Source organism: Odontesthes bonariensis, chromosome 5 (assembly GCF_027942865.1).
Source record: "Odontesthes bonariensis isolate fOdoBon6 chromosome 5, fOdoBon6.hap1, whole genome shotgun sequence".
NCBI lineage: Eukaryota > Metazoa > Chordata > Actinopteri > Atheriniformes > Atherinopsidae > Odontesthes > Odontesthes bonariensis.
In genome coordinates, this window is record NC_134510.1 from 39122731 (window position 1) to 39266909 (window position 144179).

A 144179-nucleotide genomic window follows, 5' to 3' on the forward strand; every position below is an offset into this window, starting at 1 on the left:
CCGAAATCAACTGGCTGAAGCTGATTTCATTTTAGCTCTAAACTCTTTAAATATATCACTTTATCCACGTTTAAAACATTTTGAGGCGACAAAGTAGCCCTTTAGATCCCGATTTTATCGTTAATTTGTCTTAATACCAGCTATTTACAATTTTGTTCGGAAGAATTCTGCGTCTCAAAGGTGTGTGTCTGTTCTGTAGAGGAACACTTGTGAGTCTGATGTATCTGTTAGGCTACTGTTTATTATAACAACATTAATAATAATAATGATATTAATAATAATTATAATAATAGTAATAACAGTAATAATACACACACACACACACATTAGAGCGAGAGAGAGCACTTGGATGCAAAAGCCCAGCTGTTTAATCAGAGCAGGCTGCCTCGGGCACGAAGAACGCATCGTCTCAAAACTGAAAACGGAGCATGTGTACTTGTGATCTCCCGAGTTCATTCTTCCGAGGTTGACTAGCAAGAACATTCTCCTCAAGAACACAAGTCTGTTCTTTGCATTCTTGGTATTGAGAAACGGCCATTGAATTGACGTTAGCGTAACAAAAGCTAACTTTAGCCTGAAGTTAGCAGCCCATTTGCGCCAGGAGTATGTGGAAAACGTACTAATGTATTAGCTTACTATGAAATTGATCGATTATGTTAACAGCATTTGTAACTTACCTTCGAAAAAATATCCTTGTGGCGAGCCTTAAGGTGCCGCAGCAGATACTTTTTAGGTTTTAATTGACACACACAATAAGCAGAAATGTCATGCATTTTAAACGTCTGACAGATCACCCACTAACATTTTCGTCCATTCTCGTCTCGTCAACGAAAACTCACACACGTCTCGTCATGTTTTCGTCATCAGAGAGCTATGTTTATCTCGTCACCGTCTCGTTATCGTCATGAAAAAAAGTGGCGTCAACGAAATGATTTCGTCATCGTCATCGTTGACGAAAACAACACTGAGAACCAGAGTTCATGACGTCGTCGCACTCTAATCTGAACAGTCAGCCCAAAATCTCATCATCAGGATGCCTGAGCTACAGAGCTGGGGGGTTTTAATTTGCTTTTATGGGGGTTTAACTTGCTTTTATGGGGTTTTATGTGCTTTTATGGGGGTTTAACTTGCTTTTATGGGGTTTTATGTGCTTTTATGGGGGTTTAACTTGCTTTTATGGGGTTTTAACTTGCTTTTATGGGGTTTTATGTGCTTTTATGGGGGTTTAACTTGCTTTTATGGGGTTTTAACTTGCTTTTATGGGGTTTTTATGTGCTTTTATAGGGTTTTAACTTGCTTTTATGGGGTTTTAACTTGCTTTTATGGGGGTTTAACTTGCTTTTATGGGGTTTTTATGTGCTTTAATGGGGGTTAAACTTGCTTTTATGGGGTTTTGACTTGCTTTTATGGGGTTTTAACTTGCTTTTATGGCGGTTTAACTTGCTTTTATGGGGGTTTTAACTTGCTTTTATGGCATTTTAACTTGCTTTTATGGGGGTTTTAACTTGCTTTTATGTCATTTTAACTTGCTTTTATGGGGTTTTAACTTGCTTTTATGGGTTATAACTTGCTTTTATGGCGGTTTCACTTGCTTTTATGGCATTTTAACTTGCTTTTATGGGGTTTTAACTTGCTTTTATGGCGGTTTAACTTGCTTTTATGGGTTATAACTTGCTTTTATGGCGGTTTAACTTGCTTTTATGGGTTATAACTTGCTTTTATGGCGGTTTAACTTGCTTTTATGGGTTATAACTTGCTTTTATGGGTTATAACTTGCTTTTATGGGGGTTTTAACTAGTGATGGGAAGTTCGGCTCTTTTCCGAGAGCCGGCTCTTTCGACTCCCAAACGGCTCTTTATTTAGGATCTTTTGTAGCCTATATTTACCTTAACTTTGAAAAAAAAAAATCATGGTTTATGTGTTGAAAACCCTTTTGCTTTCAGTGTTTTTATGCGAGACCTTATAATTGCCTAATTCTTTGCATTTATTCTGTGACAAAACCACTTTGACATTTGTTTATTTCAATTAAACTTTTTTATTGCACAAATTAACAATAAACTTCAAACACATCCACTGAACAGAACCAAACTCAAGCTAACATTAATAATATCCTCAATTAAACTTTTTTATTGGACAAATGAACCAAAAAATTTCAAACAAATCCACAGAACAGAACCAAAACCAGAATCAAACTGCTTAATTCTCACGTGAATACCGCATGCTGGTCGCCATGCTGGCCAATCATAACAAAGCTCTGTCATAACCAGAGCTGGGACTGAGCACTGAAAGTGAAACCTGAGCAGCGAATGGAAAAAAACTGGGAGTCGGCTCTCACTTGAATGCGAGCCGGCTCTTCTGATTCACTACAAAGAGCCGGTGCTTGTGGGCATGACCCATCACTAGTTTTAACTCTCTTTTATAGGGTTTTAACTCTCTTTTATAGGGTTTTAACTTGCTTTTATGGGGATTTAACTTGCTTTTATGGGGTTTTAACTTGCTTTTATAGGGTTTTAACTTGCTTTTATGGGGTTTTAACTCTCTTTTATAGGGTTTTAACTTGCTTTTATGGGGATTTAATTTGCTTTTATGGGGTTTTAACTTGCTTTTATGGGGATTTAACTTGCTTTTATGGGGGTTTATGTGCTTTTATGGGGTTTTTATGTGCTTTTATGGGGGTTTTATGTGCTTTTATGGGGTTTTAACTTGCTTTTATGGGGATTTTTTTAACTTGCTTTTATGGGGTTTTAACTCTCTTTTATAGGGTTTTAACTTGCTTTTATGGGGTTTTAACTCTCTTTTATAGGGTTTTAACTTGCTTTTATGGGGATTTAACTTGCTTTTATGGGGGTTTTATGTGCTTTTATGGGGTTTTTATGTGCTTTTATGGGGTTTTTATGTGCTTTTATGGGGGTTTAACTTGCTTTTATGGGGTTTTAACTTGCTTTTATGGGGGTTTTATGTGCTTTTATGGGGTTTTTAACTTGCTTTTATGGGGTTTTATGTGCTTTTATGGGGTTTTTAACTTGCTTAATGGGTTTTATGTGCTTTTATGGGTTTTTTTAACTTGCTTTTATGGGGGTTTTAACTTGCTTTTATGGGGGTTTAACTTGCTTTCATGGGCGTTTAACTTGCTTTTATGGGGTTTTAATTTACTTTTATGGGGTTTAACTTGCTTTTATGGGGTTTTAACTTACTTTTATGGGGTTTTAACTTAATTTTATGGGGTTTTAACTTACTTTTATGGGGTTTAACTTGCTTTTATGGGGATTTAACTTGCTTTTATGGGCGTTTAACTTGCTTTTATGGGGGTTTAACTTGCTTTTAGGGCGGTTTTATGTGCTTTTAAAGGGTTTTAACCTTCTTTTATGGGCGTTTAACTTGCTTTTATGGGGTTTTATGTGCTTTTATGGTGGTTTTAACTTACTTTTATGGGGTTTTAACTTGCTTTTATGGGGTTTTAACTTACTTTTATGGGGTTTAACTTGCTTTTATGGGGATTTAACTTGCTTTTATGGGCGTTTAACTTGCTTTTATGGGGGTTTAACTTGCTTTTAGGGCGGTTTTATGTGCTTTTATAGGGTTTTAACCTTCTTTTATGGGGTTTTAACTTGCTTTTATGGGGTTTTATGTGCTTTTATGGTGGTTTTAACTTGCTTTTATGGGGGTTTTATGTGCTTTTGGGTTTATTCCGTCAAACGAAGCAGTTCTCAAAGAACACATGAAATTTCTTGCAGCTGCAGGATCATCGGGTGGAGCAGCTTGTGGCCCTACGTCAGCTGAGGGTGAGTTAACAGCTTTTAAATCTTTACTTTGTGCAGCAGAATTGGGGTCTGATCAAACTGTACGACCAAGCCATCGACATCTTAATGGTACATTTTAGTCGATCCAGATGTTTGCTTATCGGTTAATATCTCAGCTTTTAGACATTCAGTGATTCAGAAACTGACACCTTGCTTATCCAAGAAGAAGTTGAGCTTGTTACATGTTTCTTGCAGCTGGAGCATCTGGTTTCTGGACCTCAGATGATGGTAAGTTTAACAGGTTTGAACTCTTTCCATAAACCACCACACAAGAATTGGGGAAAGTCTCAGCACTTCAAGTCTGAGCCTGATTCTCATCAGACTTCTGAAACCGGGTCTGTGCTGATAGATGGAACGTATGCACAGCAGAGGGTGTGAAGACAGTTTCAGTCTGAGAACTGCACACACAGCTTAAAAATGACTCGTTTTAACTTCCTAAACACACCAAAAACAGGACGAGGCCACGAGAGGAAGTGTGGAACACAGTGGAGCTAAAGAACACAGATGAGATGAGGTTTTACTGCTGGAGGGAGCTCAGAGACGCATCTATTTTGGCTCCGCCCCTTTCACACGAAGGTTTTGGATGGAGTTTAGCAGGTTTATTAATGACCATATTTTATAGTTTCTACAGCTTCCCCAGAAAGGATGCTAAATGTTTTTTTTTTTTATAATAAACTCGCTTATTCTTTTTGCTAAATTTTCTATTCATAAATGGAAATTTGCTAATAAAAGGCCATATTTTCCCCATTTTATTAAAGATATAGAACGATATTTTAAATCAATAACAGACTCTACTAATGAAAAGGCTCTAAGGACAATTTCTATATGTACATCTTTGCATTTTTTCATCTGACACCCCTGGTTGAAACCAGTTCATGGAAACATGCCTGATTCACATTTCTCTTTAGCAGCTTTTCAGGAAATTCCTTCAGATTTATTTTGTTATTCCATCGAAAAAACAACTCCAAGAAACATTATGTTAGAAACAGACTCATTCAAAGTTGAAGGAATACAGAGGAAAAAAAGTTAGCAGAAAGCGTACACTGGAAAAAATGCCCCTCCAAAAATAAGTAAGAAAACAACAAATAAAAGACGTTTTTGCTTGAAATAAGCAAAAAAATCTGCCAATGGAACGAGTGAAAATCGGCTTGTCAAGATTTCTTGAAATAAGATGTGATATTTAGGACTTTTGAGATAAAAGTGATCTTGAAATTAGCTTAAAAACCTCTTCAAATGTAAAAAAAAAAAAAAGCTTATTTCATGTGAAATATGACTCAAAACAATTTGTTTTCAAGACTTTTTCAATTAACAAGATATTCCAGATGTCTTAAAACAAGTCCCTATCTGGCTGAAATAGAACATGTTTTGTCTTATATTAAGTGTAATGAGATATTTTGACTTATTTCCAGCCAATTTACACATGCTGTTAAACCCTAAACATCTGCTTTTGTTGAAACTGGTGAAAAGATATATCAGACAACAGCTTCTGCGAAAATAAAGGATTTTGCATAAGATGTGATGTTTAGGACTTTTGAGTTAAAAGTGATCTTGAAATTAGCTTAAAAACCTCTTCATATGTCAAAAAAAGCTTGTTTCATATGATATGTGACTCAAAACAATTTGTTTTCAAGACTTTTTCATTTAACAAGATATTCCAGATGTATTGTCTTCAAACAAGTCCCTATATCTGGCTGAAATGGTGCTTGTTAGGCAGTTGTGTCTTATATTAAGTGTAATGAGATATTTTGACTAGAAATGAGACAAATATACTTGGTAAGACTTTAATTTTTTCCAGTGTAGAGACATGAATGAGAGACAGCCGCTTAAGGCAAGGCAAGGCAAGGCATCTTTATTTATACAGCGCATTTCATACCACAGGCAACTCAATGTGCTTTACATAAAGACAAGGCATTTAAAAGAACAGCATAAAGCAGCAATTTAAAGAGAAAAAAAATAGAATAAAAATTAAAAACACAGTTAAAAGCAATCAAAGAAGAGGGGAACAGAAAGATATAAACTCAACTATAAGCACACCGAAAGAGAAATGTTTTTAACCTGGATTTAAAAGTGCTCACAGTTGGGGCTGATTTCAGTTCTTCTGGTAGTTTGTTCCAGTTGTGAGCAGCATAACAGCTAAAAGCTGCTTCACCGGGTCCAGTTAGAACTCTGGGCTCCACTATCTGACCTGAGTCAGCAGATCTTAGAGCTCTGCTGGGTTTATACTCTGCTAGCATGTCATTCATGTGTTCTGGACCTAAACCATTCTGTGATTTGTAGACGAGTAGCAGAACTTTAAAATCTATTCTGTATCTGACCGGGAGCCAATGTAAAGACGTGAGAACTGGGGTGATGGGATGTGATCTCTGTGTTCTGGTTAAAACTCGGGCTGCAGCGTTCTGAATGAGCTGCAGCTGTTTGAGACTCTTTTGGGGGAGTCCAGTCAGAAGACCGTTACAGTAGTCAAGTCTGCTGGAGATGAAAGCATGAATCAGCTTCTCCTGATCTGTTTGGGACATGAAACCCTTAATTCTGGATATGTTCTTAAGTTGATAAAAGGCTGATTTGGTGACTGATTTGATATGATAGTTGAAGGTCAGGTCTGAGTCTATCAGCACGCCGAGGTTCCGGACTTGGTCTTTAGTTTCTAGAGACAGTGACTCAAGATGTTTACTGACAGCAAACCTCTTCTCTTTGTTGCCAGACACAATGACCTCAGCTTTTTCTTGATTTAACTGAAAGAAATTTTGGTTCATCCGCTCTTTGACTTGCTCTAAGCAGTCGCACAATGACTCTATAGGACTGCAGTCATCTGGAGACAGTGCCAGATATATCTGTGTGTCATCTGCATAGCTGTGGTAGTTGACTTTAGAGTTCTTCAGAATTTGACCCAAAGGCAGCATGTATAGGGTGAACAGAAGGGGTCCAAGAACTGACCCCTGAGGAACTCCACATGTCATAGCCACTCGATCAGATTGATTACTTCCAATAGTCACAAAATAACTCCGCTCCTCCAAGTAGGACCTGAACCATTCTAGGACTGTCCCGCTGAGTCCTGCCCAGGTTTCCAACCTGTTCAGCAGTATACTGTGATCCACAGTGTCAAATGCAGCGCTGAGATCCAACAGGACCAGAACTGACACCTTGCCTGAGTCAGTGTTCAACCTTATGTCATTTAACACTTTAATAAGAGCCGTTTCTGTACTGTGGTGAGGTCGGAAGCCTGACTGAAATTTGTCAAGGAGTCCACTGGAGTTCAAGAAGTTACTGAGTTGATTAAAAACCACTTTCTCAACAATCTTGGCTGTAAAAGGAAGATTTGAGATGGGTCTGTAGTTGGTTAAAATGGAAGCCTCCAATGTTGTCTTTTTTAGGAGTGGCTTGATGGCAGCTACTTTTAAGGGTTTAGGAAACGTGCCTGATTGAAGTGAGCAGTTTATTATTTGCTGCAAATCTGTTTAGACAGAGCTTACAATAGTTTTAAAGAAGTCAGATGGCATTGTGTCAAGACAGGATGTCGATGGTTTAAGATGCTGGACTGTTTCTTCTATGGTTTTTTGGTCAACTGTATTGAATTCTGACATAGTTGATTGATTCCTAGGTGGTTTTAAGGATTGCGTCATTTTATTATTTTGCTCATTTATGTTGATATTTAGCCTTATAGATTTGATTTTTTCATTGAAAAAACAAGCAAATTCATTGCATTTTTCTGTGGAACAGAGTTCTGAAACTATCTGTTTTGGGGGGGTTGTCAGCTTATTAACCATAGCAAACAGAGCACGAGTGTTGTTGATGTTCTTATTAATCATTTCAGATAAGTGTTGCTGTCTAGCCCGGAGTAACCCGTGGTTAAAATTACAAAGACTTTGTTTGTAGAGGTCATGGTGAATTTGAAGTTTAGTTTTTCGCCATTTACGCTCTGCTTTCCTGCATTCTGTTTTCAAGGCCTTTACCATCATAGTGTTTCTCCATGGTGTTCGCTTTCTGCTCAAGATCATCTTATTTTTAACAGGTGCGACAGTATCCATGACATTTGAGATTTTCAAGTTAAAGTTATCTAAGAGTTTATCAACTGTCTCTGCACTCGCAGTTGATGACATAGCTATAACTTCCATAAACTTAGCACTGGTATTCTCATTTATGTACCTTTTTCTAACAGACACACGGGTTAACTGAATGTTTGGAGTTAACTGTAAGTCAGAGAACACACAGAAATGATCAGAGAGCGCCAAGTCCTTGATATCAACAGAAGAAATGTCAACACCTTTAGAGATAACCAGATCCAGTGTGTGGCCTCGAGTATGTGTGGGTCCATTCACATGTTGAAGGAGGCCAAAAGTGTCAAGTAGAGAGCAGAGCTCTTTGGCATTAGTGTCCATGTTATTGTCCATGTGAATGTTAAAATCCCCTGTTATGATAAAAAAGTTATAGTCAGTGCAGATAACTGACAGCAGTTCAGCAAACTCATCAAAGAAAGTTCCTGGGTATCTTGGTGGTCTATAAATGATTAGGAAGATAACTTTTGGATCCCCTTTTACTAAAAAACAGAGATATTCAAAAGAGCTAAAATCACCAAGTAAAATTTCTTTGCACTGAAAGACTAATTTAAAAATGACGGCAACTCCCCCGCCCTTCTTACCACTTCGACACTTATTGATAAAACTGAAATTTGTTGGTGCTGCCTCATTGAGAATGGTATCACAGCTACATTCAGTCAGCCATGTTTCACTAAGAAATAAAAAGTCTAGATTATAGGTCATGATCATGTCATTTACTAAGAGGGATTTGTTGGCTAGTGATCTGATATTGAGTAGGGCTAATCTCGTGGAGACAACAGGTGATACTGGTGTGTTTCGGGGTTGACACACTATATTCAATAGATTGGTAGATTTAACTGAACCTTTTTTATTTCTCACCAGTTTGACCACTTTTCTGTTACCTGTCATCACAGGGATTGAAAAGGCTGTCTGAACTCCATAGGGCCCTGACTTTATCTGGGGAAGAGCATTCTTGATATCAGTATTACAGCCTGGACCCGGCACATATCAGTCAGACTCACAGATATGATGATTCAGAGGAGGTGGGGGGGCTTGGTCACTTCTGTTTGAGGGTTGTTTCCAACATAATGGACGTGGTGGAATGGGAGGGGCTGGATGAGGTGGGATGTTAGGGGGAAGAATATGGGATTTTGGCGTGGTGTCAATTGTATTCCAATATTGAGAAAGCTCTTCATCCTGTCCGGGAAATCCAGAAGTGAGGAGTCCAGACTGCGGCTGGGGGAGACTCCGCCTGTTGGGCTGTTGGGGCTGGTGAAGACTCCTTATCTTGGGGTGAGGATGATGACGTTGCAGGTTCTTTCTGGATCTGCTGTCCTCCATGGTCAGTCCTTGTCTCAGCGCCCTCACCAGAGCATTGTCCTATCTGTCGTTTTGGATCATTTTGTCCTGTCTCGTCCTTGATAAGGGGCTGCTGATGTGTGACGCAGAGAGTAAAACATGTTGGAGCTTAGCAACTGTACTCCTGACTTGTTAAGGTGAAATCCATCTGCCTTAAAGAGGTGCCTGCGTCCCCAAAAGATGTTGAAATTGTCAATAAAGTTCATTGAATGAGCAGCACACATGTCTTTGAGCCATCTGTTTAGCATCATCAGTCTGCTGAATCTCTCATCTCCTTTCCAAACTGTTGGTAGAGGTCCACTGAAAAACACCTCTGTACTTGTGCATCGAACTTTGTTTACCAGGTCCATAAAGTCTTGTTTTAATACCTCCGATTGTTGCTTCACAACATCAAGGGCTCCTGTGTGTATGATGAGAGATTTCAGTGTCGGATGCTCAGCAACAATGTCCAGGATCTTCTTTGAGATATCAGACACCATGTCGTTACTAAAACAGAGTATTTTGGTCTTTTTCTTGCTGCAAAAACGTTTTATCTCATTCACAGCTCCGTCACCCACTATCAGAGTTTGAGGCCCAGTGGTTAGCTCTTTCTGTGGCCTTTTAGCATATAATTTAGCCTCATACCTTTCTCTGGTCTTGGAAGATGAGCGTTCTTTTGGAGAGTCAGGATTTTGAGAAAGTGGAGCAAATCTGTTCTCTAGCAGAATTCCTGTGTCTTGTGGCAATTTGCTCCTGGTTTTGGTGGTGGTCTCGGTCCATCGTTGCTTTTTCTTTGGTATCGGGGTAGAGACATTCCTGTGTGATAGTGCAGGCCACTCTGAGTCATTGTGGGTCTCCAGGTGTTGGATTCTGCCTGATAACCGTCTTCCCTCATCTGAGGGAGGCGATTTGTAGTGTTTTGGCTTAGCACCAAGGGAGTTCCAGGGATGACTGGTTGAATATTTTCCATTTACACCAGGCTCCTGCCGTGTCTCGGGGTATGCAACCGGCATTCTGACATCCCGTCACTCAGACATGACGCCACTGCGACATCCCGCCATACCGACAGTTTGGTACCACCATTCAGACACTTTGATACCACCATTCCGACACTTGTTGGGAGCTGTCAGGGTCGGACTGGGAAAAAAAAATCGGCCCTGGCAATTTTCCCCGGGATTACCCCCCCCAGTATTAATTAGTATCTCCAATCTAATTAAATAAAAATAAAAAATGAGCACAGACCGCTCAGTCAATGGCATGTACCCATAGAAAAAAAACACACACATCACACAACCTGACTATATCGACCGCTAACAACCATGATCAGTAACCTACACAAACCCAGACACATAATGGCTCGGTGGCCAGCAATCGGATAAACCAATGAGGTGAATCAATCCTGTGAAAGAATGAAAACAAGTGAATGAAACCTGCACTCACCCATTATGAAGTTAACTCTGCCAGCCCTCATAACCTGCTCAGCCAACTCCTTGACGTCGGGTATGGTTGGTAACGTTACGGCGGCTAGCATTAGCAACGAGGCAGCTAGGCTTGCTAAATCGGTAAGCATTACTGAAGAAAGCTAGTCTTTTTAGCTACGTTATATTATCATCTTTCTTCTCGGCTATAACCTTTGTTTACGGCCACTGGCCCTAACCTGACGCCCTAGCTGTCAAATCACCGGAAGTTTTCACCGGAAGTACTGGCGCACACACAAAAGCTCTCTCCAGACATATCTTTCTTTCATTCCGCCCAGATGAAATTTAATGCCACTCTTCGAAAATCGGCGAAATTTAAGACATTTTATCTGCCAGTGAACCCAAGTGTCCATTGTCCTGATAAAGATCTAGCCTACCAGCTGTTGTGAGGCTTCACTTTGACAGCATTCTCAGTGGTTTTAGGTAAAATAAATTGAGGCAATTGTCACAAAAACAAATAGCATCCGTTTTACACTGCCAAATGAAATATTGGCTACACAACGAGCCCCTCGTCAGCCCTCATCATCAGTAAATTTCTGAGTGGGTGCGATCAGTCTTGCTTGACTTGCGTGTTGGAATGTCTCTCTCTCGGGCATTTGTAGCTGGTGCAGCCTTATTATTGCATGGCGAGCTGTCCACGCGTGTGGTGCTGAAATCGCGTGTCGGAATGGTGGTATGTTGAAAAGAAAAAATCATACCGCCATTCCGACAAAAGAAAAAATTAAATTCGGAATGACGGGACGTTTCATTTCTTAAAAAAATGTCACCATTCCGACAATTGAACGTCAATGTCGGAATGGCAACATGTAACCGTGTCTCGGTGGTGCCAGTTAGCTTCCTGTTAGCCTGCTCCCTTTCAGTGTTTTGGGATACTGGCAGAGTAGTTTCATTCCCATATTGTCCATTTATCTCCACGTTCACTTCAAGCCAATTAATTTTTGTTTCCAGTATTGCTATCTTCTGAAGTAGCTTGTGGTAATCGTCAGTGGAAAAGGGAGGCATCTTGCTGCTAATTAGCTTCAGTTAGCTGACCTCCTCCAAAAGCAGGAAGCTGCAACGGAATTTCCACACAATAGTTTCCAGATGACTTTCTGATAAAAATGTCTTGGTTCACTTAAAAGAAAAAGAATAAAATTATATCCATGACTTGTGGAAATAAGTAAAATGATTTAAAAGCAAATAAAGCAATAAGCAGCAGGAGGAAGCAGAGACACGTCTGCACTCTTCAGAAGCAGATCAGAAGATTCTTGATTAAAGGCCAACTTCCACTAAAAAACGGTTTTACTCGCTCCTTCTGAAAAAGGGAGGGTCACCCCTAGTTACATACACATACTAGGCTTCCAAGTGTTGCGTCACCTCCACAGGCTGTGTTCCCGAATTTACATAAACAATGCAGAGCCACGAGCGAATCAGAAAAAGCCTGTACATTCTACGTCAAACTGAAAAAAGGCGTTGCCCACTTGGGATTATGCCCGCCCATGGGAAACCCGCCCCCCTCGGACGGGCCCTATAACTAAGCAGAAACCTGTAGTCTGTGGGGCTCCTCATTCCTCCTCATCGAGCCTCTCACTACCACCTTTCCATCAACTACATTTGACACTGAGCATATACAGAATGTTATTTTCAGGAGTTGCTAAAAAAAAAAAAAAAAAAGCAAATAACTAGCTTAACCTTTGCTTGGCTAACCTAATGCTAACGCTGCACACGGAGACTTCATAGCCACCATGGCAAATTACATAGACCGCAGAACGTGTTTGAACAAGGGGGGGCCACAATCCCAAGAGGGGGTCACCAAAATTTTAGGTCGGACATGATGCATAGCCGAGGCTCTGCACAGTATACACAGACACGCACGTAATGCCATCAGTCATGTCAGCCAGCACAGAACAGCGCAGAATAAAATGCACAAGAAAGGTACCTCGGTGGTCGGTGGTTACGCAACTGAAGCTGCTTGCTTGTACCAGTACTAAAGCACTATGAGAAACACTGAACACAGAGAAGTGCACGTTCTGTGGTGCTTGGTCAGAGGAATGTATGGGAATATGCTTGCTGTTTTATCAGAGCTGAGCGCGCGCGTGTGTATATGAGAGAGAGAGAGAGAGAATGCGGATGCACATCACGTTGCCAGGATGATTTTACTTTAAATGTCCAAATAGCCAACAACACTAATAACCCAAGTCCAAAATATGCCAGCACAGAAGTGCGCAAATTGCCAAAACAGTCAACACAGCACAGAAGGATATAGCCTACATAGATGAATCAATGGTCATGACTTAAGCCCACAACATGCCAGCAACATGTAACTTAGGCAAGGCTATAAAATGCGTCATTTTAGAAAAACGGTCCACCATGGTCAGTACTGTGGTGTTACCTTCAGAGACCGGGAGCCCCGTGACGAAATCCAGAGAGATGTTCGACCACGGTCTGGAGGGAATCGGTAGCGGGTGCAGCAGCCCCCTGCGTGCCCCGGAGGATGTTTTATTACGGGCGCAGACCGAACAAACCTCGATGTACTCCCGGACCTCCGGCTCCATGGCGGGCCACCAGAACCACTGGGAGATGGCGAACATAGTTCTCCGGACGCCCGGATGGCAGGTGAGCAGCGAGGTGTGGGCCCAATGAATCACCTGTGGATGCAGATTAGCCGGGACAAATAAACATTTCTCTGGGCAACCACTAGGTGGAGGGGTCTCACCGTTAGGTTCTTTCACCTCCTTTTCTATCTGCCAAGTTACCGCTCCAACCACACAGTTCAGTGGAAGGATGGGTTCAGGTTCCTTGGCAGCAGGCGCAGGGTCGTAAACGCGGGACAGGGCGTCTGGCTTAACATTCCGGGACCCTGGCCTGTAAGACAACGTGAAACGAAAACGGTTAAAAAACAGAGTCCACCTGGCCTGGCGAGAGTTAAGCCTTTTGGCTTTCCTAAAAGGATGGACTGTCCCCTCCAACCAGTGTCTCCACTCCTCCAAGGCGACCCTGACAGCCAGCAGCTCCCGGTTCCCCACGTCGTAGTTCCTCTCCGCCGAGCTCAGGCGCCGGGAGAGGAAAGCGCACGGGTGCATCTTACCGTCAGATTCGGCCCTTTGGGAGAGGACTCCCCCGATGCCCTCACTGGAAGCGTCCACCTCCACCACGAACTGGCGCTGCGGGTCAGGCAAGGTGAGGATGGGTGCGGAAGTGATGAGCTGTTTTAGGCGCTGGAACGCTTCTTCTTGTTTCGGCCCCCAGTGGAATGGAACCAACGGTGAGGTGAGGGCATGAAGCGGAGCGGCGATGGTGCTGAAGCCCCTGATGAACCGCCTATAGAAATTTGCGAATCCCAGAAATTGTTGCACCTTCTTGCAGTTTTCAGGAGTAGGCCACTCGGCCACAGCACTGATCTTGGCGGGATCCATCTTCACCTTACCGGGAGAAATAATAAAACCTAGAAAGGTGGTGATGGTTACATGAAATTCACTTTTTTCTGCTTTTACATAAAGGTGGTTATCAAGTAAACGTTTCAGAACTTGGTTAACATGGGATTTGTGCGTGTCTAGATCAGGTGAATAAATCAGAATATCGTCTAAATAAACATAAACAAAACGATCAAGAAAGTCTCTAAGGACGTAGTTTATCATGGCCTGGAAAACAGCAGGGGCGTTGGTGAGGCCGAAAGGCATCACGAGGTATTCATAGTGGCCACTAGGGGTGTTAAAACCAGTCTTCCACTCGTCCCCCTCTCTAATACGGACGAGGTGGTAAGCGTTGCGTAAGTCCAGTTTTGTGAAGACGGCAGCCTGTTGGAGTTGATCAAACACAGATGACAGAGGAAGTGGGTAACGTTTTTTTATGGTAATGTCATTGAGTGGGCTGTAGTCAATGCAGGGTCTTAGTGAGCCGTCTTTTTTATGCACGAAGAAAAAACCTGCCCCAGCAGGAGATGAAGATGGGTGGATGAGTCCTGCCTTGAGTGAAGACTCAATATAATCCTTCATGGATTGTTGTTCTGGTCGTGATAGTGAATATAGTCGCCCCTTGGGAATAGTTGCCCCAGGAATGAGGTCGATGGCGCAGTCGTAAGGCCGATGTAGGGGAAGAGACGTGGCCTTGTCTTTGCTGAAGACTTCCCCAAGATGGTGGTAGCAGGTGGGGATTGAGGTCAAGTCAAGAAGCTGGAACTCTGTGACAGGAACAGAAATATTTTTTACAGTGGTGTGTGTCGGTTTTACAGACTTGGTCTGCAAGCATCTTCTCTCACAATCTCCTCCCCATCCCAAAATTTTGCCCGAAGGCCAGTCAATGTGCGGATTATGTTTGGTGAGCTATGGGTGACCCAAAACCAGAGTGTGAGTGTTGTGGAGAAAAGGAGTCGAATCCGCGTCGGTCAGCCTCTCATCGGGGGAAGTTTATTTGAACAAACCGTCACAAAAACATGTGCATACAGAATGTCCGTAAGTTCCCTCTGACCTCATTTTGTGACAACCTTTTATACCGTTCTGGATCATACAATGCGTACGTGGCCAAGCCCAATCTTCTCTGGAGGCGCCTGGCTTTTGCCATTATCGTAAACAAGCTCATTCTAACTATAAACAATATTCATATGAACCAGTCAACAAAGCACACGATGTAATTAGGCCATGTCATGACATTTCTCTCCCACATAATCCCCCCTGAAATCACTTATCAGTGATTTAATAAAGAAATAATCTAAAATAAAAGAAAATCATCCCACATAATTCATTAATAATTAATTAACATAATCAACACTAAATTATTCTAATAATTCTACATTCTAAGTCAAAGGGAACATATTGAATAAATGAAAAGGAATCTATATATGTACCCAAATCACATTAAATGATACTGAATTCAACAATAATACAAATTTTTAACATTGCCATCACACTTGTCCACTGTTCGCAGTGCATAGGAGCGAAAAACCCACTGGCTGCTACTTTCGTAACTCACGTTCTTATTCTTGGGAAAACTCTCCTACGGCCCCACCCCACTTGGCGACCGACCACTTTACCAAAGGTCGCACTCCGAACAGTTGACCGACACAACTGGCAATGGACATATTAGTGATTAGTGCTGATTGATAATAAACATAGAATGAATACACTACCATCATCAAATGAATTAATCACAGTTTTGTACCAAGTACAATACAGAAAATTATGAATTATCACAACAATAATAGTAATAAAATGCAATGTAATGCAGCTCTTCCAGTCCCGTCCCATCTCCCGTACCCTGGAGTCGTCTGCTTCTGGCCGAACATCCGTCCGGCTGGGTCTGGAACTGCTAAGCTACCTCTGGGAGGAGAGGTCGCCAGTACGTCGCTCCCAAAAAGAGATATTTACCATCGCCCCTCCCTGTCAGGCTATACTTGGTTCCACACCCGAGGAAAGAATCTTGTGAACCGTCCGTTGATAAGCTTCATTCGTTGACCCGTTCTTCCATGCGTTGGTCCTCAGACCTGGTCTCGCAAGGTCATCTGCCTCCTGGTTTGTTCCACACTTCGTTTGAACATCACTTGCAGCAAACACCTTCTCAGAATGGGTATAATGCAACACCCCAATAGGGAGACCATCATAAATATTGACAATATAGCTAATCCCGCCTTAACTGTCATCGCTCCCCCTTATCCCAAAATCCCATCCAGACCAGTCCACCACCATTCACTCCAACCAGCATCACTCTTCAGCTCCTCTTTCAGTTCTCTGATCTTCTTCATGGCCGTTGTAAATGTCCCATCAGCTGCAGTGTTCCCGGGTATAAATGTACAACATTTTCCCCAACCATATGGCTAACACCACTGTTTCCTGCTAGTATCCAATCTAAAGCTTGTTCTGCCAAGCCATCCTACTTGTCTCATGTAGTTGTTCTCCAAAGGCTGCAAGCCCTTCACTCGTGTAGTTAAGGATTCTCTGTTGGTAGTTAATCCACTCCACATTTTGTTAATTGTGATCCACGGCAAAATAGACTCAAATCCAGCTGCGATCTCACTGCGTGCTTTGAACTCACAAGGAATCCCTCTCGTCTGCCCTATTGCATCCAAGTAAACGTGCTTATCCATGATGTAGTCACCACTATATCTTTTAACTCTGCCTTCTTCCACATCCAATCCTAGCATCTTGTTTACCTTGTCATACACTAACACAATCGATGTCTTCATACTCACAAGTGCACAAAGACCTATCCACCTGTTGGGTAACACATTTAACAAAACATCATCTCCACACACCCAGTAACTATCAGCCATCGGGTGTGTCTGATCCCCAAAAAGATATAGAGTTAGAATGGTCATTTCTATATTTCCACATTTTCGATCCAAAGGAACCGGATTTCCAAACCACACAGGTGTCCTAATAAATATTGGTTTCATATTTGCGTGTGGAAACCACGATAAAACCCATGCGACATTGCATTTATGGCTTGGCTTGGCAACAGGGAGAGGACGCTGGCGTGATATGTCCGCCGCTTCTCCGCCTAAATGACAGCGTTTTGTTTTTTATTGTGTGCGATACACATTCTGCTGTCTTTGAACCTCGCTGCGTTCCTGGTTATTGGTTTAACCGTTCAGGGGGACATTATACTTCAACATCCAAGGTGCCACTGTGTGACGCTGAATCTCCCTCCTCGGCTAGCATGATGCTAAGCTATTCGGCCGTGGAGTTGTTGAGCCTCAATAACGGCAACGAATCTGACGGTCCCCTGGACATCTCCATCATCAAATGGCTGGGCCTGTTACAACGACCTCGCTATGTTCACAGAAGCTCCCGGAGAAAGTTTATTCTCCATCGGACTGGATCATCCGTGCCGGTCATCTGGTCAGCTGGGCGCTCTGGCGCACGGCGTCGACGTCATCAGAGCGCTGCGGCCCTTCGGACTTGTAGTCCTCACGCGACTACAGCTGATCCTACTTCTCTCTGGGCGCCGGATAATAAACGCGGAGTGGACTTTAAACTTCTCAGGCCTATTGGAAGACACATGTCTGAGTCTCGTCTTAAAATCGAACTCTTCAATGTGCAATCCTTGTCCAATAAAGCATGCCTCATCCAAGAGCACATCCAGGATAAGGATCTGGATATCATGTGCCTTACAGAGACCTGGCATCAGCCAAACAGCTTTTTTAGTCTCAATAAGGCTTGTCCTCCTGGACATAAATATCTCCAGAGAACACGGAGCTCAGGTCGTGGTGGCGGCTTAGCTGTCATTTTTAAAGATCATTTTGACTTTTCTCCAGTGACTCTGCCTGAGCTGTCCTCCTTCGAGTGCTTGGCTTTCTGCTCCAAACCACCATATTCAATGACAGTGCTCCTCATCTACAGGCCCCCCAAACCTCATTCCTCCTTTTTCTCTGAGATGTTTGAGACTCTGTCAATGTTCTGTTCCACAAATTCCAACACACTCATACTTGGAGATCTCAACATCCATGTTGATACTCCCAACAATCATCAAGCAGCTGAATTCCTTCATCTTCTGGACTGTTTGAACTTGGAACAACATGTCAAATTGCCAACACACTCTCGTGGACACACTCTGGATGTTGTCATCACAAACTCCTTAACTGTGCAACATCTCTCTGTTTATGACATGGGAGTCTCTGATCACAAAGTTATTTATTTGGAGCTTCCCTTTCTGGACCGTGCCACTAATCCAAAGCGGAAGATTTCTTTTAGAAATCTGAAAAAGATCAACTCTGAACTTCTAGCTACTGACCTTAATATTCATATTCCTGTCTCCCTTCCAGTATCCATTAATGCAGTTGACTTTTATAACACCAGCCTCGCTAACATCTTGGACCATCATGCTCCTGTTAGAGAGAGAACAGTTACCTTTTCACGCTCAGCCCCCTGGTTTACCCCTGAGCTGAGGAAAATGAAGACAGCTGGTCGAGTGCTCGAGAGACGCTTTTTAGCCTCTGGTCTGCTAGTTCACAAACTAGCTTATCAGGAGCACCGCACAATGTATGCAAGGTCTCTCAAGAAATCCCGATCACTATTTTATTCATCTGTTGTCTCAGATAACCCTGGTAACTCCAAAGTACTCTTTTCCTCCATCGCTCAACTCCTTCAGCCACGAACAGCTTCTATCATTGACCCTACTAATGACCTATGTGATAAATTTATTTTTTTTTTCCATAATAAGATCCAGACAATCAGATCAGCCCTCACCACTCTCCCCCCAGCACTTAGCCCTACTACCAATTTACGGCTCAGGAGCTCTCCCCCCTTTTGCTCGTTTCCAGAGGTCTGTGTGAAGGAAGTTGAGGCCACTGTCAGGGCCATGAAACCCTCTACATGTGCCCTTGACCCCTTCCCAACAGCCCTGGTTAAGGCCCATATTGCCTCTCTCAGTCCCCTCATCACTACCATAGTAAATACATCCCTTCAATCTGGTCACATTCCCCCCACTTTGAAATCTGCCATAATCAAACCCCTCCTTAAAAAACCTACCCTGGACCCCCAGGACTTAGCAAATTACAGACCCATCTCCAACCTTCCCTTTCTCGCTAAGGTTCTGGAGAAATTAGTCTCAGTTTACATTCAAGAGCACCTCCATGACAATAGAATTCTGGACAAATTTCAATCTGGTTTCCGTGCTGCCCATAGTACTGAAACAGCTTTGGTCCGGGTCACAAATGACCTGTTGATGACTGCTGATCGTGGCTCTTCTTCACTTCTCATCCTTCTTGATTTGTCAGCAGCCTTTGACACTGTAGATCACCACATCCTTCTCCACCGCCTACAGCAGCTTGCTATGCTGATGATACTCAGCTTTACCTTAATTTAGGTAGCAATGTACCTGAGATCCAACCCATTCCATCTTCATCATTGCCAGCCCCCTCACCTTGCCAATTATCCTCTCTCTCCACACTTACAGCTGGTCTGGAGGAGATAAAGGCATGGATGCGGCAAAATTTTCTCCATCTTAACAGTTCAAAAACTGAAATGATTCAAATTGGTACCTTACATCAAATTCAACAACAAAAAATTCTCAACATTACCTTCTCTGGCCAGAACATTTCTCTTTCCAGTATGGTCACCAATCTTGGTGTTATTTTTGATCCACAGCTCACCTTTGAAAGCCATATTAAGCATATCTGCAAAATTTCATTCTTTCACCTCCGAAATATTGCAAAACTTCGGCCCTTACTCTCTCTTTCTGATGCAGAGAGGCTCGTCCATGCTTTTGTCTCCTCCAGACTTGACTGTTGCAACGCACTTCTCGTTGGGATTCCTGGCAAGAACATACAAAGATTACAGTATGTTCAGAACTGTGCTGCCAGGATCCTGATGAGAGTGCGTAAACATGAACATATCACCCCTGTTCTCCAATCTCTTCACTGGCTTCCTGTTTCTGCCCGGATCACTTACAAAATCTCTCTGCTCACCTTCCACTGCCTGCATGGTAATGCTCCATCTTACTTAAAATACCTTCTCACCCTTCACTGTCCTTCACGCTCTCTCCGTTCCTCCAACACCAACCTTCTTCACACTCCCAGAACTGGCTTCCGCACCATGGGAGACCGGGCCTTTTCCTGCGCTGCCCCTCGGCTGTGGAACGCTCTGCCTCCACATCTGAGGGCTCCACAGACTGTGGAACACTTTAAAACAGGCCTGAAAACCTTTCTTTTTACCCAATGTTTTTAATGATCTCCCTTTGAATGCTCTGTCCTGTATTTATTTCGTTTTAGCATTTAAAGGACTCACTACTTTTATTTGTGTATTTTATTTGCATTTTACTGTCCCTGCTTTTGAACCTAATATCTGTCTTTTATCCCACTGTAGCACTTTGAGATTTTATTGTAAATGTAAAGTGCCTTATAAATAAAATTTATTATTATTATTATTATTATTATTATTATTATTATTATTATTATTTAACAGTAGTATTACCTACGTGAGTTCCACTGTCATTATTAAATCCATCACTTGTAAAGCATTCAAACTCACTATCGTGGTCTACTCTATAATCAGTGGGAGGCCCATCCTGTGTTGTACTAAGATTAAATTCAGCACAAGAAGACTCCAATTCATGGCCCTTCCCTATTTTGAAAACAATTATGTAATTTATTTGGACCAAACATCAATCTGCACTTAATCCCACACATAGGAAGCTTAAACAATAACCATTTATCCTCTTCAGGTGTAAACCTACCTTCTCTGCACTCCCGTTGCTGGACCACCGCACAGTCCCTGAAGGTGTGTGGCTCTGGAACAACAACAGGCAATGCTCCTGGAGCGTCTGCGCATATGAGACACTCCATGCTCCATGGTATGTAGTGTACCATGCCCATCTATCTGCCTTAAACCATCTTCCACAGTTACACTGTTTTCCTGTCTCTACCTGTGCATGTACACTCCGTCTGTTCTTGGATTAACATGATTATTCTGTCCTGTAGTGCTAATGGTATCAAGCCCCCTAGACTTTCACGAGAAATCTTTCTATCCTTACAACCATTGTGAACAACTCCTTCTGACCCAATCTGACATGATCTTACCAGATTGCCCCTTTGTCGTGGCGTCCAGAGGCGGTGATTTGGTCGTCTCCTCCTCCGGACCCATGATCCACACCTCCTCACCATCCTTTATTCCCATGAACTTAAATTCAAGCTTAACAGATGCCTCATCACGACCAGCTCTAGTGTGTATTGCTGGCAAAGTTCCTGGCGTGGCATGGTCTGAGTGGGTGTGTATCGTTGCATCATACTCATCTGACCCAGGCTTGCTACTGCCCCTGCGGGGTGGCTTCATCACGGGACCCCTTCCCGCCTCTCCTGTTTGCGGGATCCCGTCCAACATCTCCAGGCTTTGCTCTCCTGAGCCCATGCTGTCGGCCAACACCCACACCTGGATGCTCATTAGTGTCAGAAATCTTAACATCTTTCTTTTGTTCATTCTTTCTCTCGGACTTAACTCCATCTGTGTCTTTAGCCCGAGCCTTAGTGCAGTGATTCAAATGGTACCATGTGTTGCTACCTTCCATTTGAACTGCTGTTGGAGTTGCTCGCACCATTGTGTGCGGTCCTTCTCATCTTGGCTCGTGCCACTTCCTCCGGAACACTTTGATGTGCACCTGGTCGCCTGGCACCACTGGTCTCTCAACCGGCTGTTCGAGACTCAAGTCTCTGGTCTCCTCCTGTAGATAGATTGTTCTATGGATTGCAGTTAGTTGCTTCATGTAAGCTTTCAACTCCGTTTGCAACTGCTCAAGTGGGGGCCCTTTAAAGGGACCTCTCAACTGAGGTGCCGGCCTGGGTCGACCCGTTAGCATTTTATGCGGTGTTAGTGCGTGACTCTATGAGTCTGCATATGATAGCTCATTAGTGCAAGCGGCAAAGCATCCACCCAGTTTAGTTTAGTTGAAGCACAGATTTTATTCAGTTTCACTTTCCAGGTTCCATTAATTCTCTCAATCATCCCCTGATTTTGTGGATGATAAACGGCCCTACAGCACTGCTTGATTCGCAGCTGCTCCAGAATGCCTTTTGCAACTTTCTAAACAAACACTGAACCATTATTTGAGCTAATCTCTGATGGAATGACAAACCGAGGAATCCCTTCTCTTACCAAAAATTTTACGACTATTTATCCAATATGTATGACCAATATCCTTGTGGTGGCGTGACATCTGGCTCCAGTGACACCATCGGTGCCAAAACAGCAAGCTGGCACTTTGATGCTACTTTTGCTGCTTCATCAGCCGCGTTATTATTATCTCACAGTTTCTGCTACACGCTCATGTGGTTCTCCTTCAAACTCACGTGGAATGACATCCGCAGGATCCGATGTAGTACACTTCTGTATTCTCACATCTGGATGTGTCAAAAGATGCACAACCTGCAAACATCCTGTCTGAGTCACAACATACCTACTCTGATTTATTAGTTCTGAAATCTTATGGTGTCTATTGGAGACATAAGAAAAATGGCTTCTCATAGTCTAGTGTTGCCCGTTTTGGATGACTTTTGCAAATCTTGTTTCAAACTTCCAAAGGCTAACTTAGGCTACGTGCCCACGACAACGATAACGACAGATAAACGCAGAACATTTCCACAGATGTGCCTATCTTTCACACGGCGACGGCGTTTTTAGGAGTTCAAAACGGAGAAAACGCAAACGCCCTCCAGAGTGGAGATCTTGAAAACGATCCAACCTCTCATCGCCGTATGAACAGTTCAAAACGCAGAAGTGCGTTTTTTTGCACACGTTTCTTTCTGCCCGCGCATCTGGAAGCAGAGCCGTTTATATATAAAAACATTAAATGCTGTCTGGAAGTAGCCAACTGACGTTCTAGCGGCAAATTTGAGCCTGGTATATGAGAACAATATGGATGAACGTTTAGCAGTAGCCGCGTTAAATACCATGAATGAATCATGCCAACAAATGGCGAGACTCTTGACCGAGAGTCACTTCATATGAGACGATACCAGCGTATATTGGACATTATTAACGCACCGGAGGAGACCCGACGAAGTGAGAGACGAGTGTGGACGAGGCCAGGGAGAAGCTCCGAATGGTGGGATAACTTGCATACTACATCGGCAAACTGCCAGTTTTATGAGTTTTATACGTTTTCACTGTTCCCATGGATGGACAGATATCCAACCCCAAAACGCTCGTGAGAACGCAGATAAATTGTGGAGAAAAAAACGGACATCTGCGTTTATGCTTCAGAGCGTTGTCGTGGGCACGTAGCCTTAGCCTCGTTTGTCCACTCCAGTGGTGCTTTCAACCTTTGATCTTTGGATTTTTTCATGATTCCTTTCAGAGGAAGCACATTTTATTGCATAATCCTCCCCAAAAAGATCATAATTGTTTCTTATTTTTAATTTTATTTATTTATTCATTTAGTTACTTATTTATTTTGGACATGGCGCTTTACTTACTCCCTCCAAGTGGGATGGAGAGATATCAGTAGTTCCCTATGGGATGAATAGATACACTAATTTAGGCTAACAATGCTAAAAATTTAAGTTTAGAAACTTTGTTTCGTCTAATTTTAGACATTTTGTAATAGTGACACATTTAAATTCAAATTTAGAAACTTTGTTGTGTTTTGTAACTTGTAATAGTGACACACATGAGGGCGGTTTTAAAACCTTGGGTACGTCTGGTGTAAGTGTACTTCTTACCTCTATATGTCAATGTAAACCAATACTGGGATTCCTCTGCCAGAGGAACGCCTTGGACCTGCCGGGTCACTTGCTCCGCCCCCCAGGGACTGGCCACGGTCCTGCCGAACATTCAGGTTTCTCGATGCTCTCGGACAGCTGTAAACACAGTGTTCCTTCTCGCCACAGGCCCAACATGCCCCCGAGGACCTTCGTCCTCCAGGTGCACCTCTTCTTGACCTTCGACAGGGTCGACGATGGACTTGCCCCTGTGATGGCTGTTCAGCGGCCCCCGCTGTTATGGCCTCATTTCGTACTTCTCGCTTCACTTGCAGTTCTTCTAACTGCAACCGTGCAAGTTCCCTTTGCATATCCTTCTCCTGCTCCTTCCGTTTCAGTTCTTTTTTGTATTTGTTTACTGCATGCACCACGTGGTCTCGGAATTGTCCATGTGACATTGAATTCAGCCCCACCACATCCTCCAGCCGCCCCTGAACTGGGGCAGGCAGAGCCTCTTTGATGGAAACTCTGAACAATGTAACCCAAGCTGGGCTCTTCTCCATTTCTCCCTCAGACTCTTGTCTCCATTTCTTCAATTGTTGTGCAATGTACACAGCCGGACTCTCTGTTCCTGACAGTGGTTCCCCCTTTAATGCTTCGAGGTCCACTCCCACCGGAAACTCAGCTCGTAACGCTCTCCAGAGTGCAGCTCGATATGCATTAAAGTCAGTTCCATCAGCTCGGTGGCTTAACATCCAGTCATTCTCACTGTGTCTCAAAATGCCCTCCATGGTAGAAGTTCCAAAACTCAGTGCCCACACTGCCTTAATGTGTCCCACAGTCAACAGTTTATCCACAGTTTCTTGTTCAAAAGGAGCTCCATGACCGCTTGATGTAGCTGCTTGACGAAATGCTTACAAATGCTAACCAATGCTAACTATTGCTAATCAATGCTACTTATTGCTAATCAATACTAGCTTTCTTGTTAACCAATGCTAATCACTGCTAATTATCGCTAATCAATGCTAGTTATTGCTAATCAATGCTACTTATTGCTAATCAATACTAGCTTTCTTGTTAACCAATACTAATCAATGCTAATCAATGCTAATTATGCTAATCAATGCTAGTTATTGCTAATCAATACTAACTATTGCTAATCAATGCTAATTATGCTACTCAATGCTAATTATTGGTAATCAATGCTAGTTATTGCTAATCAATACTAGCTTTCTTACTAATGCTAAACAATGTTAATTTATTGCTAATTGAAAGCTCAGTTAAGTGTTTACTCTGTTTAAAGTGACTCAGGCTAAAGGCGTTGCCCCAACTTTTGCTCTACCCAGATGCTTCCGATCAGATCCATACATAATGTCTCTCCACCAATCCAGATGATACAATGCACGTCACAGCTACGTAAATTCTGACCAATGACATATGAAAATTTTGACCAATGAAATCTGAACACACCTCTAAATCTACCTCCAATGAAATACGTCGGGGACACGTAAATTCTAACCAATAAAATATGAACACACCTCTAAGCCTACCTCCCAGGCTCTTATTAACTCCTCCCAATCTGTAATCTTATTAACAAGACATAACAATTGAAACACACCCTATTCTTCAACTCAAAATGGCGCTTTGTCACACTTCGTAACAATTTAAGAAAGAGAAAGAAATACACTTTAACACGTTGTGGACAGGAAGAAATACAAAACACAAAATACAGAAACGATGCATAAGCGAAAAACTTTCTTTATCAGGAATGTCAAAAATCACATCGAATGGCGTGATGAACAATGGCTTAGAAGCAGAACCTCTCTCCTAAGAATCGCGAAACCCTCATTTACTCGACTGATAACAACTCTGGAATTAGCACATTACCTAAAGAACACTAATAAGTATTACAGTTCAACCATAAAGTGCTCTGGAGAAAAAGAGGAAAGAAAATGTGATTACACACGAACATCTGTGAGAGTGGAACAGCATAAGCCCCATACACACACGTCGCTGCTATTTACTCGCTACTCGCTCACTCGCCTACTCGCCACTCGCTTGGGTGCTTTTGCTGACTTGGTGTGTAGAAGTTGGGTGGCCACTGTTTGGAGAACACTGGGGGAACGTCACCTGTCAATAATCTGTATTTTGCATTTTAATTGGCTACTCGCTTTACTCGCGTTGCTCGAAGTTGAAATATGTTCATCTCGGAATCCGCCCACATCGCATCGCTTGTACTCGCTTGTACTCTCCTCGCCTACTTGCCTCCTCGCCTCGCGTGAACACATAGACATTCTATTGACTTCACTCGCTGAGCGAGTAAATAGCAGCGACGTGTGTGTATGGGGCTTAAGACTGTCAAGGACAAACGGCGTGCACCCGCACAAGCTGTGGACACCCGGCGTGCACCCGCAGCACCTCGCTCTCCCTCCTGAAACCCAAACACCTCCAACTAGCCTGTTGAAAACAGAATTTAAAAACCCAAAACAATCACAGTGATCCTGGAAAGAATTCAATAATAATAGGACGCCCTCAATAAAGCTTCACAACGTTTAAAGAAATCAACACACAGCATTTAAAACTCACAGCTCATCACTGTAGCAACACCTTATTTCAACTATCACTGGGGCAATTATAACAATGAAGCAAATCTGAGTGGCTCTGCACTCACTTTATCTTTTATTTAGCCTAAGATTATATATGTAAGACGTTGTGTTAACTCTATGCGCGAATGTGTATGGAACTTCGATTATATTCACCAAAAGTATGTGTGTGTGTTTTAATCATAGATAATAATGATAAGGACTCAAAATGCAGAGAGTCAGGGATGAGATGAATCTTGTTGGAACTCTTGATTTTTTAAATTTTTTTACACAAAATAACTTTTTCAGATTCCCATAACACAGCAGGATTTATGAGAGAGTGCATGGAGAACGCGGTGGAAAGCCTGTCCGAGGAAGACTTTGAAAAGTTCCGGTACGAGCTCGTGAAAAGAAAGCAGAAGCCGCGCGTTAGGCGCAACAAGGTGGAAAAGAAACCTCGCTGGGAAGTTGTAGAAGTGATGATCTCCACCTTTAAAGAGGACAAGGCTTTTGAGGTGACCAAGGAGCTGCTGAGGAAGATCAGCTGCTCCCAGGAAGCAGAGGATATGGGTAAGCGTCTTTCTAAAGGGATGGACATAAAAGGCCATTTCGCTACATTTCTGCATCCTGCAATGAATTTCAATGTTGACTCTTTCCTGTTTTAGAATATTTAATTTCCAATTTATAAGGAATCTTGTCAAGTGTGACCATCTGGATATTAATAAGAACTGCTCTGTGGTCAGTAAGAGGGGTGATGGGTGTATTATTGTTGTATCGATTGTCGTCCTGGAGGCCATCTATCACCACTTTACCGAAGCCGAAGTTACCATTAGAAGGATTGAATTTGTCTTAACGAGCCATGAAATCACGTTGTAAAATCCCTGAACGTCAGCTTTGAACTGAACCTTATTCCTAGGAATCTAACTCTGTGTTTCTCTCATCTTAACAGTTGAAGAAGCGATGGGAGCTGGATATCGTCCACCACCACCTGGTCAGTAGCAGTGAGTCGTCCTCAGTGTTGGTCAAGTTACTTTTAAAAAGTAATTAGTTACAGTTACTAGTTACTTACTTAATTATTGCTAACGAAATGCTAACAAATGCTAACTATTGCTAATCAATGCTACTTATTGCTAATCAATGCTACTTATTGCTAATCAATACTAGCTTTCTTGTTAACCAATGCTAATCAATGCTAATTATGCTAATCAATGTTAATCAATGCTAATTATGCTACTCAATGCTAATTATTGGCAATCAATGCTAGTTATTGCTAATCAATACTAGCTTTCTTACTAATGCTAAACAATGTTAATTTATTGCTAATTGAAAGCTCAGTTAAGTGTTTACTCTGTTTAAAGTGACTCAGGCTAAAGGCGCTGCCCAAACTTTTGCTCTACCCAGATGCTTCCGATCAGATCCATACATAATGTCTCTCCACCAATCCAGATGATACAATGCACGTCACAGCTACGTAAATTCTAACCAATAAAATATGAACACACCTCTAAATCTACCTCCAATGAAATACGTCGGGGACACGTAAATTCTAACCAATAAAATATGAACACACCTCTAAGCCTGCCTCCCAGGCTCTTATTAACTCATCCCAATCTGTAATCTTATTAACAAGACATAACAATTGAAACACACCCTATTCTTCAACTCAAAATGGCGCTTTGTCACACTTCGTAACAATTTAAGAAAGAGAAAGAAATACAATTTAACACGTTGTGGACAGGGAGAAATACAAACCACAAAATACAGAAACGATGCATAAGCGAAAAACTTTCTTTATCAGGAATGTCAAAAATCACATCGAATGGCGTGACAAACAAATGGCTTAGAAGCAGAACCTCTCTCCTAAGAATCGCGAAACCCTCATTTACTCGACTGATAACAACTCTGCAATTAGCACATTACCTAAAGAACACTAATAAGTATTACAGTTCAACCATGAAGTGCTCTGGAGAAAAAGAGGAAAGAAAATGTGATTACACACGAACATCTGTGAGAGTGGACACAGCATAAGACTGTCAAGGACAAACGGCGGACACCCGGCGTGCACCCGCAGCACCTCGCTCTCCCTCCTGAAACCCAAACACCTCCAACTAGCCTGTTGAAAACAGAATTTAAAAACCCAAAACAATCACAGTGATCCTGGAAAGAATTCAATAATAATAGGACGCCCTCAATAAAGCTTCACAACGTTTAAAGAAATCAACACACAGCATTTAAAACTCACAGCTCATCACTGTAGCAACACCTTATTTCAACAACTATCACTGGGGCAATTATAACAATGAAGCAAATCTGAGTGGCTCTGCACTCACTTTATCTTTTATTTAGCCTAAGATTATATATGCAAGACGTTGTGTTAACTCTATGCGCGAATGTGTATGGAACTTCGATTATATTCACCAAAACTATGTGTGTGTGTTTCACTCATAGATAATAATAATAATAAGGACTCAAAATGCAGAGAGTCAGGGATGAGATGAATCTTGTTGGAACTCTTGATTTTTTTTTTTTTTTTTACACAAAATAACTTTTTCAGATTCCCATAACACAGCAGGATTTCACACACAATGACAGAGACAAAGACAGAGACAACCCAGTTACACACACCCCAAGTCAGTCAGTCAGAGTTTTGTCAGTCACCGTTCAAATCCTCACAGTTTTAATTTATCAATTTCTTTTATTTAGACTTTAAATTTTTCAGGAGATGTTGGTGTAGGTAATATATGAAATACAAAATGTGTTTTTCTCTATAAGCCTTGTGATATGGTCACTAAGGACCAAAGCAACAGACGCTGACGTGCACTTTATCAGCCTCCCTGTGACCTCTTTATAATAGCTCCTGTGGCCAATTCATGAACGAATTTGAATTTTCTTCTCAAAATGTCTTTATACTGAGGTCTCGGATAACTCCAAAGAGTTCTTATCAGATATAAAATGATATAAACATATATTTAAAATGTGCCCCTTATAGAACTGGAATTTACTTTTCAGAGTTTTCTTGAAAAGCTTATTGATTCCACCTTCAAACTTTTTCTGTTCGCAAGTCAATCAATTATCAGCCTTCGTCTACTCCATGACTAGTGAAAATGATTTCCACATATATTCAATAATTAATGTGCGCCGTACTTCCGCGAGTATTCCCCCCCCCAATGCATTGAAGGATGGCTGTTGGTTGTAAGAGGCACCATGAACGATTGCTTAAAGGTAGGGTAGGAGATCCTGGATTTTGAGTCCAGCGAAGCTGCATTTTGAAAATACACCGGTAAAAAGTCCCAACCCTTTTCTTCACTTTCCCCCCGAAGCCACGCCTCTAGAGTACATGAACGCGCACGAGCACGAAGGTGCACGAGCGCTGTTCTGACAGCAAGCATCGATCGTTGCCGTATTTAGTATTTAGTATTTAGTATATGCTAACTATACGTTTAATAATGCTAGGTGCTAGCCAAGCTGGCTCTAGTTTAGCTTCCTGCCAAGCTTCTGGACACGTAATTCGTTCACGGAGCAGGGTACGCGCACAGGGGGAAGGAGGGGGAGGGAGGAGCAGGTTGCAGTTTGATAGACGGCATCAGTATCCAATCATTGTGAACGGTCCGTTCAGTATGATTGGATAGTGTTTTTCCTAGATTGTACGTTCTAGAGGCCACTAAAACTTTTCATATTTGTGTCAAAACTTTTAATTAATTGGTTGCAATGAGGCTGTGAAGAGTATTTCAAGCAATATGTAAAAAAATGTTCCAGAGAAAGATCCCCTACCCTGCCTTTAACAACCTGTTCGCTTCTTTAACCCATTGAGGCCGGGAAAGCATTGCCGCATTTCTACCTTTAAAGCCGGGAGAGCTGTTGCGTTATTCTAACTTTAAGGCCGGGAAAGCGTACACGTCTTTTTTCATGTATAAGGTTGTTTTGTATCAATTATTGACCTCTGCGCCAATTAATATATACACGTATAATAGACACGTGAGAGTGTCCTCATGTTCCTCGTGTCATTGTTTTGAAGTTAAGTTACATCGAAAAAAAAAAAAAAAAAGTTAAGTTACATCGAACAAGCATGGAGGACTTTCAGTGGGAAGACATTTCAGACGGGAGCGATTGTGAGGAGTTTCTTGGCTCTGATGATGCTGATGAACGTGCTGACCCAGTTGATGGAGATTTATGGCGAGCACATATGTTTGAGGATGACGATAACGGCGAGGATGATTTTGAAGAGTTTGAATGTGAGTGGAAGACTGACAATTACCACCGTAATCGACGGAGAGATTTCAACCGCACACCAGGGGAGAAAGTGGATTCACCTGCAGATGCCACACCGTTGCAGGCATTTAATCATATTTTTACTGAGGAGCTTTGGGCGCATCTCGTTTCCGAGACAAATAGATACAGTGAGCAGGTACTTGAGACTCCAGCTCGAGCAAAGATGGCAAGGTGGTCACACTGTGCCGGAGATGGAAACGTTTATTGGAATGTGTATGGGCTCCTTGTGCTGCCAGTACGAAGAGATTACTGGCGATAAAATGAATAGATAAATAAATAATTTAAATATAAAATTAAATTTTATTTTATATTATCACTGTTTTCTAATTGAAAATAGCGCTGTTCCTGCACTTTACTTTTTATTTTATTTTATTACTGTTTTTTTATTGAAAATAGTGCTGTTCCTGCACTTTACTTTTTACATTTTCTATTTTCGTGAAGGTGTCTGTAAATAAACTCAATTTCCAAAGAAAGCCACAGGTGTAAGCTCTCAAATACTTTTTGAATTTTGTTTCTATCTGCTACAGAGGCTGAGAAATCAATCATTTAGTAGGCGTTGACACAATTGCTGAATATCCAGAAAAACTTCAGGTTTTAGGGGGTCTTTCTGAAATCGCCCGTAGGTTTTACAGGCATCCATGGGTTAAAGCGCATCCATCAATCCAGTCTGAACTCATCGATTCATTACCTGCCAGGGCCTAGCGACTAGTCCTTCTTAATCACAACAAAAATATCATTTCAACACAATACGCACGCAAGGCCTCTTCCCAGCCGCCTGCTTTTTTAAAAACACATCTCACATAAGCTGCTGTTCGCCCAATTTTTATCTTGATTCAAACACTTAGCTCCTCTTGGCTCAACAATCAGCTATAAAACAATCTCAGCAGCCCCCCTGCGCAGAGGTAAACAATGAAAGGCTTACCGATGCAGAATCCGTACTCTCTCCTGTGTTCTTTTAATTTGGGGAAACCGGAAAGAGCCGTCACCTGTACACCACCAACAGAAATCCGCTGTTTAATGGTTAGGAAAAAATCCCACCTGCCGGCCGGCTTTCACAGCTGATGTCGGTTGCTGTTGCACAGCGGACGCGCTCTGCCGGACTCCAGATGCAAAATCTCACGAAATCGGGGTCACCATTATGTTGTGGAGAAAAGGAGTCGAATCCGCCGCGGTCAGCCTCTCATGGGGAAGTTTTCTTTGAACAAACCGTCACAGAAACATGTGCATACAGATGTCCGGAAAATTCCCTCTGACCTCAATTTGTGACACTCCTTTATACCGTTCTGGATCATACAATGCGTGCGTGGCTCAAGCCCCAATCTCTCTCAGGCGCCTGGCTTTCGCCATTATCGTAAAAAAGCTCATTCTAATCTTAAACAATATTCATATGAACCAGTCAACAAGGCACACGATGTAATTAGGTCATGTCATGACATTTCTCTCCCACAATGGCAGCATATCTAACCTTGTAGCAATGCAGGTTACACTGAACATTGCGACAAGAGGGCACGTCAGAAAAATGGTTCACTACAAATGCTTCATACTACGAATGAGTTTGTGAAAAATATTATATTTAATGCATTATGTGAAAAAAAAAAAATATTAGAATATTATCAAAAATATTGGGAGGGACAACTCTGTCTTCCCCAAACTTTGGTTGTGACTTGTTCCTATGGTCCCTATGCAAACTTACGCCCTTGTGTCGAAGGTAAGACGCTGCAGAATGAAGAGCATTTACACAAACTTGGGATTCTGCTGTAATCTCATAATTGCTGCAAATCTGTTGATGTTGATAACTGTGTGATCCTAAAAAAAAAAAAACTTAAAAAGTGTCATACACACAGGCTCCATATGTGTTTTCCTTTAAATAATCAACGTTTTGGCCCTTTGGACCTCTGAGTGCTGGGACTAATCTTAAAGACGGCCTCAGGCAGACCAGAAACAGAACATCAAACACAGATTTAAAAACCTTAGCTCACATCAAACAAATCTAGGACAAAAACGTTGTTCTAGATTCCACTGTTGTTACAGAGTGGAGTTTCTTCCCTCACACACTATGGTTGACTGAGTACAAACACAACACATTTTATTGCCTTCTGCCATGAAAATAACATTAAAAAGCAACCACTGGTGTGACCTGGCATCTGTAAAATTTGTCATTTTATCCGGCAAAGCATCTGAATTAGCTTCAAAATGTATTACACTAATATGGAGTTTGGTCCTAGAGAGGCATTGATTGGTTGGTTAATTGATCATTTTGTTGTAAATACATTTTTATTATAAGTCTTTATCAGCATAATCTGTCATCTTTTATTTGTTTTCTCCTCAGAGAACCTAAGTGAACAGCTGCCTGCACTGATGCAAGTGAGTAACATCAGCTGTCATTTAAGAACAAACCGGAAGAAAATAATTCAGTATTTTCATTTTTTTTGGTGATTTATGGTCAAACCATATGCCTGTGCTTGTTTGGCTGGTATCCTTCAGGCAGCAACAGTCAAAACAGACGGAGAGCGGCTTTTGGAACTGCTTGAAGAGCTGAAAGAACAAGATCTTCAAGAATTCAAGTGGTTCCTAAAGAACAAAGTTCTTTCAGGCTGCCCACCAATCCCAGCAAGCAGACTGGAGAAGGCAGAGACTTTAGACGTGGTGGATCTGATGCTGAGGGCCTACACACATAAGTCTTTGATGGTGGCCAAGAAGGTCTTTAAGAAAATGAAAAGGAACGATCTGGTGGAGAAGTTGCCAGACTGCAGCTCGTGATCCAAAGGTGAACGGTCCCAGAAGCAAAAGGAAAACCTTAGTGACAAATTTAGTGGTGTCATTTATTCCCTTAAAGCTATGGTAGGTAATCCTAGAGAGCTAGCAAGATTCGAAAGTGGCCCCTCCTCTAAGCTCCACCCCCCCCTCCCCATTCCGTCAGTGCTTCATCCAAAGCCACGCCCCCACAAACTTGAACGCGCATCTGACGCTGGGACTCTACCGACATGTCCCACTCGCGCGGAGGAGGGAGCTGACAGAGGGGGGCGTAGGCAGAAAGCAGAGGCATCTGATTGTTTTTTTGTAGCGCCCCAATCCGAGATCAGCGGGGTGCTGATCTCGGATTGGTCAGCTTTTTCTCAGTCCTGCAGCTGCCACAGAGGTCTGATTATTTTCGTCCCTTTCTCTAAATACATCTTGTATAGATTTCTCTCAGGATAGACGGACCATTTCACCCAGTATTACAAAATGTGTTTCTGAACAGGATTACCAACCATAGCTTTAATGTCTTGTTTGAGGTTAAAATAAAAACTTGGTTTGCAGGGTGTGGTCGAGGTAAAGAATGCGTTTTGACAGTCAGATATTTAACTGTTTCATTCCTTAGATGCAGTCTCTTATTGACTTTTGTGGATGGAATTACTTTTCGATCAAATCAAATCAAATCAAATTTATTTATATAGCACATTTCATGTACAGAACAATTCAAAGTGCTTCACATAAAATAAAAGCATTGCAGCAGGGAGTGGAAGAAGCATTAAAATACATAAAAGAATATAAAGAGAAACAAATAAAATCATTTAAATGAATTTAAAAACCAGCAACAGTGCAGATAAGTTCAAAGATATCGTGCAGATTTCATGCATAGACACATGAGAACAGAAATGTTTTTAAGCTGGATTTAAAAATGTCTCCATTTGGTGAAAGTTTAATCTCCACTGGCAGTTTGTTCCACTTGTTTGCAGCATAACAGCTAAATGCTGCTTCTCCATGTTTAGTCTGGACTCTGGACTGGACCAGCTGACCTGAGTCCTTGGATCTAAGAGCTCTGCTGGATGTAGTGTATGGCTACAGAGAGTCCAACTAAAATCCAGAGTAAAGAGACTTTATTCTGACAAAGTTAATTGAGTCAAGTATGTCTTGTAATGTGTGGTTGGATTTATTAAAAGAGGTGACATGAAATCAGAAAGGGACCACTGACCCTACCTGTTACATGACATTCAGAAGAGTTTTGGGTCCTTCTGATGATGCACAGAATTGTCTTTTTGTTGCAGAAGATGTCATTTTAAGACGGATGAAATGCTCCTGTGGTGGAACTGAGAATAAAAATGAGCTGTTCCTGCTCATCATTCAGGAGATCAATAGTTCTGACACTGTGAGGTGAACCTGCAGACAAAACAAAAACCGGTGCTACACTTTAGAGATGTTATTACTTCACAACCTGTGTTCATTCAATAAGTTCTTAGAAATTAGTTCATGTTTATAGAATCTCTTCTTTTTAAGTTCAAATCTGAAAGTTGATCACTCTTGTTGGTGTAATCATCTGTGGAAATTTCATGGTGATAGCTGTTAGATAAATATTTGCTGAAATCTGTTTTCTTTTTTGACTTTTGAATGTGATAAATGTGTAAAATGTGACATTAAAAGCTGAGCCTGCTGTGTAGACCGAGCAGCAAACACCGTAACAGGCGCGGCTGTCTGCAGGCGGCAGCAGGCAGTGATACGAAGGGAGAGAAAATAGGGCCAAGAGATTGTGAGGTCTGACTTTTTCCTGGAGAACCATTTTGTGATGCAAATGTATTACTCTTTTGAACGCATATTGTTTTGAGAAGCAAGACGCTTTATTTTTTAAACCCCAGCCAACTAGCCGGACTACCTTCATCAACACCAAAACGAGGCTGGAACTCTGCTCACAGGACGCAGCAGGGGGTAAGAAGATGTTCAGAAATGATGTTGCTGATATGGGATGTTACACAGCTTCATGTCAAAAGAGGCGAACTATCCCTTTAAGTTTTGAAACTCGAGCTTCAGATTTAGAGCTTTATTCAAATGCAGCTGAAAATAGGTTTGTCTTCAGCCTGGAATAACCTGACTCCTCTGAATACATAGATCCTATTGATGTGTATATGACTTTATTCTGGATTTAATGTGTTTGTTTTCTCACTTTGGGGGAAACCGTCACCTCCCCACAGAACTGATGTCTCTGAGCTCTTCTGCCACATCAGTGACATTAACTTTCTTCCTCTGATGACTGATGTCACATTAAAACAGCTGGAGCCCCCCTGAGGAGGCCCCCCTCTGACTGCGTACACCCCTTTAAAACCTACATTTGGTGGAAAATACTCCAAATATGTTTTTATGCTCAGTTTGCTTTGATGTCAACAGGCTTTCTTAAATAAAGTTGGGACGGGCACGTTCCCCACTGTGCTGCTTCGGCTCTTCACTTCGGAAGCGTCTGCTCTGAACTTCAGCTTTACTTTTGCAACATTAGCTTTTTTTTAGGGCTGGGCGAGTTAACTCGTTATTATCGCGTTAACTCGTTAGTTATTTAACGCCGATAAATATTTTATCGCGCATTAACGCAGGTTTTTTTTCTGTATTTATTTAAAAAAATAATTTTTTTTTTTTGGGGGGGGGGGCTTATGTCCCTTTGATTGATAGGAAAGTTCAGAGAGACAGGAAGCAGGGGGCAGAGAGAGGGGGAACGACACGCAGCACAGCGAGGACTATAGCCTCTGTACATGGAGCGCCTGCTCAACCCACTACGCCACGGACCACCCCTGTTTTATTATTTATTTTATTATTGTAAAAGTCTGTTGCTCTCAGGCTTTTATTTTGTAAAAGTCTGTTGCTCACAGGCTTTTATTTTGTAAAAGTCTGCTGCTCACAGGCTTTTATTTTGTAAAAGTCTATTGCTCACAGGCTTTTATTTTGTAAAAGTCTGCTGCTGTCTGCTGTGGAACAGGAAAAGAAAGTAATCGGCGGATCCACCAAACATGGAGAAGGGTACGGAACTTTTACTCGGCCATTTTCATTTTAAAGTTCTTCCAGACGGCGGAGTCGACAGAACCAAAGTCATCTGTAAACACTGCCAAGTTGAATTGTCTTCTCAGCGTAGTAGTTCCAGTCTAAAATATCACTTAAAGGCAAAACACACAACTGATAGCAGCAAGTCATTCAAGGAAACAGACAGTGGAGCGAGGCTTCTACATAAAAACTACAGAAAGATGCTGATGTTAAAAGTGTGTTTGCACAACAAATGTTATGGCACTTTCATTCATATGGCAGCACATTTAAAATAAAACTAAATGCTAAAAGCTATACACTACTTTTGGATTCATTTTTGGATTCTGCGTACAAATGCGATTAATCGTGATTAATCAGGGAAATCATGTGATTAATTAGATTAAATATTTGAATCGTTGCCCAGCCCTAGTTTTCTTTTATGAAACACCCCAAATGTTTTCAGGGGGTCACAGTTCTGGGCTTCAGTGGAGTCAGTTTTCACTCTGCAGCCACATGCTGCGATGCCCTGTGCACCGACGGACCCCCGTAGCATCACAGATGCTTTTTACATCAACAGATGCTGAGGTCGGTCATGAAGTTACGTGTTACTGAAAGGTCTGTTCGGATGTGGAATAGCTAAACGTACATTCCACAACCAATCCTTTGTATCGGACGGTTTCCAGTGGAACGACCCTCCTGCTACACAGGACACCTGAACCAGGTGATAATTATGGTGTATTTTTCTCTGCAAAAGGCCAGATTTAAATGTGTTTTCTATTTGGGTTTTAACAAGGTGCTTTTCCCCAACTCCACCACAAGAGGGCGTAGTTGCAGCGAGCTGCGCCAGGCGGCCCTCGGACAGAGGAACGAACACAACTGACGGCTCTTGTCTGTACCTTTCCTGTACAAAACAGCTAACTCATCCTGAGGCCTGTAACATCTGCAAACTATCCAGATGTTAGCATTCCATATCTATTTAGCCTCCAAAGGGCTTTACCATTATGAAAGTTAGACCGATGTTACAGCAGGACGAGCAGAAGGCTTAACGCTTCAACTGTCTCTGTTTCATCAAACTTTTCTGGTTCTAAGCTAAAGAGACAAAATACAGTCGAATATCTTGTTAATAAATGCCTGTGTGGCTGTTAGCTGGACTGACCCAGCTGGTCCATAAAAACTAAGAAGTAGCCCTCTCATAATGAACCTTCGCCTGCAGGGCCGTGCAGAGACCTTTGGAGGGGCAGGTGCTCAAAGTCAAAAGGGGGCACATGGACGAATTTAAAACACTCCTTTTATTTTTGCTTTAACGTCCTCTCCTTACGAGGCGTCTCTGCAGAAGGAAATATGATGTATAAACTATAATCTAATTAATAATATTATATTTATTATAATATTAGATTTTATTATAATCTAATAAAACACACAGTGACATTTCATACTTTTTTCAAAACATAAACTGTATAGCTATGAGTTTGCTCCATGGTGCTGATTCATAATCTGCACATTATTAATCGTGCTGATAATAAAGTAAAAAATAATTAAATTATATAGAAATCATGTATTTAAATGTAATTGTGTTTGACTATCCACTTTGCGCAAGACAGCAAGGTTATAAAAGTGATATATTTATGCATATTATATTGAATTTGTGTGTTTACAAATGTTATAAACAAGTACTGATTGTTTAAATGAGAGGTTGAGAAACTCACAATTCAAATTCTTCAAATTATTATTGTCATTTTTGTTATATTTATACTAATATAGTCCAAACTTATGTGAATATGCATGTAGGCTACAGTGCATAGTTTTAGTGAAATAACCTGTGCCTCGTTGCCTATAGAAATATACATGTAGGAAAAACACTGCACCTCACTGAGAGTAAATTATTCATCTCTCTAATGCACTTTGATAAAAGAAACATATAGAAACAAAAAGAAGCCACGCAGACGTACCTTTTTGTGGTTAATTGGGCTGTAACTTATGAGAGTGTGTGCAGAGTCAGACGCACACACACCTGGAAAAGTCCAGCTCTGGTTGGTGAGAACACTTTGAAAAGCAGAGTGTCATGAAATCACCTGTTAATGCAGCACGCTGTTAGCCTAGCAAGCCAGACCCGTACAGCATTTAGCTGTACAGGGGTCTAGTAACGCTGGATAGCAGTGTGGGCGGGATAAACGGCTGTCTGTCAAGTTCAACGCCACGCAATAGGATGGCGCAACAACCAATCAGAGCGATGAAGAAGTTTTATCTAGTCAACGCGACGTGGTTTGTAGTCTATGGCCTGAAAAGCTGATTACTCTTAAGCTATAAACTCTGTAAATATATAACTTTAGCAACATTTGAAACATTTTCAGGCGACAAAGTAGTCGTTTAGACCCCCAAGGTGTTGAAAATCTGACAAAATTCCGGCTATTTACAATTTTGTTCCCACGAATTTGTCGCTAAAAAGCTAGCCGCAGTGAGCAACGCACTTCCGGTTTTGCCATTCGGCCCGCCGTCTTCGGTACATCATGCTCGCAATTGACTGGGGATTGCTCTCAGATGTAAGTTTACTTCGTTTCCCTATAAATCTAAAGAGAGCTAGCTAATGGAAGGCAATATAGCTGTTATATAAGCCTGTTCGCCGGGCGCAGCCATTGTTTACCTCTCTGGGACTTTTTTTTTTTTTTACCTCTCTGGAACTACACACTGAAACGTCGCACCTCTGTCGTCACTAGGTAGCCCCGCCTCCGACCCCGCTCCTCACGATTTGATTGGCTCGATCAACTATTGATTTGGAACGTTGCAAAACGACCACAAGTGACTAGACTAGCCCCAGAGCAAATTCCATTTGCGGCCACTAGGGGCGTCTAGATTTCTAGGCTAGCACGCTGTGCATTTTCTACAAATAGTCTTCTGTAAATAATGATTTAAAAACTGAAATATAAGGGAGGTGGACGGCCGCAAAATGACTGTTTTTTTTTTAAAGTGCAACTTTTAAGAGCCGATTCATCAGCTTAAAGCACACAGTTTGAAACTAAAACAACACGGACACTGGCGAGTTGTCAACCTCACCAGCAGGAGGTGGACGGCCCCCGGGCTCCCTGAGCAGAGGTGGATGCATCAGAGAGGCCTGCTGAAAGGGATCAATGTCCAAAGGAGGAAGTTCTTCATCCTTCAGTCCCTGGTTTCAAACTCAGAACGGAGGCTGAATTATAATCTCCATGATAAGCCCAGCTCGGGAAATATAATGATAAGCATGTAGGGATGTTGTACGTATCTACCCTTTATTTTCTACAACAGCTAAAAGGACAAGCTGTTAGCGTCATCGTGTTTGTAGGAGGAACAAATCTTTGAAAAGCCGGCATGATGAAATGTAGTTAGCCAAGTTTCGGAATAAATGTACTTATTGGAAGCAATAGATCATCGTGGACTCAGTGATAAAGGTTTGTTGATAAATGATGAAGGCCTGATCACTCGTTCCCACATTTTCCACCGATGTCACCAGAGGAGCTTCCTGCAAAGCTCAAGAAGGTGTGTAAAATATGAACATAACAGAGGACATTCCCGGCTCACACAGACAGAAGTCCATCAAATAAAAGTCACGTTCTAAACACAGACACTTCAAATTCCCTCAAAAAGTGCTGATTTTATTATTAAGTTCATTCCAAAAAACATTTTGAATGAAGGACAAACAGTGAATTCTTATCAGACCTGATTCAATTTCAAATTCTTTTGTTTTCTACTGAAAATATTCAGCTTAAAAACAGACTCTTCTTCATGTGATATGCTGCATTAAAACGTGACATTTCTGCTGAAATAACAAAGATCTGCATTTTCATCAGAAAACATTCCCTGCGTTGTGTTTTTTATATAAAATGAGGTAATGAAATGAGGCTCAGTGATCAGGGATCACACCAATAAAAAAACATTTAGAATCACTTTTCCTCATTTCTACTGTAAGGCCACAGAATTCATTTCTTTTCCAGGCTTTGGATGAGAAGCGGCTGCTGGGCCTTCAGGATTCGGTAGAAGATATCTTTGGCTTCTTCTCCAGCTCTCAGGGGACCGCTGTACAGCTCCCTCATCTTATTCTGAGAGGTTCGCTGACTTCTTATATCGTCATATTCTTCTGAACCTAATACCTTTTCCTTGAGGAGTGCATCCAAAATGGGGTCAACGCCGGTCCCTCTCTGGATCAACTCATCCCTGTGTCTGTCCACAAAGTGCTCCTCTGTGGAGAAAAGACAGAAATGAAAGAAAAGATTCGGTCAACACTTTTAATCCAAAGGCAGAAAACTTCTTGGTCGTTTTTAAAATGCGACGACTGAAGATGGTTAAACTCAAATGACTTCATCTCTGCTTTCTGTTTCTTTAAAGTGTCGAACAGTAACTTTGTGGGTTCTGCCTCTGTTGGAGACGTCTGAGGAAACAAAGAGTCACACGAATACGAGCATGTGAGGGCAGAAGGACGAGGATAGATAGAAGCAGAGCGGTAAAGACGGCAGGACGGCCTGAAAGGGAACTTGTTTGTCTGGAAGTTAAAGTCAAGTCAAGTCAAGTTTATTTATATAGCGCATTTCAGACACAAGTGCAATTCAATGTGCTTCACATTAAAAAAGGAAAAAGAAGAAGAAGAATAAACGTAACAAAAGAGAATTAAAAAACTTAAAACACCAAGGTAAAAACATTAAATAATTAGAATAAGAAAGATTAAAACATATCAACATGAATCACAGAAGATTAAAAACCTTAAGATAAGACATTAAAACAGATCATTTGCTATTAAAGAAAAGGGAACAGCTCTGTCTTTAGTCTTGATTTAAAAATGTTAATGGTGGGTGCATTTTTGACAAATTCTGGGAGCTGGTTCCAGCGCTTAGCAGCATAGTGACTAAGAGCTGCCTCTCCACACTTCGTGTTTACTTTTGGAATTACCAGCAAATTCTTCTCTACTGATCTTAGTGTCCTGGTTGGTGTATATCTCTGAAACATATCGAGTAGATAGCTGGGACCCCTGCCATTTAAAGATTTAAAAACAATGAGCAATGCCTTAAAATCAATTCTGTAGCTCACTGGGAGCCAGTGCAGCGATCTCAAAACTGGTGTTATGTTGTCAAACTTCTTTGTTCTCGTAAGAACCCTTGCTGCAGCATTTTGGATGAATTGAAGCAGCTTTATGGTCTTTTTGGAGAGACCTGTAAAAAGGCTATTACAGTAATCGATCCTACTGGTAATAAAGGCATGGATTAGCTTCTCCAGATCATGATATGACACGAGGCCTCTGAGCTGAGTGATGTTTTTTAGATGGTAGAATGCAGACTTAGTAATGGCCTTCATATGACTATTAAAGTTTAGGTCACTGTCAATAATGACACCGAGGTTTTTAACTGAGTCCTTAGCCTTCAGCCCCTTTGTTTCAAGGACAGTAGCGATCTTTAGTCTCTCCTCCCTTTTTCCAAATATAATTACTTCAGTTTTTTCTTGTTCAGCTGGAGGAAGTTGTGTGACATCCAGTTGTTTATTTGGTCAATGCAGTGATATAGTGAGTTCAGAGGGGCGTAGTCATTGGGGGATATAGATAAATAGAGTTGGGTGTCGTCAGCATAACTATGGTAATTTATTGAGTTATTGCTGATAATTTGTCCGAGTGGCAACATGTAGAGGTTAAACAATAGCGGTCCCAGGATAGAGCCCTGGGGGACCCCGCAGTTTTGTGATATTGGTGATGAGGTATGGCTTCCAATGACAACAACAAAACTTCTTTGTTGGAGGTATGATTTTAACCAGTTTATCACTATGCCAGAAAGACCAACCCAGTGTTCCAGTCTATGCAGCAGTATGGTGTGATCAACTGTGTCAAATGCTGCACTTAAGTCTAATAGGACCAGGACTGATGCTTTGCCGGCGTCAGAGTTCAGACGTATGTCATTCATCACCTTGGTGAGAGCTGTTTTGGTGCTATGATTGGCACGGAAACCAGACTGAAACTTATCGAAATAGCTGTTTGATTTTAAAAAGGAAGTTAATTGGTTAAAAACAATTTTCTCTATTATTTTACCCATGAATGGTAAATTCGATATGGGCCTGTAGTGGTTGAGTACCAGTGCATCCAGGTTGTTCTCTTTCAATAGGGGTTTTACAATTGCTTCTTTCAAACAAGCAGGAAATGAGCCGGTTTGTAGTGAGGTATTGATGATCTGGAGTACATCGTGTGATATCAGGTGTAAAATGGATTTGAGAAAGGCTGTTGGCAGAATGTCTAAGTCGGATGTGGAGGAACTGAGACTTAGTACAGTTCTGTTAAGAATGTCTAAATCAACTAAATGAAAATTGTCATTGGGTTGAGATTTGACTTGACTGTAGCAAATTGGTCCAGATTCTGGGCCGGTTGCACTTGTGTAAGTATGTTTGTGCGTATGTTATCAATCTTTTCTTTGAAAAAGGATGCAAATTCATTGCACTTTCTGACTGAGAGGAACTCGGAGGGCACTTGGAGTGGGGGATTTGTTAGTTTTTCAACAGTCACACGTCCATTATTAATATTTCTATTAATAACGTCAGAGAAAAAAGACTGTCTAGCTTTAGAAGTTTCTAGGTTGTATTTGGATAGCATGTGTTTATAGATTTGATGGTAGACTTCAAGTTTGGATTTACGCCACCATCTTTCAGCCCTCCTGCATTCTTGCTTTAGTAGTTTCATTGTTGGATACAGTATCCAGGGTGCTTTTTGGTGGCCCAGTGTTTTGCATTTTACAGGGGCATAAACATCCATAATACGAGTCATCTTTGAATTAAAATTAGACATCGTCTGCACTCTCTGAAGATTGACTATGGGTTTCTGTGAGTGCCTGCTGAAAGAGAGCTGCTGTTCCATTATTGATAACTCTCCTTTTGACCGTTACAGATTTCCTTTCAGCATGAGGGTGCATAGAGACATGAGTAAAAACACAATAATGGTGTGACCTTGATTGTGTGACCTTGATTGTGTGTTGGTCCAGCAACGTGCTGTGTAAGGCTAAAAGTGTCGATTAAATTTATAAATTCCTTAGAATAGGCATTCTCTGGGTTATCAACATGTAGGTTAAAATCTCCTGATATAATCACACTGTTATATTCCACACAAACATTCGATAACAGCTCACCAAACTCCTCTAGGAAGAATGGTGTAGAAAGTCTTGGAGGTCTATAAATAGTCAATAAAAGTATGTCAGATGAACATTTTAAAACTACAGCTAAATATTCAAAGGATGAAAAGTAACCAAGTGCTGTCTTTTGACACTGAAAGAGTGCCTTAAAAATAACTGCTATTAATAATAATAATAATAATAATGCATTTTATTTGACAGCGTCTTTCAAAACACCCAAGGACACTTTACAAAATTAAAAACACAAATACAACATTGGGAAAAAGAATAAAATAAAACATAAAACCACAAATAAAAAAAACTTTAAAGTGAGAAGGCTAACTTGAACAGATGAGTTTTCAGTTGTGTTTTGAAGAAGAGAAGAGAGTCGATATTACGGATGTCGGGGGGAAGAGCGTTCCAGAGTTGGGGAGAGACAGAGAAAAGGCTCTTTTCCCCATTGTGCTGAGACGGACAAAGGGCACACTGAGTTGGATGGAAGAGGAAGAGCGAAGGGAACGTGAATAGGTTGGGATGTGCAGAAGATCAGACAGATAAGGAGGGGCGAGGTTATGAATTGCCTTGAATGTGTACAACAGGATTTTATATTGAATTCTAAATGAGACAGGAAGCCAATGAAGTTGCTGTAGAACTGGAGTGATGTGATGAAATGAGGCCGTTTTAGTAACGATGCGAGCAGCAGAGTTTTGAACCAGTTGAAGTTTACGGATGGATTTCAGAGGCAGACAAACAAGAAGAGAGTTACAATAATCAATTCGAGAAATGACCAGACTGTGGACCAGGATGGAAGCAGAGTGCAGGGAAAGAGATGGAGGAAGTCGGTTGATGTTATGAAGGTGGAAATATGCAGACCGGGTAATATTATTAATATGAGAGGTAAAAGACAGAGTGCTGTCCAGAATGACACCTAGACTTTTGACCTGAGGGGTTGGAGAGACCACAGAACTGTCAATGGTGAGGGAGAAGTTATTGACTTTAGAGAGAGTTGATTTAGTGCCAATGAGTAGAAACTCAGTTTTATCACTGTTTAATTTAAGGAAGTTTGATGTGAACCAGGACTTTATTTCTGCTAAGCAGGAAGTGAGGGAGGAAGGAGGGAGCGAAGAATCAGGTGCAGTGGATAAGAAGAGCTGAGTGTCATCAGCAAAACAATTAAAGTGGATGTTAAATTTACGGAAAATATTACCAAGGGGCAGAAGGTATATGATAAAAAGGAGGGGTCCCAGGACAGAGCCCTGGGGCACACCAGAAACCACAGAGGATAGATGAGACTTGAATGATTTAACCTGGATGAACTGAGTACGGCCAGAGAGATAAGACTGAAACCAGGCGAGGGATGTGTGGGTGATACCAATGGAAGAAAGTCTATGGAGCAGGATTGAATGAGAGATTGTATCGAAGGCTGCACTGAGATCGAGGAGAATGAGAAGAGAAAGTAAACCTGAGTCTGCTGCCATGAGGAGGGTATTGGTGATTCTGAGGATAGCAGATTCTGTGCTGTGACCAGGACGAAAACCGGACTGGAACTGTTCGTACAAACTATTCTTTGTTAAATGAAGATGGAGTTGAGATGCCACTGATTTTTCAAGAATTTTTGAGATGAAAGGAAGGTTAGAAATCGGGCGGAGATTATTGAAATTGTTTGGATCCAATCCAGGTTTTTTGAGGATAGGAGTAACAACTGCAGTTTTGAAGGTAGTAGGTACAATTCCAGAAGAAAGAGAGGAGTGAATGATGGCAGAAACAATAGGAAGAAGCGAGTCAAGGCAATGTTTTACAAGAGCTGTTGGAAAAGGATCTAATGAACATGTGGAGGGTTTGGATTTCTGGATAAGGTCGGCTATTTCAGAGACTGGAGGAAGCAGAAAGGAAGAAAAAGGCTGATTGAGGAGAGGAGGATCAGAGAGAAAAGTGGTAGGAGATGCAGGACAAAGTTGCTGGTGAATTTTCTTAATTTTATCATCAAAAAAGGACACAAGAGAATTGCAGGTGTCATCTGAATAGAAGTGGGAGGGTAGAGGATCGGGGGGATGAAACTCTCCTATTCCCCCTCCCTGTTTATTATGTCTTTCTGAGCTGATAAAATTAAAGTGTGGGGGGGATTGTTTCTATGAGGGTGATACAGCTAGTTGATTCTTCCAGCCAGGTTTCAGTTAAAAGTAGAAAATCAAGGTTATGGGTAGAAATAAAATCATTCATGATAAAAGACTTATTTTTTAGAGATCTAGCATTCTGCAGAGCTAGTTTTACATTGAACATTGGAATCTTATCCACTAAAACAGAGTCACGAGTTATAGGGACAGACAAGAGATTACAAAAATAAACCGTCTTGATCGGTCCGGGACATTTTCTGCTGGCTCTGGGCATCGTAGCGGGTCTGCAGCTAACTGTGGTAGGGATTGGGAAGTAGAGGGGTGAGGGCCGTGAGGGGGGAGGAGGTGGTGTGAGGGCTGGTCAGTTGGGTTTGGGGGAATGTGACTAGTCGATCGGAAATAGAAATCTGTGAGAGGTGATTTGTGAAGTTTGTGACCAGTTGCTTGTCTCCTGCTCTGTTGGGATGTAAACCGTCACAGCCACTGGTGTAGACTGTAGAGCCTGCTAAAACGTTCATAGCCGCGCCTGTGCGTCGGTATTGGCCCGGAGAGAATGCACGATTTTCCCATATTCTCTACAACAGATGCCAGGCTTTCGAAGTCTTCTTGAAGTTTAATCGACTGTCTCTTCATGACGTCATAGGCACCTGTGTGGATAATCACGGACTGAACAGAGGGGTGCCGCGCTATCAGACGCGGGATCTGTCTGATGCAGTCCTGGACATTTCTGCCAGAAGTACTGTAAGTTATTGCATCTGGTAAAGCAATAAATCTCATGATGGAATCTCCGATGCATAGAAACCTGGGAACCCAGGCCTCCAAGCCACTCGGCCTCAACGAGTGGCCAGGTAATCGCTGCTGGGAGCTAGCTGGCTGGCTAGCACCGTTGATGGTAGCGTGCGGCGGCCTGACGCTAGCTGGAGTGCTAGCAGTGGCGAGCAGATCCCTGGAGGGCCGCGGGGCCGGCTGCAAGCCGGCTGGAGCACCGTGGAACCCCGCAGTAGCGGCCACAGATGGTCCCTTGGGTCTCCAAGACCCCAGTTTCTTCACTGCAGCGGTGTGGGACGCAAAAGCAGCAGCGGTCGAGGGCCTGGGTGTTGAGATGGCGGTGGGAGCTGCAGCAGGGCCCGGAGGCTCGGCACCGGCGGGCTTCCCAGGCAGCCGTGGATCAATGGTCAGGGCAGGCGATGGGGAGACAGCCGCAGCACCGGAGGACAGTATGGACGCCGGGTGCAGCTCATAGCCTGGAGGGGTGTCGATGACCACAGTGGTCGATGACTTCTCTGCAGGTTCCTCATCGGCGGGGAGAGTCGGGTGCAGGAGTCGAGAGCGTTTGCTCCACGGGGCGCTGGAACCAGATAGGCCTGGGGGAGAGGTGAGACGTGCAGGGCTGGAGGAGCAGCAGGAGGGCCGCTTCCTTGATCTTCTCGGCTGTTCGCGGTAATCCGCACCGAGACCCTGGGTCTCATCATCTCGCAGATCGGCAAGCGGACTGAAGCGGTTCTGTAGCTGTACGGTAAAGGCCCCGCTCGAATGATCCGGACTAGTGGTGGCTGTGGACGCATCGGATGTTGTGGATGGCTCACTCTCGGAAAACTGAGGAGTCCCCGGGTCTTTGAGCTGGAGCAGTAAGGCGTTGAGCTCTGACTGACGACGAAGCAAATCGCTGACAAGTGTTTCAATGCTGAGGAGTTCGGTTTTAATCCTTTCTATCGCAGAAGAAGTCGGATCCGCAAAGTCTTCAAAAACGGTGAGTTCACAAGTTTTTTCTTTGCTGATTTCTGGTGTTACCGGTGAGCAGGGGCGTCTGTAGCTTGAGCAAACATTCGGGGCTGTAGCCCAGAGATGAAAATAATTTTTAACGGGGGTCCGGGGGTTTCTCCCCCGGGAAAAAAAATTAAAAAAGGGAGTGTTAAAATTAAAATTTAACACACTTCATGACCAGCTGCTACACAATTAAGAGTTCAGCTTTGGCCACTTTTACATTCATCATGACATATCAAATTGCTTTCTTTTTCCTTTTAAATTGGCATTAGGAAAACAAAACAACTTCCCCTTAAATATATGTCTATATATATCGGCATAAAATAAAAGACTCAATACACACAAGTTCCAAAATATCACACCATTAACAACCTCAGTTCACTCTCATAGACTTTTATATCACCACAACTTTCTTTAGCACACCGAGAAACAACAGAAAAATAGCCTCAGAGCAGCTAAAAAGACAAGTTTCTCACCGTTGCTCTCTGTATTTCAAAGTACGCCAATATCAGAGCTTGAAGCGGCTCTACAGGTGACAGGTGAGTGGTTAGCCTGTTAGCCACAGAGCTTGCAGCAGCTCTACAGGTGACAGGTGAGTGTTAGCCTGTTAGACACAGAGCTAGCATTAGCATGGACGACGGTAAGCGTTAACAAGCCTTTATTTTGATAACTGACTCGTCTTACCGACGTACTTGTCTCCGGACTTCCAATCGGTATGTGCTCTGACTTTCTTTCAGTGTAACTCGGGATTTTTCTCCTTTTTCTGTCCTTTTCACAAGTAGCTGCGCTTTACTTCTCTGGTTAAGGTCAGAAAATAACGTAAAAATCGCGCACCTGCAGTTCACCTCCCAGCTGAGAGGCTGAACATGGCCTGCGTAGCCCCTGATTGGCTGTTGAGGCACTCCCCACGTGGGGTCATACGAACTGTGCGGTGCATTCAAATGCAACAGGAACATTAAACTTTACCGATGCAAACATAAAATAAATACTCTCCCGCTTCTTTTATTGGTTTCCATGTCAGTCCAGAGAGATTCGGGGCTGAAGCCCCGAATAACCAGGTCTCTCGACGCCCCTGCCGGTGAGGCACTGAAAAGCTCTGCGCGGCTACTCGCCACACACTCACTGGTACGATATGAACACTTCATAATCACCTCTGGATGTTAAAGGGATAGGCTGGATGTTAAAGGCTGGATGTTAAAGGGATAGTTCACCTCTTTTGACATATCAGCAACATCATTTCTGAACATCTTCTTACCCCCTGCTGCGTCCTGTGAGCAGAGTTCCAGCCTCGTTTTGGTGTTGATGAAGGTAGTCCGGCTAGTTGGCTGGGGTTTAAAAAATAAAGCGTTTTGCTTCTCAAAACAATATGCGTTCAAAAGAGTAATACATTTGCATCACAAAATGGTTCTCCAGGAAAAAGTCAGACCTTTCCTTTCCTTTTGTTTTGTTTCCTTTCCTTTCATTTCATTTCCTTCTCTTTTCCTTTCCGTTCCTTTCCTTTTGTTTCCTTTCCTTTCTTTCCTTTTGTTTCTTTTGTTTCCTGTCATTTCCTTTCTTTCCTTTCCTTTTGTTTCTTTTGTTTCCTGTCATTTCCTTTCTTTCCTTTCTTTCCTTTCCTTTTGTTTCTTTTGTTTCCTGTCGTTTCCTTTCTTTCCTTTCCTTTTGTTTCCTTTTGTTTCCTTTCCTTTCCTTTCTTTCCTTTCCTTTTCTTTTGTTTCCTTTCCTTTCTTTCCTTTCCTTTCCTTTTGTTTCCTTTCCTTTCCTTTCTTTCCTTTCCTTTTGTTTCCTTTTGTTTCTTTTCCTTTCCTTTCTTTCCTTTCCTTTTCTTTTGTTTCCTTTCCTTTCCTTTCCTTTCCTTTCCTTTCCTTTCCTTTCCTTTCCTTTCTTTCCTTTACTTTTCTTTTGTTTATGTGCTGTGCAGACCGAAGTGCAGAGCGAGCAGTCCCCTGCTTCCGAGCAGCAAACACCGTAACAGGCGCGGCTGTCGGCAGGCGGCAGCAGGCAGTGATACGAAGGGAGAGAAAATAGGGCCAAGAGATTGTGAGGTCCGACTTTTTCCTGGAGAACGATTTTGTGATGCAGATGTATTACTCTTTTGAACGCATATTGTTTTGAGAAGCAAAACGCTTTATTTTTTAAACCCCAGCCAACTAGCCGGACTACCTTCATCAACACCAAAACGAGGCTGGAACTCTGCTCACAGGACGCAGCAGGGGGTAAGAAGCCAAATTTAAAGCAGGTGATGCTTTTTGAAGGAACTTTCTGAAGGTCAGCAGAACATCAGCTGAACTGCGATGTCTCCTGTTCAAATGGAAGACGTTGGAACAGTTTACCTGCAGCCTGAGCCCCTCCAGCTGTTAAAAAGAGTTAGACAGAGTTAGAGCTTCTAAAATCAGATGGAGTTCAAATTTTTCCAGCAAAGGTAAGAAGCTGTGATACTGAAATATGATCCTCTGGATGTGATGACAGAAGAGGTAAGGATGAGTCACTGCTACTGACCAGGTGGAGGTGGACGATATCCAGCTTCCATCGCTTCTTTAACTGTTAAGATGAGAGAAACACAGAGTTAGATTCTGAGGGATAAGGTTCAGTTCAAAGCTGACGTTCAGAGATTTTAACAAAGGGAAAACACCAGAGGAAAGGAGTCCCTGACTCTGATGTTTGGGGTTTTTGCACCATGTGTTGGTTAAAATGGCATTTAAAGATGGTTTCCCATAATTCCATCACAATGCAGGTGTGCAGTTGGCTCGGTCAGTGGTGTTCGAAAGACTGAAAGTATGGATGGAAAACGAACTCGCGGTTTGTAACGTCAAATGAGGACGATGAAACGGGTAATATGTTGAACTCTGCAAATCTCCGTTCAAGTTAAATAATTATCAACTCAATGAATTGCGTGGCGTTATATAATTTAGATAATAATATGATGCGACGCCACATAACTGGGAAACTTTGTCTTGTAGCTCCTCAGAGTCAGAAGCAGCAGCCATGAGCCCACAAGTCCAGAGTGGGCAGGTAGGATTGAGTGAATATTATTAGAATGAATACAATGAAAAGTATGGTGTAGACCTGCTCTATGAAAAGTTCCCAGGGATGCTCGATGATTCAGCACTTCATTAATGAAACTGACCTGAATTGATCAGAAGACTTTGTAAAAAAGGGAGATTTGTGCTGAGAAGTCTGGAAGAACTTTAAAATGAAAATGGCCGAGTAAAAGTTCCGTACCCTTCTCCATGTTTGGTGGATCCGCCGATTACTTTCTTTTACGGTTCCACAGCAGACAGCAGCAGACTTTTACAAAATAAAAGCCTGTGAGCAACAGACTTTTACAGAATAAAAGCCTGTGAGCAGCAGACTTTTATAATAATAAAACCTGCGTTAATGTGCGATAAAATATTTATCGGCGTTAAATAATTAACAAGTTAACGCGATAATAACGAGTTAACTCGTCCAGCCCTAATATATATATATATATATATATATATATATAAAATATTCAAGATTGCATAGAATATTTATCTTAATTATAAAGGCTCATAGTTAAAAAAAAAAAAGAAAGCATGAAATATATTGTTGTTGCAGGCTGCTCATATTTACCCACATGAATCACAGCTAATACGACTGGATGAAAATAATCCTTTAATCTTTGAGAGCCGAGCCACAGGAAATACAGAGTGGACTATAAATCCTTCACACAATAAATCAGCAGAGCAGAGATGACACAACTAAAACTGCAAGTTAAAAACTCATCCTGAAAAGGATAACAAAAATCCAATGTAACTATATATATATATATATATATATATATATATAAAACACCTTCCAGAAGATGTGAGACAGGCCTCAGCTCTGATAATGTTTAAATCCAGGCTGAAAACAGTTCTGTTTAGCTGTGCATATGACACCTGAAAGTGTTGTATGTTAAATTAATGAATTAATGATTATTTCTTATGTTTTTTGGAATGATTTTATTGCCTTCTTGTGATTTTATGTAGCTGTAAAGCACTTTGAATTGTGCCCCACAGATAAACTGGCCTTGCCTTGCCACTCTGTTTCAGGCCCAACACTTACCGATCAGGACAGATGTGTGTGTGATGAGTGTGTAGCAACATTCCACATGTGTAGAAGGTACCAGCTTAGTAAAACTCAGTACAGTGTGTGAATATAAGCACAGCTCTGCAGTGGTGTCAAAAGTACACACATTTGTTACTTAAGTAGAAGTATAGATACTGCAGTTTAAAAACACTCTGGTAAAAGTGAAAAAGTATGTGCTCCAAAACCTACTTAAAGTATAAAAGTATAAAGTAACCTTCAAATAAAAAAAATAAAACTTTTTTTTTTTTAAAACCCACACAAAAAGGTAGATGCCACTATATGAATTGCAAGCTTAATTTGAAAACTGATTAGTTCTACACGTGGGTCTTGGGTGTGCAGAGTTTGCATTGCATTTTCCACGAGTCATTTTTGCACCCGACTATTTCGAAAAATTCTTTGAGATGGGGCCAAGGATGAGGAAGGTCTTGCTGGTCTCCGTCTCCATCTCCCGATACGCTCTCGCCTGTGTCCGACCTTTCAGACATTTCGCCATCTTTTTCTGAATCCGACATTGTGGCGTGGCACACACTTCGCGCAGCTGAAGCTGCTTGCTTCTGACAAATGACGATTTCCTTGTGTGTCAGAACAAATTTGACGAATAGCCTAACTGATGAGTGTTTGCGTTATATGATTCATCCAATTACACTCGTTCTCACGAGGTGTGGATGGCGCCACTGATCTGTATTGGATGGCGCACATGACATGAAATACATAAACATTAAACTGAAGCCAAGAGTAACGAGGCTGTTTGTTTTGAAAATGTAAGGCATAGAAGTCAGAAGTAGGCAGAAAAATAAGTAATGGAGTAAAGTACAGATACCTAAAAAGTGTACTTAAGTACAGTAACGAAGTATTTGTACTTCGTTACTTGACACCTCTGCAGCTCTGACCCTGGTCAGGCTCAGCATCCAGCGGGAGAACAGGGACTGTGGATACAAAGCAGTGGAAATGTTCTTCCATCTGTGCGTAATGATCAGAATCACCCAGCTGGTTCTCTTCTAACCAGCTGTTTCACCCTGACAGCTGATGCTCCGGAGCAGGTTGGGTTGGCAGACAAGCACCCGATACCTGTAAAAGCCCCGCCTCCTGACCAATCAGCTCTCTGACAGATTTAAATAGGACAAAGACGTCGGCGCATGAGCAATGAGTCCACCTTCATGTTTGTGAGAGATGTGTCATCAGAAGGGAATGTTTCTGCAGCCTAAAGCAGACTCTGATCTCTCCAAAGTTTGTTCCTGCGCACGTTTAAAGATTTGGAACTAACGCTAATGATGTTACAGGGGAGGCTGTGGTTCAGTGGTTAGAGTCGGTTGTCCAATAACCAGAAGGTTGGCGGTTCGATTCCCACTCTCTCTTGGTGGAACTGATAGCTGGAGGGGTGTCAGTCCACCTCCTTGTCACAGCTGTGCCCTTGAGCAAGGCACCATACCCCCAGGCGCCTTCATGGCTGCCTACCGCTCCAGGTTGGCATCTGTCTCTGAGTGTGTGACCATGTGCGTGTATGTCAACAGGTGCCAACCTGGATGGGTTAAAAGCGGAGGACCAAATTCAGCTTTGGGTATAAATAAAGTTATTTCATTTCATTTGTTTTTACAACGAACTATAAAATATTTCCTTTCCTCTTCTTCCGTAGTGCGTTTCTGTGCGCGGGCGTCTGTGTGCGTTTATCTGATTAAATCTTTCTAAAACTGATGCTCCCTCAGGGTGCTGCAGGGATGTGCTGTGTGCAGGTGTGCCGCTCACCTTCTCTGAGGAACCCTGCAGCTCTGCCAGCACTCTGCTTCAGGACTGAAACACAGCCACGTCTCCAGCTTCTGAAAGCCAGAGCAGGGAGTTTATGGGCTTTGAAAGTTTCACTTCCTCCTCAAACCAACGCCCAGATGGCGGAAATGAGAAACATCGTCCTGTGGGTGGATCCTTCCACACTTCCCGGATTTTGATCTCCTGATGTAAAATAGATCATTATTCTTAATGATCCAGTTTATTTACTGGTTACAGTAAACAAGGTCCTGTATGGAAACTACATTAGTTTTCCTTTGGTCTCACCAGAAGAGGTGCGAAACATCATCAGGAAGATGAAACCCTCAACTTGTGCCCTTGACCCCCTCCCAACCTCCCTGGTAAAATCCCATATTACTGTCCTAAGTCCCCTGATCACCTCTGTCATAAACCACTCTCTCCAAACCGGCCATGTCCCCCTCGTTCTAAAAACAGCCATTATCAGACCACTTCTCAAAAAACACAACCTTGACCCAGAGGTCCTCTCAAACTACAGGCCCATCTCCAATCTACCCTTCATTTCAAAAGTACTTGAGAAAGCAGTTGCCACCCACCTTCAGAACCATCTACAACTAAATAATCTGTATGAAAAATTTCAGTCCGGTTTCCGCCTCGCCCACAGCACAGAGACTGCACTAATAAGAGTCACAAACGACCTTCTTATGTCATCCGATGCCGGCACTCCCTCCCTCCTCATCCTCCTGGACCTATCTGCTGCTTTTGACACAGTTGACCACACTATTCTCCTGAACAGGCTCCACCTCACCACAGGACTCACAAACACTGCCCTCCCTTGGTTCCAGTCATACCTTACAAACCGGACAGAGTACATTTCCATGGGTCACTCCACATCGAACCCACACACAGTCACCTGCGGTGTCCCCCAGGGGTCAGTCCTTGGCCCCATCCTGTTTATCCTCTACCTCATTCCCCTTGGTCAGGTCATCAGCCGCCATGGCTGTTCATTTCATTGTTATGCCGACGACACACAACTATATGTAAATGCCACTGCTGCAACCCCCCCCTCTTCATCACCGTCACAACTCACCGCCTGTCTGGAGGAGGTAAAGCTATGGATGGAGCACAACTTCCTCCAATTAAACAGCTCCAAAACTGAAGCTATCCTAGTCGGCACTCCTCACCAGACCAAATCATCTCCCATAACCAGCATCACCTTTTCCGGCTCCAACATCCCCCTCTCATTAACTGTGACCAACCTTGGTGTTAAAATGGACCCCCAACTCAACTTTGATTCTCATATCAACCTCCTCTGCAAAACCTCCTTCTACCACCTCCGGAACATTTCCAAACTCCGCCCCATTCTTTCCCTGTCAGATGCCGAAAAGCTGGTACATGCTTTTGTGTCATCAAGGCTGGACTACTGCAACGCACTTCTCATCGGGATCTCTAGCAAGAGCCTGCAGAGGCTCCAATACATCCAGAACTCTGCAGCTAGGATCCTGATGAGAGTGCGTAAACATGAGCACATTACCCCCATCCTCCACTCACTCCACTGGCTTCCCGTCGCCACCAGGATCGAATTCAAAATATCCCTCCTCACACACCAATGTCTTTATGGACATGCCCCCCCCTACCTGAAGGAACTCCTGGACCCTCTTAAAACTTCACGTCCCTCCCGCTCCACTCACTTAAACCTCCTCCACCAACCCAGAACCAGACTGAGGACCATGGGAGATAGGGCCTTCTGTGCTGCTGCCCCACGCCTGTGGAATGCCCTCCCCGACACCCTGAGAGCACCACAATCAACCGATTGTTTTAAAAGGGGTCTAAAGACATTTCTTTTTAGCAAGAGTTATGGTCCCCTCTCTTAGATGTTTATTTCATTGCTCTTATTATTCTATTTTATTTATTTATTTTTCTCCTTCTTTTTATCATTTTTAAACCTGTAAGCCCTTTGAGATCTCTGATATAAAGGGCACTACAAATAAAATTTATTATTATTATTATTATTATTAGTTAGAGTGCTCAAATCTGGATGGAATTATTCTAAAGAGGTTGTAGAATAAAGTCCAGAATGTATATTCACTTATGCAAACTGAATATTTGCATAAGGAAGGTCGGTGTTCATAGCCTAGCAAGCCAGACCCGTACAGCAAATAGCTGCACAGGTGCTCGCAATTCAAAAAACATTCAGGACAGCTGTCAATCTGCCCAGGAGTGGACGTCCCAGCAAGGTCACCCCAAGGTCAGAAACCCAAGAGCTACATCTCAGACTCTGCAGGCCTCAGTTAGCATGTTAAAGGTTAAAGGTCACCCCAAGGTCAGAAACCCAAAGAGCTACATCTCAGACTCTGCAGGCCTCAGTTAGCATGTTAAAGGTTAAAGGTCACCCCAAGGTCAGAAACCCAAGAGCTACATCTCAGGCTCTGCAGGCTCTACATCCACTCCTCTGTACGCCACAGAATAAAATAAGTACAAATGAGTTAAATTACTTCAGAAACTTGAACTTACAAACACTTCCGCATTTCAAAGTAAACCAAAGTTACTGATCCAGTTTGAGCGGTGTTTCCAGAGGCCGCTTCATGAGAAAATGAGGACATTATTCACCAGCACACAAAAAGTAAGTACACCCTGTTTCATTTCCAGCCTCTGACGTCATTGCGCTGTTGGACTGGACTGTAACTTACAGCCAAACTTTGTGCAAACCAAGAGAAACTCACAGAGCAGATCCACTGAATCTGGTTTTTATTCATGTCTACACACGTTTTTAAAGTTGTTTCATTGAATGTTTTCATGACAGTTTGCAGAAGAAGTGGTTCTTTGTGTCAGTCCGCCAGAACCTGTTGTCACAGATTCCAGGAGGGAAGAAAATGTCATGCCTGGTAACTGAAAGTTCCTCATCGCGTGTCTGAACACCGACCTACCTTATGCAATCATTCAGTTTATGCAGGTGGAATAGGAGGAGCGCGCTGACGCACCTGGGCACGCGCTTCCTGACAGGGGAAACGAACTTGGCTCGGCATAGAACCGCGTGGAAACCAGCCCGCCAGTTTTGGATCTCTGAGTGAGAGATGTCTGGTGCCAGTATGAGAGAGTTCATGCAGAACGCGGTGGAAAGCCTGTCTGAGGAAGACTTTGAAAGGTTCCGCGATGAGCTCGTGGAAAGAAAGCAGGAGCCGCGCGTTAGGCTCAACAGGGTGGAGAAGAAACCTCGCAGGGAAGTTGTAAAAGTGATGATCAACACTTTTTTAGAGGACGAGGCTTTTGAGGTGACCAAGGAGCTGCTGGAGAAGATCAGCAAAGGATATGGGTAAGCGTCTTTCTAAAGGGATGGACATAAAGGGCCATTTCACTGCTTTTCTGCATACTGCCATGAATTTCAATATTGACTCTTTCCTGCTTTAGAATATTTAATTTCCAATTTATAAGAAATGTTGTCAATCAATCAATTTATTTATAAAGCACATTTTAAATAAACACAAAGGTTACCAAAGTGCTGTACATTAAAATAAACACAATAAAACATCATAAAACAAAACTGTGCACGTAAAATAAACAACCTAGACGGTGGTAAAAGCCAAAGAAAAGAGGTGTGTTTTAAGACGACTTTTAAAACAGGACAAGGAAGGGGCCACATTGTCAAGTGTGACCATCTGGATATTAATAAGAACTGCTCTGTGGTCAGTAAGAGGGGTGATGGGTGTATTATTGTTGTATCGATTGTCGTCCTGGAGGCCATCTATCACCACTTTACCGAAGCCGAAGTTACCATTAGAAGGATTGAATTTGTCTTAACGAGCCATGAAATCACGTTGTAAAATCCCTGAACGTCAGCTTTGAACTGAATCTTATCCCTCAGAATCTAACTCTGTGTTTCTCTCATCTTAACAGTTAAAGAAGCGATGGGAGCTGGATATCCTCCACCACCACCTGGTCAGTAGCAGTAAGTCGTCCTCAGTGTTGGTCAAGTTACTTTTAAAAAGTAGTTACTGCTCCCAAAAAGTAATTGAGTTAGTAACTCAGTTACCACATTGTAAAAGTAATTAGTTACTCAGCAAAGTAACTGTGGCGTTATTTTTTGTGTTCTATAACGCTGTTGTTCTATAACATCAAATATGTTTAATATTAACTGATTGAATTCATTCAAGGTAAACACAAGAAACTTGTGCTAAAGGAAAAAAAAAATGAACCAGACTCATTGAATATTTCCCTATACTCCCTATAGGCTATAGAAGATATAAAAACCCTAAATACAGTAATTTAGAACATTCTGTATTTATTTGAACTCAATAGATTGCAGCCTGCCATATGATGCATAGAAATAAATTAATAAATAAATTCTGACCCGAAAAATCGAGTGTTGTTTGTTTTTGAGTGGCTCCGCCTCCTTCGCTGGGGCTCATTGCTAGCTGCATTTGGGCTTGGGGTTGGGTTAGCTAGCTGCATTTGGGCCTGGGGTTGGGTTAGCTAGCTGCATTTGGGCCTGGGGTTGGGTTAGCTAGCTGCATTTGGGCTTGGGGTTGGGTTAGCTAGCTGCATTTGGGCTTGGGGTTGGGTTAGCTAGCTGCATTTGGGCCTGGGGTTGGGTTAGCTAGCTGCATTTGGGCCTGGGGTTGGGTTAGCTAGCTGCATTGGGCCTGGGGTTGGGTTAGCTAGCTGCATTTGGGCCTGGGGTTGGGTTAGCTAGCTGCATTTGGGCCTGGGGTTGGGTTAGCTAGCTGCATTGGGCCTGGGGTTGGGTTAGCTAGCTGCATTTGGGCCTGGGGTTGGGTTAGCTAGCCGCCTTTGGGCCTGGGGTTAGCAGCTGCAGAAGCAACATGTGCTTCATATTCGCATGGGTTGATGTGAGGTGCTTCATTAGATTTGAGTTACTTGAGGCAGACGTGGATAAAGTTTTTTTCCCTGGGCATAGCGTGCATGTTACATACACATTCTTGCCTTTTATCTCCAGGGGTGAGAAGTAGTGCCGGTAATTCCAGTTAGACAACGCTACCTTTGAACTTCCCTGGCTCGTCGCCATTGTTGCTGTCTTGTGTGTGTTTAGCAGTCAGCGCGTGCAGTGAGACAGCGTCTCATCATCATCGCATTTGCAACGGTGTCATCATCCCCACCCCTGCTCTCTCCAGGCAGCATGCAGCTGATGTGTAGCCCAAAGCCTACAACCAAATTGTAGTAACGCGCCACTTTATATTCTCAGTAACGATAACGGCATTGTAACGATGGGGAAAGTAATTAATTAGATTACTCCGTTACTGGAAAAATAACGCCGTTAGTAACGACATTATACTTAAACGCTGTTACACCCAACACTGCTCGTCCTTACCTCTTCTGTCATCACATCCAGAGGATCATATTTCAGTATCACAGCTTCTTACCTTTGCTGGACAAATTTGAATTGCATCTGATTTTAGAAGCTCTAACTCTTGTCTAACTCTTTTTCACAGCTGGAGGTGCTGCAGGGGCTCTGGCTGCAGGGGCTCAGGCTGCAGGGGCTCAGGCTGCAGGGGCTCTGGCTGCAGGGGCTCTGGCTGCAGGGGCTCCGGCTGCAGGGGCTCTGGCTGCAGGGGCTCCGGCTGCAGGGGCTCCGGCTGCAGGGGCTCAGGCTGCAGGGGCTCCGGCTGCAGGGGCTCAGGCTGCAGGGGCTCAGGCTGCAGGGGCTCAGGCTGCAGGTAAGCTGTCCAAACGTCTTCCATTTGAACAGGAGACATCACAGTTCAGCTGATGTTCTGCTGACCTTCAGAAAGTTCCTTCAAAAAGCATCACCTGCTTTAAATTTGGCTTCTACCCCCCGCTGCGCTCCTGCTACATTCAGAACAACTGAGCTTCAGACGTGGAGCCTTTAAAGATCAAACTCAGCTACAGCCAGTGAACCGGTTTCTGTCCCATGCTTGTATACAGGGACAGCCCAGGTGAATGGCGCAGCGGGGCTTGTTTTGTCTGATTGAGATATGTGACGTTAGACTTGGAGCCTGGTAGGCCTATCCTAACATAAATATGTTCTCGCATAACCTGTGTGATTATCTAGCCTGGGAATTCCCATGCTGCTTTGCGCGCAATTTCATTCACACTGCAAAGGCAGCCTGGAAACCACCGCCCTTGTTTTTGCCTGAGTTAGGGAACCAATCACAGAACGGGGGGGGGGGGGGGGGGGGGGGGGGCAGTAAGACGATGACGACGTCTATGCGCGACACCGAAGCTTGTAGAGTGTTAATCCAACATGGCAGCGGACACAACGTTACCGTTCGATGCAGCCTTAGAAAGTGTTTTAAGTAGCTTAGAACGCAAGTTTACTTTTAAAAAAGAGCAACGCGTCTTCTTCTTCCTCGTCGAATTTCTGTCGCTCTACATACGTCATCTGGTATGAGTGATACAATTGGCTATGAATTGCGTGCAAAGCAGCATGGGAAAAACCAGACGCCATTTGATAGACATTCGTAGTGTCCAACAAACGGCTCTAGGCATTCGTAAACCACGGCTCAAATACAAGAAAATGCACACCTAGTTCCCAGACAACCATCTCATCCAGATGTGGACGCGTCAGCCAGGCTAGTGATTATCCTAAACTGTAGGGGATTTTATTTGCGGGCAATTTGCTTATGATGTAACGAGTGAAGTCTACATTGGTTCTTCGCGAGTGTTTACTGGTGGTCAGGGTTTGACAGATGCAATTCTCTGGGCGCTTGTTTTTTTTTCTTCTGTTTTTTAATGCAGCATAACATAAGCTACCAGCAGCCCTGGCTCGTCTTCAAAAGGCTGATGCTCAGTACCTCGTTTCATTTCGTACCCCCTTTACAGTCTGCCATTGTTTGTCTGGTAAACTTTGTTGATGTCAAGAGAAGTGTTAAATTGCCAGCACTGTTCTTTGTCCTATGTGTATCAGTATTACATATCCCGAGTCAATACCCTGGTGTTTCCAACGCCGTTTTGCAAAACAAGCCAAAACACAATCTGTGGTTTTCAACTTTTATTTATCGAATAGGATTTTCAACACCTGACAATACACTGTAGAGCAGGGATTCCCAAACTGTGGTACGCGAGCTGCTTCTAGGGAGTACGCGAGATTAAAGGGGCTATGGCGGACAGGTGTTAAAATTAACTTTTTAAATCTTTTGTAATTAATTCATGAATAAATACATAATTTCGAATCAGATCATAATGATATGGAAACATGAAATTAAAGGATATCATTTATAAACTCTGTATGTGTTCATCAAGAAAAGGGCAGCTTATTAAACATGACGCTGGAATAGATCTAGAATGCGTTACTTTTTAATGTGTTGGATGGTGGGTGGTCCGTGGGGGGCATAGAATGCATTACGTTTGTTGTCCCCACCACTTCTAAAACCAAACTGACGCCCTTGCCTGTGATGGACTGGCGGTCTGTCCAGGGTGTACCCTGCTTCTCGCCCAATGACCGCTGGGATAGGCTCCAGCCCCCCCGCGACCCGACCGACGGATTCAGCGGCTATAGAAAATGGATGGATGGATCTTCAGTCGTTACATTTTAAAACGACCAAGAAGTTTTCTGCCTTTGGATTAAAAGTGTTGACCGATTCTTTTCTTTCATTTCTGTCTTTTCTCCACAGAGGAGCACTTTGTGGACAGACACAGGCTGAAGTTGATAGAGAGAGGGACCAGCGACCCCATTTTGGATGCACTCCTCCAGGAAAAAGTATTAAGTCCAGAAGAATATGACGATATAAGAAGTCAGCCAACCCGTCAGAAGAAGATGAGGGAGCTGTACAGCGGTCCCCTGAGAGCTGGAGAAGAAGTCAAAGATATCTTCTACCGAATCCTGAAGGACAAGGAGCCGTTTCTCGTCAAAAGCCTGGAAAACCAATGAATTCTGTGGCCTTACAGTAGAAATGAGGAAAAGTGATTCTAAATGTTTTTTTATTGGTGTCATCCCTGATCACTGAGCCTCATTTCATTACCTCATTTTATATAAAAAACACAACGCAGGGAATGTTTTCTGATGAAAATGCAGATCTTTGTTATTTCAGCAGAAATTTCTCGTTTTAATGCAGCATATCACATGAAGAAGAGTCTGTTTTTAAGCTGAATATTTTCAGTAGAAAAGAAAAGAATTTGAAATTGAATCAGGTCTGATAAGAATTCACTGTTTGTCCTTCATTCAAAATGTTTTCTGGAGTAAACTTAATAATAAAATCAGCACTTTTTGAGAGAATTTGAAGTGTCTGTGTTTAGAACGTGACTTTTATTTGATGGACTTCTGTCTGTGTGAGCCGGGAATGTCCTCTGTTATGTTCATATTTTACACACCTTCTTGAGCTTTGCAGGAAGATCCTCTGGTGACATCGGTGGAAAATGTGGGAATGAGTGATCAGGCCTTCATTTATCAACAAACCTTCATCACTGAGTCCAAGACGATCTATTGCTTCCAATAAGTACATTTATTCCGAAACTTGGCTAACTACATTTCATCATGCCGGCTTTTCAAAGATTTGTTCCTCCTACAAACACGATGACGCTAACAGCTTGTCCTTTTAGCTGTTGTAGAAAATAAAGGGTAGATACGTACAACATCCCTACATGCTTATCATTATATTTCCCGAGCTGGGCTTATCATGGAGATTATAATTCAGCCTCCGTTCTGAGTTTGAATCCAGGGACTGAAGGATGAAGAACTTCCTCCTTTGGACATTGATCCCTTTCAGCAGGCTTCTCTGATGCATCCACCTCTGCTCAGGGAGCCCGGAGGCCGTCCACCTCCTGCTGGTGAGGTTGACAACTCGCCAGTGTCCGTGTTGTTTTAGTTTCAAACTGTGTGCTTTAAGCTGATGAATCGGCTCTTAAAGTTGCACTTTAAAAAAAAAACACAGTCATTTTGCGGCCCTCCACCTCCCTTATATTTCAGTTTTTAAACCATTATTTACAGAAGACTATTTGTAGAAAATGCACAGCGTGCTGCATTAACAGGTGATTTCATGACACTCTGCTGTTTCCTTTCGCTTTTCAAAGTGTTCTCACCAACCAGAGCTGGACTTTTCCAGGTGTGTGTGCGTCTGACTCTGCACACACTCTCATAAGTTACAGCCTAATTAACCACAAAAAGGTACGTCTGTGTGGCTTCTTTTTGTTTCTATATGTTTCTTTTATCAAAGTGCATTAGAGAGATGAATAATTTACTCTCAGTGAGTTGCAGTGTTTTTCCTACATGTATGTTTCTATAAGCAACAATTTACAGGTTATTTCACTAAAACTATGCACTGTAGCCTACATGCATATTCACATAAGTTTGGACTATATTAGTATAAATATAACAAAAATGACAATATTAATTAGAAGAATTTGAATTGTGAGTTTCTCAACCTCTCATTTAAACAAATCAGTACTTGTTTATAACATTTGTAAACACACAAATTCAATATTTTATGCATAAATATATCACTTTTATAACCTTGCTGTCTTGCGCAAAGTGGATAGTCAAACACAATTACATTTACAATTACATTTCTATATCATTTAATTATTTTTTACTTTATTATCAGCACGATTAATAATGTGCAGATTATGAATCAGCACCATGGAGCAAACTCATAGCTATACAGTTTATGTTTTGAAAAAAGTATGAAATGTCACTGTGTGTTTTATTAGATTATGATAAAATATAATATGATAATAAATATAATATTATTAATTAGATTATAGTTTATACATCATATTTCCTTCTGCAGAGACGCCTCGTAAGGAGAGGACGTTAAAGCAAAAATAAAAGGAGTGTTTTAAATTCGTCCATGTGCCCCCTTTTGACTTTGAGCACCTGCCCCTCCAAAGGTCTCTGCACGGCCCTGCAGGCGAAGGTTCATTATGAGAGGGCTACTTCTTAGTTTTTATGAACCAGCTGGGTCAGTCCAGCTAACAGCCACACAGGCATTTATTAACAAGATATTCGACTGTATTTTGTCTCTTTAGCTTAGAACCAGAAAAGTTTGATGAAACAGAGACAGTTGAAGCGTTAAGCCTTCTGCTCGTCCTGCTGTAACATCGGTCTAACTTTCATAATGGTAAAGCCCTTTGGAGGCTAAATAGATATGGAATGCTAACATCTGGATAGTTTGCAGATGTTACAGGCCTCAGGATGAGTTAGCTGTTTTGTACAGGAAAGGTACAGACAAGAGCCGTCAGTTGTGTTCGTTCCTCTGTCCGAGGGCCGCCTGGCGCAGCTCGCTGCAACTACGCCCTCTTGTGGTGGAGTTGGGGAAACGCACCTTATTAAAACCCAAATAGATCCTGGCACCAGCCTTTCACAGAATGCTGCAAGAAACTGAGGAAAATGGCAGACTTCCCAAAAATATGAATTCTGCTAACATTAGTCTCTTATTAAAACCAGGCAAGGACCCGGTATTTCCTACCAGTTATCGTCCCATTTCTCTGATCAATGTTGATATCAAAATAATTTGTAAAGCCCTCTCAAAAAGATTAGAGAAGGTAACTCCTCTCATAATACATCCGGACCAAACTGGTTTTATAAAAGGAAGGCATTCATCCACAAATTCACGCAGATTATTTAATTTAATAGATTATTCTTACAGTAAAAACATTGAAACTGCAATTCTGTCTCTAGATGCTGAAAAAGCTTTTGACAGAGTAAACTGGAGATTTTTATTTGCAACTTTGCATAAATTTGGTTTTGGAAACCGTTTTATAAATTGGCTAAAAATTCTATATAGTTCCCCAACAGCATGCATCAGGACAAATAACCAAACATCCTCTAGCTTTTATCTTCAGAGGGGCACCAGGCAAGGATGCCCACTTTCCCCCTCACTATTTGCTATTTTCATAGAACCTCTAGCTGCAGCGATCAGGCAAACTACTGGTATTAAGGGTATAAAATGCAAGAACATAGAACATAAAATCAGTCTTTATGCAGATGATGTGTTACTTTTTCTCCAGCATTCACAAACCTCCCTCTCTCAGGTTATTGAGTTGATAAACTCCTTCTCAAGGGTTTCAGATTATTCTATAAATTGGCTAAAATCTACAGCTCTTCCAATAAATTGCTCTTTTAACAATTCCCTTACTACACAACTGCAGTCAGGGAATATTACATATTTGGGTATCAATATTTCTCCTAGACTGGCAGATTTAACGAAAAATAAATCACATCCCACTTTTAAAGAAAGTTGGGGATGATCTTGCAAGATGGAAATCTCTAACCATATCTCTTATGGGAAGGGTAACTTCAATTAAAATGATGGTTTTGCCTAGAATTAATTATTTATTCTCAATGATTCCAAATAAACCATCATCTGATTGGTTTAGATCCCTAGACTCCTTTATCTCTAAATTTCTTTGGAAGGATAAACCCCCACGCATCAGCTTAAAAACATTACAGAAGACCAAAGATAAAGGAGGACTAGAGCTGCCTAACTTCTATCATTACTTCTTGGCCAATAGGTTACAATACATCTCAAAATGGATAAAACATAACCCTCTTGATGAATCCTGGTTAGACGTAGAACAGACATTATGCAACAATATAATGATTTCGGATCTTCCATTCATTAGTTCAAACATAAAACGCCATATATGCTTCAAGAGCATCAATGTGAGCTCCTCTCTGACAGCATGGTGGGAGTTTCTTAAAATGATACAGTCTTCACTAATCCCATGCAAACGTACACCCATCTGGAACAACCCTGACATCCTACAACATAATAATATGATAAACTTTCCGGGTTGGGGGTGTAAAGGAATCAAATACCTGGAACACATATATGAGGAGATAGACTTCATTCCATTTAACAGATTAATAATACAATATGGGATGGACAAGACTAAATTTTTGGAATATCAACAAATTAAATCTATAACAAAACATAAATTTAAGTTTAATAAAACTAGGTTGGAAATACCATCAAGGGTATTAGAGTTCCTTAATCTTCAACCTCCCAAATTACTGTCAAAAATCTACAGGGCATTGTCTAACATAGACGAATCAATATCCCTTCCCATTGTGAAATGGGAGACGGATCTGTCAGTCAACTTTGACCAAAACCTTTGGTCCCAGATATGTTTAAGAACTTTTAAAATGCTTAAAAATCCTAATTTACAATTGATACAATATAAAATTCTTCACAGAGTACACTATACAGGTCAACGGATGTTCAGAATGGGTTTTGCATCATCTAGCACTTGCTCGCAATGTACAGGCAATATACCTGATAATTACATCCATGCAATTTGGTTCTGTCCACCTGTCCAGAGGTTCTGGCACCTGATATGTGAAGACTTGTCAAAGTGTCTGAAATGTAAAATACCACCCTCTCCATCAGTTTGCTTACTAGCCCATATAGATGACATGACCTTTGAGACAAAGTCAATTCACATGATTTGCACTGCCTTATGTATTGCAAAGAAAACTATACTTTTAAATTGGAAGAAAAAAAAAATTCTTTGCATTAACCAATATAGAGACCTTTTGTTGGATCATATCAGTCTTGAGACAGCCTCTGCCTCCAAATTAGATCATTCTCTCTGGGCTCCTTTGATCGGTTCCATTACCTAGTGGGGGTGGGGAGTAGCCCCCGATCGCACCCTATGGGGCATGGTGGCCGGTACAATAGCATTTATTGTTTTCACGGTAAAAGGGGTGGTGTATAAAATGTAACTGTAACATATTGTATAATAAAATAAAAAAAAAGGAAAAAAAAAAAAAAAAAGAAAGGAAAGGGATAAAGAAGAAAAAAGAAGAAGAAAAAAAGGTCCTCCATTAGGGGGGGGGGGGGGGTTATAAAAAAAAAGAAGAGAAAAAAAAAAAAACACATTTAAATCTGGCCTTTTGCAGAGAAAAATACACCATAATTATCACCTGGTTCAGGTGTCCTGTGTAGCAGGAGGGTCGTTCCACTGGAAACCGTCCGATACAAACGATTGGTTGTGGAATGTACGTTTAGCTATTCCACATCCGAACAGACCTTTCAGTAACACGTAACTTCATGACCGACCTCAGCATCTGTTGATGTAAAAAGCATCTGTGATGCTACGGGGGTCTGCAGAGTGAAAACTGACACCACTGAAGCCCAGAACTGTGACCCCCTGAAAACATTTGGGGTGTTTCATAAAAGAAAACTAGGGCTGGGCAACGATTCAAATATTTAATCTAATTAATCACATGATTTCCCTGATTAATCACATTTGTACGCAAAATCCAAAAAATTAATCCAAAAGTAGTGTATAGCTTTTAGCATTTAGCTTTATTTTAAATGTGCTGCCATATGAATGAAAGTGCCATGACATTTGTTGTGCAAACACACTTTTAACATCAGCATCTTTCTGTAGTTTTTCTGTAGAAGCCTCGCTCCACTGTCTGTTTCCTTGAATGACTTGCTGCTATCAGTTGTGTGTTTTGCCTTTAAGTGATATTTTAGACTGGAACTACTACGCTGAGAAGACAATTCAACTTGCCAGTGCTTACAGATGACTTTGGTTCTGTCGACTCCGCCGTCTGGAAGAACTTTAACATGAAAATGGCCGAGTAAAAGTTCCGTACCCTTCTCCATGTTTGGTGGATCCACCGATTACTTTCTTTTCCGGTTCCACAGCAGACAGCAGCAGACTTTTACAAAATAAAAGCCTGTGAGCAACAGACTTTTACAGAATAAAAGCCTGTGAGCAACAGACATTTACAAAATAAAAGCCTGTGAGCAACAGACTTTTACAAAATAAAAGCCTGTGAGCAACAGACTTTTACAAAATAAAAGCCTTTGAGCAACAGACTTTTACAAAATAAAAGCCTGTGAGCAACAGACTTTTACAATAATAAAATAAATAATAAAACAGGGGTGGTCTGTGGTGTAGTGGGTTGAGCAGGCGCCCCGTGTACAGAGGCTATAGTCCTCGCTGTGCTGCGTGTTGTTCCCCCTCTCTCTGCCCCCTGCTTCCTGTCTCTCTGAACCTTCCTATCAATCAAAGGCACATAAGCCCCCCCCCCACAAAATTTAAAAATAAATACAGAAAAAAAACCTGCGTTAATGCACGATTAAATATTTATCAGCGTTAAATAACTAACGAGTTAACGCGATAATAACGAGTTAACTCGCCCAGCCCTAAAAAAAAGCTAATGTTGCAAAAGTAAAGCTGAAGTTCAGAGCAGACGCTTCCGAAGTGAAGAGCCGAAGCAGCACAGTGGGGAACGTGCCCGTCCCAACTTTATTTAAGAAAGCTTGTTGACATCAAAGTAAACTGAGCATAAAAACATATTTGGAGTATTTTCCACCAAATGTAGGTTTTAAAGGGGTGTACGCAGTCAGAGGCGGGCCTCCTCAGGGGGGCTCCAGCTGTTTTAATGTGACATCAGTCATCAGAGGAAGAAAGTTAATGTCACTGATGTGGCAGAAGAGCTCAGAGACATCAGTTCTGTGGGGAGGTGACGGTTTCCCCCAAAGTGAGAAAACAAACACATTAAATCCAGAATAAAGTCATATACACATCAATAGGATCTATGTATTCAGAGGAGTCAGGTTATTCCAGGCTGAAGACAAACCTATTTTCAGCTGCATTTGAATAAAGCTCCAAATCTGAAGCTCGAGTTTCAAAACTTAAAGGGATAGTTCGCCTCTTTTGACATGAAGCTGTGTAACATCCCATATCAGCAGCATCATTTCTGAACATCTTCTTACCCCCTGCTGCGTCCTGTGAGCAGAGTTCCAGCCTCGTTTTGGTGTTGATGAAGGTAGTCCGGCTAGTTGGCTGGGGTTTAAAAAATAAAGCCTTTTGCTTCTCAGAACAATATGCGTTCAACAGAGTAATACATTTGCATCACAAAATGGTTCTCCAGGAAAAAGTCAGACCTCACAATCTCTTGGCCCTATTTTCTCTCCCTTCGTATCACTGTCTGCTGCCGCCTGCCGACAGCCGCGCCTGTTACAGTGTTTGCTGCTCGGTCTACACAGCAGGCTGGTAAAAATAATCAGACCCGGCAACTTTAATCTTCTCACTTAGGGCAGACATGAACTCCCTCAGATAAAGTCTGTGAACCTCGAGGTTGGTACGTTTCCATAGGCGCTCAGTAATAAACAATCATTTAAAAAGTTTTCCCAAAAACAATTTATTATTTTCTTTTCTGGTGAAAGGTAGTTTCATATAACAGAGACATGTTAAATATTACTGTCACAGGAAATGATCATCATCTGAATTATTGAGCAGGTTTAGATTCTGCTCACTTTGGTATATTTAATCAGATACAGGCACCAAACACAGAATAAAAGGTGGGATTTATTTCTTCAAAACTTAACCAAACTCTCAACTCTGAGGTTATATGTTTTTTCTTTTACTTTGTAACAACTTTTTGTGGGTCTCCGTGCACTTTCAGGACCTCGGGTGGTTTCATCTGGCAGGAGCTCAGCTTTTAATGTCACATTTTACACATTTATCACATTCAAAAGGCAAAAAAGAAAACAGATTTCAGCAAATATTTATCTAACAGCTATCACCATGAAATTTACACAGATGATTACACCAACAAGAGTGATCAACTTTCAGATTTGAACTTAAAAAGAGGAGATTCTATAAACATGAACTAATTTCTAAGAACTTATTGAATGAACACAGGTTGTGAAGTAATAACATCTCTAAAGTGTAGCACCGGTTTTTGTTTTGTCTGCAGGTTCACCTCACAGTGTCAGAACTATAGATCTCCTGAATGATGAGCAGGAACAGCTCATTTTTATTCTCAGTTCCACCACAGGAGCATTTCATCCGTCTTAAAATTACATCTCCTGCAACAAAAAGACAATTCTGTGCATCATCAGAAGGACCCAAAACTCTTCTGAATGTCATGTAACAGGTAGGGTCAGTGGTCCCTTTCTGATTTCATGTCACCTCTTTTAATAAATCCAACCACACATTACTAGACACTTGACTCAATTAACTTTGTCAGAATAAAGTCTCTTTACTCTGGATTTTAGTTGGACTCTCTGTAGCCATACACTACATCCAGCAGGGCTCTGAGATCCAAGGACTCAGGTCAGCTGGTCCAGTCCAGAGTCCAGACTAAACATGGAGAAGCAGCATTTAGCTGTTATGCTGCAAACAAGTGGAACAAACTGCCAGTGGAGATTAAACTTTCACCAAATGGAGACATTTTTAAATCCAGGTTAAAAACATTTCTGTTCTCATGTGTCTATGCATGAAATCTGCACGATATCTTTGAATTTATCTGGACTGTTGCTGGTTTTTAAATTCATTTAAATGATTTTATTTGTTTCTCTTTATATTCTTTTATGTATTTTAATGCTTCTTCCACTCCCTGCTGCAATGCTTTTATTTTATGTGAAGCACTTTGAATTGTTCTGTACATGAAATGTGCTATATAAATAAATTTGATTTTGATTTGATTTGATTTGATCGAAAAGTAATTCCATCCACAAAAGTCAATAAGAGACTGCATCTAAGGAATGAAACAGTTAAATATCTGACTGTCAAAACGCATTCTTTACCTCGACCACACCCTGCAAACCAAGTTTTTATTTTAACCTCAAACAAGACATTAAAGCTATGGTTGGTAATCCTGTTCAGAAACACATTTTGTAATACTGGGTGAAATGGTCCGTCTATCCTGAGAGAAATCTATACAAGATGTATTTAGAGAAAGGGACGAAAATAATCAGACCTCTGTGTCAGCTGTAGGACTGAGAAAAAGCTGACCAATCCGAGATCAGCACCCCGCTGATCTCGGATTGGTCGCCTACAAAAAACCAATCAGATGCCTCTGCTTTCTGCCTACGCCCCCCTCTGTCGGCTCCCTCCTCCGCGCGAGTGGGACATGTCGGCAGAGTCCCAGCGTCAGATGCGCGTTCAAGTTTGTGGGGGCGTGGCTTTGGATGAAGCACTGACGGAATGGGGAGGGGGGGGTGGAGCTTAGAGGAGGGGCCACTTTCGAATCTTGCTAGCTCTCTAGGATTACCTACCATAGCTTTAAGGGAATAAATGACACCACTAAATTTGTCACTAAGGTTTTCCTTTTGCTTCTGGGACCGTTCACCTTTGGATCACGAGCTGCAGTCTGGCAACTTCTCCACCAGATCGTTCCTTTTCATTTTCTTAAAGACCTTCTTGGCCACCATCAAAGACTGATGTGTGTAGGCCCTCAGCATCAGATCCACCACGTCTAAAGTCTCTGCCTTCTCCAGTCTGCTTGCTGGGATTGGTGGGCAGCCTGAAAGAACTTTGTTCTTTAGGAACCACTTGAATTCTTGAAGCTCTTGTTTTTTCAGCTCTTCAAGCAGTTCCAAAAGCCGCTCTCCGTCTGTTTTGACTGTTGCTGCCTGAAGGATACCAGCCAAACAAGCACAGGCATATGGTTTGACCATAAATCACCAAAAAAAATGAAAATACTGAATTATTTTCTTCCGGTTTGTTCTTAAATGACAGCTGATGTTACTCACTTGCATCAGTGCAGGCAGCTGTTCACTTAGGTTCTCTGAGGAGAAAACAAATAAAAGATGACAGATTATGCTGATAAAGACTTATAATAAAAATGTATTTACAACAAAATGATCAATTAACCAACCAATCAATGCCTCTCTAGGACCAAACTCCATATTAGTGTAATACATTTTGAAGCTAATTCAGATGCTTTGCCGGATAAAATGACAAATCTTACAGATGCCAGGTCACACCAGTGGTTGCTTTTTAATGTTATTTTCATGGCAGAAGGCAATAAAATGTGTTGTGTTTGTACTCAGTCAACCATAGTGTGTGAGGGAAGAAACTCCACTCTTTAACAACAGTGGAATCTAGAACAACGTTTTTGTCCTAGATTCTAGATTTGTTTGATGTGAGCTAAGGTTTTTAAATCTGTGTTTGATGTTCTGTTTCTGGTCTGCCTGAGGCCGTCTTTAAGATTAGTCACTAGTCAAGGAGTAGACGAAGGCTGATAATTGATTGACTTGCGAACAGAAAAAGTTTGAAGGTGGAATCAATAAGCTTTTCAAGAAAACTCTGAAAAGTAAATTCCAGTTCTATAAGGGGCACATTTTAAATATATGTTTATATCATTTTATATTTTCTTTCCTCTTGCGTCATCTGTTGGGGCAGCAGCATCAGAACCAGGGACCTAAAAAGACTCAACAACCTGAGAAGGAAGGCTGGTTCTGTTCTGGGGACGGCTGTGGAACCTCTGGAGACAATAATGCAAAGAAGGATTTTGTATAAAATCAAGAGAATTATGGACAACGCTGAACATCCTCTCCATGAGACTGTTATCGGAAAACAGAGTCTCTTCAGTCAAAGGCTTCTTCAGTTTGGATGCAAAATTCAAATTCAAATTCAAAAGTACTTTATTTATCCCAGAGGGAAATTAAATGTTGATGTAGCTCAATTAAATCAAGGAGTTATTATAGATGCTGATGGCTGTGGGCAGGAAAGATTTCCTGTAGCGGTCCGTTTTGCATCCAAACTGAAGAAGCCTTTGACTGAAGAGACTCTGTTTTCCGATAACAGTCTCATGGAGAGGATGTTCAGGGTTGTCCATAATTCTCTTGATTTTATGCAAAATCCTTCTTTGCATTATTGTCTCCAGAGGTTCCACAGTCGTCCCCAGAACAGAACCAGCCTTCTTTATCAGGTTGTTGAGTCTTTTTAGGTCCCTGGTTCTGATGCTGCTGCCCCAACAGATGACGCAAGAGGAAATGACGCTCTCAACAACAGACTTGTAGAAGATCTGCAACATCTTGTTGCAAACCTTGAAGGACCTTAGCTTCCTCAAGAAGTACAGTCTGCTCTGTCCTTTCTTGTAGATGGCTTCACTGTTGTGTCTCCAGTCCAGTCTGTTGTCCACATGAACACCAAGGTATTTATATTCCTCAACCACCTCCACTTCTTCTCCCATGATGGAAACAGGGTTTGATCTGACCCTGTTTCTCCTGAAATCTACAATCATCTCCTTTGTTTTGTTAACATTCAAGATGAGATGATTGTTCCCACACCATGCCACAAAGCGGTCCACCAGCTCTCTGTACTCAGCTTCTTGTCCATCTCTGATACACCCGACAACTGCAGAGTCATCTGAATATTTCTGTAGATGACAGGAGTCTGACTTGTACTGGAAGTCTGAAGTGTACAGAGTGAAAAGGAATGGTGAGAGTACAGTCCCCTGTGGTGCTCCTGTGCTGCTGATCACCTGGTTAGACACACAATTCTTCAGTCTGACAAACTGTGGTCTGTTTGTCAGGTAGTCATTAATCCAGGTGATTGTTGAGGCCTCCACCTGAGGCTACGTGCCAACGACAACGATAACGACAGATAAACGCAGAACATTTCGACAGATGTGCCTATCTTTCACACGGCGACGGCGTTTTTAGGAGTTCAAAACGGAGAAAACGCAAACGCCCTCCAGAGTGGAGATCTTGAAAACGATCCAACCTCTCATCGCCGTATGAACAGTTCAAAACGCAGAAGTGCGTTTTTTGCACACGTTTCTTTCTGCACGCGCATCTGGAAGCAGCCAACTGACGTTCTAGCGGCAAATTTGAGCCTGGTATATGAGAACAATATGGATGAACGTTTAGCAGTAGCCGCGTTAAATACCATGAATGAATCATGCCAACAAATAAATGGCGAGACTCTTGACCGAGAGTCACTTACATCATATGAGACGATACCAGCGTATATTGGACATTATTAACGCACCGGAGGAGACCCGACGAAGTGAGAGACGAGTGTGGACGAGGCCAGGGAGAAGCTCCGAATGGTGGGATAACTTGCATACTACATCGGCAAACTGCCAGTTTTATGAGTTTTATACGTTTTCACTGTTCCCATGGATGGACAGATATCCAACCCCAAAACGCTCGTGTGAACGCAGATAAATTGTGGAGAAAAAAACGGACATCTGCGTTTATGCTTCAGAGCGTTGTCGTGGGCACGTAGCCTGAGTCTTCTGGAGTTTTAGACGAAGCTGATCAGGCTGGATTGTGTTAAATGCACTGGAGAAATCAAAGAACATGATCCTCACAGTGCTGCCTGCTTTGTCCAGATGACAGTGGGTTTGTTGAAGCAGGTGTATGACTCCAACTCCAACTCCATGGCGATAAGCAAACTGCAGGGGGTCCTGATATGTGCTGGTTTGCTTACACAGGTGGGTCAACAGGAGTCTCTCCAGGACCTTCATGATGTGGGATGTCAGGGCAACAGGTCTGTAGTCATTGATGACTGAAGGATGAGTTTTCTTTGGTACCGGAACCAGACAGGATGTCTTCCACAACAGTGGTACCTTCTCTTGGGTCAAGCTAAGGTTGAAAATGTGTTGCAGAATCCCACAGAGCTGCTCTGCACAGGCTTTCAGGACTCGGGGGCTGACACCATCTGGACCTGCAGCCTTGTTCCGGTTCAGTCTTTCCAACTGCCTCTTCACCTGACTTATAGAAACAGAAAAGTGGGAGGGGGAGGCAAAGGGGACAGCAGCATCTCCTGATTGGGTTGAAGACAAACTAGTGGAAGCAGAAGAATCCATGACTGAGGTGGAGGTGGAGATGTTACAGGAAAGCTGTGGGTCAGAGGAGGGTGGGATGTCTCTTTGGCTGGGAACAGGAGGGGAGGATGGTGAACTTGTTCCTGAACTGAACCTGTTGAAGAATGTGTTCAGCTCATTTGCTCTGTCCAGACTTCCATCCATCCGATCCTCCCTCTGCTTGAGGCCTGTGATCTTCTTCATTCCTGACCACACATCTCTGATATTGTTCCTCTGCAGTTTACTCTCAAGCTTCTTTCTATACACCTCCTTGCTCTCTCTGATCTTGACTTTGAGCTGCTTCTGTATACTCCTCAGTAACTCCCTGTCTCGCTCCCTAAAGGCTCTTTTTTTCTTGTTCAATAGTTCCTTTAGCTCACTGGTGATCCAGGGTTTGTTATTAGGGAAGCATCTCACTGTTCTGGTGGGGATGGTGTTGTCCACACAGAAGTTTATATAGTCAGTCACACACTCAGTCATGGCATTAATGTCCTCTCCATGTGGCTTACAAAGAGAAATCCAATCGGTTGCATCGAAACAACCCTGTAAGGCTTCTTCAGCTTCATGTGACCACTTTCTAACAGTCCTTTTTGTGACAGGTAGTCTCTGGACAAGGGGTTTATATGCTGAACAGAGAAAAACAAGGTTGTGATCCGATTTACCCAGGGGAGGTCTTGATTTGGAAATGTATGAATCCTTGACATTTGTGTAAAACAAATCCAATGTCTTGTTTTCTCTGGTAGATTTGAATTTGAATATCTGCTTAGAACTCTTTGGAGTTATCCGAGACCTCAGTATAAAGACATTTTGAGAAGAAAATTCAAATTCGTTCATGAATTGGCCACAGGAGCTATTATAAAGAGGTCACAGGGAGGCTGATAAAGTACACGTCAGCGTCTGTTGCTTTGGTCCTTAGAGACCATATCACAAGGCTTATAGAGAAAAACACATTTTGTATTTCATATATTACCTACACCAATATCTCCTGAAAAATTTTAAGTCTAAATGAAAGAAATTGATAATTTAAAACTGTGAGGATTTGAACGGTGACTGACAAAACTCTGACTGACTTGGGGTGTGTGTAACTGGGTTGTCTCTGTCTTTGTCTCTGTCATTGTGTGTGAAATCCTGCTGTGTTATGGGAATCTGAAAAAGTTATTTTGTGTAAAAAAAAAAAAAAAAAAAAAATCAAGAGTTCCAACAAGATTCATCTCATCCCTGACTCTCTGCATTTTGAGTCCTTATTATTATTATCTATGAGTAAAACACACACACATAGCTTTGGTGAATATAATCGAAGTTCCATACACATTCGCGCATAGAGTTAACACAACGTCTTACATATATAATCTTAGGCTAAATAAAAGATAAAGTGAGTGCAGAGCCACTCAGATTTGCTTCATTGTTATAATTGCCCCAGTGATAGTTGTTGAAATAAGGTGTTGCTACAGTGATGAGCTGTGAGTTTTAAATGCTGTGTGTTGATTTCTTTAAACGTTGTGAAGCTTTATTGAGGGCGTCCTATTATTATTGAATTCTTTCCAGGACCACTGTGATTGTTTTGGGTTTTTAAATTCTGTTTTCAACAGGCTAGTTGGAGGTGTTTGGGTTTCAGGAGGGAGAGCGAGGTGCTGCGGGTGCACGCCGGGTGTCCGCCGTTTGTCCTTGACAGTCTTATGCTGTGTCCACTCTCACAAATGTTTGTGTGTAATCACATTTTCTTTCCTCTTTTTCTCCAGAGCACTTTATGGTTGAACTGTAATACTTATTAGTGTTCTTTAGGTAATGTGCTAATTCCAGAGTTGTTATCAGTCGAGTAAATGAGGGTTTCGCGATTCTTAGGAGAGAGGTTCTGCTTCTAAGCCATTTGTTTGTCACACCATTCGACGTGATTTTTGACATTCCTGATAAAGAAAGTTTTTCGCTTATGCATCGTTTCTGTATTTTGTGTTTTGTATTTCTCCCTGTCCACAGCGTGTTAAATTGTATTTCTTTCTCTTTCTTAAATTGTTACGAAGTGTGACAAAGCGCCATTTTGAGTTGAAGAATAGGGTGTGTTTCAATTGTTATGTCTTGTTAATAAGATTACAGATTGGGAGGAGTTAATAAGAGCCTGGGAGGCAGGCTTAGAGGTGTGTTCATATTTTATTGGTCAAAATTTTCATATGTTATTGGTCAGAATTTACGTAGCTGTGACGTGCATTGTATCATCTGGATTGGTGGAGAGACATTATGTATGGATCTGATCGGAAGCATCTGGGTAGAGCAAAAGTTGGGGCAACGCCTTTGGTTTGAAGATGTTAAGATTTCTGACACTAATGAGCATCCAGGTGTGCCGACGGCATCGGTTCAGGAGAACAAAGCCTGGAGATGTTGGAAGGGATCCCACAAACAGGAGAGGCTGGAAGGGTCCCGTGATGGAGCCACCCCGCAGGGAAGTAGCCAGCCTGGGTCAGATGAGTATGATGCAACAATACACACCCACTCAGACCATGCCACGCCACAAACTTTGCCAGCAATACACACTAGAGCTAGTCGTGAAGAGGTTTCTGTTGAGTTTGCATTTAAGTTCATGGGAATAAAGGATGGTGAGGAAGTGTGAGGAGGTGTGGATCATGGGTCCGGAGGAGGAGACGACCAAATCACCGCCTCTGGACGCCACAACTAAGGGGCAATCTGGTAAGATCATGTTGTCCTCGGGTCAGAAGAAGTTGTTCACAATGGTTGTAAGGATAGAAAGATTTCTCGTGGAAGTCTAGGGGGACTTGATACCATTAGCACTACAGGACAGAATAATCATGTTAATCCAAGAACAGACGGAGTGTACATGCAGAGGGAGACAGGAAAACAGTGTAACTGTGGAAGATGGTTTAAGGCAGATAGATGGGCATGGTACACTACAAGAAAACTGACAGCGACGGAGTGTCTCATATGCGCAGACGCTCCAGGAGCATTGCCTGTTGTTGTTCCAGAACCACACACCTTCAGGGACTGTGCGGTGGGCCAGCAACGGGAGTGCAGAGAAGGTAGGTTTACACCGCAGAAGGATAAATGGTTATTGTTTAAGCTTCCTATGTGTGGTATTAAGTGCAGATTGATGTTTGGGCCAAATAAATTACTTATTTGTTTTCAAAAAGGGCCATGAATTGGAGTCTTCTTGTGCTGAATTTAATCTTAGTACAACACAGGATGGGCCTCCTACTGATTATAAAGTAGACCACGATAGTGAGTTTGAATGCTTTACAAGTGATGGATTTAATAATGTCAGTGGAACTCACGTAGGTAACACTACTGTTAAATGCAATGTCACATGGGCTTTATCTTGGTTTCCACACGCAAATATGAAACCAATATTTATCAGGACACCTGTGTGGTTTGAAAATCCGGTTCCTTTGGATCGAAAATGTGGAAATATAGAAATGACAATTCTAACTCTATATCTTTTTGGGGATCAGACACACCCGATGGCTGATAGTTACTGGATGTGTGGAGATGATGTTTTGTTAAATGTGTTACCCAACAGGTGGATAGGTCTTTGTGCACTTGTGAGGATGAAGACATCGATGTTAGTGTATGACAAGGTAATCGAGATGCTAGGAGTGGATAAGCACGTTTACTTGGATGCAATAGGGCAGCCGAGAGGGATTCCTTTTGAGTTCAAAGCACACAGTGAGATCGCAGCTGGATTTGAGTCTATTTTGCCGTGGATCACAATTAACAAAATGTGGAGTGGATTGTTCTTAACTACACGAGTGAAGGGCTTGCAGCTTTAAATCAGAGAACTGAAAGAGGAGCTGAAGAGTGATGCTGGTGGGAGGGAATGGTGGTGGACTGGTCTGGATGGGATTTTGGGATAAGGGGGAGCAATGACAGTTAAAGCGGGTATAGCTATATTGTTGATATCGATAATGATCTCCCTATTGGTGTGTTGCATTATACCCATTCTGAGAAGGTGGTTGCTGCAAGTGATGTTCAAACGAACAGTGGAAGAAACCAGGAGGCAGATGACCATGCGAGACCAGGTCTGAGGACCAACGCATGGGAGAGCGGGTCAACGAATGAAGCTTATCAATGGACGGTTCACAAGATTCTTTCCTCGGGTGTGGAACCAAGTATAGCCTGACAGGGAGAGGAAATGGTAAAGACCTCTTTCATGGGAGCGAAGTACTAGCAACCTCTCCTCCCAGAGTTAGCTTAGCAGTTCCAGACCCAGCCGGACGGATGTTCGGCCAGAAGCAGACGACGCAAGAGTACGGGAGATGGGACGGGACTGGAAGAGCTGCATTACATTGCATTATTTTACTCTTGTTGTTTGATCATTCATAATTTTCTGTATTGTACTTGGTACAAAACTGTGATTTATTCATTTGATGATGCTTGTGTATTCATTCTATGTTTATTATCAATCAGAACTAATCACTCATATGTCCATTGCCAGTTGTGTCAGTCAACTGTTCGGAGTGCGACCGTTGGTACTGAAAGAGTAATTCAGTGGTCGGTCGCCAAGTGGGGTGGGGCCGTAGGAGAGTTTTCCCAAGATAAGAACGTGAGTTACGGAAGTAGCAGCCGGTGGGTTTTTCCGCTCCTATGCACTGCGAACAGTGGACAGGTGTGATGGCAATGTTAAAAATTTGTATTATTGTTGAATTCAGTATCATTTAATGTGATTTGGGTACATATATATTCCTTTTCATTTATTCAATATGTTCCCTTTGACTTAGAATGTAGAATTATTCGAATAATTTAGTGTTGATTATGTTAATTAATTATTAATTAATTATGTGGGATGATTTTCTTTCCTTTTAGATTATTTCTTTATTAAATCACTGATAAGTGATTTCAGGGGGGACTATGTGGGAGAGAACTGTCATGACATGGCCTAATTACATCGTGTGCTTTGTTGTTCGGTTCATATGAATATTGTTTAAGATTAGAATGAGCTTGTTTACAATAATGGCGAAAGCCAGGCGCCTCCAGAGAGATTGGGGCTTGAGCCACGTACGCATTGTATGATACAGAACGGTATAAAGGAGTGTCACAAATTGAGGTCAGAGGGAATTTTCCGGACATCTGTATGCACATGTTTCTGTGACGGTTTGTTCAAATAAAACTTCCCCATGAGAGGCTGACCGCGGCGGATTCGACTCCTTTTCTCCACAACACTGCCAGTTTGGGAGGCAGAGCCTTCAGTTATCAGGCCCCTCTCTGTGGAACCAGCTGCCAGTTTGGGAGGCAGAGCCTTCAGTTATCAGGCCCCTCTCTGTGGAACCAGCTGCCAGTTTGGGAGGCAGAGCCTTCAGTTATCAGGCCCCTCTCTGATGGAACCAGCTGCCAGTTTGGGAGGCAGAGCCTTCAGTTATCAGGCCCCTCTCTGTGGAACCAGCTGCCAGTTTAGGAGGCAGAGCCTTCAGTTATCAGGCCCCTCTCTGTGGAACCAGTTGCCAGTTTGGGAGGCGGAGCCTTCAGTTATCAGGCCCCTCTCTGTGGAACCAGCTGCCAGTTTGGGAGGCAGAGCCTTCAGTTATCAGGCCCCTCTCTGTGGAACCAGCTGCCAGTTTGGGAGGCAGAGCCTTCAGTTATCAGGCCCCTCTCTGTGGAACCAGTTGCCAGTTTGGGAGGCGGAGCCTTCAGTTATCAGGCCCCTCTCTGTGGAACCAGCTGCCAGTTTGGGAGGTAGAGCTTTCAGTTATCAGGCCCCTCTCTGTGGAACCAGCTGCCAGTTTGGGAGGCAGAGCCTTCAGTTATCAGGCCCCTCTCTATGGAACCAGCTGCCAGTTTGGGAGGTAGAGCTTTCAGTTATCAGGCCCCTCTCTGTGGAACCAAACTTTCCTTTCTGATAAAGCTTATAGTTAGGGATGGCTCAGGTGACCCTGAAACATCCCATAGTTAAGCTGCTATAGGCCCAGACTGCTGGGGGGCCTCATCTGTCACACCTTTCCTCACTTTACTCTCTTTTTCCCCTGTTTAATTTCTCAAATGATATTATGTACATGTGACATTATTGTGGTCATTAACTCGTGTTTTCCTGTTCCAAAAGGTATCCTTTGAATGGTGTTACAGTGGGTTTTTCCCTCTTTTCTGTCTTCTCAAACCCCAGCAGGTGGAGGCGGATGGCCACCCTTCCTGGTTCTGGTTCTGCCAGAGGTTTCTTCCTGTTCAAAGGGAGTCGTTTCTCTCCACAGTCGCCTCAGGCACGCTCAGGACGGGAGATTGGACTGAAGACGAGTTTCGGTGCAATCTGTTGGTTTCCTTAGCTGGGAAAGTGTTTTGGAATTTGGCGCTATATAAATGAACTGAATTTAATTTAATTTAATTGATGGTCACAGTCAGCGTGAGAAGGATTCAGTCGCTCAGAAGGGTTTTATTTTGATCCATTTGAACACGATCTGATTTTGTAGCCTTTTTCCAGCCTGACCAACATGAACGACTTGTTTTCTGAGCTCCTTTAAACTCTCCTCTCTTCATACCACGACACCCTTCTGCAAACGTGTTTTGAAAGTCAGGCTTTTTCAGATCCCCGTCACTTCCACCCATTAAATTTAGTTTAATGATCAGATCCTGGAGCAGTGACAATGAGGAGCCCATCAGTGCACCTACCTTCTGCCTCTGTCTTTCCTCCAGCTGCTTCAGCTAAGGCTCTCCCAACTGAAGCGAAGGAAGAGAAAAGTGTGTTCATTTACTGCATCCCTGGTACAAAAAGACGAGCCAGATCAGACTCTTTATGAGCTGGACTTTGATCAGTCAGAAGCTGATAACTTACCATCAGCCATGCTGCTGATGCCTGTGGCTCCTCCTGAGGACCCTGCAGCTGAAAGCAAAAGATAAAACACTTCACCAATGTTTTCCTCTTCCTTACTGCGTCAGGTCATTCAGATCCATCAGACAGGCTTCCACATGCAGATATGTAATCAGTAGGATTGATGTATCAGCATTAATCAGCAGACAGAATCTGTTCTGCAGCTTCAGACGGCTGCAGAGGTTTAATGAACCCAAACAGCATCAGCAAACTGAAAACAACTCTAACACACAGGCTGATTTTACTAACATTCCTACTTTAACCACATGATATATCAAAGCAGACATGCTCTCATCTCCAGGTGTTTCACTGAAAAGTTGAATTATTATTTGACTACATTTGCTTTTTGGTTTGATTCGTTGTGTTGTTGCTTTCATTTTGCTTCCAGTTTGTTGCCAACATGGTTCTGAGACGTCAAGTCACCAAATATCAACGCCTCCTTTTCCCTGCCTCATCTCAATGACCATTTTACTGTTTGTGTCTTCTCATGTAAAGCAAAAGAAAACTAAACCTCACAAGAAAATCCTGACTAACGTTCATCCGACTGGTTTGAGCCGACGTCCCAACAATCCAACTTTATTTGTTAAGCACTTTAAAAGAGCCACATTGGACCAAAGTGCTGTACAGGATGAATTAAAACATAAGAAATAAAAGGTTCATAAGAAATGGCAACAAAATAAAATAAAAGCCAAGTGTTAAAAACAGACACATCTGGAATATCTGGCGACTCTTTGTCGACCCTTCTACCTGCCCAGGGACTTTACTTCGGCCATCATTGTTTATATCCCACCACACGCAGATACAGACACCGCTCTCTGCATGACACCATTAACATCCCAGCAAACACCGGGACACCGCCCTCATCATGGCCGGGGACTTTTATTTATCTTTAGGGCTGGGCCAGTTAACTCGTTATTATTGTAAAAGTCTGTTGCTCACAGGCTTTTATTTTGTAAAAGTCTGTCGCTCACAGGCTTTTATTTTGTAAAAGTCTGTTGCTCACAGGCTTTTATTTTGTAAAAGTCTGTTGCTCACAGGCTTTTATTCTGTAAAAGTCTGCTGCTGTCTGCTGTGGAACAGGAAAAGAAAGTAATCGGCGGATCCACCAAACATGGAGAAGGGTACGGAACTTTTACTCGGCCATTTTCATTTTAAAGTTCTTCCAGACGGCGGAGTCGACAGAACCAAAGTCATCTGTAAACACTGCCAAGTTGAATTGTCTTCTCAGCGTAGTAGTTCCAGTCTAAAATATCACTTAAAGGCAAAACACACAACTGATAGCAGCAAGTCATTCAAGGAAACAGACAGTGGAGCGAGGCTTCTACATAAAAACTACAGAAAGATGCTGATGTTAAAAGTGTGTTTGCACAACAAATGTTATGGCACTTTCATTCATATGGCAGCACATTTAAAACTAGAAATGCACTCAGAGAGTGCAGACCTCCGCCAATGAAGCTTTGTTTTATAAGCGCATTTTTTTTATCCACCCATATATTGTACTGAATGGTCTGAAACGATTAACGTCGTAATCCACCACGTCCGAGAGAAAGCGATGCGTCTGCTTAAACTTGTGCATAGATTCAGCTGGCTCGTGGTCCGATTGAAAAGGTTTACAAAGTTAAGATGCTATCTTTCAGATGCGACTTCTCAGAAACGGCTTAAGCCTGGTTTATAGTCGGTAACGCAAGACGCAAAGCAAGACGCAAGAAGAAACGCAAGCCCTTGCGCGGTTGCAAGCCCCCCCTTGCGTGCTTGCGTGTCACCCTTAATTTTCTAAACTTCACGCAAGAGACGCAAGCCTACTACTTGAAAACGGCATACTCATCGATCTGACAGTATGCAGAGCGTTTACACACAGTGCACTTCACTCCTCCTGCCCGAGCCGAAATCAGCCGGCCTGAAAAGCTGATTTCCCTTAAGCTATAAACTCTGTAAATATATAACTTTAGCAACATTTGAAACATTTTCAGGCGAGAAAGTAGTCGTTTAGACCCCCAAGGTGTTGAAAATCTGACAAAATACCGGCTGTTTACAAGAAGAAGAAGAAGCATGAATCCACTCGAAGAGGTCCTGGCGGTGAATTTCCTTTCATCGTAGTAGGCTTGTCATTGAAAAAACCCGCTACTCCACCTACTGTCCTGGCGGTGAATCGCCACGCAGCACACGCAAGCGCCGGCAAAGCTAAATGAAGTATAAACGTCTCGAGCCATTAACATACGCGCAAGACGCAAGCGCAAGGGCAGTTAAAAGAAGTATAACTCAGCCTAAAGACGGCTTCCATTTGTGTTTACCTTCCCCCCTGCGCAGTTAAGGCTGATTCATACTCGGCGCAACCTCGCTTTGACCCATTCATACTAGCTGGTCGCAAATGGCGCAAACGGTCACGTGTCCCAAAATTCCGCCACGCCCCCCAGCGCAAGCTAGAAAATCCTCGCGCGGCGCGAGGGCGCGCACACAACTTTTTTTGTGACTTCGCGCGCGCTCCACCGGAAACAGCTGACCAAGAAAAAGAAAAAATGAACACTGCAGAGACCACGGTGACCGAGGGGATGCGCCTCTACAAACATCTGTACGACACGTCTATGAAGTTACACTGGGACAACGTTTGACAAAGTTCGTCTTGTTGCAAAGGACGAACAATCCACCATCTTTTCTGTTTTTGCCGCAGCCGCTTAGCTCTGAGATACATATACAGTTCTACACCCAGAGTAAATTCATTCCGCATCAGATGTGCCAGCCTCTGCTGACGTGACACCACAGGTGGCATTGTGTATGCTTTCTTCGTATGCTTTTCAGCTTGTTTCCTCAACAGTGACGCTCGCTGGTCTGGAGAGAACTGCAAATGTGACGCATTCGCGGCGCAAACTGCGCTTATGAGCTGAAGGAACTGTGAAGGGGCTGGCGCTTTCGATGACGTCATTAATGGTTCTCGAGCCAGAACAGTTGCGCGTTTGCGCCGAGTATGAATCAGCCTTAAGTGTAAGCTTTCCACCTGCGCACCCCCTCCTACCCCTCCCTCAACGACAACGAAACAACCAAGCCAAGCCACCTTGTGGCAGGTCGCAAGATTGCAGCGAACAGACGAACAGACGAACATCCAGACCAACAGACAAACTCGGGCGATCACATAACCTCCTTGGCGGAGGTAATAAAACTAAATGCTAAAAGCTATACACTACTTTTGGATTCATTTTTGGATTTTGCGTACAAATGCGATTAATCGTGATTAATCAGGGAAATCATGTGATTAATTAGATTAAACATTTTAATCGTTGCCCAGCCCTAGTTATTTTATTTATTTATAAGGCAAAGGTTATGCCGAACTGCTTCCAGCATGTGACATGCCCAACCTGTGGTGTTAACACGCTGGACCACCGCTAAAATACCCTCCATAAAGACGGCTACAAAGCCACAGCGATGCCGGCTTTCCACGCTGCCATCTTCCTCGTGCCGGAGCATAAACAGAAGCTTAGGGCGGTTGCTCCGGTTACCAGGGAGGTCAGCGGTTGGTCCGCCCAATCAGAGGCCACGCTGCAGGACGCGCTGAGTGACGTCAGTCTGTTTACGGAAGTGGCGACGGCTAAGCTGATGGATGACTGCGTAGACCTTCCCTAATCAGAAACCGTGGGTCGATGGAAAACTCCGCGGGGCTCTGAAGGCTCGAATAAAGGAGAGCAGAGCAGCTGGCCCACTCCACTGTCCCTCCCCGCTTCAATTCAATTCAATTCAGTTTTATTTATAAAGCGCCAAACTACAACAAATGTCATCTCAAGGCACTTAAATAGTTTAGTTCAATTCAAGCCGATTGGAGTCCAATTCATTGTAATCATAATTACAGCGGAGAGGCTGAGGAAGAGTTTCTTCCCTCAGGCCACCGGGACACTGAACCTTCAACCCACACTTTACTCTGTATATTTGTATTACTATTATTATTATTATTATTATTATTATTATTATGTGTGTTTAAGTCCAGGTTGAAGACACACCTATTTTCAGCTGCATTTGAATAAAGCTCCAAATCTGAAGCTTGAGTTTCAAAACTTAATCACTTTATAACTTCTGACTTTATCTGATTTTATCCATTGTTCTTATTTCTTTCTTTTTTGTTTAAAATTGAAATCATGCTTCTTATTTCTACTGTTTTAATGTATCTGTAAAGCACCTTGTAGTTGAATTGTGCCGTACAGATAAACTTGCCTTACTGTATACTTTCACAGGTCTATTTGTATTCTATCTTTCTGTTTTTATCTTTGTTTCATATTTTATTTTATTCTATACTGCACAGTTGTACACGGGAGCTCGTTGCAATTTCATTTCACTATGGGTGTACATCCACATGTGACAAATAAAACTCTGAATGTGGAATCTGTTCTGTATCTGCAGCATCTTACCCTCGACGGGACCAGATTTTGGATAGTCATCTGAAATGAAATACAAATAAAAACTCTTAGTTGATATTGTGGTTTGCATTCATGAGTGATGGATGAATGAATGAAATGAAGGTAGGAAATAAAAGCATTAAATGAGTTTGTGACCATTCATGAATGCATTTCCTTTCCTTTTGTGCACTCACTGTTTCTAAATGTACAGGTCCAGACTGGCGCATCCTTTTCTTCAGCCTTTATCGGGTGCGTATATGACAGTTTAAGGTTGAACTCTCTGTCCGGATTCTTAATGAACACTTCATAGAAGTTTGGATCTTGGCTGTCATACCTGAGAGTTATTTTCTGCAGAAAATAATGGATAAAAGAAAGACAAGTTCAATCGTACAGAACAAAAACAAACAAACTGCATTTTGGATTGAAATCTGACTCATTAATGTTACTGTATTTACTCATTAATGTTACTGTATTTACTCATTAATGTTACTGTATTTACTCATTAATGTTACTGTATTTACTCATTAGTGTTACTGTATTTACTCATTAATGTAACTGTATTTACTCATTAATGTTACTGTATTTACTCATTAATGTTACTGTATTTACTCATTAATGTAACTGTATTTACTCATTAATGTTACTGTATTTACTCATTAATGTTACTGTATTTACTCATTAATGTTACTGTATTTACTCATTAATGTTACTGTATTTACTCATTAGTGTTACTGTATTTACTCATTAATGTTACTTGACACACTGAGAGAGCTGCTTTCTCAGTTGCAAGCCCAGAGGAATGGCCCTCGCACCCTGGCTGCACTCTGGCCCGTATCGTGACGGAGAGCCCTGCACACGCCACATCGGGCCTGGCTGGGACGTTTGAAGCCTTTTTAAATCCAGGTTAAAAACATTTCTTTTCTCATGTGTCTATGCATGAAATCTGCACGATATCTTTGAACTTATCTGGACTGTTGCTTGTTTTTAAATTCATTTAAATGATTTTATTTGTTTCTCTTTATATTCTTTTATGTATTTTTAATGCTTCTTCCACTCCCTGCTGCAATGCTTTTATTTTATGTGAAGCACTTTGAACTGTTCTGTACATGAAATGTGCTACAAATAAATTTGCTTTGATTTGCTTTGATAGATGGTGTTTTTCAAGCAGCCACCATGTGGCGCTGTGAGTCTACACTGATCTCCTGCAAAGAAGTCAGTTTTCTAAAGGAAGTGTTGTCTATTGTCTGAGCACATCTGAAGTTGGTGTGGTGACCAAAGTCAGAGTGATGAGTCCAAGATGAAACTAAACAACTTCGTATCAAATGGTGAAACATCAGTCTTCACCCTTCGGTGCTCGGGCCAAACACCAAAACAATCTCTAAAGCCGCTTCAGTAAAATGTGGCCGTGTACGTCAGACTGTTCACGGTACCTCTGGCTGAACGTGTGCCGTCTCTGCGTCAGCTGTGAGGCTGAAGCCCTGCTTCATCTTCAGGAACTTGTCTGGCCCGTGCTTTGGGATTTCTTCATAACCATGGGAGGATTTTTTCTTGCTCACAGCCTAAATAAACACAGATGAAGCTGGTTAAAGGTTACGACATCTATGTCACCTCAGTTTTTTTTTTTTTTTTTTTTTTTAACTTATTTTTTTATTTGACACATTCATACATACAAACACAAATTCAACAACATAGGAGATGTGCGTTACATACAGATAGATTGTAGTCCTTTGAAAGTCTTTTCCGTTCCCTAACCTCTCATTGACTAGATCTTTATAATTATCAGTCAGTGTTCTCGTACTTAATACGTCATGCTGTCATATTCGACCACCAAAAAACAATACTACCAAATCTTAGTACTTTACAAATAAGAGAGAAAACAACAACACCAATTCAAAAGTAAAGAAAGAAAAAGGGAAGGAAAGTACCCTGCTATATTAATAAAATAAATAAAATAAAATAAGATCAAATAAAAGTGGAGGCGATTAGAGTTCAGGCATTACCTGCCTTATTAATGACCATCTCCCATCAAACAAGTTTGTCTTCAGCTGTAGTCTTGCTGTGATTTTCTCCATGATAAACACATTTTTTACCCTGTCTCTCCATTGCGTTATGCTTGGAGGCCGTGGTTTCAACCAGGAAGCTGTTGTTGTCTTTTTTGCTATCAGCAGCAGGATTCTCAGTAAATATTTAGAATTCTTATCCGTCGTATCGTCGGGAATTATACCTAAGATGTATAGTGCTGGTTCCAGAGGGAACTCAATACCCAAAATCAGTTTAATCTCCTTCTGAATGTTCTTCCAGAAATCCTGTATTTTGGGGCAATCCCAGAATATATGGGTGGAGTCACCCACCGTTCCACACTCCCTCCAGCATAGATCAGTTGTATTGCTGTATTTCGATGTAATAAATGGGGTGTAAAAGTAACGCATCTTAACTTTCCAGTCAAATTCCCTCCATGTTGGGCTATTCGTTAGTTTATGTCCCTCTTTAAATGTTTCCTCCCATTCTTCTTCTGTTATTATGATGTTTGCTTCCAGCTCCCATTTTTCTTTAATATCCAAGTTGTTATCCTCAGATTCATGTTGTATTGCTTTATATATTTTTGATATAATCCCTTTTTTTGACTTGTCCTCTGAAAATGACCAGAACACTTCCTCTAATTTAGATGGTGTCTTACAAATGTTCTCCCATTCCTGGTGTTTCTGTAGATAATCTCTCAGCTGTAAAAATTTGTAGAAGTCATGAGCTGATAAGTTAAATTCGTTTTGAAGTTGTGTAAATGATTTCATTGTTTGTCCCTGGAACATTTGGTCAATATATATTAGTCCTTTGTCAGCCCATTTGTTAAATCCTGAATCCATGACAGATGGTACAAAGTCTGGGTTCTTTGCTATTTTAGTAGCCCTGCTTACAGAGTTCGACAGTTTCAGGTTCTTTCGTACTGCTGACCAAGTTTTCATTGTTCCCCTGATCCATTCGTTACCCATCCCGAGCCCCCTCATTCAAAAATGGGAGTGATTCCAAAGAAACATTTTGACATGCATTTTGCTCCATATCCACCCATATCGAGTCTTTCTCTTTAGTGATCCACATAATTAAGGCTCTGAGTTGTGCTGCCCAATAGTAATTTCTTAAGTTAGGTAAATTCAACCCTCCCTTCTCTTTTTTGCTAAGAAGCGTCTTGTATTTAATTCTCGCTTTTTTATTTTGCCATAAGAATTTTGATATGATTTTGTCCAGTTTTTTTAGAAAAGCTCCAGAGATCACAATGGGCAACGACTGGAACAAAAACAATAACCTTGGCAGTATATTCATTCTTATTGCTTCTACTCTTCCCAGCAGAGTCAATGGCAAAATCTCCCACCTAGCCAAATCCTTCTTTATCTCAATCATCAATTTCCCATAGTTAGCCTCAAATAACTGAGCTGTACCAGGAGTGATAGTTATACCCAGGTATCTAAACCCCCTTTCGGTCCATTTAAAGTGGACCTTCTCTTTAAGTTCTCCTGGACATTGTCCTGAGACCATCATAGCTATTGATTTGGCTTCATTCGTCAAATACCCTGATATTTCACCATATTCTTTTAAGTTGTCTAGTAACGCTGGTATAGACGTGGAGGGCTCACTTATATATGTTAATAAATCGTCCGCAAATAACGACGTTTTGTGTTCTATGCCCCCCTCATCTTTTATTCCTTTTATGTTTTTATTTTGTCTTATTGACTCTGCTAACGGTTCAATACTTGCAGCAAACAGCAGCGGGCTCAGGCAGTCCCCTTGCCTGACTCCTCTTTTGAGATGGAAAAATTCTGAGCAGCAGCCATTGACTCTGATCCGTGATTTGGGATTTTTATAAACAATTTTTACCCAGTTTATAAATGCTGAATGAAACCCAAAAACCTCCAATGTACGATACAAGAAGTTCCACTTCACGCGGTCAAATGCCTTTTGTGCGTCTAGGCTAAGCAGCATGGTAGGTTGTCGATTGTTTTTAGTGCATGATATAAGATTTAATGTTCTTCTGATATTATTAGCTCCTTGTCTCCCCGGGATAAACCCAGTTTGATCTGGTTTGATTAATTTAGTTATATGTTGTTGCATTCTCTGTGCTAGTATGCTTGTTAATATTTTAAAATCATTACAGAGCAAGCTAACAGGTCTATATCCCTCACATGAAGTCGGGTCCTTGCCCTCCTTATGTAGCACAGAAATTATGGCTTCTGACCAAGTACCTGGAGGGTTTCCTGTTGACAGAGCATAGTTAAAAACCCTGCACATTACTGGTGTAATCTCTTCTGCAAAACATTTATAAAATTCTCCAGGGAAGCCATCTGTACCTGGCGATTTGTTACTTTTAAGGGTTTTTATCGTGTCATTTATTTCTTGTGATGAAATTGGTTTTATCATTTCAGATGCTTCCTCTTTCGTTAATGTTGGTAACTGTAGTTTTTTTAAGAATTCTTGTGTTTTGGTCTCAGTGAGATTAGACTCTGAGTCATTGTATAAGTTTTTATAATATTCTGCAAAGGCCTCTGCTATCTCTGTTGGCTTAGCTGTGATTAAATTGGAGCTGGGATGCCTTATTTTAGTGATTATTCTATTTGTTTGAGCTTTTCGCAGTTGAAATGCCAGTAACCGGCTTGCTCTGTTACCCATCTCATAATATCTTTGATTTGTAAAACGAAGAGCTCCTTCTGCTTTATATGTTAGTAGTTCATCCAACTCACGCCTAATTTTTTTTAAATCGAGAAGAATGGAGCTGTTAGATGTCCTTTTATGTTCTAACTCCAACTCTCTGATTTTGTTTTCTAGTTTTCCTTGTTGTTTCAATCGAGCTTTTTTCAATCTGGATGTTATTTCTATTATTTTCCCTCTTATGACTGCTTTTCCTCCTTCCCACAAAATCGATGGTGTGACCTCACCGTTGTCATTTATTTGAAAATATTCCTTTAAATGTTGCTTTAGTTCTTTGATTACTTTTTCATCTGATAGGATTGACACATTGAGTCTCCAGTACCTGAAGAAGGATTCCCTGCCCAGCTCAAGAGATAGTGTGATGGGGGCGTGGTCACTTATAGTTATAGACTCTATACTGCAATTCCTGACTTTGTGTACGTGTTGTTTTGACACACAGAAAAAGTCTATTCTTGAGTAACTACTATGTGGGTTAGAAAAGAAGGTAAAGTCCTTCCCTTTGGGATTATTATGTCTCCATGGATCAATAAGGCCTAATTCTTTTATAACATTATTTAGTACTCTGGATTTTTTTGTATTTGGTCCTTTCTCTGGTGGCAGCCTGTCTAATTTACCATCCTGTATAGTATTAAAATCCCCCGCCATGATTATCATCCCTTGTCCATTACTGGAAACTATATTAGCTATGTTCTTGAAGAATGTTTCATTCTCCTCATTTGGGGCATAGATGTTTAATATCGAAATAGTAATTTCTCCTATTGTGCCAACCACCATAATATATCTGCCCATATCATCTTTAATCACTTTCTCTGCAGAAAAATGTAGAGATTTATTGATTAGTATGGCCACTCCCCTTTTCTTGCCATATGAAGCATGAAATACTTGGTTTACCCATTCCCTTCTCAGTTTTTTATGTTCATTCTCACTCAGGTGAGTTTCTTGTAATAGTGCAATTGCACATTGTAGTTTCTTCAACTGACTTAATATTTTCTTCCTCTTAATGGGATGATTTAAACCATGCACATTATAAGACACCAGGTTCAACCTATTCATGATATTTTAAGTTGTTGACCGTCAGCTCTGTTCCTCCTATAAATAAAACCAACCGTGCAAAACAGTACACAGCGAGAAAACAAACAAATAATACACATCTCCCTTTGAACTAATGTACAACAACAATGAACTCCCAAAAGTCCCATCATCAGAGAGATGTGGCAAAGTCTCTCTGGGGAAATAGCACAATGTGCACCTGCAACTTCTCAGATGTAATTAAGTTGCTACTTACTCAAATTGAGCTCCAATTTAGCTCATTCAACCAATTTTGACATTAATATATAAGCAGTATTTAAATACCATAACTAGCTCTTTAATACTCTTTTAGCATTTTACTAGCCGGATATTCAGATTGTCCGTATTATACTTCAGGATTGTTTTCACTTTTAGATCCAGACTACTGTCTGGTCCTTACCACTGTGAACTTCAGAGTTCACTGCATGAGGGCTTGAAGGTCTGCCTCTGTGATGCATGGCTGTCTCCTCTTCCCCTTCTGACCTGCTGCAGCGGTCCAGCTGCCATGCATCCTCACTCTCTGTAGTTTCTCCCACTTGTCCTCCTCCACATGAATCCCCATGTTCCTCAGCATGGGTGCGGCCTCCATCAGTGTGGCGAATGTCTTAGTCCCTGTTTCCAGAGACACCTTCAGTTGTGCAGGATATGGAGACTGTGCCTTTATGTTTTTCTCCTTCAACTTTTTTATTACATCCCGCACTTGTTTCCTCTTCTTCTGTATCTCGTTGGTGTAGTCTTGGTTGAAGTAGATGGTCCGTCCCTCATGTGTTATTTTTTGTTTCCATGCTTGCTGTATGATGCGGTCTTTCACCTGGTGATCAATGAAGCGGGCGATGATGGCTCGCGGGGGGGCCGTGCTCTCCGTCGGTTTGGCCATCAGCGAGCGGTGCGCTCTTTCGATGCGGATATCCGCGGCCGCGGGGATTTTCAGTGATGAGCGGATGAAGTCAGTCACAAATCCTATGGTGTCACCTTTCTCTGCTCCCTCCGGGATCCCGTGTATCCGTATGTTGTTGCGCCTTGACCTTGATTCCAAGTCTTCGCATTTTGCCGTTAACATGGCCTCTTGGTGGAGGAGAAAGGCGACTGATCGTTCCAGCCGCGCCGCCCTGTCTTCAGTCTCCCCCAACCTTTCTTCCACTTCCACAGTTCGCTGCTCCAGCGATGCAGTTCTCTCCACAAGTTCCCTTACATTAGTTTCTAGTCTCACCAGAGCTTTCTTGTTTTCATTTGCCGCTTCTGTGTGCTCTTGTCTCAACTTGCGTAGCTCCGCCAATATTACGGATTCCTGTTCCCCGCCGTCGAGTCCCTTCTCCGGCATGGCTCCCCTCGCCGAGTCCATCTCCTCAGTGTTCGCGTATTCTTTTTTAGACCTTGTCTCCATCTATTTTTTTGTTGTCATTGACTTTCGTTGTCAAGTTTCCTTGACTTTGGCCCACTTTCCGTTGTTAATGATGTTTAAAAGAGCTAGTTTTAATTGGTTTCTTCGAGAGCTAACTTTTTATGCTGTCTTCTCCAACATGGCGCCACCGGAAGTCGTCACCTCAGTTTTAAGGTACATTTAGAGATGGTCATGGATTTATGGATGTAATATCAGCATCTATGGGGGATTAGTTCAGAATAAGAATTAAAACATTCGAGAAAAGGTCATTATTGATGATAAAACTGAAACTTTGACAGTAAGACTAGCACATTTCAGGTAAACTGCTGTAACGGCCTGCTCACTGGGCTCTAAACGGGCTGTAAGACAGCTGCAGTACATCCAGAACGCTGCTGCTCGAGTCCCGACCAGAACCAGGAAATACGACCATATTAGTCCAGAGCTCAGGTCTCTGCACTGGCTTCCTGTCGCTCAGAGAATAGACTTTAAAACAGCTCTGCTTGTGTACAAGTCTCTTCATGGTCAAGCACCAAAGTACATCTCTGACATGTTAGAGCCATATGAACCAACTCGGGCTCTGAGAAGCTCAGGGAGGGGTCTCCTGCCTCAGGGAGGGGTCTGCTGCCTCAGGGAGGGGTCTGCTGCCCCAGGGAGGGGTCTTCTGCCTCAGGGAGGGGTCTGCTGCCTCAGGGAGGGGTCTGCTGCCTCAGGGAGGGGTCTTCTGCCTCAGGGAGGGGTCTGCTGCCTCAGGGAGGGGTCTGCTGCCCCAGGGAGGGGTCTCCTGCCTCAGGGAGGGGTCTTCTGCCTCAGGGAGGGGTCTCCTGCCCCAGAGAGGGGTCTGCTGCCCCAGGGAGGGGTCTCCTGCCCCAGAGAGGGGTCTGCTGCCCCAGGGAGGGCCTCCTGCCTCAGGGAGGGGTCTCCTGCCTCAGGGAGGGGTCTGCTGCCCCAGGGAGGGCCTCCTGCCTCAGGGAGGGGTCTCCTGCCTCAGGGAGGGGTCTGCTGCCCCAGGGAGGGGTCTCCTGCCCCAGAGAGGGGTCTCCTGCCCCAGAGAGGGGTCTCCTGCCTCAGGGAGGGGTCTCCTGCCCCAGGGAGGGGTCTGCTGCCTCAGGGAGGGGTCTTCTGCCTCAGGGAGGGGTCTGCTGCCCCAGGGAGGGGTCTCCTGCCCCAGGGAGGGGTCTCCTGCCCCAGAGAGGGGTCTGCTGCCCCAGGGAGGGCCTCCTGCCTCAGGGAGGGGTCTGCTGCCCCATGGAGGGGTCTCCTGCCCCAGAGAGGGGTCTCCTGCCCCAGAGAGGGGCCTCCTGCCTCAGGGAGGGGTTTCCTGCTGGGGCCCAGAGTCAGGGATAAACAAGCTTGAGGCTTGTGGTTGGAATCGGCTTTTTTTTCCACACCTTCGCATTTTAAGACGAATGAATGAATGCACGCGTACTGTTGCACTGTTAGCTCAGAGCTGCCGTGTTGTTGTTATCCGGGGCTATCGGGGGGCTTATAGGGAGCTTTCTACACACACTTCTACTGGGATGATGTCATCAACGTGCCCCGCTGCAGCGCAGCTCATTCACTCCGTACTCCGCACGTTGATGACATCATCCCAGTAGAAGTGTGTAGAAAGCCCCCTATAAGCCCCCCGATAGCCCCGGATAACAACAACACGGCAGCTCTGAGCTAACAGTGCAACAGTACGCGTTCATCCATTCATTGGTCTTAAAGTATTGGTGAAATAAAGACAGATAATGCCTTATTTAGAGGCTGTATTGTCTCTGCCCTGTTCTCTCCCGTTATATGGATATACGCCGATCTCCAGTGATCTAAATATCTTCTGAAGGACGCCGACTTTCACCAAACTGTTATTGGTCTGCAGATGAACGTATTTTATGCCAGGAATAAGGTCCAGGATTAAACAAACAAACTTCTCCTTTAAGTGTAACTGCAGAACCAGAAAATCAACAGTGCATGAAGGTCATATTTATGATATTAATGCCTAAGAAAGGCAGAAGTTGTAGCTGGTTTATGTAAACCAGACATTCTCACAATAGTTTTGTAATTGTTTTATCAGTGTTCAAAATGTTGTGATGCTAAATTAAAGATAAAATGACCAGATTGTTGCTTTTTTCTTGCTGAAAACTTGCCCTCACTCTCTGTTGAAGGTGTCTTGCGTGCAGTATTTATGACAATAAAATGTTCAGTCACCTGTTGAAGAGCAGGATCGCGTGGGACCAGAAAGACGTGGAGGTTGAGGAACGGCGTGTTGGGTTGATAGTATAGCAACACGTTACACTTGTATTTCACAGGAAAACCCATTTTCATCAAGGGTGCTTTTAAAGTAAAACTTGGTTCCGTTAACTTGACGTGTGACTCTGTGACCTCGGAGACTTTTTCCACAATGTCGCCACAATCGGTAATGTGTAGGACTGCAAAGTTGTCCAATAAGTTTCGGATGCCATCTGTGGAACATACACAAACCACAGACATTGTGAGATGAAAGAAATACATCAACACATTTCATAATACTTTCTATTTTCCTAATGCCTTCTGACCGATGCAGATCCAGTGTGGCAGGTGCACTTCATCAAACCTCCCAGCGGTGACTGTGACATCCATCAGAGGACCTGCAGGTGAGTATCGTCTGCTTTCCATTCGCTCCATGTGTCCGTCCCAAGAGCCGAAGTGGTACCTGAAGCCAACCTTTTCCTTGCAGACCCAGCGCAAACCAGAGATGCTGCACTCAAAGTGTCCCACGTCAGACTGAAGGCTGAAATGGGAGTTAAAAAATAAGCTTCTAATAAAAACATGGAGGGACCCAACAGAGGAAATGTAAAAGTAGCTGCCCTGGTTACATTTGACCAGCAGAACACAACTAACACTTTTATTGTGATCTATCAGAATCACAGTTTTTCTTCTGAAAATGAAATTCAAGCTTAACTTTTTCCTGTAGTTGAGGATGTTATTTTTACCTGTAAGTCGGAGCCTCGTCTGTATCTGAACTGTTCACCTCAGGTCCAAGTTTAGTCCAGCCACCGGAGCCCTGCTGCAGAGGATAATCATTTATATACACAAGTGCAGAATTTTCTCACCGACTCTTCGTTTAAATTCGTAAATCAATTAAAGATCAATAACTTGATCTGATGAATAAATGTAAGGAAATACCATGCCACTTCCACGGCCCTCTGGCTTCAGACTTCCTGAAGGTCCTTGTTAAAACACAGAGTTGGATTACAATATTAAAGAATCCAATAAAATCGTGTTAACTGTCTTCATGTTTGATGATCAAACATGTTCAGTAGGACACGCTGCTGACCGAAGCCTCAGAGGAGGAAAAGGAAGCTCTTCATATGCACTCTGTTCTGTAATAACACCACAGGAAAGCTAAAGTCCTGACGATTTTAAAAACGCGAGCGATGCTGTTTTACATTATTACAGCAAATGGACCACATGCACACCTAAAGTGTTGGAAAACACAAAACCACTGACATGCTGGTTGTCTGAGATCAAAAGTGAGAGAATAACCAAACCCACTCAGGTTTGATCCTCTGAGAAACACCAATGTTTGCACCAAAGGTCCCTGCAGTCAGCCCAGCTGTTCCAAACTCTACTGAAAATTAAACCGACGAGAAGAAAAGTCTACGCTCAAACACAGTCACTGTGGTTCAGCTTCTTTGGACCTTCAGTGTCTTCGCTAAATTTCATGTCGTTCAGAAACATAAAATGATACAGATGACGTTCTGAGTACCAGCTTTTCCACATTACTCACCTTTGGATGCTGAGCTGGTCTCTGATAGTTTCTGGACCAGGTCAGTCCTGTTCATCACCATGAAAACCTCTTTGGTCATCTCCACCCACTGCTGGCCAAGCTCCACCACCACCAGATTCACTATTCCAGCTGTCATGGGACGGTACTCCAGCTTATAGTGAGGGATTTGTGGGACGCCCCTCTGGAAACATGTCAGCTCCAGCAACCATGTGAATTTTAAAAGATCTGTTTTACTCAAACTCTTCAGAGTCTCCAGAAGAATCTGTTTATCAGCTGTCTCTGCTGCCATCTGAAAAAAACAAAGAATTCATTCTTAAAGGTGCATTTTCTCAGATGGCAAAGTTAAAGCTGCATTTCTTCACATTTTATCAGTATCAGTGTTTTAATCTGAATGTTTGCATGATGACCCATGTCCATAAAAAACACCAACATTCCCAAAAGCTGATTCTCTGACTGGTGTTTCAGGGCCCTGAGTTCCCGCTGCCTTAGCTGGTAGGTGTGATTAATCCCAGAGCGTTCATTCTCAGGTTTTCTTCTGTTAACAACTTTTAATTCAATCACTTTAGTTTTATCCAGATAGAACCAGTTTACAATAAAACAAACACCTCAGGGCCCTTTGCATAATAAGCTAAAACAAAGTCTTTGGCTGTGTTCCAAACCGCATCCTTCTCCTACTACTCATACTAACTTTTTGAGTTAGTATGCGAGTTTGAGTAAGCGAGAAGTTCCCGGATGCATACTAGATTCTCTGAAATGTTGGGTATGCATCATGAGGTTACTACTCATACTCAAACTACCCAAGATGCAACGTAACGTGATGTCACCGATCGTCAATTCCTGTCAAAACGGCAGTTTCAAGCTAGCTACAACGAGGGTAGGTTCACTTCCTGTTTTCAAAACAAAAGCACCAATTGTATGGTAATGGCTTTCCCTATGATAAAAGGCAACGGGTATTTTATTTTGTGAAAATAACAGGAAGTGCGTTGCTCACTGCGGCTAGCTTTAGTAGCGCCGAATTCGTGGGAACGAAATTGTAAACAGCCGGTATTTTGTCAGGTTTTCAACACGTTGGGGATCTAAACGACTACTTTCTCGCCTGAAAATGTTTCAAATGTTGCTAAAGTTTACAGTTTAGAGCTTAAGAGAAATCAGCTTCAGGCCGGCTGATTTCGGCTCGGGCAGGAGCGAAATGCATTGTGGGTAAACGCTCTGCATACTGTCTGATCGATGAGTATGCAGTATGTAGTATGTAGTATGTAGTATGGAAGTATGTAGTATGTAGTATGCAGTATGTAGTATGCGGTTTCGAACACAGCATATGACTCTGCTTCGCTTTGAACAACCAGAACCAGCCTGAGGGAGTTCCTGTCTGACTGGAGATGTGTCAGGAGTGCATTACATGAGCCAGAGATTTGTCCTTCTGTCGACAGCTTGGATGCAGACCTTCAGAGAGACGGGTCATGTTCGTTAGGAAAGTTCTGGAAAACACGACTTCAACATGGTATGATCCCCTCCTCTCTGGATCAAGGGACCCTTCCTCATCCGAGTCAGATCAGAAGGACCTAAGGTTCCAAAAGTGACGGCTCAGTTCTGATTTCACAGTCAATAATTACACCTCCGACAGATCCAGTGTAAACAAAGCCTTCTCCCTGGTGTGCACAAGGTTTCCTGTTGTTTCAGGGCACTCAGAGGTGTGACAAGAGCATCAGCAGCAGGAAGGGATGACACCTGTCAGAGAAGAGAGGCCATCCCAACAAAGTGTTCAACCAGGGACACGCAGGGACTCGAAAAAGCATCAATGGAGCGTCTGTCCACAGGACTCTGGTAAGTCCCACACTCCTCAAAGATGGACTTTATGAAAGAGTGCTCAGAAAAAAGAAGATAGAATATTTAGAGTTCACCTAAAGGCATCTGGGAGACTCCTCAAAAATGGGTAAGAAGGTCCTCTGGCAACATGAGAATTAAGTTGGATCAAAGAAAAACACCACATGTGGCACGAATGGTACAAAGTCAGCACCCTGAGAATAACATCACCACAGGAAAGCACGGTGGTGGAACAATCATGCTGTGGGCTGTTTGGCAGGGCTTGGGAATGTGGTCATGACTGAAGTGTCATGGTTCTGCAACTCTCTCTCCCAACTGGTAACTTTCCACTCTATCAGGCTCACCTGCTGCCTATTGTCTTTAATTGACCCTCGTTAACAATCTGTGGCTATCATTGGCTGGCTCTTGTCACCTGCTGCCTTTCTCTGTCCATATAAACCTCAGTTCCCCAGCGCCTCTCTGTCAGATCGTCTGCAAGTAACACTGTTTGCTGGCTACTTCTCATCTGGCGCCGAACCTGAACCCGTGTCTGAACCTTTGACCTCGACTCATCTACCGTCCCGGAAAACCTGACCAGATTTTTGAAAGCCGCGTGTTAGTAGATAACCAGCGTTCTCTCTTTGCCTGACCTTGTTCTTGATCTCGTTCTTCCCCACGGATTTCCCTGTTCTGCCTGGCCCTCGTTGGATATCTCTGTCCTGGACACCGACCCGGTTTCTGCCTCTCGACCATCGTCTCCTGCCTAGCCCCATGAAAGGATTGTTTGCTTCTGCCTCCCTGGTTCTGACCTTGTTTTCGGCTCTTGGATTTCGAGCTCTGTTCTGCCCCTCTACTGGACCCCAAAGGTTTTCTAGACCTCGCCTCTGGTTCACGCCTAACCATCCCACACAGGAACGGAACCTCTGCCCACAGCCACGAACAGATTCCGAAAAGGTTGGTGGCAACCTTTCAGAACTCTCCATCATTGTTCTGGATCTTTGCCACTAACCTGTTTCTCCATCCCCAGTCCTGCTGCTGGTGGTTCCTGTCCAGAACTCTTTTGTCACAATAAACCTGTTAACCCTTTGTTGGCTGTCTGGCTGAAATTCTGGGTCCTCTGTCCCGTCCATTACACTCTTATATGCCTGAAAGGTTTCCATCCTTCCAAGAAAGCTCATTTCAGCTGCTTGTGATTGGAATCTAATTAATTTGGTCCCACAGATGATGGCCCTATGAATGTAGATCAGTTCGTGGTTGGACAGCTTCGCCTTTCGGCTCAGCTCTCTCTGAACACAACAGACGAGTTCAGCATCTGCTTCAGTGCAAACGCTGAAAACAACACGTCTGACAATCCCACGCTCTATTCTACCCCGCTTCTTAAACAGCATCCAGAGATACTTAAACTCCTCTACTCCAGGCAGCGACTCACTCCCAACACGGAGCGGGAAATCCACTCTTCTCTGCTTTGGACCGTGGCCTCAGACTGGAAACTTTTAGAGTCGTCTAGTTTCAAACACGAGTTTTGTTTGCGGCCTCATTTAAGATGTTAAAGGTGAGATTGATTTTCATGCTGAATGAAAGCTGTGATGTCACACTTACTGCCTTCAACAGCGCAGCTCCATGCTCATCCCCAGAGAGTTCCTCTGAGAAAAAACAGATCATTATGATGTCATCTCACATCCAGATGGAGTCGTGTTTGGTCAAAGTTAAACATGCACATTATACATGCAGAACTAAAGAATCCAGCTAAAAACACTGAGCAACAAGGAGACGTGTGCATTGAGTCAGATATTTCCGTACAGCTTTATGAACCTCGTTTCTTCTGTTTAGTACAGGTGATGATCCAGTTTGAACTAGTTCACCTTACCTTTGAGTACTGAGCTTCTGTCTGTGAGTCTTTGCACCAGATCAGTCTTCTTCATCTCCATGAGAGTCTCACTGACCACCTCCACAGACTGCTGGTTCAGCTCCTCCACCATCACATAAGCTATAAGTAACCTGTCTGCAGGCAGCGATGTCCGTAACATGAGTGAGAGATTCTCCTGAGAGATCAACTCTCTGAATCTGTTCAGCTCCTCGTCGCTCAAATCATTCAGAGTTTCCAAAAGCAGATGTTTCACAGCTGTCAGATATGACACCTGGAACAGTCAGTACATCCATTATATATACGTGTGTGTGTGTGTGTGTATATGTACATAGAACAGAACATATTGATCTATTTGTCTCATTACGTTTTTTAACATCAAACTAAATTCTACACAAAACAACGAGTCCTTTTCCTTCTCTTTTAGATGCTGAGACACGGTTATTTTGTTAAGTTACAGACTGCAACTCTTCCACGGCGGGTCAAAGGGAGGCATCAGTAACATGTTTAGAGTGAGGACTCAGCCTGCATCTGCTGAATGAAAGCCGTCACGTTCTGAGTCAGACTGATGTCACGTTACTCACTTTGGGGATCAGACCTCGCTGTTCACCCACAGAGAGTTTCTCTGAGGAGGAAAAGACACAAAAGACACTCGTGAACGACTGATTTCACAATTATATCTTAACTCTTTGTATCAGAAGCATGATTGTACAACTAAACAAAACTCAATTTGAACCTTCTCAGCAATGATAAAGGATATGAGCTGTGTCTCACAGCCCCAACACTGACACTCACACCGCCATTTTCTTTCCTTTGACTCATAATATAAATACTGGAAAACACTCTGGAAAAAATGCCCCTCCAAAAATAAGTTTAAAAAAAACAACAAATACAAGATGTTTTTGCTTGAAATAAGCAAAAAATCTGCCAATGGAACTAGTGAAAAGCGGCTTGTCAAGATTTCTTGAAATAAGATGTGATATTTAGGACTTTTGAGATAAAAGATCTTGAAATTAGCTTAAAAACCTCTTTAAATGAAAAGAAAAAGCTTGTTTCATGTGAAATATGACTCAAACAAGATGTTTTCAAGACTTTTTCACTTAACAAGATATTCCAGATGTATTGTATTAAAACAAGTCCCTATATCTGGCTGAAATGGTGCTTGTTAGGCAGTTGTGTCTGATATTAAGTGTAATGGGATACTCAATGAGACAAATATACTTGGTAAGATTTAGATTTTTTCCAGTGCAGACGTCTTCTTTCTTCAACACTACAAATCTTACTGAGTTCATCACCCAAATGTTAGCATCCATTCTCAGATTTCTGTTGTTATTGTCCTACTGTTTGGTGCTGAGCTGGTCTCCAAGAACCTCTGGACCAGATCGGTTCTGTTCAGGTACTCGAGAACCTTTCGGGTCAACTCCACAGACTGCTGTCCAAACTCCATCACCATCTCATCCACTGTGTCGGAGCTGCTTTCTGTACCACTCCAAAAGGCTGAACCAAAAGTCAGGATGGTCACCGACACCAGAAGTCTTCTGAATTTCAGGAGCTCCTCAGGCCTCAAATCATTCAAAGTCCCTAAAAGCAGCTGTTTGACAGCTGCCACCGTTGCCACCTGGAACAGTCAGTACATGCATGAGACAGATATTCAACCCACTGAGACGGTTACAAACATGTCAGCAAGATCACACACGGCCCCGATGCATTTGGTACATGCTGCAGGATTGACTACAGAGGGCTGTTTACTGTTTCTGATCATCAGCAAAACAGGCTGAAAAATGACAAGAGGAGGAAAAATGAACTTTTCCTCCTTCAGCTTCTTAAAATGATTTTATTTACAGCCTGCAGCTCTCAATGTTTATTGCTGCTTCACTCTCAGAAACTAAAGTACAGAATTGTACCTTTAGGGGTACGATGGCTTGTCCCTGGGGCAGTACCCTCTGAAGGTATAGTTTTGTACCCTTATACTGAAGTAGCCCAACACAGACTGTCTATTGTACCCCAGCATGTAGAAAAAAAAGGTACATATAGGTACCTTTAGGTCCAATAATTAACCCTAGGGGGTACATTAGTACAGATTGTACCTCAGGGGACAAAAGAAGGACTCGTACTGTAGCCCTATTTCTGAGAGTGTAAACACAGAAATCCATAACAGGATCTCATATCTGTGTCTGTGTTTAAGGTTGTGTAATTCATTTCTATCCCTCGATTCATTCCTCCTGTGCTCCTTACAAACATCTGGCATTAAACACGTGTTTGCATTGAATCAGTAACATGTTCAGAGTGAGGACTCAGCCTGCATCTGCTGAATGAAAGCCGTCACGTTCTGAGTCAGACTGATGTCACGTTACTCACTTTGGGGATCAGACCTCGCTGTTCACCCACAGAGAGTTTCTCTGAGGAGGAAAAGACACAAAAGACACTCGTGAGTGGCAAAGTTTTATGATTTGCACATGTTTTGTCTTTGTCGTCTTACTTTCTGGCCCAAAGCTGGATTCTGGCAGCTGATCCGTCTTCTTTATTTCCTGTAAAATCTTCTCAGTTTCCTCCACCGCCTGTTGGCCGTAAGTCTGAACCATTGAAAACACCAAATCCTGTATGTTTGGCACATGCAGCAGCATCCATGGTTTTACATAATGAGGCCCGACTTGTTGAGTTTTACGAAATGTGATCCAGAAGTCTCCAAGCGAACGGCCACTCAGCTCAGCCAACTTTTCCAGCAGCAGCTCTGTAACAGACTCCATCGTTTTTATCTGGTAATTCAAAGGAAATGTTGTTTAATTCAGTCATCAGCTGTGATTTAAACTGATCTGTCTTTTTACTTCTCACTCATGTTTTAGAAATGCAGACGGAGAAAGATTATTTCAGCTGGACATGTTGGAACCAAAGATAATGTGTGTAACATCTATTCAGTGAAAGCCAAATGAACTGCAGTCAGACTCACTTTGTGGATCAGTGCAGGAAAACATTCACCCCCAGCGTGTTTCTCTGAGGAGAAAAGATTCAGAAGTTACTGATTCAGCAGCAGGTGTTATACTCAGAACATATTTAAATGAACACTGTTAAATCTTTAGATTACCCACATCCCTCCCACAAGGAAAGAAAGCAGGAGGAAGCACGTTCCTTTGAGAGAACACACAGATCTTTGTCAGGATTGTTTTTCTGTTTCTTTCTAAAACCGCCTTCTTCTTCAGAAAGCTGGTTACCTCATTATTGGACTGCTGGTGTGCAGCTTTCATCTATTCTCAGTTCTTTTATGATGTTTTTGCAGATACCTTCCACCATCCAAACGTGCTGCTGTGCATTATGACCAAACATCATTTGTCTTTAGAGAGAAGAGGCTTTCTCCTGCAGCCCTTCCACACAAGTTGTGCTGTCATGACCTTTAACCTTTAACATGCTAACTGAGGCCTGCAGAGTCTGAGATGTAGCTCTTGGGTTTCTGACCTCGGGGTGACCTTTAACCTTTAACATGCTGACTGAGGCCCGCAGAGTCTGAGATGTAGCTCTTGGGTTTCTGACCTTGGGGTGACCTTTAACCTTTAACATGCTAACTGAGGCCCGCAGAGTCTGAGATGTAGCTCTTTGGGTTTCTGACCTTGGGGTGACCTTTAACCTTTAACATGCTAACTGAGGCCTGCAGAGTCTGAGATGTAGCTCTTTGGGTTTCTGACCTTGGGGTGACCTTTAACATGCTAACTGAGGCCCGCAGAGTCTGAGATGTAGCTCTTGGGTTTCTGACCTTAGGGTGACCTTTAACCTTTAACATGCTGACTGAGGCCCGCAGAGTCTGAGATGTAGCTCTTGGGTTTCTGACCTTAGGGTGACCTTTAACCTTTAACATGCTAACTGAGGCCCGCAGAGTCTGAGATGTAGCTCTTGGGTTTCTGACCTTAGGGTGACCTTTAACCTTTAACATGCTGACTGAGGCCCGCAGAGTCTGAGATGTAGCTCTTGGGTTTCTGACCTTGGGGTGACCTTTAACCTTTAACATGCTAACTGAGGCCTGCAGAGTCTGAGATGTAGCTCTTTGGGTTTCTGACCTTGGGGTGACCTTTAACCTTTAACATGCTAACTGAGGCCCGCAGAGTCTGAGATGTAGCTCTTTGGGTTTCTGACCTTGGGGTGACCTTTAACCTTTAACATGCTGACTGAGGCCCGCAGAGTCTGAGATGTAGCTCTTGGGTTTCTGACCTTGGGGTGACCTTTAACCTTTAACATGCTAACTGAGGCCCGCAGAGTCTGAGATGTAGCTCTTGGGTTTCTGACCTTGGGGTGACCTTTAACCTTTAACATGCTAACTGAGGCCTGCAGAGTCTGAGATGTAGCTCTTTGGGTTTCTGACCTTGGGGTGACCTTTAACATGCTAACTGAGGCCCGCAGAGTCTGAGATGTAGCTCTTTTGGTTTCTGACCTTGGGGTGACCTTTAACCTTTAACATGCTAACTGAGGCCTGCAGAGTCTGAGATGTAGCTCTTGGGTTTCTGACCTTGGGGTGACCTTTAACCTTTAACATGCTAACTGAGGCCTGCAGAGTCTGAGATGTAGCTCTTGGGTTTCTGACCTTGGGGTGACCTTTAACCTTTAACATGCTAACTGAGGCCCGCAGAGTCTGAGATGTAGCTCTTTGGGTTTCTGACCTTGGGGTGACCTTTAACCTTTAACATGCTGACTGAGGCCCGCAGAGTCTGAGATGTAGCTCTTGGGTTTCTGACTTTGGGGTGACCTTTAACCTTTAACATGCTAACTGAGGCCTGCAGAGTCTGAGATGTAGCTCTTGGGTTTCTGACCTTGGGGTGACCTTTAACCTTTAACATGCTAACTGAGGCCTGCAGAGTCTGAGATGTAGCTCTTGGGTTTCTGACCTTGGGGTGACCTTGCTGGGACGTCCACTCCTGGGAAGATTGACAGCTGTCCTGAATGTTTCCCACTCTTATGAGGCAAGTACAGATTTGCCGATTTCTTATTTCTGCTTATGTAATTTAAGTATATATTATTTATTCTTAAGTTTGAATATTGGTCAAATAGTCATTGATGAGAAAGTTTTATTGAATATGGCTGTTTGTTCATCTTTTCTGTTTAGTACGGGCTTTTTAATTTAAGTTTAATACTGGCGGTACTGTAACTTTAAGAGGCTGGAAGGTTACACCTGTGTTGTGAACGTCAGACCAGCAGTGGAGACACACGTTTTTTTACCGTGTCCCGTCCTATATTGTGTTGAAAGCCAGGTGTATGGATACTTGAGTGACACTTGTGGAATAAATTTCTATATTTTTTCTAACGTTACCTGGACTTCATGTGGATTTTTAAGGACAACAGTTTTTTGAACACGTGTAAGCCAGGAATATCTGCTAGTCGACTGTTGCACCTACACCACTTGTGAATAATCTTTCTCTCTGTAGAATGATGGACTCCAGATAGTTTGGAAACGGCCTTATAACCTTTCCCAGATTGATGGGCAGCAGCAGCTGCTTCTCTAAGATCAGTGCTGATGTATTTCCTGACTGATGATCAATTAATCAGTGCATTGATCAGCAGCTCCTGGCTGCTTCTTACCCTCTTAATTCCTGTGGAAGCTGTAAATAAACAGAATTTTGTGGCCTCATCTACTTTGTTTCATCAGTTTTTCTTTATCTGCTGTCACAGCTTGTGTGCAGATGTCATGTTAAATTGAGTTATAATGCTACTAAAGTCTATTTAAACAGCAAAATTTAAGAAGGTTCATAGACTTTCAAGTACCCCTGTATTTATCATGATACAGTACATTATTGAGAAAGATGTTTACTGTACCTTTGGGTCCAAAGCTGCTCTCTGGCAGCCTCTGTGCCAGATCAGTCCTGTTCATATCCATGAAGGTCTCCCGGGTCACCTCCACACAATGTTGACCGTATATATTCACCATCAGATCCACTATTTCTCTGTTGTTTGCATCACTCAGTTTGCTCCATGGGATTTGTGGAAGATCCATCTTGAATTGGGTCAAATGTAGAAACCACCTAAATCTACTGAGCTCATCACGCTTCAACTCCATCAGTGTGTCCAAAAGCAGCTGTTTCACAGCTAACATGGCTGCCATCTGGAAAACCAACAGTGTTTCAGAGGAAAATATCGATTTAGTTCACAGAGAATCAGACGGTGTTGTAGTTTATCCTAATATATCCTTTCAATGTCATTACTTCAGACCTTTGGATGTTTAAAGATGTTTTTCTCTCAGGAGAACACAAATAACTGAAGCATCTTTACAGAGCAAAAGATGAACGAACATACAGCACGTAGGTGAGTTCATCTTTAGTATTAACAGTGTTTTCAGGGTGGAACTTTTTAATAGTGATACCAAAACTGACCTGAACACCAAATGTTCTTCAATAATTCACTTTAAGCCAGCAGCACAGTGTAGCAGAAACATATGAACCAAATCCTTCCTATTTAATCTAGTTTCATGTGTAAAAGAAAAAGCTTTAAAGTCCAACTCAGTTCTGTGAAAACCATCCAAAATGCATGATGAAAACGTGATTTTAGGCTCTTTTTGAATAAAGGCCTTGCTCTGCAGGGTCAGACAGGTGAGACAGTACTCACTTTGTGGATCAGAGCAGACTGACACTCATGCAGCTTTTCTTCTGAGGAGAAATAAAGAAAAGAATTCAAACACCAGGAGAAGCAGCTTAAAAAGGAAATGAAGATGCTAAGAGGTGACAAAATGTCAGCACAGAAAGGTGGAGGTGGACGTCTGCCCCAACACATTTTCCTCTGCTGAGGTGCACGTGCACCTTTTAACTTTCTTTGCTGACCTTTTATAGTTGGAACTTTTTAACTATTTAGCACTGTTTTGAGGGAGTTTAGAACATTCCAGACATAAACGCAGAGAGATCAGATGTTTGCACATATCGGCTTTTATCTATTTCATTACTGTTCATCAGGATGGTCAAAGTCAACAAACGTTCAACTGAAACCTCTGAGATCTGAAGGCCATCTTTTCCATCAAAGGCCCACTTATAAAAGCCTTCTTATGACACACGTTCTGCTTCTGATGGAGATTTATTTCTTATTTCACACTGATGGCAAAGCTGAGTGTTAAACTGCCTCACCAAACACAGCCGACTACCAACTGTTCAGAAACCGGCTCACGGTTCATCATCCTCTTTCCTGTATCCTGACCCATTCACCATCTTGTTTTAAACCCACAAATGAAGCAGGCCTGCCGCTCATTTCCTAAACATTTATAATTCTTTTTATTTCCACGTTTTCACTCTCTTACTTTTGGGGTTTGACAGCCTCTGCACCAGATCCTTCTCCTTCATCTCCATCAAAGTCATCTCAGTCTCCTCCACAGACCTTTGGCCGTAAAGCTGCACCATTGAATACACTGTGTGGTGCAGGTCTGTCATCTCCATGAACATCCGGTTGGTCATTGAATAAAGGGAAGGGTCAAGCTGATTTAAGTCCTGAAAGTCCAAGTCGTTACGGTTGTGAAAGGCCTTAAAGGCCCGGAGCTCTCCATCACTCAGATCAGCCAGTGTTTCCAACAGCAGCTCTAAAGTGGACTCCATCGTTTCTACCTGGTAAATTCAAACAAAACGTTCATGAGTCACAGTTCAATTCGTCAGCTGTGACACGATGGGAAGAAGCCAGAGTTCCCAGAGAGAAGCCACACATAAAAATGGAGAACATGCAAACAGAAAGCTGGGATTTGAACCAGGAACCTTCTTGCTGTGAGGTGACAGTGCTGACCACCACACCAGCTTTTACATATCAGGACATGATGAAAGTAATCTGGTGCTATCCAGGGCCTAAAATGAGGTGAATCCAAGCTCAGATGAACAGCAACACATGACATATTACACTGTGTCTTTATTTATGGAAGGAAAACTGAGAGAGAGCCCAGAAACAGTGAAAAACTCAGCACATCTACTGATAACACAGCTGAACTGAATCTTCTCCTCAACTGATTCCTGCTGAACCGAACAGCTGAACAGTCATGACAACGGACTCAAGACAGAATATTTTAGCAGCTGGTGATGTTCAGATGAAGCTTTATGAAGATATCATCACATGAATGTCACTGAAAACAGATGGAGAGACGACACAAAGTGTGGATGTGAACTCTGGTCAGTGAAGCTCAAACAAAGTGAAGCTCTTCTTTCTCACTGCAGACTTCCCCATGATGGTGTCATTAGTTATTATGATGAGGAAGTCATGTGTTCAGAATGTGTTCTCAGGATGATCTTTGCTAAATTAGACTGAGGAAAGCTTTAATAATTTAAGGTGACGCTGACTTTAAAGGGATAGTTCGCCTCTTTTGACATGAAGCTGTATGACATCCCATATCAGCAACATCATTTATGACCAAAACGAGGCTGGAACTCTGCTCACAGGACGCAGCAGGGGGTAAGAAGATGTTCATAAATGATGTTGCTGATATGGGATGTCATACAGCTTCATGTCAAAAGAGGCGAACTATCCCTTTAAGTGTTGATCCTCTGTTTCAAAGCTGAACTGTGTGCAGTGGACTGATGTGATGTTACTCACTCTCTGGCTCAGCTCAGGTCGTTTCTCTGAGGAGGAAAGAGACAGAATAAAAGCTGTCAGCAGCTGGTTCATTATCAGCTTTTATCCGACACATTTTACCCTGAAGTGAAACCATGCTAAATGCTGTTGAATTTATTTGTGTGGAATCTGCTAAACTGTGACAGATCTGATGGAAATACTTTAATAATCTTCATGCGCTCCTTTATTTCCAAGTGAAGCTCTGAAATATACGCAGTGCTCCGGTACGTTTGTTGCCTCACCTTTGGCTCCTGAGTCGGCGCCCGACAATCTCTGCAGCAGATCAGTCCTGCTCATCTTCCTGAAAGCCTCTCTGCTCACCTCCACACACTGTGGGCCGTACGTCTGAGCCAGCAGCCGCACGGCATCCTGCGTGTTTGCTGCCTTCAGGGCGAGTAATGAACCTTTCTTTGTCCCAATCAGTGACTTGAATTCATCAAACTCCTCTGGACTCAACTGATTCAGAGTTTCAACAAGCAGCTTCTGAGTCGTCATAGTTTCCACCTGGAAAATTACAAGAAGATATCAACCAGTACACAGAGGACAGGGAGCTGCAAACATCCAGTCATGTGACAAAGAAAGCAGCTGCACTGCACAAATATTTTGTTGAAATCAGTAACTGTCTCAGACCAAATGGCTACGACCTGTGGGGTTCCCCAGGGGTCAATCCTGGGACCCCTATTGTTCAATCTGTACATGCTTCCACTAGGCCAGCTAATACGCAGCTATAATGTGTCCTACCACAACTATGCAGATGACACTCAGATCTACGTGTCACTGACAGCAGGAGAACACGGGCCTGTAGATACACTGTGTCGCTGCATCGAACAGATCAGTGTGTGGATGCAAAACTATTTTCTCCAGCTGAACTCAGACAAAACTGAAATCATTGTCTGTGGCCCACAGAAACAAAGAGAAAGTGTTATCAGTCACCTTGAGACTCTCTCTAAAACCTAATTATCAGGTTAGAAATCTCAGGGTAATATTGGACTCAGACCTGAACTTTAACAGCCACATTAAATCTGTAACATCAGCAGCTTTTTACCATCTAAAAAACATTGGCAGAATCAAAGGAATAGTGTCTAAACCAGACTTAGAGAGACTGATCCATGCGTTTGTCTCCAGCAGGTTAGACTGCTGTAACGGCCTGCTCACTGGGCTCTAAACGGGCTGTAAGACAGCTGCAGGACATCCAGAACGCTGCTGCTCGAGTCCTGACTAGGGACTAGGAAATACGACCATATTATGCCCCTTTTTCCATTGCCGAGCTAGCCCTACTCTACTCGGTTGGATATAGCGCGACACTACACGGCACGGCACCAGTACCATTTCCTTTTCCACAAAAAAACGTGACCTGGAAGTGGGCGGAGTCGGCCCGGTCACCACTAACGTGACGTCGGTTTCAGGTGATTACAAAGTGTCACGCCGCGGTTAGTCAAAACTTAACACAACGATGGAGTGTAATGTGTAATGCAGTTGACAGTTCATATTGTTTAGTTAAAGCAAGCTCTTTATTAAAAAAGACAGTACAAAAGTAAACAGCAGGAGTTGTCTCAGATACAGGCGTCTGTGTTGGTGCCGGTGGAATGCAGATAGCAGCTGCTGCCTCAGCTGCAGATTGCGATGCCAGTGTCGGTTCTGAAGCCTGCGGGATTGGAGGATCTTCGCTGACCTCAGCAACCGAACACTCATCAGTTGCACAAGCCGAGTCTTGAGGGAAAAAAAAAAAAAAAGTGAACATACGAAACGCATACACGTAACCGCATAGGTGAGACACTGTGCTAGCCTTCCAAAACAGCGTTGTTTGCTAGCTCACTCAAAACAACTTACATGAGACACCTGTGTAACGTTTTATACAAGTTAAAGACTGAACATGTATTTGTTACGTTATAAAACATGCGTTTGTTAAGATTTAAGCGTTGCACCAAGGGGATAAGAACAACACTTACCATTTTCCATCGCCTCCAACAAAGACGTCGCCGTATCCACGCCACTCTCCTTGCTCCGGTTCGCCGGGCGGTGCCCGTAAATGCCGTCCATTTGGTCAAACCACTTCCATGTCTTTCGGTTTGACGTTGGGGCATGCGCTGGATACCGTAGTCGCGCAGCTCCGCCCACACACGATACCCTTTCCATATGTACGAGGTCGTCAGGGTGGACGTGTGTGCCAAGTTTCATGACCTTGCGATGATTATAAGGCTTTCAAACCACAAACGCCATCACACTATTTTCACCGCCTGGCCACGCCCACACCGTTCAGAGTTTGGAAAAGTTTCTCCATTATTTTTTCCCACGAGGTGTGAAAAAAAAAAAGACGTTTCCAACCACCAGCAGGTGGCGCTATAGGTGGATGTCACTATGATAATATGCACGCGTTCAGGCTGGGTCCAGCATTCACCGTATGAAGTTTGGGACAGATTGGATAATGTATGTGGGAGTTATAAGCGACTTCATTTTTTGTGGCGAGCGAAGGCGAGTCATCGAACTTTGAGTCGTTGCCACGGCCACGCCCTTTAAGTTTTGAAAAAGTTTCCCCATGATTTTTTTCCCCCATGTCTTAAGAGTAACCTGGCCAAGTTTGAAGTCTGTAACATTTAATCTGTAGGACGAGTTCGATCATATGCAAGGCGTGGAATCGGTCATAAAAGCAACGAAAAAGCACCTTCCATCCAAAATGGCCGCCTTCCTGTGGACGTGGGACCATGGCGGCATGAGACTTTTTTGTGCGTCTGGGCATGATGAATGAGTGTACCGAATTTCGTCGTCCCACACGAAACTAACCCCAATGTGGGGACCATTTTTAAGCATTGTAGGGGGCGCTACAGAGTCAATGAGCGACTCCCAAAAATATAAAGTTTAGATTCTTTCATGTTGTCGACTGGCAGGTGGCGCTCGCAAAGTTTCAGGAGTTTCGAGCACCTTTTGCAAAGAATAAGAAAGAAAGAAAGAAAGAAAGAAAGAAAGAAAGAAAGAAAGAAAGAAAGAAAGAAAGAAAGAAAGAAGAAACCTTACAGATACAATCGGGTCCTTGCAGTTTCCCTGCTCGGTCGGCGCATGAGCAGTGAGTCCACCTTCATGTTTGTGAGAGATGTGTCATCAGAAGGGAATGTTTCTGCAGCCTAAAGCAGACTCTGATCTCTCCAAAGTTTGTTCCTGCGCACGTTTAAAGATTTGGAACTAACGCTAATGATGTTATTTCATTTGTTTTTACAACGAACTATAAAATATTTCCTTTCCTCTTCTTCCGTAGTGCGTTTCTGTGCGTGCGCGCGCGCGTCTGTATGCGTTTATCTGATTAAATCTTTCTAAAACTGATGTTCCCCTCAGGGTGCTGCAGGGATGTGCTGTGTGCATGTGTGCCGCTCACCTTCTCTGAGGAACCCTGCAGCTCTGCCAGCACTCTGCTTCAGGACTGAAACACAGCCACGTCTCCAGCTTCTGAAAGCCAGAGCAGGGAGTTCATGGGCTTTGAAAGTACTTTCACTTCCTCCTCAAACCAACGGCCAGATGGCGGAACTGAGAAACATCCTCCTGTGGGCAGGGCCGTGGCTACGGGGCGGGGGCTGGGGGGACAAGTCCTGCGAAATGCCTATGTTTCTGTTCGAGCTCTCCTGTAGTAATCAGTGTTTTATAAAGTACTGAAATCTCACACTCAAGTAAAAGTATAGGTACCCCTCCAAAATATGACTTTGGTATAAGTCCAAGTCACTGACTTTAAGATATTTTAAGACTTTAACTCAAGTAACATACTTGAGTTAAAGTCTTAAAGTATCCGAAACGTCTTGTACTTAAGTATGAGAATTACTGTAAAAATAGATGTACTTTAGTAATGTAATGAAAAGTATAAGTAAAAAGTAAACAAGGTAAATGCAGTTTGAATGACATTTTTTATATTTTGGTAAACTTTGAAGGTCAAATACACTTAAAATCTACACACAACCAAGTGCAGGCAAAATTTAGACCAGGTTTAGACAGAAAATACAAACTTTGTGAACCTTTAAGTTTTTCTTCTTCAAGTAAGGTCAGTGCTGAAAATGAGGCCTACATTACACCATTAAGAAAAAAATGAAACAAAAGAGGCTGCTGCTGTTATTGCCATCATTATAAACTAAATTTAAAGAAAAAAATAGGAGAACACTGAAGCTTATCTGGCATCTGAAGAGGGAGTCCAGTTTGAAAGCCCTTTTGTAAACCTTTCTAAAGGAACAATGAAAATGTATCGGAGTAAAAGTATGCAATTAAGTTCGGAAATATAATAAAGTAAAAGTGAAAGTTGTCAAAAAATTTCAATCTTGAGGAAAGTACAAAGTATTCCAAAATATACTTAAGTACAGTAGTGAAGTATTTTTACTTAATTACTATACAACACTGGTAGTAATCATATGTTGTATACCTTTGATTTTATTGATAGATTGCCGTTGGTTGCATGCATCATACAAGTTCTATATTTCTTTACAAAAAACAAACAAAAAACCAAAAAACTTCATAAAAAAAATTCCTCTGAGCCACAAACGAGATCTGACATAGACCCACTCTGAATAGTTTATAAACAATTTAAAAGTATTCCAGATGGATGTGACTGTCCTGGAATTGCCTAGATAGAGCGGTAGTTGGGTTTCATCCTCTCAGCTTCATTTCTTCTCTTCAGCAGTTACTTGGTGAACACATTTCTTGTGACCCTGATGGCGTTGTAATGGTGCGTTTGCATGCATCCTACAAGTTCTACATTTCTTTACCAAAAAAAAAAAACTTCATCAAAAAATTCCACTCTGTTAACAAAATTGACGGTCATGATTTATGCTAGTGTGGCCATATTTTCATTACCGAATTGAATTATCATTATTATTATTATTACTTTTACATTATTATTATTATTATTATTATTATTATTATTATTATTATTATTGTGCTTGAAGTTGTAGTAGTGGTTTTCCACCGATTTTTTCAGGTATTGTTTTCTGCCCCCCCGAGATGAGCTAACCAGTGGCGGCTGGTGATTCAATTTGTTGGGGGGGGCGCAGTTGCGCGTGACGGGTCAAATAGCACCTCACAATCAGAACACAACACACAAATTCTAAAAACCACCTAAACTAGACCATTGTTCAAGTATTAATACAATTAGAGAGATACTTTGGATATTGTTGACCTTAAATAAAGAGTTTTGGGACAGAATAGATAAAGAAATATAGGCTACTGTAATTAGAATAGACCACATGTTACACCATCTAAACACCAGTCAACTAGATCATTGTTAAACTATCAATACAGTTAGAGACAGACATTGGGTTGATCAAAAATGAAGAGTTTTGGGGCAGAATAGATTCAGAAAGTAGGCTACTTTAATGAAAATAGACCATATGTGATACCATAACCACAACATAATAGTAGGGAGGGATGATGGTTCTGAATTTCCTATTCTATTGCAAAATGTACAAATATTCAGGAAAAACAAAGACCACATTAAAAGGTAGGTGTGTCTAATGTTTTGAGGAGTAATATAGAAGACTGGATCAATTCTGATGTTTTTTAATGTGCTATATAAATAAAGCTGACTTGACTTGACTGCACAGAAAAATGGACAACAACTAATTTCTACAACAGAGACTCACCTCTGCAGCAATCCTACTGTCTGTGGTCTTCTTCCCCGAGAGCCCGGCGCTTCCTCGGATGCTTGCTTGATGGATGTGATTGATTCGATGAATTGTCCAATCACGTTAAGATTAAAAATAAGGAAAACTCTGCCATTGGTCTGGGCGCACAGAGCTGCGAACTAGAATCAATTTTTCATGCGCCAATGAAAAGCTGCCTGAGAGTTTGCTAGCTCTCATAGACTCCAGTGTTACCGGCGACCACCTGGAGGAGGGCTTTATATCCAATAGCAAATAGCAAGCCTAGCCTAAAGTCGAAAGCATTTAATGGTTGCTGGCAGTGGCATGTAGCCTACAGCAGAGTCTATCACACCACTGCACGAGTAAAAACGCAATGTACAAATGTATAATTAATTTCATATTTGTTATGGTTGATCCACGGGAGGGGCGGCGCTCTAGCGCCCTCTATTGACCAACCGCCACTGGAGCTAACTGCCCCCCCACACATGCCATTCTGGTCACACCTCTGCCTGTGGGTGGATCCTTCCACACAAGCGATGGAATCTGGGGGATTTTGATCTCTTGATCACAGGAATAATGATGGCATCCTGTTTTAGTTTAATATTAGGATAAAGGCACAGATCATGAGGAGGGAGCCTTCTTTTATTCCTGTAATTTGTTGTTGTCGGTTCTTGGGGATGTCGTCAGGAGACATGGCATTAGTTTTCACAGCTATGCTGATGATACACAGCTTTACATCGCCATGTGTCCAGATGACCTAAAACCAGTTAACGTTCTTTTAAACTGTATTTCAGATATAAAGTCATGGATGGCAGAGAATTTCTTACAGCTCAACCAGGGCAAGAGTGAAGTTTTAATTATTGGTCCTGAAGACAAGAGAGAGATCATTTTACCCAAACTACAAAATTTTAAATCTTCTCAACATGTAAAAAATCTGAGTGTTCTTTTTGACTCTGAGCTGGATTTTATCCAACATATTAGAAATGTAACAAAGACAGGATTTTATCATCTTAAAAATATTGCCAGAGTCCGCCCATTTCTCTCTCTGGCCAGCACGGAGGTGCTGATGCATGAAGGCTAGCCGCAAATTCAACATGGCAGACTCACCAGGTGTTGGCAATCGCTCATCAAGCATCCAGATCCACATATAAGGCGCTCCTGCCTGGGCTCGTCCTGTTCATCAGCAAGCTGCATCCCACCACCTCCCCATCTCCACCTGGTGTCTCAAGGTCCTCGACATCTCCTTCCTTCGTATGACTCCGCCACCAGGTTCAGGTCCCAAAGGGGGGAAGATATTCAGCATCTATCTCCCTATGCCGGACTTGCAAGCTCACAGCGGTTCAGCTTGCATGTCCTCCGCCGGGGCCCGAGTGCCAAAGAAATATTGACAATAAACCTTGCAATTGTCTCCCTATCTCTCCGTGTGAGTCTCTCCAGGTTGAAATGCTTTTATTTCTAGTAGAATAGATTATTGTAATGCCCTGCTTTCTGGTCTTCCCAAAAAAAGTATTCATTACCTACAATTACTACAGAATTCAGCTGCACGTGTGCTGACCAAGACCAGAGGGCGGGAACACATTACACCAGTTTTAAAATCGCTGCATTGGCTCCCCGTGCATTTCAGGATTGATTTTAAGGTTCTTTTAGTTGTTTATAAATGTCTTAATGGTCTCGGGCCTTCTTATCTATCTGATCTGCTTTTAAATTATGAGCCCTCACGGACCCTGAGGTCCTCTGGTACCGGCCGTTTAGTTGTTCCTAAAGTTCGAACAAAAACTTATGGTGAGACGTCGTTCCACTATTATGGACCTCATCTCTGGAACAGCCTGCCAGAGAACGTCAGGGCTAGCCTAGAAATCTAGACGCCCCTAGCGGCCGCAAATGGAATTTGCTCCGGGGCTAGTCTAGTCACTTGTGGTCGTTTTGCGAGGTTCCAAATCAAAACTTAATCGAGCCAATCAAATCGTGAGGAGCAGGGTCGGAGGCCGGGCTACCTAGGGACGACAGAGGTGCGACGTTTCAGTGTGTAGTTCCAGAGAGAGGTAAACAATGGCTGTGCCCGGCGAACAGGCTTTCCCCAGTCGATTGCGAGCATGATGTACCGAAGACGGCGGGCCGATCTTCGTCTCAGAGCTGACAAAACTCTCCGGTAAGGCATTTGAACGGTCAAATTCCGTTAACGGGACGAGAGCAGTCAAAACCAGAAGTGCGTTGCTCACTGCGGCTAGCTTTAGTAGCGCTGAATTTGTGGGAACAAAATTGTAAATAGCCGGTATTTTGTCAGATTTTCAACACCTTGGGGGTCTAAACGACTACTTTCTCGCCTGAAAATGTTTCAAATGTTGCTAAAGTTATATATTTACAGAGTTTAGAGCTTAAAGGAGAACTCTGGGGCATTTGAAGCGCAATCCCATTGCTAGAGGTTGTCAAATACTGATAGTAGGACACAGACTGCTGCAAATCTGCGGTCCCTATGTGGAGATCGCGCTGTTCGCGCAACCTGTCATGCGAGGCTAATACGTAGTGGCTAGGGGCAAGCGCTAAACCTTCCACGTAAAACAACAACTTGCACACTGCAGAAACGTCACACCACTTTATAAACCATCCGACAATAAAGTCACAAGCCTTACCATCAAAACCATATGCATGGTTCTCACATTACTGGCATGGGGACGTTACAAAACAACTTTATAAACAGCATGTAACTCACCGGTTAGTTGTACGCTCGCGCATGTGAAAGCCCAAAAGAGTCGATGGACGATAATCCCATATACAAAACAATTAATCTTCTCTAGAAAAACTGCGTTCAAGTATTTAAAACATTACAATACATGCCCAGTAATATTGTTGTAATGTTTTAAATACTTGATACTTATTAAACCCATAACAGTTCGGTTGGTCAAAGCTGAAGTAAATAATTACACAAAGGGTATCAATTCTTTATTACTGTCAGGATCCGTGTGTGAAAGGACTGACAAGACAAAACCACTGGCGCTGCCAAGGCAGGAATAACAAACTCCACACAAAAGCTCAAACGGAAAGCAAGGAAGGAAAAACTGACCAACAGAGAAGCTGCAGGGAGGAGGAGGACGAAAATGGCAGCGTCGATGAGTAGAGTGACAACAAAATGAGTGATGACGGGTGTGAATGAGATCAGGGAACCAAACCGAGACAACTGAGGACATCTAGAGGTAATGACAAAGAACAGACCTACAACAGAATCTGACACTGAGGACTGAAAACTAAAACAGTTCCATGGAATAAAGCTCAGGAACACAGAACAGAGACTAAACCCAGGCTTTAAGAAATAACTACAACCAGAGCAGAGACTAAAGCCTCTAGCATGGTCGCCGCGTCTGCTAGCGGCGAGTCGATGCGCCAGTAGTTGCATTTTTCTCCGTCACAGAGGTGTCGCTGCTACGTGAAGGTTACCGCTACTCTACAACCAGGAAAGTGGAGAAGAAAACAAAGAAGAGCAGGAAAACTGGCTGTGTTCGAAACTACTCCTACTAACTTTAACTTTTTTTAAGTTCCCGGATGCATACTAGATTCTCCTAAATGTTGGGTATGCATCATGAGGTTACTACTCATACTCAAACTACCCAAGATGCAACGTAACGGGACGTCGCCGATCGTCATTTCCTGTCAAAACGGCAGTTTCAAGCTAGCTGCAACGAGGGTAGGTTCACTTCCTGTTTTCAAAACAAAAGCACCAATTGTATGGTAATGGCTTTCCCTATGATAAAAGGCAACGGGTATTTTATTTTTGTGAAAATAACCGGAAGTGCGTTGCTCACTCCGGCTAGCTTTAGTAGCGCCGAATTCGTGGGAACAAAATTGTAAAGCCGGTATTTTGTCAGGTTTTCAACACGTTGGGGATCTAAACGACTACTTTCTCGCCTGAAAATGTTTCAAATGTTGCTAAAGTTTAAGTTCGAGTTTAGAGCTTAAGGGAAATCAGCTTCAGGCCGGCTGATTTCGGCTCGGGCAGGAGGGAAATGCATTGTGGGTTAACGCTCTGCATACTGTCTGATCGATCAGTATGGAAGTATGTAGTTTGTAGTATGCGGTTTCGAACACTCAGGTTATTCCATCAGTGGATTTTTACTTCCCTGATGGCACGGGCATATTCCAAGATGGCAATGCCCGGATTCATCGGGCTCAAACTGTGAAAGAGTGGCTCAGGGAGCGTGAGACATCATTTTAGCACATGGGTTGGTCCCCAGGGAGTCCAGACCTTCAGCCCAGTGAGAATCTTTGGCCGACTCTCCCATCACCACCATAAGATCTGAGAGAAAAATTCATGCAACTATGGACAGAAATAACATTGCAGAAGCTTCCGGCTCACAAATTCCCCCTTTTTTTTCCAAAATATCAGCTCAGAAATCAAATAAAACTGATCTTCTAAAGACAAGAAAATTCACTCAAAGTGATGATTTTATTATGAAGTTCATATTACAAAACATTTGGGATGAAGAACCAACAGTGGGCCTGATTAAACATGAGGGATAAAAACTCTAATAAAATATATTAATATATCAAGGTTAAAGACACTCTTATTCAATGTCATAAGTTGCATTAAATCATGACATTTCTGATCAATTCATTGAGTCCATAATTGGACCCTGCATCTGTTTTTTAAAACTTTGTTTTTTCTATAAAATGAGGCTCAGGGATCAGTCATGGCACCGATACAGAACATTTAGAATTACATTTCCTCATTTCTACTCTAAGGCAAACCTTTCATGTTCAGATAAATTATTTTGGAGCCTAAAAATGTTTGTTTTTTTGCCACAGAATTCTTTTTTTTCCAGGTTTTTGATGAGAAGCTCCTGTTGGCCTTCAGGACTTCGTAGAATAAATCTTTGGCTTCTTCTCCAGCTTTCGGGGGACCGCCGTACAGCTGCCTCAGCGTAAGTCCATAACGCTGTCATCATCGAACTGCTGATCTGTGAAAAGAAGAACGAAATTGCCGATGAGTCACAGTATCAGTGAAGTAACGTTAATGAGTCAGATTTTAATTCAAAATGCAGAAAACTTCTGGTCATTTTAAAATGTGATGACCGAAGATCATTAAACATCAGCAACGATCTCAGAGAAGCAACTGTTGCTGCCCGTCAAAAGAGCTACATCTCAGACTCTGCAGGCCTCAGTTAGCATGTTAAAGGTTAAAGGTCACCCCAAGGTCAGAAACCCTGCTGGATCAGGGGTTCACTTAATTTCTCACTGCTGCTACCAGCTGCTGGATCAGGGGTTCACTTAGTTTCTCACTCACTGCTGCTACCAGCTGCTGGATCAGGGGTTCACTTAGTTTCTCACACACTGCTGCTACCAGCTGCTGGATCAGGGATTCACTTAGTTTCTCACACACTGCTGCTACCAGCTGCTGGATCAGGGGTTCACTTAGTTTCTCACTCACTGCTGCTACCAGCTGCTGGATCAGGGGTTCACTTAGTTTCTCACTCACTGCTGCTACCAGCTGCTGGATCAGGGGTTCACTTAGTTTCTCACACACTGCTGCTACCAGCTGCTGGATCAGGGGTTCACTTAGTTTCTCACTGCTGCTACCAGCTGCTGGATCAGGGGTTCACTTAGTTTCTCACTGCTGCTACCAGCTGCTGGATCAGGGGTTCACTTAGTTTCTCACACACTGCTGCTACCGGCTGCTGGATCAGGGGTTCACTTAGTTTCTAACACACTGCTGCTACCAGCTGCTGGATCAGGGGTTCACTTAGTTTCTCACACACTGCTGCTACCAGCTGCTGGATCAGGGGTTCACTTAGTTTCTCACACACTGCTGCTACCAGCTGCTGGATCAGGGGTTCACTTAGTTTCTCACACACTGCTGCTACCGGCTGCTGGATCAGGGGTTCACTTAGTTTCTCACTCACTGCTGCTACCAGCTGCTGGATCAGGGGTTCACTTAGTTTCTCACTCACTGCTGCTACCAGCTGCTGGATCAGGGGTTCACTTAGTTTCTCACACACTGCTGCTACCAGCTGCTGGATCAGGGGTTCACTTAGTTTCTCACACACTGCTGCTACCAGCTGCTGGATCAGGGGTTCACTTAGTTTCTCACTCACTGCTGCTACCAGCTGCTGGATCAGGGGTTCACTTAGTTTCTCACACACTGCTGCTACCAGCTGCTGGATCAGGGGTTCACTTAGTTTCTCACACACTGCTGCTACCAGCTGCTGGATCAGGGGTTCACTTAGTTTCTCACACACTGCTGCTACCAGCTGCTGGATCAGGGGTTCACTTAGTTTCTCACACACTGCTGCTACCAGCTGCTGGATCAGGGGTTCACTTAGTTTCTCACACACTGCTGCTACCAGCTGCTGGATCAGGGGTTCACTTAGTTTCTCACTCACTGCTGCTACCAGCTGCTGGATCAGGGGTTCACTTAGTTTCTCACTGCTGCTACCAGCTGCTGGATCAGGGGTTCACTTAGTTTCTCACTCACTGCTGCTACCAGCTGCTGGATCAGGGGTTCACTTAGTTTCTCACACACTGCTGCTACCAGCTGCTGGATCAGGGGTTCACTTAGTTTCTCACTGCTGCTACCAGCTGCTGGATCAGGGGTTCACTTAGTTTCTCACACACTGCTGCTACCAGCTGCTGGATCAGGGGTTCACTTAGTTTCTCACTCACTGCTGCTACCAGCTGCTGGATCAGGGGTTCACTTAGTTTCTCACACACTGCTGCTACCAGCTGCTGGATCAGGGGTTCACTTAGTTTCTCACACACTGCTCCTACCAGCTGCTGGATCAGGGGTTCACTTAGTTTCTCACTGCTGCTACCAGCTGCTGGATCAGGGGTTCACTTAGTTTCTCACTCACTGCTGCTACCAGCTGCTGGATCAGGGGTTCACTTAGTTTCTCACACACTGCTGCTACCAGCTGCTGGATCAGGGGTTCACTTAGTTTCTCACTGCTGCTACCAGCTGCTGGATCAGGGGTTCACTTAGTTTCTCACACACTGCTGCTACCAGCTGCTGGATCAGGGGTTCACTTAGTTTCTCACTCACTGCTGCTACCAGCTGCTGGATCAGGGGTTCACTTAGTTTCTCACACACTGCTGCTACCGGCTGCTGGATCAGGGGTTCACTTAGTTTCTCACTCACTGCTGCTACCAGCTGCTGGATCAGGGGTTCACTTAGTTTCTCACTCACTGCTGCTACCAGCTGCTGGATCAGGGGTTCACTTAGTTTCTCACACACTGCTGCTACCAGCTGCTGGATCAGGGGTTCACTTAGTTTCTCACACACTGCTGCTACCAGCTGCTGGATCAGGGGTTCACTTAGTTTCTCACACACTGCTGCTACCAGCTGCTGGATCAGGGGTTCACTTAGTTTCTCACTCACTGCTGCTACCAGCTGCTGGATCAGGGGTTCACTTAGTTTCTCACTCACTGCTGCTACCAGCTGCTGGATCAGGGGTTCACTTAGTTTCTCACTCACTGCTGCTACCAGCTGCTGGATCAGGGGTTCACTTAGTTTCTCACTCACTGCTGCTACCAGCTGCTGGATCAGGGGTTCACTTAGTTTCTCACACACTGCTGCTACCAGCTGCTGGATCAGGGGTTCACTTAGTTTCTCACACACTGCTGCTACCGGCTGCTGGATCAGGGGTTCACTTAGTTTCTCACTCACTGCTGCTACCAGCTGCTGGATCAGGGGTTCACTTAGTTTCTCACTCACTGCTGCTACCAGCTGCTGGATCAGGGGTTCACTTAGTTTCTCACACACTGCTGCTACCAGCTGCTGGATCAGGGGTTCACTTAGTTTCTCACACACTGCTGCTACCAGCTGCTGGATCAGGGGTTCACTTAGTTTCTCACACACTGCTGCTACCAGCTGCTGGATCAGGGGTTCACTTAGTTTCTCACACACTGCTGCTACCAGCTGCTGGATCAGGGGTTCACTTAGTTTCTCACACACTGCTGCTACCAGCTGCTGGATCAGGGGTTCACTTAGTTTCTCACACACTGCTGCTACCAGCTGCTGGATCAGGGGTTCACTTAGTTTCTCACTGCTGCTACCAGCTGCTGGATCAGGGGTTCACTTAGTTTCTCACTCACTGCTGCTACCAGCTGCTGGATCAGGGGTTCACTTAGTTTCTCACACACTGCTGCTACCAGCTGCTGGATCAGGGGTTCACTTAGTTTCTCACTGCTGCTACCAGCTGCTGGATCAGGGGTTCACTTAGTTTCTCACACACTGCTGCTACCAGCTGCTGGATCAGGGGTTCACTTAGTTTCTCACTCACTGCTGCTACCAGCTGCTGGATCAGGGGTTCACTTAGTTTCTCACACACTGCTGCTACCAGCTGCTGGATCAGGGGTTCACTTAGTTTCTCACACACTGCTCCTACCAGCTGCTGGATCAGGGGTTCACTTAGTTTCTCACTGCTGCTACCAGCTGCTGGATCAGGGGTTCACTTAGTTTCTCACTCACTGCTGCTACCAGCTGCTGGATCAGGGGTTCACTTAGTTTCTCACACACTGCTGCTACCAGCTGCTGGATCAGGGGTTCACTTAGTTTCTCACTGCTGCTACCAGCTGCTGGATCAGGGGTTCACTTAGTTTCTCACACACTGCTGCTACCAGCTGCTGGATCAGGGGTTCACTTAGTTTCTCACTCACTGCTGCTACCAGCTGCTGGATCAGGGGTTCACTTAGTTTCTCACACACTGCTGCTACCGGCTGCTGGATCAGGGGTTCACTTAGTTTCTCACTCACTGCTGCTACCAGCTGCTGGATCAGGGGTTCACTTAGTTTCTCACTCACTGCTGCTACCAGCTGCTGGATCAGGGGTTCACTTAGTTTCTCACACACTGCTGCTACCAGCTGCTGGATCAGGGGTTCACTTAGTTTCTCACACACTGCTGCTACCAGCTGCTGGATCAGGGGTTCACTTAGTTTCTCACACACTGCTGCTACCAGCTGCTGGATCAGGGGTTCACTTAGTTTCTCACTCACTGCTGCTACCAGCTGCTGGATCAGGGGTTCACTTAGTTTCTCACTCACTGCTGCTACCAGCTGCTGGATCAGGGGTTCACTTAGTTTCTCACTCACTGCTGCTACCAGCTGCTGGATCAGGGGTTCACTTAGTTTCTCACTCACTGCTGCTACCAGCTGCTGGATCAGGGGTTCACTTAGTTTCTCACACACTGCTGCTACCAGCTGCTGGATCAGGGGTTCACTTAGTTTCTCACTGATGCTACCAGCTGCTGGATCAGGGGTTCACTTAGTTTCTCACTCACTGCTGCTACCAGCTGCTGGATCAGGGGTTCACTTAGTTTCTCACACACTGCTGCTACCAGCTGCTGGATCAGGGGTTCACTTAGTTTCTCACTCACTGCTGCTACCAGCTGCTGGATCAGGGGTTCACTTAGTTTCTCACACACTGCTGCTACCAGCTGCTGGATCAGGGGTTCACTTAGTTTCTCACACACTGCTCCTACCAGCTGCTGGATCAGGGGTTCACTTAGTTTCTCACTCACTGCTGCTACCAGCTGCTGGATCAGGGGTTCACTTAGTTTCTCACACACTGCTGCTACCAGCTGCTGGATCAGGGGTTCACTTAGTTTCTCACTGCTGCTACCAGCTGCTGGATCAGGGGTTCACTTAGTTTCTCACTCACTGCTGCTACCAGCTGCTGGATCAGGGGTTCACTTAGTTTCTCACACACTGCTGCTACCAGCTGCTGGATCAGGGGTTCACTTAGTTTCTCACTCACTGCTGCTACCAGCTGCTGGATCAGGGGTTCACTTAGTTTCTCACACACTGCTGCTACCAGCTGCTGGATCAGGGGTTCACTTAGTTTCTCACACACTGCTCCTACCAGCTGCTGGATCAGGGGTTCACTTAGTTTCTCACACACTGCTTCTGGAAGAAGTAAGGATGACTTACCCGGAATCGGTGCCACTACTGCAACTGTGAAAAAGAGTTAGACAGAGTTAGAGCTTCAAAAATCAGATGCAATTCAAATTTGTCCAGCAAAGGTAAGAAGTGCTTATTTCAAGTCTGGCTTTAAGCAGCCGTCTAAAACACTAATTCATTTGGTTCTAACATGATGTAAACGCACTAGTTAGCCATTCAATGTGAGTTAGAGAAATGCAGATTTATCTGGCTAACGCTGCTGTGATGCCAGGACAGCAGAAAGGAGACACTTCCAGCTGCTCAGCGTAGTTTAATTCATGTTTAAACGGAGCGATCAGGGAGTTCAGACTGTCTATAAAAAGCTCAGTTGTTCTGAATGTGGGAGAGGTGAACTTTCTGAAGGTCAGCAGAACATCAGCTGAATGTCTCGTGTTCAAATAGAAAAAGTAAGGACGACTTACCTGGAATCGGTGCCACTACTGCAGCTGTGAAAAAGAGTTAGACAGAGTTAGAGCTTCAAAAATCAGATGCAATTCAAATTTTCCCAGCAAAGGTAAGAAGCTGTGATACTGAAATAAGATCCTCTGGATGTGATGACAGAAGAGATAAGGACGAGTTTCCCTCATTTCAGGATTAATAAACTCAGAGTTTCCCTCATTTCAGGATTAATAAACTCAGAGTTTCCCTCATTTCAGGATTAATAAACTCAGAGTTTCCCTCATTTCAGGGTTAATAAACTCAGAGTTTCCCTCATTTCAGGATTAATAAACTCAGAGTTTCCCTCATTTCAGGATTAATAAACTCAGAGTTTCCCTCATTTCAGGATTAATAAACTCAGAGTTTCCCTCATTTCAGGATTAATAAACTCAGAGTTTCCCTCATTTCAGGATTAATAAACTCAGTTTCCTACATTTCAGGGTTAATAAACTCAGAGTTTCCCTCATTTCAGGGTTAATAAACTCAGAGTTTCCCTCATTTTAGGGTTAATAAACTCAGTTTCCCTTATTTCAGGATTAATAAACTCAGAGTTTCCCTCATTTCAGGATTAATAAACTCAGAGTTTCCCTTATTTCAGGATTAATTAACTCAGAGTTTCCCTTATTTCAGGATTAATAAACTCAGAGTTTCCCTCATTTCAGGATTAATAAACTCAGTTTCCTACATTTCAGGGTTAATAAACTCAGAGTTTCCCTCATTTCAGGGTTAATAAACTCAGAGTTTCCCTCATTTCAGGGTTAATAAACTCAGAGTTTCCCTCATTTCAGGATTAATAAACTCAGTTTCCTACATTTCAGGGTTAATAAACTCAGAGTTTCCCTCATTTCAGGGTTAATAAACTCAGTTTCCTACATTTCAGGGTTAATAAACTCAGAGTTTCCCTCATTTCAGGATTAATAAACTCAGAGTTTCCCTTATTTCAGGATTAATAAACTCAGAGTTTCCCTCATTTCAGGATTAATTAACTCAGAGTTTCTCTTATTTCAGGATTAATAAACTCAGTTTCCTACATTTCAGGGTTAATAAACTCAGAGTTTCCCTTATTTCAGGGTTAATAAACTCAGAGTTTCCCTCATTTCAGGATTAATAAACTCAGAGTTTCCCTCATTTCAGGGTTAATAAACTCAGTTTCCTACATTTCAGGGTTAATAAACTCAGAGTTTCCCTCATTTCAGGATTAATAAACTCAGAGTTTCCCTTATTTCAGGATTAATAAACTCAGAGTTTCCCTCATTTCAGGATTAATTAACTCAGAGTTTCTCTTATTTCAGGATTAATAAACTCAGTTTCCTACATTTCAGGGTTAATAAACTCAGAGTTTCCCTTATTTCAGGGTTAATAAACTCAGAGTTTCCCTTATTTCAGGGTTAATAAACTCAGAGTTTCCCTCATTTCAGGGTTAATAAACTCAGAGTTTCCCTCATTTCAGGGTTAATAAACTCAGAGTTTCCCTCATTTCAGGATTAATAAACTCAGAGTTTCCCTCATTTCAGAGTTAATAAACTCAGTTTCCTACATTTCAGGGTTAATAAACTCAGAGTTTTCACTAAACGGACCTCTCTGGTGTGCAGTGGTTATTCCTGCTGCTGCAGTCAGCGATCAGGATGAAAACCCACAAATGTTCCACAGTTTTCAGGGAACATTCAGCACCTTTACGTGCACAGTTAAGCCCAGCTGTGCCATTCAACTGGGCTGTCCCTGTATACAAGCATGGGACAGAAGCCCTCTTTCAACCCTGAACTGTGATGTCTCGTGTTCAAATGTAAGACGTTTGGACAGCTTACCTGCAGCCTGAGCCCCTGCAGCCTGAGCCCCTGCAGCCTGAGCCCCTGCAGCCAGAGCCCTCGCAGCCTGAGCCCCTGCAGCCTGAGCCCCTGCAGCCTGAGCCCCTGCAGCCTGAGCCCCTGCAGCCAGAGCCCCTGCAGCCTGAGCCCCTGCAGCCTGAGCCCCTGCAGCCGGAGCCCCTGCAGCCTGAGCCCCTGCAGCCCCTCCAGCTGTGAAAAAGAGTTAGACAGAGTTAGAGCTTCTAAAATCAGATGCAATTCAAATTTTCCCAGCAAAGGTAAGAAGCTGTGATACTGAAATATGATCCTCTGGATGTGATGACAGAAGAGGTAAGGACGACTCACTGCTACTGACCAGGTGGTGGTGGACGATATCCAGCTTCCATCGCTTCTTTAACTGTTAAGATGAGAGAAACACAGAGTTATAAGAGGCCTCTGAGGAATAAGGTTCAGTTCAAATCTGACGTTCAGGGATTTTACAACTTAATTTCATGGCTTGTTATGACCAATTCAATCCTTCTAATTGTAACTTCATCACTGCCTGCTGCGCCTGCCGACAGCCGCGCCTGTTACGGTGTTTGCTGCTCGGTCTGCACAGCAGGCAGTGATACGAAGGGAGAGAAAATAGGGCCAAGAGATTGTGAGGTCTGACTTTTTCCTGGAGAACCATTTTGTGATGCAAATGTATTACTCTTTTGAACGCATATTGTTTTGAGAAGCAAAACGCTTTATTTTTTAAACCCCAGCCAACTAGCCGGACTACCTTCATCAACACCAAAACGAGGCTGGAACTCTGCTCACAGGACGCAGCAGGGGGTAAGAAGATGTTCAGAAATGATGTTGCTGATATGGGATGTTATTAGAAGCGGTCTTTGCATAGAGGCATAGCTAGGCAACCGCCTTGGGCCCCCTGACTAGCTGCAAACTTCCCATAGGCCTACAGCTGGTAATTGGGGCCCTTTGGACAGTAATTCACAGATGCATGAAAACTGGTGCCACACACACACACACACACACACACACACACACACACACACACAGGGACACTCTTCATCACTCACTCGGCCCCATCCACACGTAGCCGGGTATCTGCTAAAATGAATATATTTTCCTACATTTGGACCTGTCATCCACATGAAAACGCATAAAAACGCATCGTAAACGAATGTTTTTAAAAACTCCGGGCAAAGTGAAGATTTTTGAAAACTCCGTTTATGCAGCTGCGTGTAGACAGAGATAACCGGAGTTTTGCGTTTTCGAACGTCACAATATGTGCCAAAACAACAACAAATCTGCTTTAAAGTCAAACGTGCGACCTTTGTTTACTGAAGAAGCATGGATGCCTTGAGAACTGTGGTGGTTATTATTGTGCAGGCGCTGTTTACTGCCTTGATTTTACACGCCCAAGTCGTACTCCCAGAGGAATGGCGTGGTGTCCCGGTCCTCACTCCTGTCGCTGTCGGAATTATTACGTCCTCATATCGAGGGGCAGTCCACTGTGATGCGATCACCTGTCAGTGTGCTCAAAAAAGTTGCGTGCACACTTTATTATTTAGCTGACGAGGGCAGATTACGCAAAACAGCAAATGCATTTGGGTTGTCAAGACAGGTGAAAACGCAGATGTTCGGTTATGTGTGGAAGGTGTTTTTTCGAAAACGAGGTAATGTGGATACAAATTATCTTATTGTTAAGCATATTTTGTTATTTAGGCAAAGCCAAGTTATACAGCGCATCCAATGAGGTATATATGACGTAGTGACGTCAGCGCCACCACCATGTATATTATGTTGAATAAACGGCTGACTCAGCAGTGAGCGTGAGTGTGTTCAGCCAAAGAGAGAAGGTCTCCGTGTATTCCTACCAGCAAGTAGCTAGCCGGTTAAGTTCTTCACTGTGTGTCTAGTAAAACGCAAGTGCTGCTGCGTAGCCAAGAGATGGCAAATATCCCCACAGGTTATGGGCCCAGTCACTTAGGCCACAGGTGGAGCAGACTTTTATTCGACGGCGAAGAAAGAAATTATGAACTTTGGGAAACAAGGTTCCTCGCTCACATGGAGCTCCGGAGTCTCAGGGAGACCATCGCGGAGACGCCTGATATCGACGAGGGGGATGAAGGAGCTCTCGCCGAAGATGAGGCAAAGAATGGTGAGGCGTACGCGGAACTTGTGCAAGTTTTGGACAACAAAAGTTTATCGTTGGTGATGAGAGAAGCGGAACGAGACGGAAGAAAGGCATTGGCGATTCTGCGAAAGCATTACGTTGGCAAGGACAAGCCACGTGTCGTGAGTCTTTATTGTGAACTGTCCTCACTCTGCAAAGCTAGCGATGAGACAATTACCGAGTACATAATTCGAGCAGAGACTATTTTCATGGCATTAAAGAGAGCAGACGAACAAATCAGTGATGGACTTATGATTGCAATGGTAGTGAAAGGGCTACCCGAGTCCTACAAACCGTTCGTTGTGCACGTTACACAGACAGATGAAGTCGTGATGTTTGGCGAGTTTAAAAGTAAACTGCGCAGCTATGAAAGCACAGAAAAATATGGAAGAGGAGAAGTGACCGAGGACAACGTGATGAGAACAAGCGGGGCAACGAGAGCGCGCGGGAGAGGCCGAGGGAAGAAGGTGGACTTGGCTGACATGGAGTGCTACGCGTGCGGGAAAAGAGGTCACATGGCCCGGGCATGCCCCAACGACGTGCAACAGAGGAGAGATGATCGAGCATGGGACACACCACAGCGAGGAAAAGGGCGCGGTCGTGGACGAGGCCGAGGTCGTGACCAACTCAAGAAAGCTGATGAACAAACAGATACACAGTCGTCATTTTTCTTTAGGGTGAGTGACTGTCAAGTGCAAGGAGAAAACAAGAAAGGGCTCATGGTTGACTGCGGGGCCACATCGCACATGATCAACGACCCCACCAAGTTCAAAACGGTGGACAAGAGCTTCAGACCCGAGGGCCACGTGATCGAGCTGGCCGACGGAAGCAAGGTGAGCGGAATGGCGAAGATGAGGGGAGACGCCGAGGTCTACTTGCTGGACAGCGAGGGACGACGAGTGAGAACGAGACTCAAGCAGGCGCTCTACATCCCATCGTTCCCACAGAACATCTTTTCTGTCAAGGCAGCAACAGGCAACGGCGCCGAGGTCCGATTCAAAGACGGCGAAGACTGGCTGGTCAACAGGGACGGTACAAAATTCAAAATGGATGTGTATGGTAGGCTGTATTACCTTAGCACAGTTGAGAATGAAAATATGGATGAAGTGTATGGTTGTCATGATATGAAAATGTGGCACAAAATCCTAGGCCATTGTAACTTTGATGACATTGCAAAGTTAGAGAATGTGGTTGAAGGGATGTCTATTAAGGGCAAAAATGATAAGTCAAACCAAAACTGTGAAATATGCACGCAGGGCAAATTCACACAAAGCAGAAACAGACAGGCAGATGCAAAAGCTACATCCATACTTGAGCTAGTGCACACAGACTTGTGCGGCCCCATAGAACCAGCAGGTAAAGATGGGTACAAGTATGCAATAGCGTTTACTGATGATTACAGTGGGATGATTTTTCCCTATTTTCTGAAGGCGAAAAGCTATGCAGCGCAAGCTACAGAAAAATTCATAGCAGATGTAGCTCCCTATGGGAAGATTAAGTGTATAAGGTCTGACAACGGTACAGAGTTTACCGGGCAGGAGTTCCAGTCCTTACTTAGGAGTAATGGGATAAAGCACGAGACAAGTGCACCCTACTCGCCCCATCAGAATGGAACGGCCGAAAGGGGATGGAGAACATTATTTGAGATGGCGCGATGCATGCTGTTAGAGAGTAACCTCCCAAAGCATTTGTGGACATATGCAGTGCAAACAGCAGCTCAGATTCGCAACAGGTGTTACAGTAAGCGTCTAGAGCAGACACCTTACTGTGTTTTCACAGGGAAAACACCCAACCTGTCTAATATGAAGGTATTCGGATCAGAATGTTACACGTATAAGCAGGACAAAAAGAAGCTGGATGCTAGGTGTGACAAAGGGATCTTTGTCGGCTACGATAAATATAGCCCAGCTTACAACATCTACTATCCGGAAACAGGAAAAGTCCTAAAACATAGGCTAGTGAAATCGATCACTAAAGGCAGCACCGATAGCCAGACACAGACCAGTTATGACATGGAAGAAGACACAGAGAGCTATGGAGATGCGACACCAAAGGTAGTGAGGCAGGGTCAGGGACAGTCTGAAGAGACGGAAGAGCCTCGTGTGGAGGCTGAGGCAGGTCCAACCCAGGTAGATGGTACAGAGAAAGAGCAGGTAGAACAGAGATATCCTGTGAGGGAGAGAAAGGCCCCTGAATACCTGAAAGAGTACCAGTGCAAAGCAGATTGTGATGAAACAGAAAATGTGGATTATTTCTACAGAGTGACCTATGGTGTGCCTAAAACGTTTAATGAGGCAATTAATTCACAAAAATCAAAATTGTGGGGTGATGCGATGAAAGATGAGATGCAATCCTTAACTGAGAATGAAACGTTCACTCTGACACCACTGCCACGGGGCAACCAAGCAGTGGGAGGTCGCTGGGTATATGCAGTGAAAGAAGGTCCAGATGGATCTGAGACTTGTAAAGCCAGATATGTTGCAAAGGGGTACGGTCAGGTGGAAGGGATTGACTACAAAGAGACTTTTTCACCCACTGCTAATAGGACCTCTGTCCGAGCTTTGATGCAGGTAGCTGTGAAGGAGGATCTTATCCTTCACCAAATGGATGTAAAGACTGCTTACTTGCATGCTCCCATGGACTGTGAGGTATATATGGAGCAACCGGAAGGTTTTGAGGTTAAGTCAAAAACAGGTGAACACCTTGTGTGTAAACTCAACAAGTCATTGTATGGGTTAAAACAGTCCGGTCGCAACTGGAATATGTTACTGCATGATCACCTTACAGGGAATGGTTTTGTGCAAAATGATGCTGACCACTGTGTCTACACCAGGGAATCTGGGAACGAGGAAGTCACACTGTTAGTGTGGGTTGATGATTTAATCATAGCAGCGAGCAACAACACCATACTGAAAGATGTGAAAGAAATGCTGAAGAGAAGGTTTAAGATGAAGGATATGGGTCCCCTTAGACACTTCCTAGGTATCGATTTTAACTACAGTGATGGAGAAATCAAAATGACACAAAAGAGGCACATTGAGAAAATGTTAGCCAGATTCGGAATGTCTGAATGCAAACCGAGATCCACCCCATCTGAGCAGAAATTACATTTTGACAGTGGAGGTGATGTAATTGATCCAACAGGTTACAGAGAGATAGTGGGTAGCTTAATATACATTATGACATGTACCAGACCCGACTTGAGTTGGATAGTTAGTAAACTATCACAACACCTGGCTGAACCAAAGCAACAGCATTGGACTGCTGCAAAACACTTACTGAGGTATTTAAAGGGTACTATGGATCAGGAATTACACTACAGGAAATGTGAGAAAAGCTTACAGCTTGAAGGACACAGTGACGCTGATTGGGCAAATGACAAAAATGACAGAAGAAGCACCACTGGATATTGTTTCAGCTTAACTGAGACTGGTGCAGTAATCTCATGGAAGAGCAGGAAGCAGTCAACAGTGGCGCTATCTAGCTGTGAAGCAGAGTACATGGCTCTAGCAGCAGCTACTCAGGAGAGCATGTACCTTGTTCAACTACTGAAAGGAATGGATGGGAGTAATCAGCATTTACCAGTCAAACTCTTTGAGGACAACCAGGGGGCGATAGCGTTATCCAAGAACCCAGTATGCAGACAGAGAAGCAAGCATGTGGATATAAAATATCATTTTGTACGGTCTGCACACACAGAGGGTAAAATTAATGTTGTTTACTGTCCTACTGCAGACATGGTAGCTGATGTACTTACCAAACCAGTGTCAAAGGTCAAATTTGAGAAATTCATGGGTTATTTGTTTGGAGAGTAATGATAGCTGGCAGAAGAAATGAAGTAAAGAATGTATTTTCTTTTATTTAGGTTTTCAGAACTGTCAGTATGTGAAATGGTTTTGTTTTACGAGTTATACTGTAACTGAGCACAGTACAAATTAGTTTTGTAATTTTGTTTTTGGTTTCCACTATACAGTAGAGAGAGCTGTAAACATGTCTTTGAGTGGGAGTGTTAAGCATATTTTGTTATTTAGGCAAAGCCAAGTTATACAGCGCATCCAATGAGGTATATATGACGTAGTGACGTCAGCGCCACCACCATGTATATTATGTTGAATAAACGGCTGACTCAGCAGTGAGCGTGAGTGTGTTCAGCCAAAGAGAGAAGGTCTCCGTGTATTCCTACCAGCAAGTAGCTAGCCGGTTAAGTTCTTCACTGTGTGTCTAGTAAAACGCAAGTGCTGCTGCGTAGCCAAGAGATGGCAAATATCCCCACACTTATAAACGGAGGGGGGGATATATTCGGTTTTAAAAATACCCGGCTACGTGTGTACATAGCCTGAGACCTCTCACATACTCATTCTCGCTCTTTCTCTCACACATGCACTTACACAAACTCTGCCTCCTCTCTCTCTCTCTCTCTCTCTCTCTCTCTCTCTCTCTCTCTCTCTCTCTCTCTCTCTCTCTATAGCATTGAAAGCTTCAATTTCCTTTAACTATTTTTTTTAATAAATATTTTCCATTTTGACATACGATGGTGTGATATCTGAAACTTATTTCTCGCATATTAATGTTAGTCCGCCACTGGATGTCATACAGCTTCATGTCAAAAGAGGCGAACTGTCCCTATAAAGCTTGAGGAGCCGCGCAATGAGTATCTCTGCACCAGAGAAAGACGCTTACCCATATCCTCTGCTTCCTGGCAGCACCTGATCTTCCTCAGCAGCTCCTTGGTCACCTCAAAAGCTTCGGCCTCTAAAAAAGTGGAGATCATCACTTCTACAACTTTCCAACGAGGTTTCTCCTCCACCCTGTTGAGCACAACGCGCGGCTCCTGCTTTCTTTTCACGAGCTCGTGCCGGAACCTTTCAAAGTTATCCTTAGACAGGCTGTTCACCGCGTGCTCCATGAACTCTCTCATACTGGCACCAGACATCTCTCACTCAGAGATCCAAAACTGCCGGGCTGGTTTCCACGCGGTTCGGTGCCGAGCCAAGTTCGTTTCCCCTGGCAGGAAACACGTGTCCAGATGTGTCAGCGCGCGCTCCTCCTGTTCCACCCGCGCAAACTGAATATTTGCGCACGGTTTGGCTGTAAGTTACAGTCCAGTCCAACAGCGCAATGACGTCAGAGGCTGGAAATGAAACAGGGTGTACTTACTTTTTGTGCGCTGGTGAATAATGTCCTCATTTTCTCATGAAGCGGCCTCTGGAAACACCACTCATACTGGATCAGTAACAAGAAACTCAGACATCTTCCTGACTTTGAAATGCGGAAGTGTTTGTAAGTTCACCATCCCGCAAGTTTCTGAAGTAATTTAACTCATTTATTTCTTATTTTATTTTATTCTGTGGCATACAGAGGAGTGGATGTAGAGGAAATGGAGCCAAAAATGACGGAGTAAAGTCCCTAAAAACATGTTCTTTGGGTTTATTTTCCAGAAGTGACTCTGAAGGCAGAGCTTATCGGGGAGTAAACAGGCAGCAGAGGCGGAAACAGTGAAGCAGATGTGAGTCCAGCTGCCAGAAAGTATCAAGCAGCGTGTGTGTGGGGTTATCCTCTCTGACTGGTGCCTGTGGGGAGCCTGCTGTCAGCCGTGTGAGCCGGAGAATCTCCCCGATGGGTCAGTGGGACGCGGAGCTGCGCCCCGCCGCAGAGCAGCTGCTTCTGCCCAACGATGGGGGCCCCTCTCAGGCAGGCCACATGCAGGTAAGGGCCGCTTTACCACCGACTCCAACCTGCGACTTTTACTGTCTCGAGCTGTTTTTAAACCCGTTTTATGAGGTGCGACGCAAATCCGTTATGTTGGTCATTTCTCCGGCGCGTGCTGGACTTATCCTGATTATCAGATCCTTTATTAAGCAGCCCAACAGCTCCTTCAGAAGGCACAGGCCCCACCCGCGCTTTGCAATGAAAAATAAATGCCCCAAATGTGTTAAATGTCAGCAAACCCACGTGCATCTGCAGCTCAGTGTAGTATAGTTCCGATCAAACTGCAGAAAAGCTGAATTTAAAGTGCAAATGCTTTGTTTGCTGAAGTGGAACAACTTTAGAAACTACTTTAAAGTAAACTGTGACTGTGCTAATTTGCATTCTTCATGACTAAGATAAAGTTTACTCTGTTAAGGCGGTGTGTCGTTAATGAGTTCTTATTCTATTAACAGAACTTCAAACATACGGTTCTGGTTGACATAAATGAGTCCTTACTCAGGAACTTGTTAGCATACTTAGTTATTACTTTATGGCAGGGCTACCCAAATCCGGTCCTGCAGGTTTTGGATGTTTCCCTGCTCCATCACACCTGATTCAGATCGATGCTTCATCAGCTGGTTTAACAACCTTTTGAAGAGCTCCATTTCACCTGAATCAGCTGTGTTGAAGCAGGGAAACATCTGAAACCTGCAGGACGTCGGCCCTCGAGGACCGGATTTGGGTAGCCCTGCTTTATGGGTTGAAGCACAAGTGTAAGCACGATTACAACGATCCTTTTTAAGAGATACAAATATATATTTAACAAAAATGTGAAATAAACATGCTTAATTTGGTGTTATTGCATATCAATAAAGTGTGCTGTGGTGTAATTATTTATGTGTGTGTGTGTGTGCAGTCATGAGAACTCCCCCCAGGTGTTGCACTTTGGACTCAAAGCTTTCCTTCATCTTGATTTTAGCAGGTGAAACGCCTGCGGTCTGACATGGAGCTGCTGTTGGCAGCACTGTCACGTCTGAGGGAAGCTGAGCTCCAGAGCTTCAGGGAGATCCTCCAGGGTCAGCTAGGCCGGCTTTACTCAGACATCCCACAGAGGCTGCTGGCCACGGCGGACCGGCAGGACGCAGTGTTCTTATTGGTGGAAGCGTACGGGCAGCGCTCTGTTGAGATGACCACGAGCGTTTTAGAGAAGATGCAGAGGGCCGATCTGGTGGAGAAGCTGCGTTTCAGATCTTTATCCAAAGGTACGATGATGATGATGATGATGATGATGAAGATGATGATGATGATGATGATGAAGATGAGATGTGCTCAAATCGTAAAACTGGTCGTTTTATATCTGCTTTCATTTTAAATTATGAAGAGACTCCGATTAAAATGTACTAACTGATGAGTCATTGGTCCACTTTGGAATTGTACGTTCGCATCGTTTATTTTTCCCTCACTTTGTGTTTGTTTTCCTTCTTTTTCTCTCTCTCTTCAGGAGTAAAAATGGATGAAAACCTGTCTCCATTGATCCAAAAGGTGAGCAATGTGACACCTGTTCCCGTCGCCTTCTCCTCATCAACATGTCCTGGGCCCTTATTATCCGTCAGCCCTCTGTTCATTGAGCTCCACTGGCTACCCTGAGCCGCCCGCATCTAATCCAAGTCACTGATGTTAGCCTACAGAGTGCTTAAAGGGACAGTTCGCCTCTTTTGACATGAAGCTGTATGACATCCCATATCAGCAACATCATTTATGAACATGTTCTTGCCCCCTGCTGCGTCCTGTGTGTCAGGACGGGTGGGGTGGGAGGACAAGGATGCGGACTCAGAGAAGTAAAAAGCAAACAGGGTTTTATTTCACAAAAACAAAGTTCAAATAAAGGGCCGGATGACAAAAAAACCTAAACCGTGGAATCAAAACTTGAGACAAAACAAAACAAAAGACTTGACGTAACATGGAAAAAAACACTTAACTTGGACGTGCGGGTCGTGGCATGGCACGAGGGATACTGACGGGTAGGATCTGGCAAACACAATGAGGAAACCTGGAAACTAATTGTTAGCTTTGATGTTAGCTGTAATGCTATATCATCATATTTAAGTCTCTTTGGATAAAAGCTGAAGGCAGAAACATAAACACATTAATCCTGGCAACGCTGCATTTTGGGTGTTTTTAAACCGAAAACATCAAATCAAATTTATTTGTAGCACATTTCATGTACAGAACAGTTCAAAGTGCTTCACATAAAATAAAAGCATTGCAGCAGGGAGTGGAAGAAGCATTAAAAATACATAAAAGAATATAAAGATAAACAAATAAAATCATTTAAATGAATTTAAAAACAGGCAACAGTCCAGATAAGTTCAAAGATATCGTGCAGATTTCATGCATAGACACATGAGAACAGAAATGTTTTTAACCTGGATTTAAAAATGTCTCCATTTGGTGAAAGTTTAATCTCCACTGGCAGTTTGTTCCACTTGTTTGCAGCATAACAGCTAAATGCTGCTTCTCCATGTTTAGTCTGGACTCTGGACTGGACCAGCTGACCTGAGTCCTTGGATCTCAGAGCTCTGCTGGCTTTATATTCTCTGAACAGATCACAGATTGTAAACCATCAGCAGGCTTTTAAAATCTATTCTGTGACTGACTGGAAGCCAGAGTAAAGATTTTAAAGCTGCTGTGATGTGTTCAGATCTCTTAGTCCGGGTTAAACATCTTAAGAAAACATCTTTTCTTTCTCTTTAGGTGGCAGAGATGGCGGCTGTTAGAGAACAGCTTTTGGAGACGCTGAAGCTTTTAACTCCAGAGGACTTTAGAATACTAAAATGGGCTGGACTTCCGGGTCACGCTTAAGATGGCAGCTTGATTTTTGCGCTCTCCAACGGTTTAGTAAAATAACCCTGAAAACATTTGAGAAAGTATCGAAGAGAGTGTTTTTACACATGATGGAAAACAGGGTTGCTACAAGAAGTAGGAAAACTATGTCCACGACCGAAAACGACGAATGGACACCGCAAGATTGCCGAAGTAATGCTGGCTCTCCGACCCATTACGAGAGTGAGGAACATGGCGCGGGTGATGCTAGCTTACGAAGCATACTGAACGGACTGAAGGACTTCAGACGGGACAATAAACAACATCTTACAGAGATTAAACAAGAGCTACGTAGAACAAACAATCGACTGGATGAAGCCGAGGGGCGAATTGACGAAGCAGAATCAGCACTACAAGCAGCAACGACACTTCTGAAACGGCTTTCACAGCGCCAGGCTAACATGGAGGCTAAACTGATTGACCAGGAAGGACGGGCTCGCAGAGATAATATTCGGATTTATGGCATACCCGAAGAGGCGGAGGGCAACAACATCCCCGGCTTCCTGGAAAATCTACTGAAGGACTCGCTTGATTTTCCAGGTGATATGGAACTCAAAATCGAGAGAACACACAGGGCGCTGGCACCTAAGCCCACCGGCACACAGGCGAAGCCCCGGTCTCTCATTGCCAAGTTTGCGAGCTACAGGATAAAAGAAGAGGTGATCCGTAAAGCGTGGCAGAAAAGAGAGGTTTTCTACAATAATGCCCGCTTCTATGTGGACCACGACTACCCGCCTACAATCCTGAAAAGACGTATCGAATACGCTGAAGTGAACAAAATATTAAAGGAAAGAAAAGTGAAGTTCCAGACGCCCTATCCAGCAAGGCTACGGGTTTTCTACGGTGACGGCACCCGCCTGTATCAGAGCGCGACAGAGGCGACAGAAGACATGGCTTCGCGGGGATTTCCAGTCACCATCATACCTGCCCAGACCAACCCGGACCAAAGTGAGTTTCAACTCCTATCCACATGGCAGGTGGCCGGGAACCGGCGCACCGGAGCTTCGAACATGACTGATAACGCGGATAAAACCTCCCGGTCAAAGTTCAAAGACAAACTGCAGGAATTCAGACGGAGAACCCCTGCAGATGAATGAACGATGGACAACAGCGTATTTGAGACACTGTGAAGCAGATAAGTCTGTGGTGGTCTGTTCCCTATGCCAGTCACCACCTGTTTACATTATATTACAGATTAAGTTGATTTAATTTGAAGTTTTATTATTCCTACATCTTACTCTTAAACTATGTAAAGTTGTTGGGATGCCAATATATTAATAATGGATATTTTCCACCTTTTGACACATTTCTTTATTTCAGTTATGACTGCAACCGTTATGCAGCCATCTCAAGGGGCCCTGCTCTTTGAAAAGAGCAGGTTATCCCTTTATGGGTGCTCTAACATCTCGAGCACCTCAAAGGCTCATCTAGAAAGAGCCTCATTATTGGAAGCAAAAGACTTTAAGGATTGCACTGACATTCTGGTTCATATTATTTTGTTATTGTTCTTATATTGTTATGTTCATTTCTCGATGTTCACGAGAATTACAGGGATGTACAATGTTCTGAGTGCTGGTCACTGTGCAGGGAGAATCCTAATAAATGCACCACCCGTAGGAGACCATGGCTGATAACCATAACCTTAAAATAATTTCATTTAACATAAATGGGGTTCTAAATCTGACTAAAAGAAGTAAGATCTTGAGTAAAATGAAAAAAGAGAATGCACAAATTGTATTTTTACAGGAAACGCACCTTAACTCTACCGAACATGAAAAGTTGAAAAGAATGGGTTTTTCTAAAGTGTATTATTCATCTTATAAATCAGGCCACAGGAGAGGGGTAGCCATTTTATTATCTCATAGAGTTCCATTTGAACATCTTTCAGAAATAAAGGACAAGGAGGGAAGATATTTACTAATTTCAGGAAAGATAGAAGGGGTCCAAATAACACTACTGAATGTTTACGCCCCCCCAGGAAGTGATTTTACCTTTTACAGAAAATTGTTTGATCTAATGACAGAATCGACGGGTATTCTTATATGTGGGGGGGGTTGGAATATACGCCTTAACCCCAGACTAGACTCTTCAAGAGGATCTACCCAGACCTCCCTACACAAGAAACTTAAGATTCTCATGTCAGAATTGGGTGTGTTAGACCTCTGGAGAGACTTCAACCCAACAGGTCGGGATTACACCCATTATTCTCATCCACATGCAGTCTATTCCAGAATCGATTACTTTTTTATTTTTAAAAGAGATCGCCATAGAATACATTATTGTGAGATAGGTAATATTGACTTGTCTGATCACGCGCCACTATCGTTGTCGTTACAAATCAGTAATAACCCTGGAAATACACTATGGAGGTTAAACTCAAGTATTCTAAACAATTTACAATTCAAAACACGAATGAAAGAAGAAATAAAAATGTTCATTGAAGAAAATTATAATGGAGAGGTCGGCTCAGAAAAGGTGTGGGATGCACTGAAAGCCGTTTTTAGGGGGAAAATTATGTCTTTTTGTGCTTATAAAAAGAAAGAAAGACAATTAAGATTATCAGAATTAAACAGAGAATTAAAAGAGCTTGAGACAAAACATAAAAAGGAGTCAGATCCAACTCTTATCTCAAAACTAAAGGAAGTTAGGAATGAGATAAATATTTTGTACGCACAAGAAATAGAAAAAAAGCTGATTTATACAAAACAAAAATATTACGAATCTGGTTCAAAATTTGCGAAGCTTCTGGCAAGGAAACTTCAAAAGCAACAGGCAGATAGCACGATCTACAAAATTAGAGACCCGGACTCTAAAACGGTTTTATATAAGCATAACGAAATAAAAATGACTTTTCAAAAGTATTACAAACAATTATATACACAGCCACATTTGGAAGGTGAACAACAAATCAGTCAGTTCTTAGATTCTCTCAACTTACCTACCTTGTCGGAAGACCAAAATACAAAGTTAATAACTGCAATAACTGAGGAGGAGTTGAATAAGGCGATCTCTAGGCTGAAAGCAAACAAATCACCTGGCCCGGATGGTTTTGCTTCCGAATGGTATAAGACTTTTAGGTCTGAGTTAATACCTAGCCTTCTCCAGACATTTAACGCAGCTTTAAAAGAGGGAAAAATCCCACCATCGTGGAGAGAGGCTACTATCTCTGTTATTCCAAAGGAAGGAAAAGACAGACTGGATTGCGGGTCATATAGACCAATCTCAGTTCTTAACACCGATTACAAACTATTCACCTCAATTCTTGCCAAGAGGGTCGAAAAGGTCCTTCCCCAACTTATCCACACTGACCAGACTGGGTTTATCTCACAGAGACAGACCCAGGATAATATTAGACGTTCGGTACACATACTGAGTCATATCCGAGAACATAAATTACAAGCCTTATTGGTCAGTCTGGACGCGGAGAAGGCCTTTGACTCTGTGAGTTGGAAGTTTCTATATAAAGTTTTGGAGAGATTTGGATTCCATGAATCGTTTATTAAAGGAATTAGTACACTATACAATAACCCAACTGCACGGATAAAAATAAATGGGTACTTATCAGACACTATTAAATTAGAACGAGGCACAAGACAAGGTTGCGGAATGTCGCCATTGCTTTTTGCACTTTATATTGAACCCCTTGGTCAATGGATAAGACAGACCGATGGCATTAAAGGCATCACCATAAAGGGAGAACAACACAAGACTGCGTTATATGCAGACGATGTTCTAATATATTTAAGGGAACCCTCGAGCTCACTTCCTGAACTGTTTAAGCTGTTGGATACTTTTGGTAAATATGCAGGATATAAATTAAATGTTCAGAAAACCCAGATTTTGACATTAAACTATACTCCACCTAAACAACTGCAAGATAAATTTAATCTCAAATGGGACCAGACTTCACTGAAATATTTGGGTGTGCTGATTCCAAAAGATGTTTCCACACTGGCAAGCATTAATTATGACCCCCTTTTGACCAAAATAAAATCAGATATACAGAGATGGAACTCCAACCCTTTCATGAGTCTTACCCAAAGAATTGATTCAGTAAAAATGAACATTCTCCCATGACTCCTTTTTTTGTTCCAGGCTCTCCCCACAGAAATGTCCACAAAGCAATTATCTGAGTGGGATAAAATGATTTCCAGGTTCATTTGGCAAGGGAAAAAACCCAGAGGTAGGTTCAAATCGTTACAACTGCCAAAGGAGGAAGGAGGTATGGCGGTACCACATCTGAAAGATTATTTCTACTCAGCTCAAATCAGACCATTGTTGAATTTGTGCAATCAAGACTACCATGCCAGGTGGAAAGATATCGAATTGTCACTAATTAAGGACCCCTCAATTCAGGCAGTATTAGGCAATAAGGATTTAGAAAAATTATAAACAGCACACAAAACCCATGGATAAAATTCCAACTTAAAATATGGAACTCTGTTAGGGAGGAATATAAATTATTAGACAAACTAAGAATACTTAGATGGTGCGCTTATGACCCAGATTTCAAGCCTAATGAGTCGGACTCTAGATTTAGAAACTGGATAGCCAAAGGAATAACAACATTTTACTCGATAACAGATAAGGGACAATTAAAAGATTTTCAAACTTTAAAAGAAAAATATGCTCTGGAAAAGCAAGACTTTTATAGGTATTTACAACTACGTCATTATTTTCACCAAGTTACTAAAAAATACCCACCAGATATGGATGAACCAGTGCTGAAAGAAATTTAAGGAGCCTATATGTCAAAGTTAATCAAAGGTATTATATCTAGACTGTATAAAGGCTTCATGACAAAAAAATCTCACTCCACAGAGTATGTTAAAAATAAATGGGAAAATGAAGGCAATTTTGAAATCTCGAAGGAGGAATGGTATAACTATTGCATCTTTCAATGGAAATGCACCAACTCGCATACATGGAGAGAATTTGGATGGAAATGTCTAATTAGATTTTTTATTACCCCAAAGCAGAAAACACACTTCACAGGAGAGGATTCCAGGTGTTGGAGACTGTGTGGTAGCCAGGATGCAAATCACTGGCATATATTCTGGGATTGTCCAGTCATAAGACAGTTCTGGTTAGAGATACACAAAATTTTAGAAAGTATATTTAATGTGAAAATACCTTTCCAGTTTTGCATTTTTATTTTAGGGAAAAATGATTTTCACCCAGGGCACTTCAACAATTACTTATTTGGTGTTCTGATTTCTGTTTGTAAAAAAAACATCACTAAGCACTGGCTGCTTCCTGACTCCCCCACAATAGAGGAATGGAAGGATATAGTTAACGAAGTATACTTAATGGAAAAAATGACTTTTTCACTTCGCCTACAAATGAACAAATTTATTAAGTTGTGGTCGGAATGGGTCTCCTATGTACAACAGTCACGGCCAAATTTTGTGGAGTTAACAAATTGATAGATTTGATTTTTGTGGTGTTGTCTTGTCTTTTTTAAAAAAAAAATTTTTTATATATATTTATTTAACTCTTGGGATTTATTTGTTTTGTTTCAGTTTTTCTTATAATCTGATACACAGCTCTACATTCTAAAGAAGAGGTTGCTCGGTTTCTTGATTATTTTATTTAATATTTTATTTAATTGTTTAAAAAAAACCAAATGTTGATGTCCCAACATACCATGTACGTTTCTGTTACATCCCTCTGTTCTTTTCATTTTAATAAAAAAAAGAAAATGGAAAAAAATAAAATAAAATACTAAAATGGTTTCTGCAGCTCACTTACTTCCACATGGGTCTTCCACAATTTTTTTGGACCGATCACCAATCACCAAAATCATGATCTGCCCGATTGCCGATCACTGAAGGAATCGGACATTTCCATGCCTTTCATCTAGCAGAGAGTGCACCATTTATAGAAATTAAACCACCAGAGGTAGCTGGGGACATGTAGAACAAGAATCTGGTGGAGTCGGCAGAATATATGATAATGGACATCATTGTGTCAAGAGAGATTTATGAGGGGGGTAATAAATACGTCATTTTTTGAGAGGGAATAAATGACGTGTGTCCTGATCTCCGTACGTCCGGTCACATGAGAGGCTAGCTATAGCAGCTGGTTGAAGGTGTGGCGTGAGGGGGGTGTTTTTACAGCTAAGTTAGTTCGTTTTTTGGTAATAGTACTGATTCTATAATAGATCAATTAAAAAAAAAAAGGTTTAGGGGTTTAATAGGAGTGGTTTAGTTTAAGACGGTAAACTCGAGATTTTAAAAAGACACGTGTATTCTTGAGTGTTTCAAAAAAGACAGTCAGAGAGGGTGCTCAGAAACTGGTTTTACATTTGGTTCCAACAGGCTGTTAAACTCACGTTGTCTACTTCATGCAGCTGTAGGGAGTGGTGAGATAGAATTAAAAAAAAAAAACATAGTTAGATGTAGATTGTTTCCTGACTTTAAGAATCATTGAGATGACAGGAGGGAGGTGGGGTTTTTGGTAATGGATAAAAACTAGTGGTGGGCATAGATTAATTTTTTTAATCTAGATTAAAATCAATGAAATCTTGAAATTAATCTAGATTAAAATGGCTCATTCAGGGGTCCGACAATCCGTGGGGTTCGCGGAAACAGACGTGTAAACTTTGGTTCCTATCCAAACAATAGTCGTTTAATCCTGAGACTGTTGCAATTGCCGTGTCGAGTGCTTCAATACAACAGTGTAGTAACCCCACGCATACCTTTCTCACTGCAATTAAGTTTTATTTCGGATTTATTTCGGATTTTATTTCGAATTTAGTTTATTTTTCACAGCTGCCTCTGCTATTCCTGCTCTTCTCAGGTGTACCTAATGTAGTTTTACATCATTTGTAATGTGATGTATATCTTGTATAACAAATTGTAAATAACAACACGTTTATTCGTGTCCCTGCCCTCTCTTTCCTCATGTTTTTTTCCGCGGGGGTGCTGCACAGCCTTTAAGAATTGAACATTCTAAATGCTACCAAAGTAAATTCTCAAGCGAAGCTTCTCCAGCGAGGTCGCTCTTGGTGAACACGCAGCATTAGGGCAGACCAGCTTATTCACATGCATGGCTCCAGCAGTTTCTCTAGCTTCGCCATCTTCTCATATTCAGCACTTGTTGGGAGGGCCAGGTGGTGCTACTGTTGAGATAGTGTTTTGTGCAGTGCGTCTCTGTTGCGCCACACGCGCAGTATCCTCCCTGCGGTCACCATATTAGGAGCGCTGTCTGTTCCAATAGAGCAGATTTTGTCAACTATCCCCCACAGATTAGCGACCTCCATAAACTGCCTAGCACAGGCTTCTGCAAAGTAGCGTTCTTCTGTTTTCATCACACCTAACGGCAGACAAAGTACATCGGCCTACACCCGAGCTAAAATATCAAGGTAAAAGTCATCACAGTTTGCTTACCTATTTTGACCCAGTTCCCAACCCAACTTTGAGAATAGATTAACGGCGATATTTTTTATATCGCCCGATAAGACTCTCAAATTATTGCAGCACGTTAACGCCGATAACGGCCCACCACTAATAAAAACCCTGAAGTTCTCCGTGTGTAGAGAGCGACAACGTTGTGAAAGATAGCTGATTCACGATGAGCAGGACAAGAAGCCGTGCGGTAAAAGAAGAAGAAGAGAAATCTTCGCAAGCGCAGGAGCGGGTATTTACTCGGCGTTCACTCATTTGTGAGTCTCCGGTAACGATATATCAAGATCCTCCACTGATACCAAATGCACCCAAGAAGAGTATGGTGTTTCTGT

General features: G+C 42.8%; 3 protein-coding genes across 4 annotated transcripts; 2 read left to right on the forward strand and 1 right to left on the reverse strand.

Annotated features, from left to right (window-relative positions):
- Nucleotides 1-3738: 3738 nt before the first annotated feature.
- LOC142380471 (apoptosis-associated speck-like protein containing a CARD) lies at nucleotides 3739-61673 on the forward strand. The gene is made up of 7 exons (XM_075466354.1): nucleotides 3739-3782; nucleotides 3996-4028; nucleotides 20785-20913; nucleotides 26644-26904; nucleotides 27284-27325; nucleotides 58621-58845; nucleotides 60763-61673. The coding sequence occupies exons 3-7, from the start codon at nucleotides 20892-20894 to the stop codon at nucleotides 61017-61019; spliced, it is 807 nt and encodes a 268-aa protein (XP_075322469.1). The 5' UTR covers nucleotides 3739-3782; nucleotides 3996-4028; nucleotides 20785-20891; the 3' UTR covers nucleotides 61020-61673.
- Nucleotides 56132-57518, forward strand: LOC142380472 (caspase a-like). The gene is made up of 2 exons (XM_075466356.1): nucleotides 56132-56486; nucleotides 57068-57518. The coding sequence occupies exons 1-2, from the start codon at nucleotides 56248-56250 to the stop codon at nucleotides 57069-57071; spliced, it is 243 nt and encodes an 80-aa protein (XP_075322471.1). The 5' UTR covers nucleotides 56132-56247; the 3' UTR covers nucleotides 57072-57518.
- Nucleotides 61674-68242: 6569 nt separating the features above from the next.
- Nucleotides 68243-111430, reverse strand: LOC142380468 (uncharacterized). Of its 2 annotated transcripts, none has more exons than XM_075466349.1 (25): nucleotides 111301-111430; nucleotides 108176-108437; nucleotides 107916-107941; nucleotides 106645-106945; nucleotides 105966-106003; nucleotides 105180-105465; nucleotides 102334-102377; nucleotides 101866-102142; nucleotides 101745-101785; nucleotides 100728-101004; nucleotides 99971-100011; nucleotides 99390-99660; nucleotides 99122-99165; nucleotides 95720-96008; nucleotides 95116-95159; nucleotides 94923-94996; nucleotides 94506-94720; nucleotides 94159-94412; nucleotides 86258-86386; nucleotides 85022-85175; nucleotides 84840-84869; nucleotides 80413-80460; nucleotides 80250-80297; nucleotides 70588-70622; nucleotides 68243-70467 (listed from the first exon to the last, which is right to left on the reverse strand). In XM_075466349.1, the coding sequence occupies exons 2-25, from the start codon at nucleotides 108426-108428 to the stop codon at nucleotides 70192-70194; spliced, it is 3495 nt and encodes a 1164-aa protein (XP_075322464.1). In that variant the 5' UTR covers nucleotides 108429-108437; nucleotides 111301-111430; the 3' UTR covers nucleotides 68243-70191. The 2 variants fall into 2 exon arrangements, with proteins under 2 accessions (XP_075322464.1, XP_075322463.1); XM_075466348.1 differs by having other exon boundaries at nucleotides 105966-106006.
- Nucleotides 111431-144179: the final 32749 nt, after the last annotated feature.

Excerpts from the sequence above, each read along its gene's own strand:
- LOC142380468 (XM_075466348.1), bottom strand. The coding sequence starts at position 108,428 with ATGACGACTCAGAAGCTGCTTGTTGAAACTCTGAATCAGTTGAGTCCA. Across the intron at positions 106,946-107,915 it reads GACCTGAGCTGAGCCAGAGA|GTAGAAACGATGGAGTCCAC; the intron begins GTGAGTAACATC and ends TGAATTTACCAG. Across the intron at positions 70,623-80,249 it reads AGGAAAGACAGAGGCAGAAG|AGAACCTAAGTGAACAGCTG; the intron begins GTAGGTGCACTG and ends TTTTCTCCTCAG.
- LOC142380471 (XM_075466354.1), top strand. The coding sequence starts at position 20,892 with ATGAGACACTCCATGCTCCATG. Across the intron at positions 20,914-26,643 it reads GAGACACTCCATGCTCCATG|ATTCCCATAACACAGCAGGA; the intron begins GTATGTAGTGTA and ends TAACTTTTTCAG. Across the intron at positions 58,846-60,762 it reads TGCAGGGGCTCAGGCTGCAG|AGGAGCACTTTGTGGACAGA; the intron begins GTAAGCTGTCCA and ends TTTTCTCCACAG.
- LOC142380472 (XM_075466356.1), top strand. The coding sequence starts at position 56,248 with ATGTCTGGTGCCAGTATGAGAGAGTTCATGCAGAACGCGGTGGAAAGC.